This window comes from Watersipora subatra, chromosome 5 (genome assembly GCF_963576615.1).
Source record: "Watersipora subatra chromosome 5, tzWatSuba1.1, whole genome shotgun sequence".
NCBI classification, from domain to species: domain Eukaryota; kingdom Metazoa; phylum Bryozoa; class Gymnolaemata; order Cheilostomatida; family Watersiporidae; genus Watersipora; species Watersipora subatra.
Genome location: NC_088712.1, coordinates 53,524,761 through 53,646,656, shown reverse-complemented (window position 1 = coordinate 53,646,656; position 121,896 = coordinate 53,524,761). Strand labels below are relative to the sequence as shown.

General features: G+C 37.9%; 6 protein-coding genes across 8 annotated transcripts; 5 read left to right on the top strand and 1 right to left on the bottom strand.

The window, feature by feature from the left end:
* Positions 1–263: 263 nt before the first annotated feature.
* Positions 264–5,742, bottom strand: LOC137396459 (lysM and putative peptidoglycan-binding domain-containing protein 1-like). Its single transcript, XM_068082748.1, has 2 exons — positions 5,145–5,742; positions 264–1,176 (listed from the first exon to the last, which is right to left on the bottom strand). Exons 1-2 carry the CDS (start codon positions 5,705–5,707, stop codon positions 939–941), a joined length of 801 nt encoding a protein of 266 aa, XP_067938849.1. The 5' UTR covers positions 5,708–5,742; the 3' UTR covers positions 264–938.
* Positions 5,743–7,895: 2,153 nt separating this feature from the next.
* On the top strand, positions 7,896–73,198 carry LOC137396986 (acetyl-coenzyme A synthetase 2-like, mitochondrial). The gene is made up of 14 exons (XM_068083268.1): positions 7,896–8,217; positions 9,472–9,568; positions 12,248–12,447; positions 16,174–16,349; positions 17,153–17,305; positions 20,397–20,544; positions 22,175–22,258; positions 24,919–25,065; positions 25,652–25,767; positions 27,595–27,718; positions 30,018–30,145; positions 30,872–30,935; positions 35,640–35,761; positions 72,155–73,198. The coding sequence occupies exons 1-14, from the start codon at positions 7,917–7,919 to the stop codon at positions 72,320–72,322; spliced, it is 2,028 nt and encodes a 675-aa protein (XP_067939369.1). The 5' UTR covers positions 7,896–7,916; the 3' UTR covers positions 72,323–73,198.
* An 8,020-nt stretch (positions 73,199–81,218) lies between these two features.
* LOC137396987 (uncharacterized) lies at positions 81,219–91,225 on the top strand. 3 transcript variants are annotated; one of them, XM_068083271.1, is made up of 4 exons: positions 81,219–81,288; positions 86,934–87,134; positions 89,859–89,914; positions 90,836–91,225. In XM_068083271.1, the coding sequence occupies exons 1-4, from the start codon at positions 81,231–81,233 to the stop codon at positions 90,932–90,934; spliced, it is 414 nt and encodes a 137-aa protein (XP_067939372.1). In that variant the 5' UTR covers positions 81,219–81,230; the 3' UTR covers positions 90,935–91,225. The 3 variants fall into 3 exon arrangements, with proteins under 3 accessions (XP_067939372.1, XP_067939370.1, XP_067939371.1); XM_068083269.1 differs by lacking the exon at positions 90,836–91,225 and having other exon boundaries at positions 89,859–90,156; XM_068083270.1 differs by lacking the exons at positions 81,219–81,288; positions 90,836–91,225 and adding an exon at positions 82,100–82,238 and having other exon boundaries at positions 89,859–90,156.
* Positions 91,226–94,001: 2,776 nt separating this feature from the next.
* LOC137396922 (uncharacterized) lies at positions 94,002–101,390 on the top strand. The gene is made up of 3 exons (XM_068083212.1): positions 94,002–94,120; positions 98,900–99,100; positions 101,034–101,390. Exons 1-3 carry the CDS (start codon positions 94,087–94,089, stop codon positions 101,225–101,227), a joined length of 429 nt encoding a protein of 142 aa, XP_067939313.1. The 5' UTR covers positions 94,002–94,086; the 3' UTR covers positions 101,228–101,390.
* Positions 101,391–103,348: 1,958 nt separating this feature from the next.
* Positions 103,349–106,216, top strand: LOC137396863 (uncharacterized). The gene is made up of 3 exons (XM_068083164.1): positions 103,349–103,488; positions 104,040–104,240; positions 105,558–106,216. Exons 1-3 carry the CDS (start codon positions 103,455–103,457, stop codon positions 105,749–105,751), a joined length of 429 nt encoding a protein of 142 aa, XP_067939265.1. The 5' UTR covers positions 103,349–103,454; the 3' UTR covers positions 105,752–106,216.
* A 10,924-nt stretch (positions 106,217–117,140) lies between these two features.
* Positions 117,141–120,344, top strand: LOC137397467 (uncharacterized). The gene is made up of 3 exons (XM_068083756.1): positions 117,141–117,174; positions 117,779–117,979; positions 120,151–120,344. The coding sequence occupies exons 1-3, from the start codon at positions 117,141–117,143 to the stop codon at positions 120,342–120,344; spliced, it is 429 nt and encodes a 142-aa protein (XP_067939857.1).
* Positions 120,345–121,896: the final 1,552 nt, after the last annotated feature.

The window sequence follows — 121,896 nt, the reverse complement described above, 5'->3', positions numbered from 1 at the left end:
GCATATATAGTTGTATAGCTAGAGTTATGCAGCATACATGGTAGTAGAACTAGAACTATACACCATATACAGTAGTATAGCTAAAGCTATGCAGCATATGTGGTCGTACAGCTAGAGCTATGCAGCATATGTGGTCGTACAGCTAGAGCTATGCAGCATATATGGTAGTGCAGTTAAAGCTATACAGTATACGTACCTATATGGTAGTTTAACAGAGAAGGATGATGGGCCAATAGTAAAACCTATTGAATGTAAGCCCTTGATGCAGCTGCAATGTTCTTTTTATTTCTATAAATATAAAATATGAGCTCAATTTCTCCAACCGCTGCTATGCACTTTAACTTTTCTGACAGCATGTGGGTAATAGAACTTATGAGAACTATTGAAAATGGATAAGTGGCCATTTGGGCATAGTCGAAAAATAGAACCTTTTAGAAGACTCTTGGAAAATGAAAAAAAGGCTGTTAATTGTTAGTCTTTTGTCAACCCAATCCTACCTTAAAAACGCAGGTGATATTCTAAGCAAGGATGTAATAATTCAAGAATAAATGAGTGGATGCCATAACATTACTATTACTGTGGTATATCTAAATAATATAAGTATTAGCTAACATTTAACAAATAAAAAACCCTCGATAGACAAATGGTTAATGGGAGTTGAGTGAGTTGCACAAACCAGATCTTAGCAAAAATTAAAATTATAAACGATAATAATAGAACCCCATGCCACTTAGGAAATAAATACATCAATAAATGAAAATGACTATATAACGCAATACAATAAAATAAGTTGCTATCAAAAATACCTGTGTAATGTAGCTGCTATACGGTATTCAGCCTTAGCTCGTAAATAAATGGTACTACACAGGGTTAAACTTGGCTGCTCAGGAAGTGCTAGTACATAGATTTATTCTTCAACATAGGACGAAAGATAAACTTTATAAAGAAAAAAGTTCATCTTGGCGTTCTTGGTGCTTTCTTAATTTCCGTTCAACTTTGGCTTTAACAACTGGCTCAGGAGTTGTCTTTACATCATCGACCAAGGACCTGATACTGCTGCGGCTGTTCCGCTGGCTTGACGACTCTTTGCTATTCCCGTTGCGTGAGTTTTGGTGAGAGCTTTTGGGTCTCAGAAAGTAGTCAGGGTTCTGTGTGGATATATCGCTTTCGGAAAATCTAAAGGAACACACTCTAATACACTTGACATGTACATGTAGCCTTACAACACAATTATGATAAGAAAATGATAGCTTTGAGAAAGATACCTACGGATCATGATAATGGCTAGTTTCACTTCTTGAAAATGTACAGAAATGTCTTTTCACAAAAGTAAAGGAAGCGTAGAAAAGAATGATGAGACAGTGTGATACACGATATACTCGTAATAAGAACTTGCCACTGACTTGTTTTAGACACCAAGGCTATAAATGCAAGAACAACTACCAGCCACTTTGACCTCTGATGGTTTTCAATGCAACAGTTTGCACTCTGTAGTCACTGACAGAAGACATGTCTTTAGCAAATTATTCATTGTTGGAAAAAATCAAACAGAGGAAAAGCGGAGGAAAACAAATTGAGTCAAATCTGATGGACCTATGACCTATAAACATCCATACCTTTATGCTGACACGCTACAGAAGTACTCTATAGCATGTCAAGAGGAACAATTCGTACTGCTTCTACTATTCTGGTTTTAAGCAAGTTACACTGATTAAAATATGCACTTTGATGCTAGGCACTGATGGCATCGCCACTAGATACAATGTGTTGGTATCTGTTTACAAGTAATGCCTTTATACCACTCATAACTCATTGGCTAACTCTATGATCCAGAACACGTTTTGGTTTATAAAGTTATCAGAAACAACAAACTCAACGATGCAATGATTCTTTTGGCTCTCAATGAAGAAAAAGCTAGGAGTGAAAGCATTCTTGAAATCCTATTTCCTTAGCTAAGAGAGGTGTTATTAAAAATAGCTATGCTTTTTCATCCCCTGTCACCCGTGACCATCATAATAGCCTGTGTTACCATTTGAACTTCTGCAGCTAGCAATAGAGAGAGTATTCGACATAGAAAAATTCAGCTTTGTTATTTTAGTGCATTCAGAACAATATGTTATGTAAATTCTTTGATATATATCATTTTTACATGACATGCTTGGTGGTGTGCATACTGTAAGATCATGAGCCCCCACCACTCTTACACGGTGGAGTTTAGGCTACTAATAGACACCAAATGAGCAGAGTCAGTGACATAAAGCTATTCCTAATACATGACTTATTTTTTATTGTAACAAAATAATATCATTATTGTCAATATTTCCGTTTAAAAACAATAAGTGGAGCCTGTTAATTTTGCCCACCAGATGTCTGGCAAACCACAAGCAGTTCCGAAACCTTCCCACACAAGCTGCTTAAGAGAGATATATCGAACTGGCACTTCCCCCTCCACCCTAGAGATTTCCTTGTAGCTACTGCACTGTTTGATAAGGCTGAGAAGACTATAATCTTAATACACGGCTACCAAAACATCAATCAGTTTACTTAGCGAACATTGACATTTGACAGCTTATCAGCCTGTGGTTGTGGAAGTCTGCCTGAACAGGATGACAATAATAACACACAACTAAACCATTGTTACAAACCCTTGAGAAGAGAGGTTATGGCTTTATATTAACATAACACAATAAACATCAGAAGTTACCCTTAAGAACCAGATTCTTTATAAAATATTCGCCTTGTTTGTCAATTATCATCAGTCAAGTAGTTAAGATAGCTACTAAATGTTGGAGAAGTGCCAGATGTGACAATCACGCAAATTTTTCAAGTCTAAGATAGCAATGCTAACGACACATACATGTAATTAGACCAAACCTTATCTGGAAAAGCAAGTTCTTCACTGCAAATCTGGTTCGCAGTGACACTTGTCAAGTGTCTTTGTTCAAACAATGACACCGCGAAACAGATTTGTAGTGAAGAAGCATTTGGCTTGCAAGATAAGTTTTCAATTTCAAGTTATCAATTAACAATTTTAATGAAAACACCAATTTAGTAGATTCTATAGTCACTGCCAATAATCAGTTGAAGCCTCAAAAAGGCAAGAGTGTGCATTTTCGCTCGACACACAAGCATGCGTTTATTAGACAACCTTTGCTTCCTGACATGTTTACTTTTAAGCTAAACTTTGCAAGTTAAAAAAACTAATACCAGAATTTAACAAAGAGTTTGATATTGAAAAGGACAGTTTTGTAATTAAAGTTTATACTATAATCAAAGGAACCAGATGGTAATATTAACTAATGAGTTGTTGTGAATTGAATACAGAAAAGTTTGAAACAGAGATGCTGAGCCATTTCTTACTTTCTGAAGTTACTATCCATAAAGTAACAATTCAAATTATTTGAGCAAAAAATAGCTGCAATTGCAGGAGAGCTAACAAATGATTGCTCAAGTTATAATACAATCACCAACTATGATTCAAATACTAGGTAGATTTGACAACGCAGTATAGCATTAATACATAGTGTTGAAAACTTCAAGACAATAACGTAGCCGCAATTCAAAGTTAAAAGTCAAAATCACTCGATTTTTCTGTTTCAGACTTTTGTCCAGCACTGTAGATGGTTAAGATGCTTGTTTTGAGTAACCAGATAGGGTTTTGAAACCAAATGTTTTGGCGACTTTGTGAAAGACACGGAGCAAATTTGTGTGGAGTTTGGACAAAATCGGTCAAAAAATGTGGAGAACATTGGCGCAGGCTAACAGACGCACACCCGCTCATCCAATGACAATGTATCATTTATTAATATAGATATAATGTAATATAATACATGGTTTTTGATGTAATATAATAAATGAGATGTAATATTACAAATGTTTTTATGTAATATAATATATAAGATGTAATGTAACACAAAGTCTACTAATCCATGCAAGGTTTCAGTAACAAAATACACAAAAACCAAACAAAACCTTATATACATGTAAGTATGAGACATGCATCAGCGACATCTTATAAAATACATTCCTTAAAAACTCTGCCACAACAAATAAGCTACGCATGGTCAAAGTGATGGGAAAATCCCCACAAATATCATCTAACTCTCCATTTTGTATTCAATTTTGCATACTAATAAAATAGATTTCCGAAGTCATGTTTGAAGATGTTCCTTTACTAGCCTAAAAATAATATATAGTGCAAAATTGAAAAACTTTCTTTATAATCAGATGATACACATCGACTCTTAGCACTAATTGAGGACGATGCCTACTAGTTGTTTATATGACGTGGGAGTGAGTTACTCAGAGCTAACACAAGGGTTTAGAATCACATTTCGTGTCACTATAAACCAGAATACTGGCAGGATGTATCACACTCTCCGTTAATGCCTCATAAATCACACAACTTTTAAAGTAGTCAGATGAAGGGTGAAATTTTGACAAGTGCTGAAACTAACAATTGTGATAATGAATAAATCACAAAAATACTGAAAAGAACTCTTGCTACAGCGAGGTTAAGGTAATTAACATAACATTACATACAAGAACACATCACCAACACTACATGATACTATGACTAAATTCTTTAAGCAAAAGAAAAAAAATTTTTTACATAATTTTTTTTATGAATTACTCAGGATATATCGATTACTTTTGAAGTAGCGACACTTGGATATAGAATTCACCTGCCTTTTTAAAAACCTGTAATTTCTACCACTTTAAAAGTTTTTATATTACTGGCCAAAATGAGAAGTTCAATGAAGTCCTCATAAAAATTGAAAACCTGAGAAACTCGCTTCAACCACTTGCATTAAGACGATTCATACGTGGAAGTAATTCATGGAAACAAATGGTCAGATGACATCCAAATTAAACCGAGTATCTTCAACTGAACTAAAACTACTGCTTTGAGTTGCGAAAACTATTAGTCATCTTAGTATGTCTCTTATCTTATGCGGTAGAGAAGCAATATAACTATATGTAAAACATTCTAGTGATTTATAGATAGTGCTTCATATAACTTCAAGATGGCTACTAGATTCTCACATGCCAAGCTGATTAACATTTGATTACGGTAGTGAATCAATAAAAAAAATAGTACTTTTTGTGATTGCAACGACTTTTTGGTAGTAAATCATACTCACTGCGTTTGGTCTTCAACCCTTTTCTTTAAAAATGACAGAGACTGATCAAATCTGGTAAAAAAGTCATTACTATCGATACAGATGTTTTGAGTGGCACCATTGGAGGCTAGTGTTGAGGGCGAGTCTTTCATTGTCATGACATCATCTTTACGGGTAGACGGACTTATGTCACCAAAGTTGTCAAGGAAGACATCACTGCCAACATCAGAAGCATGTGTGGCCGGAGAAACTAAAGTCACATTGATGTCAGACGACTCTACAGCATCTACAGTAGAATGACCGACAATGCCAGTCGACAACTCCGAGGTAAATATGGGAATGTCGATCGTTTCCCTGAAGCTGAGTGACTCATTATTCCATAATTTATTTACTCTCTTTATATCCGAGACAGTAGAGTTATACTTTATCGCTAAACTGGTGAGACTATCCGATTTGATGATTTTATGTGTGACAACTGAGGTGGTTGGTCGCCGACTGGGACCATTGCTTGTAACAGCCGCACCATACCCCTTCGGTTTCCTTCCTTGAGCAGCCCTTGTCAAACTCTGATGTTCATCAGCCATTAACCATTTGTGGATTGTACTGACCACTTCCAAAGCTACAATGTAAAAACGCAAACCGATATTCAAAAGTGAGAGATTCAGAAAATATCTATAGCCTCAATAAAAATGTATAGCTCAATCTATAAACACCCTTCAAAAGCAGCTTGGCCACCACACAAACAACGACAGAAACTCGATTATGGTGATTGTGAATTGATTTTAAATTGATATTGATATCCTATAACCATCATATTTTTAACACGAGATGATTACCAAGATACATAGAGCAGGAAAGTACTGTGCCAGTTACTTAAAATCCAAAATTAAAAAAATGAAATGTTGTATCAATAGGAAGTTGCCTTGTGAAACAATTCACACAATAAACAATACTCCAGCACATTTTTCGAAAAGGTTTCAATACGATACAACCCATAAAAACACATGCATATATAAAAGTAACACATATATATACATATATATATATATATATAAGTAACACACACGCATGTGTATAGGATATATATATATGTTGGCTATATATACACGTAGATATATACGTATATATAGCAAGGTGAAACAACACTAGCATATTTGCTATCATCAGAAAAATTATTATTACTAAGCATTATTGAGAAATATGATATACAATGCAACCGCTAAAATATTGATGAGCTGACATCATAACCTCTTAGTATGCACATGATTGAATAATGTAATGCACAACTACTACTTCATCACTGTACTAGCTTATCAACTGAACTAGACTTCTGAAATATAACCATTAGACTAGAGTTCAAAGGTGAGACATTGGACCAAAGTCCACAGAAAAATGAAATCATATTTTAAACCAATATTATGAATCGAGTCAAAATTTCGAGCTATACAGATATAAACTTTGCCACACCAGCTCTCCCAACAACTAATGTCTTGCAAGACAAGACGCAAAGTATTGAAGAACATTCTTTACCACTAAGATTCAACCATCTATTACAACTGTTTCAAAAGAAACGTTTACTTGCTTCCATTTACTTATTGCAATCAAGTTTAATGTAGCAGCAAAGATTTAGAGAACAATCAAAATGCTCTATATTGATGGCCCACTCGACTTTGTTCCTATCCCTAAATGATCTTATCAATCATAAGTGTTAACTCAAAGAATGCAATTTGGCTTTAATCTACTGTTGCTAGTCACCACAAATTACAAAACTAGTACAATTCAAAATTATTACCTTTCCTCCTAACTTATTTAAAATGTTGGTCACCTACGTTCATCTGTATTAAAGTTAGTTTTTGTTCTTAAATACTTTATCTTGCTCGTTATTGAATTAAAAATTAGAAACCATGTGGCAAAAAGTTCATCTGACATTGACTTAAATTTTTCATACTTTATAATCAGAATCTTACCAAAATTAAACGGCATTTAAACTATTTCCTAAAGATAAAGATATTTTGATCTTGTATAAGTTCATATGATGAACTTATACAAGACCACCCTACTGAAATAGCGACAACTAGGGCTACGGCAAGGGGAGACCCTCCTACAATATTCGCCAACAAATCAGAACTGAAATCAAAGATTGCTTGCTAACTGCTCTCGTAACATACCGATGCTTCTAACATACTGCTCTATAACATATAGTCGTGAAATAGTAAGAAACTACTGATAAATTCGGGCTAATGACTTCAATTTACGAGGCACACCACTTGTTTCTGCTTTAGTTTGTCCGAAAGAAGAAGAGAGAGAAGAGATGTTTAAACAGTCAACAGTGGCTTTTTCAGACTTTCAATTACAAATTGGAAGGTTTAAATGCATTAAAAGTACTGTAAGTTTAACAAATCCCAATGAACTAACAACTAAAGCACTAAAATCATGTTTTCACGTAGCATGAAAGACAATGCTTTGATACAACAAAAGTGCAGACGGCGAAAAGTGCAAGTTATAGTTTTTTTGGCGGAAACACTATTCACATAAATGTATACTTACTTGTTGGGGTCGCTATAAGTATAGTCAATCATCCGGTGTTTTTAATAGAGCACTCTACACATCGCTCTACACATAAAGGTTTCATAGGTTTTCACCTAAACGTTTTCAAGTCTAAATGAAGACTGCGTACTAAACTTGCGTGTGTCAACCCCAATGTAGCCAAGTCGGCTAGTAGAAAATACGTGTAGACAGGCTTCTCCGCTTGAGCATTCGGGCCTGGCTTGGCATTCCCAGAGGAAATACCCTATGGCTTACCATCTTGCAGCCCGTTTTTGCAAAAACACAGTCAGCTGCAAATTTGCAAAAGCTATCAATTTTAGTTGTTTGCGTTGCAATGTGTCAACTGTTGTATCATCATCTTTTGAGTTCCCTAATTTTAAAACACACAATGAGCTGCACGAATTCAGTATTAACAAGACAGATGAGTTTTGGGCATCGCTAGCTCATTCTCGTTTAAAATGGTTAAAGTCGTTTCATACAACTCAGCAATGTAATATGGACGAAGGGAAGTTTGCATGGTTTTTTGGAGGGCAACTTAATATTGCAGGTTTGTAATTTTGAAGCTAGTGCGACATGTAATATTGTATTGTGTTTTCAATGGACTTGTGTCTTCAATATTTTTATTCAAGACGGTTTCTGTCTTCAATATTTTTATTAGCAAGGGCTCAAGCGTGCATATGTTGTTGCTTATCTATAAGCTCATCTAACCTTTGCTAACTACAATGTATTTGAGATGTGAACGGTACCATCGCCCTATCGAATAGTAATAGCTCTGTTTTGTAGCAATGAAAGTGTGCGAGGTAATAATACCTTGCAAAAGACACTCACTGTTGTCTTGAGCTTTATTAGGCTGCATACTTTTCTAATATTTAGATCAATGGATTTACCGTGCCAATATTACACAAATATCTAAGTAACAAATAGTATTATCGCTCAAATTGTTGGGTTAACAATACTAGGCAGCAGTGGACTAATGGGTCTATTTCATTACCCTCATTAAAAAATATTTTGCCCATAAACTTAAGTGTGATCCACTATCATCTCTTATTTTAAGAAGTAATGGAAATAAACTACCCTTTCCTTGTGAGTGGCACATCGAAAAAATGATGTCTTATGCAATTATGCTGTTTAAAAGGGCATCTAAGTTGACAACTCTCATGGCCTAATTAATTCTAATAATCATGCAAGGCTATGGATCAACCCCTTAATTACAACGTTTATGGCAAAGATCAGGGGAAGTTTAATGGGCATCATTGTTGAGGCCACTCATCGTATGGAGACCACAGGCTAGGTAGAGAAAGAGAGAGTATACTTTCAATGGAATAGTAAACAACAGTGCCAGCAGGCTGAAATCAAAGCTATTTAAACATGTAAACTGGAGTTGCCTCCTTAAGGCTTCTGATGTACTCACATTTACAGAGGTTTAGGTCGTACTGAAGAGACTGTTATGTACCGCACAAAGAGTGCATGCGAGATTTTCCTAATTAGGCAATGGAATTATTGGGCTAGTGATTGTCATCTTTTTTGAAAATGTTTTCCTGGGAAAATGACTGATATACCTACATTTTAATTTGTTTTATTTACTATACCTCTGCATTATGCTGTCATGTTCTTTAATCATCAAATCTCAATGTCAGTGGACTGTTTCTACCTTTATTACTATTTGTGAATTTGGAAAAATATTCTTATTTTTTGTAAAGAAGTTGCAACTAATTCATATTTTATAGAAGAGACTTCGTAAGTAAAATTATTTTGAAAAATTGGCCAACTTTATTTGCCAGCTTGTGTTCCTTGTTTGCAGACAACTGCGTTGACAGGCACGCTCTCGTAAAGCCCGATAAAGTGGCACTTATCTGGGAAAAGGATGAGCCTGGCAATCAGCAGCTGGTGACATATCGGTCAGTTTACTCATGATTTGTTGTACGGTGTCTGTGAATGTAGAGGGATGGAGCTGCTTTTAGCATTGTTCATTTTAAGGATCTTGAGCTCGCTTGTTACGGAGTGATAAAACTATAAGGCAAGGACATAGTCTATCATTATTTAATACAGTGGACCTCCACCATACCACATTATTTTATTCTGGTGTTGGCATCATACGGAGAAAATGGCGTATAGAAATCCATAGTAACTATCTGATGCAAACATAATCAGGTGAAAACATGAAAATTTTATATACGTCCTGTACATATTAAAATTTAGTTACAAGATAATATGTTAACCTTAATAACTATAGTTACCTACAGCATTGTGGGGGATTTTGGCGAATAGCATATCAGCATCTTCGTTATTTCGACGTAAGCAGCACCCCGACTGCTAAATGTGAATTTCGAAAACAATATTTATTAATATCGTGTGGCGAAAAAAATGTTGTATGGCGGAGGCGAAAAACATCCTGCTATACATCGTAAGGCGAAAAATTGTATAACAGGGGCATCGTAACTTGGGGTGCACTCTAGTACATATTTTAATAGTAAAGGCCAAAAGTTCGAATTCTGTACCGTGCAATCTTTTCTCCAATTGCCAACTGTGGTTTCGAAGCGATGGACAGACACAGCTCTGATTATAGTAATGACTAGTACACTGGCAGTTCTATGTGCAGCGAGAGATCATCAGGTGTAATAACTATGTTCACAATTATTCCATTATGCAGCTAGGTGGTCCAGTAGTGTAGTTGGTAAGGCGTGTGGCTGCGAAGCCCGATATTCGAGTTCAATTCGGATGTAATGCATTCTTTTTTCTAACATCAAAGCATGGCTTCTTATTTCACGATTCTTATTACAGTAAAGCTTTACATGTGAATTTAAAACTATTGCTTTTCTTTCTTCTGAACGAATTTTCTAATTTTTACTATGTCTATATCTATTAGTCCGTCATACAGCAATTTAAATGTAATCTTCTATGTATCCATTATGTGGAGTTATCTTCTACTCTCTGCTTTCAGTGACATGCGACTCGTATGGCGAGTAGGCTACTCAAAGGCACAAATCCATTTAAATATTTTAGCATAAATTTAGTATGGTTATTATGAAATAAGCAATAGGTTATCGTAGCTTACAAGCCTCAAGACAGGAAATTACTGATTTTGTTTCATGTTTCTCTTTGCAAACTCTGGTTGCTACAAATTATATGAACTTCAGTAGTTTCAGTTTTGTTGCTCATTCGATACTTTACGTTTTTAGTAACAAATTTGTCTTGGAAATAACTGGAAAATATGTATAACTTTTTATTGGCAATCAGCAACAAAATGATGTTTTCGTTACATGCCAAAACAAAGATGAAACCAGAAATCAAATAAATCAAAAAAATATAAAAGTATTGTGGACGAGTCATAATATTTGATTGTAGGTTGCAGTAACAGAGAGTTCATAAACTAAAATATATGATGGTGGGTATAGTATGTTGGTATCATGAGTTGGGAAACGATATAATTTGTCATATGCGTGGAAAGATGAATACAAATATTCTGGGTATACAAATATAAATTTTATATAATATTATATAACATTTATATAATATTATATTATAATAATATACTATTATCCCTCGACCAAATGAGCGGATGCGAAGTTTGGGAGTTTTTATGATAAATGCATGTGCACACAACTTATGAAAATTAATTACATTAATTACATCTAATATTAGTAATACTAGTAATAATAGACATACTAATAGTAATATTAGTCTAATTTTACTTCTAATATTGCATTTCTCCTATTGCAGGGTAGAGATATAAACATATAATCTTTTCCTTTCATTATTGCTGTTTGTCATGACCAAACACTTTTTACAATAGATATTCTAAAAATCTATATAAATATCACTTCTTGATATTGTTAGCTATGACGTTTTGAAATGTAAACAAAATTGTGCATTGGTTTTCTATTATTACTATATTAATAATATTGGTTATTCTAATAATATCAGTGCATTTTACTTCTAATATTGGCCAATATTGTATTTCTCCTATTGCAGGGGGAGAGATATAAACATATAATCTTTTCCTTTAATTATTGTTGTTTGTTGTATATATAATAACACCCACACCCAGTACGTTACAGCTACCATTGCAGTTATCCTATTGCACTGCAGTGCCATTTGACTGCTAATATTGCATTTCTCAACCATCAGTACCCTTTCTTTTTTCCAATATCACTTTGGTCGTGGGCTGTATGACAGTGGAATTTCTAGTTATATAATATTATTATATTATTATAAATATTATTATATGCTATTCTGGGCATAGTTTATGTAAATGTGACTAGCTGGCTTTAAAACTTTTTCAATACTAAACTACTGGTCTTGGAGAGCAGAAGCTCACCAGTACAGAAAATATGACCCCAAAAAACTTTTATTCTAAAAATCTTTTTTAAAATTAGACTATTTTATTTTAGTCAAAATAACGGTTTGGTTAACTGGGTCTGAGAACACCAGTACTATTACGCTACTATTCTAGACTACTGGCCCTCACTGGCTGGTTTCACTATGAATTCTTAACTCACCACAAGTATGAACCAAAGTGTAAATTGAGTTCAAATAGAAAAGAGCATGTTTTCAACAGAATTCTGATCATTTCACAGAGAACTACAAGAGATGACATGCAGGATAGCGAATGTACTTAAAGCTCATGGCGTGCAGAAAGGAGATAGAGTGGCGATATACATGCCTAACTCACCTATAGCCGTAGCATCTATGCTCGCGTGTGTGCGAATAGGAGCCATGCACACCGTTGTCTTTGCCGGTTTTAGCACAGAGGCTCTAGCAGCTCGCATACAAGATGGTAGGGCTTATCTTGTTGAGCTTATTGACTCTAGCAATATCATGGCCACTACTTCTATAAGAGCATGTAGGGAGAGGAAGGGTGACTGAGTGGAAGGGTGCAGGGCTTGTGTGTCTCAGTATTTTATAATGGAAATTATTAATGATGAACAGAGAGATGTTCTAGATCAGACCTGTCACATTACAGGAACACATACGTAAATCTAGTGGCAAAATATTTTACTTACACATCACCACTATATCTACTACTACTGTACTACTACTATTAACACTAGTATATTAGATTATTAGTACTATACTAGTATAGTACTACTATACTAGTAGTACTATACTAGTATTACAGTACTGTAATACTATACAGTACTGTAATACTAATACTACTGCAGTAGTACTACAGCACTAGTACTATGACATACTAGTATCGTTCTAGTATAATACTAGTGTAGTACTACAGTAGTATTAGTATAGTAGTATTATAGTACTAGTATAGTAGTACTAATATAGTAGTACTAGTATAGTACTACAGCAGTACTATACTATATCTACTAGCAGTCTAGTGCGCTGTGAGAGATCGTCGGGTAGAATAACTATGAGTATATAATTGTTTTGTAAATCCTATGGGCGGTTGATTGGTGCACTTGGTCTACCTTGCTGAAAGATACGAGTTTGAATCCGGCACTATGTCACAATTTTTCCCAACCTACAATCGTGGCTTTAGATGGACGGACAGGGTTGTTATTATAGTAAAGATTTTTATTGTGCATTTGAGTAGCACATATACGACCAACTTATATGACCAGCATATATACACATATATGTTGAACTGGTATTACTGCGCTAGGATAGAGTTGGCCGTTGAGAAAGTTCACCCCTCTTGAAGCTGTACATGTACATGCTTGGTAGATTGTGTGTTAATTGAACCAGTTTTCATTTGAGCACACGCTCAAGTGCGGTCAAACCTCCACTTAAGGTAGGGCCACACGAGACAAAATTCTCACGAAATTGGCGTAATTTGGACGAAACGATTCGGACGAATTGACATTTGGACGAATTCGTCCATCGTTGGTTGCGCACGATGAACGAATCCTGAATTGGACAAAATGTCAGAAATTCCTACGAATCGTTGTTTGATTGGTCGGTTGAAAAGGTTAGTTGAATGTTGAAGGTCGTTTTTTTGGCGCATATCCAGAAAAAAATAAACGGAATCGGCTTCAATTTATCACCGCGTTCTGATTGGCTAGTTGAAAGTTAGTTTCGTACGAATCCGTGGTGGAGAAACTCCGTGTGGCAGGTCAGAAATTTCGTATAAATGGGATTTCCCAGATTAGTTGAAATTACACGATACGTGTGGCCCTACCTTTACAATAACGTCAAAATTTGTTTTTCCAATGTGCTATATGAAGTGGGAGAAAATATTAGCGTAAAGCACATAAAGTACATAATTTTTTTATCGTATATTTCAATACATCAGAGTCTTGGCTTTCGAATGAGCTATTGTTTGCCATGGTGAGACAGACATTGGTTGGTGTTTATAGGATTTCCCCAGAGCTTTACCTCGAAAAAGTTTACTGGCATAGTCTCGAAAATTGTGACGTCACAATTCTCATATTCGTTGTTGTGTGCTCTTACAGCTTATTTATCAACTACGAAAGTGACGATAATGACGCTAGTGGCAGGCAAAGGTAGGACAACTCCAGAGAACGAATGAAGATGACAAAGGAATCAGTGTCATTAGTTCTCCATGTACATATTATTTCTATGATAAGTACCTCAGACTCCAAGAACCATACTATATTTTCCCGATGATATTATGCACTAGCTCTTTATTTTTAATGCGATGTTAAGGGTGACGAATGAGACTAATTAATTTCAAGCATTGCGTGATCTCGCGAAAGTGCGATTGACATTTAGTCCTAGGGCCACGCAACCGCAGGTCATAATTTAATCGATGTGATTTCATTACTTTTATCAACGACAGTACATTTATTGAAGCATAATTAATTAACCCAGAACATGTGTTTGTATTGGTCGGGCGTTAGCACGATCGGGGCATTGTTGATTATCTAAAATCCTTGTTTATTATTAGCGCTCTCCGGGTTTAACAGCACCGATTGTCACAGAAAAACGCAGCCTCAATGGCAGCGAAAGGGATCGACGACCTAAGGCCAAACGAGAATTATGTCGTCACATTTTGAGTACCTGAACCAAGTGTTTTTTTTTGCAGGACGTACTTTTGACACCCCGTTTTTCATAGTTTTATTATTCTTTGTGTATTGAATATAGGCTCATTCGAAAGCCAAGACTCTGATGTATTGAAATATATAATAAAAAAATTATGTAATTTATGTGCTTTAAATGCACTGAGTAATTTCAGACACCTGACTTGGAAGTTTTTGAAACTTTTTAGTTTTATGAGTGTCAGTGACAAGACCAGAGAACATTAAAAATAGAATTAGGAAAAATATGTGTATGAGCGTATGAATAGAAAAATATATGTATTCATAAACTAATGTAAGTTAACTCTTTCACTCCGGGCCGTTATCATGGCTCACCGTAGTACCTATTTACCAAAACATTCATTACGGATCTACCAGAAATTTTCAACAATAAATTTAAAATATTGGGTTATCATTTAAAAAAAAATGGTTATTGCCCTTTTTACTCAGAATTCACAGCATAATAATGTGGTCACTTCATGTCTTAAGTAGATGCACACTTTAATACCACAATATTTCTATTCCAAGGTATTTCTAAAGACACAAAACTATGTTTATGAATCTACAACTTGAACTTTGCTTGTTTTCAAGTCCGTTTTCTATGATGTTTTGTTAGAAAATGAAGGTCAGCCTTTTGGTCAAATTGCGAAAATGGTAGCATTTTATTTTTGCTGCCGGTTTTACTAACCGAGAAAAACTATTAAACATGGCTTATATACTTCAAATACATTCAGCCTTGTGTGAAACATTTTGTTGATTTCAAAGAATTTTAGATGGAATCTCGAGGACCAAAGCTCTAGCTTTTAAACTAAAATACCGAGTGAGTACAAATTGAGCAATACATCCCCAAAAGAGATGACTCATCCAAAGATGCCACTAAGATGAAACTGATTGTATTGTGGCATCAATCAGAAGAAGCAAAATAATTCTATAGTAAAGGGTGAATTAGAACATCGTCTATTTTGTGTTAAAACTAGTGAATGCCTGGTGTTGGCCCTTTTTATTACAAGGCTTATATCAAAGACTTGTAATAAATGTTTTTTACGCAGAAAACTTATTTTTATTTAACATATGCAACATTTACTATCATAATTTACCATCAAGTTCACCTATTATGGTTCAGAACCTTCAAAAGTGTGCTGCATATTTTTATCATCGCCTTAACTCCCAAAGCATCATGACCTTGAGTCTAAACTTGTGTTCTTGTGTTTCTTAGGTAACAATAATATCTTCCTTTTATTGATTATTGCTTTATAATTTAGTTTTTTAATAGTTTTAAGTAACACATTTATTTGAAGCTAAGAGTAATTACCCAGTGCATGTGATAAGGAATGACCTAAATGGGTTACTGCATGTCCTTAGAAGAATGTTTGCTCCAAAAAACAGGCTGAAACTTGCTGTGTAGGGGTTTGACTGTGCCATTAATTTTTAGCTACTTTATAGGATTTCGGTGATTTTTCGATATGATTCACATCTCATGGGTACACAACTAACGTGTTTTTGTTTGTCAGCATCTTGCACGGCTGTCATTACGTCTGATCAGGCACTGAGAGGCGGGAAGATTATAGAGCTGAAAAGAACGGTCGATGCCGCAGTTGCTAAATGCCCGTCTGTTAAACATGTCTTCGTATCTCAGAGAACTGGAGCTGATCTGCCGAATATGCCTCTTGACTTACCTTTGGATAAGGTATGTAGATACACATGTACATTTACTTACCTTTGGATAAGGTGTGTAGTTATACATTTACTTACCTTTGAATAAGGTATGTAGTTATACATGTACATTTACTTACCTTTGGATAAGGTATGTAGTTATACATTTACTTACCTCTGAATAAGGTATGTAGTTATACATGTACATTTACTTACCTTTGAATAAGGTATGTAGTTATACATGTGCATCTACTTACATTTGGATAAGGTGTGTAGTCATACATTTACTTACCTTTGAATAAAGTATGTAGTTATACATGTACATTTACTTACCTTTGGATAAGGTATGTAGTTATACATGTACATCTACTTACCTTTGGACAAGGTGTGTAGTTATGCAGGTGCATATACTTGAAGTATGTAGTTATGTACATGTTTTTTGAGTACATGTCTTTTCAGTATTGTCTGCTCATTTAATAGATGTATTTTCCTAAAATAGGTAAGCTCTACATTTTACACCTGAAAGCTTTTATTTATGTAGTATTGGTAGAAACAACATTAGGTAAGCTCTTACTTATGAGCTCTATATTAAATTTTTGTTAGGAAATTTCATAACTTTCTAAAATCAAAAATTTGAAATAATCATTGTTTAAGAGTTGTCTGCTTTTCTCCTAATAATAGCTACAATGAGAAAAGACAAATCCCAGTAGTGAAAGTTATTCTCCATCTACTGTGTAACAGTGTATTAGCAATTCGTTCATTGTACTACAATCTAAGCTCGCTAAGGAAGGTGTTTGGTGAATAGGTCGTAATTTTTCTATCGAATTTAACTGTTAGTTGATGGCCCAAGCGTGTCAGCATTCAGCCATTGAAATAATGGAGAGTGAGGATCCATCCTTCATGCTGTACACTTCAGGAAGTACAGGGAAACCAAAGGGAATACAACATTCTACTGCAGGCTATCTCCTCTATGCCAGTGTTACCCATCAGGCAAGTTTGCCATAAGCAAAAATAGAAATGTTGAGAAGTTATGTTATGCTCTCACTCTCTGGAGTAGTAGGGCGGTTTCCTTGCCCCACACATGTTGATGCTTAGTAAAATATTGGAGCATGGCTATATCGAAAGTGTGTTTTTTGATAGGGTGTGTTATAGCTATAGTTCACTCTAGCAATGGTTCACTATAGCCATGACTCTTTTTCCATTTCTCACTTTAGCTATAGAGAACCATAGCTATGGTTCACTATAGCTATGGCTCACTGTAGCCCTGACTCATTGTAGCAACAGCTCTCTATAGCTATAGTCTACTATGGCTATAGTCTACTATAGCCATAGCGAGCTATAGTTCACTATAGCCATTTGTAACTATACCCTTAGTTCACTATATCTATAGCTCTTTATAGCTATAGTTCACTATGGCTATAGAGAACTATAGCTATGGTTCACTATAGCTATCATGCATGGGAGCTATACATATGTAAGCATGAATGATAAGACAGTAATGGTGACAACCAGTATGATATAGCCATGGATTCTACGTTTATCATGCCTCAAATAAAATAGTATCCTTATGAAAATGAGTAGCCTACTCTGTACAGCTTATTCTGCATTCTTCCTATTTGCTGTGTTGCATGATTTAAGTCATTTTAGCTATGACTAGGAGTTCTACACCTTGAAGCAACAGCAGATTCATAAAAACAAATGACTGTTTGGATGCCGTGACAACTTACTCTTCATCTCCATTCATAGTATTTTGGAAGGCTGCTCAGTAGTTGGAGTTTAACTTGGTAGTTGGTGATTATCAAGAATACAGCAACAATCATATTAGGGGAAGTTGATAATGGTAATTGATGAATTAGTTTAATCTGGGGTGTGGATATTTTATGTGCAAACCTTAAAGGTTAACCTTAAGAATAAAATAAATTAAAAATAAAATTAATAAGAACAAATAAAACTGACTGATACAAAATACTTGTAAATAAAACTGACTGAGTGCACAAATAACAACATGTTTAGTTGTTGTTGTTGCCTAAGTTCTTAAAGGTTGACTTGCAACAAAATTCACATTACCGTTATTTGATATGAAAAGATTCACCATGTCTTACGCTGTTGTGTTGTAGGTGCAAAATATGTGGAAAGGTGATTACAAGCTCTTAAAAGCTCAAAAACGAACAGAAGATCGCAGCCACACGAGACCGCTGTAGTTTGGATTCTCTTTCCAAAACGGCTCAACTGTGATGTAGTTGTGAGAGATGGTTTCTGTTTACACTTTCTTGCAACCTTATTCGTCGAAATATTTTCACAAATATACTTCACGCATTAAATAAAACTATGTCTATTGTTCTTACGCGTCTGTTTTATCGTCATTGTAATGCTGTCACTTTTAGCACTGATATCTTATAACTTACCTTAAAAATTCGTTTAATTTTTTAGCCTTAGCTTGAAGGAGTACATATCATTGTCTGATAATCATTTCAAGTCTGTTGGTCACCTGTGATAATCGAAAAGTGCTGCAAAAATTATTTGCGAAGTATTGGGTCACATGATCAGATTACGACTTGATGATTGAATAATGCCGAAACAAAACTGTAAAGTAGCGAGCATCTATATTTGATACGGGGTCTTCGGTAAAACCCGAAGTGTTTGTCATAAACTAGTACTACGATAAGTTTTATATTGAGCTTTGTATTGGCCTTTTAATTCACGTGAGAACATACGTGACAAGACGATAACCAAATTTCGTGGTTACGTCATCGAAATAAAGAGATTCCAATCTACGGCGGCTTTTCGTTTTTGAGCTTTTAAGAGCTTGTAATCACATTTCCACATATTTGGCACTTACAACACAACAGAGTAAGACATGGTGAATCTTTTGATATCAAATAACTGTAATGTAAATTTTGTTGCAAGTCAACCTTTAACAATTTTCATATGTTAACTTGATATAATATTGCTGGGATACACTATGAACTCTCATGCTATGAGATCTCTTTTACACTGTGCGCGCTCGCATAGCAACGCTAAATGTAACTTCTTTTAAATGATTTCCCATTATGCTATCTAACATTTGATCGTAGCCATCACTAAACCGCCGTAGATCGAAATCAGTTTATTTTTCTGACATAGTCATTACATTTGGTTATTATTTTGTCACGTGATGTTCTCACGTAAATTGAAAGGCCAATAAAAGGCTCAATATAAAACTTCTCGTAGCACTAGTTTATGACAAACGCTTCGGGTCTTACCGAAGACCCTGTATCAATTATAGATGCTCGCTACTTTACGGTTTTGTTTCGGCTTGGTCTAATCGTCTAGCTGTAATCTGATCATGTGACCCATACTTCACGAATAATTTCTGCAACATTTTTCGATTATCACAGGTGACCAACAGACTCGTCATGTTTATCAGACAATGATATGTACTCCTTCGTGCTAAGGTTGAAAAATTAAAACGAATTTTCACGGTAGGTTATAGGATATCAGTGCTGAAAGTGACAGCATTATAATGACGATAAAATAGACGCGTAAGAACAATAGACTTGGTTTTATTGAATGCGTGAAGTATATTTGTGAAAATATTTTGACGAATGAGGCTGCGTGAAAGTGTAAACAGAAGCCATCTTGTACAACTACGTCCCATTTGAACCGTTTTGGAAAGAGATTCCAATCTACAGTGGTTTTCGTGATGGCTACGATTAACCGTTTGTTTTTGAGCTTTTAAGAGCTTGTAATTACATGTCTAAATATTTTGCACCTACAACGCAGCAGAGTAAGACATGGTGAATCTTTTGATATCAAATAACTGTAATGTAAATTTTGTTGCCAGTCAACCTTTAAATCTACTAACAGCTACGGTTTTTGTTAAAACATACCAAGCTGGCTTGATTTGGCACTCTGCCTTAGGCATATTCGACATGCACTAGCTAGTGAGGTACAAATCCTTTCACCTGCTAGTCATAATATATAGAGCAATAGGAACAAAGAGCTAATTACTACCAGTGTGTCGCATGCGAATCATTTTGTTCATCATGTTTTGCATGACTTGTTTGCTAGTCTGTTGAACAGCTGTAATATGGGATTGCAGTCGGTGTTTAATGTTGGCCCGGATGATGTGTACGCGTGTGTCGCTGACATTGGTTGGATCACAGGACATTCCTATGTTGTCTATGGACCCTTAGCTAATGGTGCTACTACTGTCTTATTTGAGAGTGTACCAACCTACCCAGACCCAGGTACTGCGCCATTTGGGCACATCAATAATATGTGTCGCGGTCACAGTAACCATGGTCAAGTCGCAAATCACGAAGTTGAGTTATCCGACTTTAAAGTTGCACTAACTCAATTTATAATATTGGTAACGATTTTTGTAACACGTGCATCTGGACCAATCAAAGAGTGATCTTTCTGAATCTGAAGTCAGTTTAGCCAATAGAAGTCTTTAACCATCGGAAAAACCCTATAAAACCGTTGCTATGCTAAACAGGAAGTACTGAAAAATGGCGTCCGATAAATATAATCGTTTCTTTTTTGCTGATTTTAAAGATAACTCTGACATTTTGGACCCTTATAATGAGTATTTTGGTATTCCAACTGATGTCAAAAGCAGTGAAAGTAAAGGAAATTACGATGATATTTTCCTAACGATTCTTACAAGATTATTACAATATTTAATTATAGGAATAATTATTCGATTTTATAGGATTATTATCAGATTTGATTATAAGAATAATTATTCTAATTCCAAGAACGAAGTATATGTATATAGAGACCGATGGTGTGCAATATGTTACTGTTGTTATTTTTCTAAAGATTTTGTTGATGATTTGACTGTGCCCGATATCGCGGTACTGCCAAGCCGTTTTTAATATCTGCAAAATTGAGTAATACAATTTCTTATAAATATACAGCTATTTCTATGACAACCAGCTAAAATCTGTTTAGATTTTTAAATTCAGCATAATTTTTTGGATATAAATACAGAAATCTAAATAAATATCACAACTTCTTGATATTGGTTGCTATGACGTTTGAAATGTAAACAAAACTATGCATTGGTTTTCGTTTCTCAAACTTTAATACCAGTTTTCTTATAACTATGTTTTCGCACTAATGGTAAACGTGCATTCAGTTTATTGACCGTAAAATCTGCTGTAATTAATCTACATGTATAATCAAAATTTTTTTTGCAAAATAACTGAGATTTTTCTCCTTCTGCTAATGTAGATAACTCCAAATCTTACAATTCCGACTTAACCATGGTTTCTGTGATCATGACCCATTTGAACGAGGAAGGATACCTTTGAGTTTTATTGAAAAAATGACTCTTTGGCGGAAAATAGAACTGAACCCTCCCTACCTCCTGGTGGGGAGTAGAACATAGTTTACACTTTCTGGTGGGAAGCAGAACACAGTCTATACTTTCTCACGGAAGTAGAACACAGTTCTCATATCTTGGGAGGAAGTTTTAGGAGCAAAACAGTGTTACCAAGATTAATCATGTCTCTTATATGACACTGGAGCACAACTGATTAAAGTCTTTTGTGTGACACTGGAAGACAAGTGATTGTAAAGAGTACCTTTAGGAATCCAGTAAACACTTATTAAAATAAAAAATCAAAGTTTCCACCATTTTGCAATTCCTTGGTAGTAACAAGTAGTTCTGTTGTCTTCCTATAAGTTTTGCGTTCAACGTTATATCTCACTATCGAATTGGAATTGATTTTGAATTAAATCTCACTATTGAGTTGGCGTGAATGCAAAGACTAGCTAGTAATGTTGAGTAGTGCTGCCTGGAGAGACTGAAGACAACTCGTTATGCAACTGTACTACCTACTGTCTCCGGTCAGTTTGTTTTCTATTTAGGTCGGTACTGGGAGATGGTAGAGAGATTACAGATAAACCAGTTTTATACTGCACCAACAGCCATAAGGCTTCTCCTCAAGGCAGGTCAGCTGTTTAGCTCCCTACAATTATAGGGTGAATATAACTCCTTGAGGCCGGTGACACAGGCCAGTACTTACAGGCACTACCTTTCAATATTGATGTGTTGGTAATCATGTAGACCGACCGTGTGTGTCAAGGTTGTTTTCGTGATGCATTAGAGACAAGCATTGTGCTTAATAAATAATACATTTGATGATTGCTCAGTGTAATTACAAGGCGAAACTAAAGTAATATATATTAATAATTCCCATTTTGTCATTGGGCGCGTGCGTCTGTCTGTTAGCCTGCTTAGACTCGTTCACATCAATTGACTTGAGAGAAGGAGCAGACAATACTTAATCACAAATTAATAATTCAGCGCTGTCAGTTAAAGTTACATAGATACATGCTTATTCCCATAGTCTTAAAAAACATGCGTTTCGAATGTTTAGTGAACAAGTCAAGAATTACAGTTATTTGGATGATTAGGTTCCCTCTATTGATTACTGCCCTTCAATAATAAAATATATATATACACCTATGTTTTACTCCACATATGAATGTTTGCTAGTTTAACTCTACGTTAAGCTTTTCCTTGTTTCCTAGCAACCGATAAACAAACATGGCACTATTACATTAATTACGCTATACCGTACTTTTCGGACTATAAACCGCACCCCTATATAAGTCGCATCTGCTTTATTTTCCAATAAACGATAATAAAACAATACATAGGCCGCATCTTTGTATAGGCCGCAGAACTCATGACAGTGGTTTTTAACACGGCAGCAACTTTGCTGTTTAAAACGGAACAGTGCCAAATTGCACTGTTTCGTATTATCCGACGCTTTTTAACCTAGTGTTTAATGGAACAGTTCCGTTAGGCATTGTTTCGTATTTTCTTTCACGGTTAGAGGCGCACTAACCAGAGATTCCAGTTAATGCGCCCTAGCGATGAAAGAAAAAGCCCCAGAATAGCCACACCCTTATATAAGCCGCATGGCTCAAATCATCAGAAAAAAGTAGCGGCTAATAGTCTGAAAAGTATGGTATTAACAAATCATGCTTTTTCCTTGCATGTGTGGCTGTTGGTCGGCGTGAACGCTTTGTATGTTCACATTTTTTGGGCAACCTTCATACAAACTTCACATGCATATGGGCTGTGTCTTTCGCCTGGTCGCTAAAAATATTTAAAACTTACGCACTCGGCTGCAGGCTATCTGATTAGAAACAATAAAAATACCTGTTATCTCTTAGCTTATTGCTAGTTTGCTTATACCCTACGAGTAGGCTAATCTGAGTACAAGTACGACTAGGCTACGAGTAGGCTCTCGTATAGGCAAGTCTCGTGCATACTATTGCTCAAATCAGTGTTTAGCTGTGCGACAGACGGCAACGACTAGCGATTCTTGCATCATCACCAATAATAAGGTGTACACGCTACAAGCGATTAACTGTCGAAGAACGCTAACCAACAGCCAATAGAAATTACAAATAAGCATTCCTGATATCGCGAGTTTTTTTGTTATCTTTACATAGATCTTCACGACATCACAGAAATAGCATGTTTTGGCCGAATGACATTGACTTTCATAACTGTTAAAATTGGATCCGATGCTGTCAAAAAACAGCCAGTGAAGATGCTAACAATTGCGTTGCTCAGAGTCAAAGTTGAACATGTTGAAAGTTCATCGCATCGTCGCTAGCAACGATTACATTGAATGCTTATCGCAAAATGACGTCATAGCAGCCCATCGTTGCAGTTTATTGCATGGCTAAACGTTGGTTTGAACGAAAGCGTGCACGGGCCTTTGTACGAGTTATTTGGCATTGAAATACAGAGTCTGCTGTAATAGAGGGACTAGCTGGCCGATGATGACAAACCTAATCTTAGTTGTGACCCAAATGAAATAAATGGTACAAGATTGAGAAATGGATACTATAGTGTATACGATAGTAACTTGTACCTTTTATAGATACTGTATAAAGTACAAGATATATACTCATAGAATGTGAGTTAAAACCAGTAGCCAGTAAGAAAAACTTATAAAGACTGATTTCCTCTCTCCACTGGCGAGTCCACCGTTGAGATATACTGCTTCAAAGTATACTTACATGCGTCCAAACCTTACACGTATATACCCCGTGCCTTCTGCTAAGTCGCTATAACTGTTTGGTTCTGAAAAGTCTGTTCAGTTTCTGAAAACCAGCTTCCTAAACACCCACCTGCCGGTTATCTTGTTGAACTCTCGGGCATCGCTGGTTTTACCGCTAGTGATCAATAAAATGAGGTTCGGTTGTCACATTGTCTTTACATTAGGGACAGGTGATTTAGGGTATAGCCTTAGTGATACAAGAGATGGATGATGTCTAGGTGAAATTCTGGGGGTCACCAGGCTTACCGCTGGTCATAAGTATTAATCAGTAGTTACCTCTCAAGACTTCAACTTCGTGCTACGTACACTCTATGAAATACTGATAGTCTGTTAGAGATTTTTCTAGTCGTTCATAAATATTAAATTTTTGTTGGAGTTTTTCGTAAAAAAACATGTAAGAATAAAAAAAAGGAAAAAAAAGCATCATGTATTGTGTGTGTGTCCCAGGGTTATCTCCTCCTACTTAATCCTCATGTACTGATCTGTTTTATTGCCGGTGCCATTATTTAGTTTTTTTGTTTATTTTAGGAGACGCGTGGCCTCAGAAATACAACTTATCATCATTAAAGGTGTTGGGGTGTGTGGGAGAGCCCCTCAATCACGAAGCATGGCATTGGTACAATGAGCTTATTGGACAGTCAAAATGTGATCTTGTAGATACATGGTGGCAAACAGGTAGGCTAGCGCACAAAGAGAGTAATGTTGTCAAGGTAACACGAATGATCCAATATGGTGGCCTTGTACTTCCTGTGACCACTCTCTTTGTTGTTTACTCTGACATGAGCTTTCTTATTGTAGTAAATGTGTCACTACATTTGCTGGTCAAAATGAAACTTTTTGTAATTAAAATATATTTCACTCCATTATTTGATAAAGGTGGATATTTTGTTATAGTTAATGTTGACTTCAGTCTCACAGAGCAATATATGGAACAAGTTATGCCACCGGACATATAAGCGGGCCATATTAGGTCCATTCACGCTCCCTTGGTGACTTAACTCTCTCTGACATTACTTTGGTAGATTTGGTTATTGTATTATTGAAGGTTAGCTTCTCTAACCTTCATTCCCAGATTTCGTTTATAGAAAAGTTACTAACAAATTTGATGAAATAACATGATCTTATTAGACTATTCTCTAGCCCTAATCCTTTCGCTTTCTAACCTCATCTTTATCCGTCTCCATCATTTTCCTCCTCTTTCTACTACTTCGGTTACTAAACTGTAAATCAGATAGTATCTCTAAACTAATCTTTTTTCTAGAAACTGGTGGAATATGCATTACTCCTCGACCATCGGAAGCTGGAGCTGAAATCATCGCTGGTATGCCGATGAGACCGTTCTTTGGTATTGAGCCAGCAATTTTAGATTCTAGTCAGGTAATTGTTAGCTCCATCCTCTCGACCTATCGTTTGCCATTTCCCGTGAGGTCATAGCTGTAATTTGGTGATACCCAATTGTTAGGATAAGCACTTAGAATAAAAGTTCAGATTAAAATGGCCAAATCTTTTTCAAAATGATTTTAAAGGTAGACGCAAAAATTACTGATTAAGAAAATATTGCAGTTGTTTACCAGCACCTGTCATATTGACAGGTGCTGGTAAACAACTGACAAGTATCGACAGGTGCTGCATCCTAATTGGTTTAGTAAATGTTCACCTGACCTCTCATATATGGCGTCATTTTAGGTTTACCACAGATCGACCTTTGTTTTTAACCGCAATTCATTTTAGACGACTGTTTGGAAAGCGATTTTTTTAAATTTTAAAACAATTTTTTGAGCGCAATTAATTAATAATGCTATTAATTTTAATCCATTTTGAAATTTAACAACATTTCAGGTTTTTACAACATTTTCTGTAAACTGCATTAAAAGACCAGGTAATATATTGAGTACATTTAACTGCTCATGAATACTGTATGTGCAGAGTAGGTAAAGCTGGTGTAATATATTACCCTAGACTTGTTTACTAATAATTTTGTGTTAAATATTAAAGTGCAAAAATATACTTTATTGTTTGCTGCTTTTGGAAGCATAAAACACAAAACACGAACTGTATTTCGTAAACACATCTGCGTACAGCAGTTGAACACTAACATTCACAAAAGAGGAGAGTAAAAGCGGTTTCTTTGGCATATCTTGAAGGTCTTGAAGTTTTGAATTTTCATTAGGCATCTGAAGCAAAAAATCTTGAACCTTTCGCTCGAACTTTGATTTGTTAACGATGTGAGTCATTTGAAAGCCTGTAACTTTTCTTGAGAGGTAAATGGTTAACAGACAGACTTGCAAAATCACCCTTCATTTTACAACTCAGGTTTAACAGTTGTTATTGAAATCTTAAAATTTTAACACTGAATGTATATTTATATTATATGATGGGCGCGACTTGCCAGAAACCACATATAATGTATACATCGGAATGTCTACTTATCACCTTAACACGTGAATTAATTGACATACTGTGAAAGATTCGAGCTTCAGACGGACGGGCTTCAGGCTAGAAACAGTTTCAGACTTACGATCTTCAAAGTTTCTCAAAGCACTGAGAGTTCATGCTTAAGTATAGGCCTACTGTTCTTCACTGAAAAACACTGTATTGGAAATTAATTGTTAAAACTATATAATGTACAAATACAAAATAAACTAATGTTAATAGTTTATATAGTTTATGCTAGAGTAGGCTGCATTACCTCTAGCTGGGCACCTTTACCTACTCACTGTTGGTCTTTTGTTATTGCTAAGGTGACACGTCTCTAGGGTTATGTAACAATTAAACATATTGTACTCTAGTTTTTAATTTTTATTAATTTTAATGTTTTGTTAATTTTGTTTTACTACATCTTTTCATGTAATGTATTTGTTTTAGCGCTATGTGTAATTATGCGCTGTATTTATTAAAGAGCTGCTATAAATTTTTGGAATGCATTGAATAAACTGCAAAGCATTTTTATGGGAATATTTGCTCCAAGACACGGAGCAGGCCTTGGAACAAATTAAACTTGCACATCGAGCTTTCACCATGTATGGCAATAGCTGAGCTAATCATTGGTCAATTTTATAAAGTGCCACAGCTGTAGTGACTGTAGAATCACGTTTTCTGTTTTTTTTATGAAGTGGAAAAATATTGACATGATTTCACAAGTTGTGCATATAGTATATATATACATACAGATATTATATGCGACAGCATTACGGTGTCTTACAGAAGCTGTTAGAGGGAAATGATGTTATTGGATCGCTCTGCATAAAGAAGCCATGGCCAGGCATTGCACGAACAATCTATGGAGACCATGAACGTTATTTGGATACATACTTTAGACCATTTCCAGGTGGGTGGCACTTATGAGGGTATATACGGTATGTTGGTACACATTTTCACTCATGGGTGTATATACTGTAGGTTGTTACCGGTTTGTACTCATGAGGGTATATACTGTAGGTTGTTACAAGTTTGTACTCATGAGGGTATATACTGTAGGTTGTTACAAGTTTACTTATCAGTGTATATACTGTAGGTTGTTACAAGTTTGTACTCATGAGTGTATATACAGTAGGTTGTTACAAGTTAGTACTCATGAGGGTATATACAGTTGGTTGTTACAAGTTTTTATTTGTGAGGGTATATACAGTAGGTTGTTACAAGTTTGTACTCATGAGGGTATGTACAGTAGGTTGTTACAAGTTTTTACTTGCGAGGGTATATATCGCACATGTAGTTTTAAAATTCCTTATCTACATAATACGTATGCGCCAAACAGACTGAAGTTGTCTGCTCACAGGAAAGGGCAACTGAGTTGTAGACTGGATGAAACCAGTTATCCGTACCAATCTACCTATATTGATAAATTCCACTTCGTTATTGTGTATGCGCGTGCATGTGTCCAAACTTCATGCCCATAGCTCCGTGCCTTCCACCAGGTAACGTTAGTCTGCGCAAATGTTACACGTTTCCACATTTTTGCCCAATTTCATCCAAACTTCACAGACATATACTTTGTTCCTTCCACCAGGTCACCAAAATATTTGGTTTCAAACCTCAGACTGGTTCCTGAGAACCAGCCTCTTAAGCACTCTTAAACACTCGCCTGCTGCATGCACGCGTTTCATACCGATCATTTCGTGACATTCAAAATTCCTCATGTGAATGAATCTCAGAAAATCGCTTTTCGTTTCTGCCCATCAGACAAGGTAATCTATCAAAGATAAAAGCTGCAGTTTTCCACAGCACTGTCTATGTATAAATAGAGTTTTCCTGCATTGAAATTGTTAAAACTACATGTATTCCATTTTGCTGGAATGCCTAGCCCATTTCATCAAGTTACGCATGTACAATCATAGAGGCGTTGTTTTACTGCCTACGGCATATTTAATATGAATAAGCAAGCCTACTACGAGCAATACATGGCTCAATTGGCAACCTTAAAAATTCCCGTTTTCCACATAAATGCACCGAGATCTATTTGATTAGAATCTCAAGAATGCACCTCACATGCATCGACTAAGGTCAATTGCCCTCTATCAATGCTTTCATTGATTAAGGGCGATGACACCAATCAATGCTTTCATTGATTGGTGTCATGAAAGCGGTTTGGCAAATAGTATTGAATATCGACACACATGCTGTGGGCTCTCGGATTGAAGAGGAAAGAAATCCTGGGCCACACCGGGCTTACTGCTAACGTATTACTCTACTATGTATTAATATATTATGTAGTAATATATTATGTATTAATATATTATGTATTAAATATATTATGTGTTAATATATTATGTGTTAATATATTATGTATTAATATATTATGTATTAATATATTATGTATTTATATATTATCTATTAATATATTAACACATAATATATTAATACATAATATATTATATGTTAATATATTATGTATTCATATATTATGTATTAGTATATTATGTATTAATATATTATGTATTCATATATTATGTATTCATATATTATGTATTCATATATTATGTATTCATATATTATGTATTCATATATTATGTATTCATATATTATGTATTTATATATTATGTATTCATATATTATGTATTAATTGTATGTGCAAATTGATATCCGCTATATGATAACTTAGCAGATATGATAATTTGTATATTATCACATTAACTATATTTTCCGTAGTTCGTTATACAAAATGGAAATATAGAGACTCTAAATTGGATTGTCTTGCACATTTATTTGCTGAGCAAAAATACTTGAGAAAGTTTTTTATTTCAGTTTTGAGCCTTTTGTTTGTCTCGCTAATTATTGTATTATTATATTGCATGTTTATGCTAAGTTACGTACTGTAAAATATCTTAATTCAACTAAAAAGAGAAGTGGGTTCATGTGGTATATACATGTAAGTATCAAGGACCTATTTTGTATATGTTCCTTATTACAAATAATCGGCGGTGTTTTTCCAGATTATTTCACCTTAGAATAATTCAAATATCAGATGAGACTGGTGAGATGCTGAAGACTTCCACTTGCTCAGTTCTTGACTTTATTCTCTCTTTCTTTATCCCACATGAAACTATTGAAATTTATATTTTCAAATAGAAATTTCAAATAATTTCAAGGATTTCATGAAATATTTTAGTAATCGTTCTTATATTTAGGCTACTATTTTTCTGGAGACGGAGCACATAGACATAGTAATGGCTACTACCAGGTAACAGGCAGAACGGATGACGTTATCAATGTCAGTGGCCATCGTCTGGGTACAGCTGAAGTAGAAGATGCAATCGTATGTATTAATCAGACAGATATATATCTTGTTCGCTTTCTATCTAATAATCGTTGAATAACCTGGGATGTACATCGCAACGAAAGCGGCAAGCGTCTGCAGCTTAATAGTCATGTAACCAGGCAGCCATGACGTATTCACTTCTTAAGAATAATCGATACTCACTGGTATCCCCATTCATGTTTTAAGAATAAGCTATATTCAATGGGTGCAATGGCTTGCCTTCATTGATTCTTTCAGATCTTTAATAACTATTATCGATTTTAGATTTCCTGCCGCAGTCGCCAACCTTTTACGTAAAGCACTTGTGCTAGAAATCCACCGAGTGTCAATACGTGACAGTTTTGTTTGCATTTCAGGGTCATTCAATCTTTCATGCTTTCAGCACTTCTCAGCGCATTTAGTTTAATAAAATAGATTACATTCTGGTTTATCTTATGGATGTTTCATCTAGCCTCTCTTTACATCATTCAATCATGTGCTCTTTGCAGACGTTTTTCCTGTCCCTTTAAACAGTGAATGTAAATGCAGCGCTTATCAGGCAACTCCTTCTGTAAATAGATTTACTCTCAGATAATTTCATTTGTAATGCTGTATGACTATTCAGGGTTCAATATTTTGCTCTTTTCACCCGGCTAGACTGAAATTGGAAAATTCGCTAGCTGTTTGCTATATATCACCTCTCAATTTCACTGCTTAATCACTCTACATTATTTTTTGTCATAGAATGAGCACGCAGCCGTGGCAGAGTCAGCCGTGATTGGCATTCCACATCCTATCAAAGGAGAAGGTATGATAATTTATTTCCTACAAACTCGTGTTGTAAAAGCTATGTATCATGTTGCGATATTAAAAGATGAATAATCCTCACCATTTTCTTTACTATAATAAGCGCTATGCCCATCTGTCTACCCGAAGCGAAAGATAGTGTCGACCCTAAAAAAGTTTACTCCGCCTTGGAGTTGGTCTCGGATATGCCGATTTGCATATAAGTGCTCCTCCAACTGTGCCACTGGACCACCCTGCAGGAATATGGAATAATTGTAGACATACTTATTACACATGATGATCTCTCACTGCTCACTGCCAGCATACTAGTCTTTACTATAATAAGAGTCGTGTTTGTCCGAAGTGGCAGTTGGCAGTTGAGAACAAAGATTCCATCATCCGGGATTCGAATCAGTGAACTTCAGATCAGCAGCCCAGCAGGCTACCAAATGCGCTAGTCATTCATGAATAGTGCAGAATAATTATACACCTACTATGTTTGCATGACGCGCATCATGCGAGTTTAGAGTTGTGCGTAAGTTGTGCTACCATGTGAATTAAGTGTTTCTATGGACATTGGCATGATGCGGATTGACTCCGGCGACTTGTTGAAAAAAGGTAAGGAATTGTACGCTATAAGTTGATAATTAGCGGCGCACGTGTTAGCAACGCAAGTGCGTCAAACTCTATCAAGAAACGACGACGAAAGCATTGAGAGTGTTTAAAATTGAATAGCTGGTGCGCCATTTTAATGCCTACGATTCGTAAGTGCTGTTTCCATTATTCGCAAGCAATATGGATTCGATAAAGTTTTGCGAAGCGCAAAACTCGCTTAGCTTGTGAATTTACGCCATTTCCATGATGTGGTTAACGTGCAGATTGGCTCAAATTTGCACATCATGCACGTCATGAAAACACAGTGATTTATTCACTGCGCTTTATCGGCACTCTTAGCAATCTCTCTGGCATGCTAGACTGCCAGAGTGCTAGGTACAATAAAATGTGTCAACCTTGCAAAGTCGATATACAAATGTGTCAGCCTTGCAAAGTCGATGAACAAATGTGTCAACCTTGCAAAGTCGATGTACGACTTTGATCGATGTACCTGAATCATGAGTCTGGCGAGTTCTGCCGACAAGACTTGCATCGAATCAAATTAGTTTTCAAGATTTATTTTCACTCAACTGGCTATTGGTAAATTTGATATGATAATGCATGGCTATCAAGTGTTCTGATGTAATTTCCTGTAGATCGATTTTGATCAGCTCCATTTATATATAGTCCGTGTGTAATCCACAATGACTGAAAGGAAATGGACTTGCCATCGTTTGTTTGCCGGTCCGATTTGTTTACTCAACTATTTTATCGTTTTGACCCCGTCAGCTTTTTGCTCTCTTTGATTCTTTATAACGTTTGTGGTTGTTAAATGATACGAAATAATTTTTAAAGTAATGCGTAAGGCTATAGTTGTTGCTCCATTATTGCTAGCTCGATGCTGTAATTCTCCAAAACGCATGAATAAGTTTTTAATTTGCACAGCTGGCTAGTCTATTAGTCTTCTATAGCAATAATGTTTAGTAACAGATGAATAAACCTTCTTATGTTTAAGAAACCTTTTCAACTATTGTTCTAAAGAATGTGGATGTTTAGTACGTCTCTATTATTCCCTTTAGTGTTGATCAATCAATGGAGCTGGCAGTTATAATCGGATGTGTGACTCCATATGCCCCCACATAAGGCTGGTTCACACTTCATCGCAGCCATTGTTTGAAATCCTAGTTTAATGAGTATGATGTCTGCTTGCTAGCTAGTGCACTCTCAGATGGCTGGTGAGTCCAATCCGAGATCGGCAAACTTCGTCACACATGTTGTGACAAATTTTGTTCATCGCAGTATGTCGGTATTAATCGTACAATACTTCAATGATCGTCTGTGATAATGATGTTCGCACTATCACAAACTCATCCACGTTTACATCAACAAATAGACCACGACATAGCAAATTTACAAGATGAATCAGCTCTAAATGACGATATACTAGTGCAGCAGTGACTGTTATGAAAGAAACTATAGATCAAGCAATCAGGGACAGCCAATCACTATCGCCGAAGTGGTGCGCACTGCACAGGCTGCCACCACTTCGTGGATGCTCAGTGCAGTACCTGGAAAGTTTGTCAGCCGCAATCTTTTCGCAATTCTTTCAATACGAATTTTTCAATTGTGAGTGTTGCCTTGGTGATGCCATCAGTTCACTGTACACATAGTCGATGAATAATCGACGAGAGGACAACTCCGACATACAGATATAGTATGACTCAGCCTTTAGACTACTTGAAATCTTTGTGATATCTGTCAAACTAGATAGTGTATTGCGTAGCCGACCTGTGCTCACAATCACTAGGGAAAGCATTATCGTTAATGAGCTGAGCATAAAAGTGCATCACAGCGAGCGACTACGGACAGGAGACACTTTTTAGGCCTGCTAGTTCAAAGTTCAACCCAAGGAACCTAACTATTTGCTTTCTTGTTTTCTCCTTATAGCACCTGCCAACCGCAATTATAACCGGGTTTGCCTTCTCTAGCGTCAGTCCAGGCGACCAGCACCCACTAAAAGCAAGCCCAAGCACATGCGATGATGATAAGTTTTTAAAAGAAGGGTTTATCTCTTTACAAGACAGCTTATTGTCAGCAAAATGTCAAGGGCAAAATATGAATATCGATAACTTCAATACTTTACTGAATCTCCATTGCAGACTTTAGCCCTAGCTCATGAGATTCATTTTCTAACATTGAATGAAGTTGTCACCTGGGAGTGATAAGCCTTTGTGAATATTGATAATATAGTATCAACTCTAATGCATCAGTGAGAATCAGCGGATGAACTCTAAGATCACCTTCACTAAATGGATGATTGCTATTTATAGTAATGCTGTGAATCACTATTTTGCTTTCAGTTTCAGGAATACGGAATTACTGAAAATTAAAATGCGGTCTAAACAGTATTTACTTTTCACTGTTTTGCTGTCTGACCAAGCTGAACCCAAGCGAGAAAAAAATCCACTTCCAATAGGTCTTTTCACGCCTACTAATCAACTCAACATCTAAAGCCATACTCTAGCTGATAATCCTTCATTAGCTCATGGTCAATTTCAACAATTGGTATGGCAAATGAGCGCTTCGACCTTGGACAGACATTACACACGCAAATAGACCAGCTATATTTACTGGTTATTGCTAAAAGTTATTCCTATTGGTTATTGCTATTAGTTATTCCTATTGGTTATTGCTATTAGTTATTCCTATTGGTTAATTGCTATTAGTTATTCCTGTTGGTTAATTTGTACTAGTTATTCCTATTGGTTATTGTTATTACTTATTCCTATTGGTTATTGCTATTAATTATTCCTATTGGTTATTGCTATTAGTTACTCCTATTGATTAATTTGTACTAGTTATTCCTATTGGTTATTGTTATTACTTATTCCTATTGGTTATTGCTATTAATTATTCCTATTGGTTATTGCTATTAGTTATTCCTATTGATTAATTTGTACTAGTTATTCCTATTGGTTTTTGCTATTAGTCATTTCTCTTGGTTATTGTTGTTAGCTATTCCTATAGGTTAATTGCTATTAGTTATTCCTATTGGTTATTGCTATTAGTTACTCCTATTGGTTGTTGCTATTAGTTATTCCTATTGGTTTATTCTTATTAGTTATTCCTATTGGTTATTGTTATTAGTTATTCCTATTGGTTATTGTTATTAGTTACTCCTATTGCTTATTGCTATTAGTTACTCCTATTGGTTATTGCTATTAGCTATTTCTATTGGTTAATTGCTAAAAGTTATTCCTCTTGGTTATTAGCTATTAGTTATTCCTATCCCTAATCAGTGCTCAGTGTAGCAATAGCATATCTGAAAACTCTGGGTCATATCTAAGGTTTGCCAATTAAAATAGCTAATGTTTTGTGTTCCTATGTTTTCGAAGTTTTCCAGAGTGCCATGCTCAATTCATTGTAACATGTCTAAGAACATCTTGAAAACATAAAGGTAGAAATCAGATCTCTTATATACAGACCATAACATAGCCAGAGCGATTTTGCTGTTACCTGATTGTGACATCTGCAAGCAATCTTAGCTTCCAAAACTAGTTTATAAGCTAATAATGTTATGAAATGCAATTATTGGTAACTCAATGCGAACACTTGCTTATAATTGCGTCCTTCCTTTTGCCTATAATTATTATCGGCTTTTAGTTACGGCGAAGCTGTAAGCCCAGTCTTCTTAGTGGCCCTTTTAAGCGTTATCACCTGAAAACAGATCTCAAGTGACAGTTTGACTCAGTATATTTGAAGACAGAGCTCATCTGACATTGTGATTTAGTATATATTTGGAGACAGAGGTCAGGTGACAGTGTGACTCAGCATATTTGAAGACAGATCTCAGGTGACAGTGTGACTCAGTATATTTGAAGACAGAGCTCATCTGACATTGTGATTTAGTATATACGTATTTGGAGACAGAGGTCAGGTGACAGTTTGACTCAGTATATTTGGAGACAGAGCTTATCTGACATTGTGATTTAGTATATACGTATTTGGAGACAGAGGTCAGGTGACAGTGTGACTCAGTATATTTGAAGACAGATCTCAACATAAGTGTAGGTATGCCATGTATATATTGAATTCGTGAGATATTATAATTATATCTAATGATTGGTTTTAGGTATATATGCGTTTCTAGTCCTCAAGGATGATGTCGTGCTTGATCAAGTCTGCATTGTATCGGAGGTGAATTCCTTGGTGTCAACCGCCATTGCCAAGTTTGCAGTCCCAGATCACATTCTAGTGAGTCCACTTAATTTTCTAGTTACAGTGCACCCTCGAGATACGATGTTAATCCGTTCCAAGGCTAGCATCGTATGGCGAAAAAATCGTATGTCCGGGTATAGAAACCATTGTAATTATACAATGGAAAAATGCAAGGTAAAAATTGTCCAAATTTTTATAAAAATGTGGTACATATAGAAAATTAATAACAAAATAGTATGTTAATTTATGTTTTAGTATGTATTTTGAATTAGTTTACTGAATTTCAACTTATTATCACGAAATTTTATCCTTCATAAGTTTCTGTCTTCACTTTCATTATAAAATTTAGCGTGTCTGGTTGAAACCTTTTTCAACCAGAATTCAATAAGAAAGGCCGAGCGATGCAGTTATCGAAAGCGGCCTCGCACACACCTGACCATTTAATGGCTACCGAAAAGAAAAATGAAATTTTATTTACTATTATACAGGACGTACATACCTTCGGAGTAACGTGACTTGAGCTGGTACATGTTGCGAATAAAGCAGAGGAGGTAAAAACGTATCAATGTTAATTATGTTGCTGTACACTTGAAGGTTAATTTAATACGTAATGAAATGGAATTTTTAGCAGGCGAAAGAAAGTTGTCTAGTCCTGTCAAATTTTTTTTGTGATTTAAAAGAAAAAATGCTGGTGCAATGCAGAAAAATGCTAGCTAGCTAACGCTTGTAGAAGGATCCAAAGAAGGTGTTACAGTAGTTTTTCTTGTATGAAACGTGCACAAGAATCAATGTAACCATACGTACAAAGTTTGTACGTATTTATACACTAGAAGACAAGGCTCTAACAAGTTTCATAAAGTAATGTGAATGCATCAACTATCTTGAGTAGCTAGTTCTACGAGTTACATACATACGATGAATTGTATTCACATAGGAGATAACAAGCCCATCTGCAAAAACATGGTTAAACAAGAAAATAAAACAAAATCAAAAGGAAACAAATAAAATGAATAAAATATGAAAAACGTGCCACACAAGAGATAAATAATATATATTATACATGTATTGTTTTAATGTACCATTGCACATCAGTAAATTAAACACTTGAAACATTTCTGCCAATGTGGGGGTTTTCTGTATCTTTTATCTCCCCGCCCTTACTAATTGGTTGCTCCTTTTGAATGCCGATCGCGTGCATGACCTTCTAACTCCTTCAAATCTTCAGTCGTATGCTTCTTCTTGTGCTTGCTTTAATGGAGTTCTTTTTTAATAATAATTGCAAATGCTGATTGGTTGCGACCATATTCCTTGACAATGTTAATAATACGGATGCCTTCTTATTTACGACATCCAACTTCGTTGACATAGAAATCATTTTTCCTTCGTTTTGTATCAGTCTCAGATTCCATAGCTAACGAATTAAGTGTAGATACTCGTAGTTATATACGTATGCTGACTAAAAGTTTATAATAAAAGATATTATAACGCTACAAATGAATATTTCCTCTGCCTTGAGTATTTTACACGAAATTTTCCACGCGGAATTCTGACATAGAGAAGTCGATCATCGTGTCTCTTCTAAACGTTCGGAAAATGTTTTCGGCATACTATGTTTCGGTGTCTTTTTTATTTCGGCATGCGTTATGAGCACACCGACCGCCAAATTTTAACTCGGGCGAAACTTTTCTCACAATCGTATGGTGAAATAAAATTCGTATAGCGAGGGGAAGATCGCACAATGTTTGACTTCGTAAGGTGAAAAAATCGTATATCAGGGTAATCGTATCTCGAGGGTACACTGTATTCTCTAGTGAATCTATTTGGGCATCATCCGTTTTTGCTCTTGTCTTTGAGACGATTTATGCAATACCACTAGCATTTACCATACACACTGCCGTAAGATCCATATAAGGGTCAGTGTGACCACTGCCAAGATGCACAGTCAAGTCATGCTCTGATTTGTCAACCAGTAATCAGAGTTTCCATGTTCACTTCCTAATGAACATCCAGTCAACAGTGGTCTGACTTCCTAATGAACATCCAGTCAACAGTGGTCTGACTTCCTAATGAACATCCAGTCAACAGTGGTCTGACTTCCTAATGAACATCCAGTCAACAGTGGTCTGACTTCCTAATAAATATCCAGTCAACAGTGGTCTGACTCCCTAATAAGCATCCAGTCAACAGTGGTCTGACTTCCTAATGAACATCCAGTCAACAGTGGTCTGACTTCCTAATGAACATCCAGTCAACAGTGGTCTGACTTCCTAATGAACATCCAGTCAACAGTGGTCTGACTTCCTAATAAATATCCAGTCAACAGTGGTCTGACTCCCTAATAAGCATCCAGTCAACAGTGGTCTGACTTCCTAATGAACATCCAGTCAACAGTGGTCTGACTTCCTAATGAACATCCAGTCAACAGTGGTCTGACTTCCTAATAAATATCCAGTCAACAGTGGTCTGACTCCCTAATAAGCATCCAGTCAACAGTGGTCTGACTTCCTAATGAACATCCAGTCAACAGTGGTCTGACTTCCTAATAAACATCCAGTCAACAGTGGTCTGACTTCCTAATGAACATCCAGTCAACAGTGGTCTGATATCCTAATGAACATCCAGTCAACAGTGGTCTGACTTTCTAATGAACATCCAGTCAACAGTGGTCTGACTTTCTAATGAACATCCAGTCAACAGTGGTCTGACTTCCTAATGAACATCCAGTCAACAGTGGTCTGATATCCTAATGAACATCCAGTCAACAGTGGTCTGACTTCCTAATGAACATCCAGTCAACAGTGGTCTGACTTCCTAATGAACATCCAGTCAACAGTGGTCTGACTTCCTAATGAACATCCAGTCAACAGTGGTCTGACTTCCTAATAAATATCCAGTCAACAGTGGTCTGACTCCCTAATAAGCATCCAGTCAACAGTGGTCTGACTTCCTAATGAACATCCAGTCAACAGTGGTCTGACTTCCTAATGAACATCCAGTCAACAGTGGTCTGACTTCCTAATAAATATCCAGTCAACAGTGGTCTGACTCCCTAATAAGCATCCAGTCAACAGTGGTCTGACTTCCTAATGAACATCCAGTCAACAGTGGTCTGACTTCCTAATAAACATCCAGTCAACAGTGGTCTGACTTCCTAATGAACATCCAGTCAACAGTGGTCTGATATCCTAATGAACATCCAGTCAACAGTGGTCTGACTTTCTAATGAACATCCAGTCAACAGTGGTCTGATATCCTAATGAACATCCAGTCAACAGTGGTCTGACTTCCTAATAAGCATCCAGTCAACAGTGGTCAGACTTCCTAATAAACATCCAGTCAACAGTGGTCTGACTTCCTAATAAACATCCAGTCAACAGTGGTCTGACTTCCTAATGAACATCCAGTCAACAGTGGTCTGACTCCCTAATAAACATCCAGTCAACAGTGGTCTGACTTCCTAATAAACATCCAGTCAACAGTGGTCTGACTTCCTAATAAACATCCAATCAACAGTGGTCTGACTTCCTAATGAACATCCAGTCAACAGTGGTCTGACTCCCTAATAAACATCCAGTCAACAGTGGTCTGACTTCCTAATAAACATCCAGTCAACAATGGTCTGACTTCCTAATGAACATCCAGTCAACAGTGGTCTGACTTCCTAATAAACATCCAGTCAACAGTGGTCTGACTTCCTAATAAACATCCAGTCAACAGTGGTCTGATATCCTAATAAACATCCAGTCAACAGTGGTCTGATATCCTAATAAACATCCAGTCAACAGTGGTCTGACTTCCTAATGAACATCCAGTCAACAGTGGTCTGATATCCTAATAAACATCCAGTCAACAATGGTCTGACTTCCTAATGAACATCCAGTCAACAGTGGTCTGACTTCCTAATAAACATCCAGTCAACAGTGATCTGACTTCCTAATAAACATCCAGTCAACAGTGGTCTGATATCCTAATAAACATCCAGTCAACAGTGGTTTGACTTCCTAATAAGCATCCAGTCAACAGTGGTCTGACTTCCTAATAAACATCCAGTCAACAGTGGTCTGACTTCCTAATAAACATCCAGTCAACAGTGGTCTGACTTCCTAATGAACATCCAGTCAACAGTGGTCTGACTCCCTAATAAACATCCAGTCAACAGTGGTCTGACTTCCTAATAAACATCCAGTCAACAGTGGTCTGACTTCCTAATAAACATCCAGTCAACAGTGGTCTGACTTCCTAATGAACATCCAGTCAACAGTGGTCTGACTCCCTAATAAACATCCAGTCAACAGTGGTCTGACTTCCTAATAAACATCCAGTCAACAATGGTCTGACTTCCTAATGAACATCCAGTCAACAGTGGTCTGACTTCCTAATAAACATCTAGTCAACAGTGGTCTGACTTCCTAATAAACATCCAGTCAACAGTGGTCTGATATCCTGATAAACATCCAGTCAACAGTGGTCTGACTTCCTAATGAACATCCGGTCAACAGTGGTCTGACTCCCTAATAAACATCCAGTCAACAGTGGTCAGACTTCCTAATAAACATCCAGTCAACAGTGGTCTGACTTCCTAATAAACATCCAGTCAACAGTGGTCTGACTTCCTAATGAACATCCAGTCAACAGTGGTCTGACTCCCTAATAAACATCCAGTCAACAGTGGTCTGACTTCCTAATAAACATCCAGTCAACAGTGGTCTGACTTCCTAATAAACATCCAGTCAACAGTGGTCTGACTTCCTAATGAACATCCAGTCAACAGTGGTCTGACTCCCTAATAAACATCCAGTCAACAGTGGTCTGACTTCCTAATAAACATCCAGTCAACAATGGTCTGACTTCCTAATGAACATCCAGTCAACAGTGGTCTGACTTCCTAATAAACATCCAGTCAACAGTGGTCTGACTTCCTAATAAACATCCAGTCAACAGTGGTCTGATATCCTAATAAACATCCAGTCAACAGTGGTCTGACTTCCTAATGAACATCCAGTCAACAGTGGTCTGACTTCCTAATAAACATCCAGTCAACAGTGGTCTGACTTCCTAATAAACATCCAGTCAACAGTGGTCTGATATCCTAATAAACATCCAGTCAACAGTGGTCTGACTTCCTAATGAACATCCAGTCAACAGTGGTCTGACATCCTAATAAACATCCAGTCAACAGTGGTCTGATATCCTAATAAACATCCAGTCAACAGTGGTCTGACTTCCTAATGAACATCCAGTCAACAGTGGTCTGACTTCCTAATAAACATCCAGTCAACAGTGGTCTGACTTCCTAATAAGCATCCAGTCAACAGTGGTCTGACTTCCTAATGAACATCCAGTCAACAGTGGTCTGACATCCTAATAAACATCCAGTCAACAGTGGTCTGATATCCTAATAAACATCCAGTCAACAGTGGTCTGACTTCCTAATGAACATCCAGTCAACAGTGGTCTGACTTCCTAATGAACATCCAGTCAACAGTGGTCTGACTTCCTAATAAACATCCAGTCAACAGTGGTCTGACTTCCTAATAAACATCCAGTCAACAGTGGTCTGATATCCTAATAAACATCCAGTCAACAGTGGTCTGACTTCCTAATGAACATCCAGTCAACAGTGGTCTGACATCCTAATAAACATCCAGTCAACAGTGGTCTGATATCCTAATAAACATCCAGTCAACAGTGGTCTGACTTCCTAATGAACATCCAGTCAACAGTGGTCTGACTTCCTAATAAACATCCAGTCAACAGTGGTCTGACTTCCTAATAAGCATCCAGTCAACAGTGGTCTGACTTCCTAATAAACATCCAGTCAACAGTGGTCTGACATCCTAATAAACATCCAGTCAACAGTGGTCTGACTTCCTAATAAGCATCCAGTCAACAGTGGTCTGACTTCCTAATGAACATCCAGTCAACAGTGGTCTGACATCCTAATAAACATCCAGTCAACAGTGGTCTGATATCCTAATAAACATCCAGTCAACAGTGGTCTGACTTCCTAATGAACATCCAGTCAACAGTGGTCTGACTTCCTAATGAACATCCAGTCAACAGTGGTCTGACTCCCTAATAAACATCCAGTCAACAGTGGTCTGACTTCCTAATGAACATCCAGTCAACAGTGGTCTGACATCCTAATAAACATCCAGTCAACAGTGGTCTGATATCCTAATAAACATCCAGTCAACAGTGGTCTGACTTCCTAATGAACATCCAGTCAACAGTGGTCTGACTTCCTAATAAACATCCAGTCAACAGTGGTCTGATATCCTAATGAACATCCAGTCAACAGTGGTCTGACTTCCTAATAAACATCCAGTCAACAGTGGTCTGATATCCTAATGAACATCCAGTCAACAGTGGTCTGACTTCCTAATAAACATCCAGTCAACAGTGGTCTGATATCCTAATAAACATCCAGTCAACAGTGGTCAGACTTCCTAATAAACATCCAGTCAACAGTGGTCTGATATCCTAATAAACATCCAGTCAACAGTGGTCAGACTTCCTAATAAACATCCAGTCAACAGTGGTCTGACTTCCTAATAAACATCCAGTCAACAGTGGTCTGATATCCTAATAAACATCCAGTCAACAGTGGTCTGACTTCCTAATAAACATCCAGTCAACAGTGGTCTGACTTCCTAATAAACATCCAGTCAACAGTGGTCTGATATCCTAATAAACATCCAGTCAACAGTGGTCTGACTTCCTAATAAACATCCAGTCAACAGTGGTCTGACTTCCTAATAAACATCCAGTCAACAGTGGTCTGATATCCTAATAAACATCCAGTCAACAGTGGTCTGATATCCTAATAAACATCCAGTCAACAGTGGTCTGATATCCTAATAAACATCCAGTCAACAGTGGTCTGACTTCCTAATGAACATCCAGTCAACAGTGGTCAGACTTCCTAATAAACATCCAGTCAACAGTGGTCTGATATCCTAATAAACATCCAGTCAACAGTGGTCAGACTTCCTAATAAACATCCAGTCAACAGTGGTCTGACTTCCTAATAAACATCCAGTCAACAGTGGTCTGATATCCTAATAAACATCCAGTCAACAGTGGTCTGACATCCTAATAAACATCCAGTCAACAGTGGTCTGATATCCTAATAAACATCCAGTCAACAGTGGTCTGACTTCCTAATGAACATCCAGTCAACAGTGGTCTGACTTCCTAATGAACATCCAGTCAACAGTGGTCTGACTCCCTAATAAACATCCAGTCAACAGTGGTCTGACTTCCTAATGAACATCCAGTCAACAGTGGTCTGACATCCTAATAAACATCCAGTCAACAGTGGTCTGATATCCTAATAAACATCCAGTCAACAGTGGTCTGACTTCCTAATGAACATCCAGTCAACAGTGGTCTGACTTCCTAATAAACATCCAGTCAACAGTGGTCTGATATCCTAATGAACATCCAGTCAACAGTGGTCTGACTTCCTAATAAACATCCAGTCAACAGTGGTCTGATATCCTAATGAACATCCAGTCAACAGTGGTCTGACTTCCTAATAAACATCCAGTCAACAGTGGTCTGATATCCTAATAAACATCCAGTCAACAGTGGTCAGACTTCCTAATAAACATCCAGTCAACAGTGGTCTGATATCCTAATAAACATCCAGTCAACAGTGGTCAGACTTCCTAATAAACATCCAGTCAACAGTGGTCTGACTTCCTAATAAACATCCAGTCAACAGTGGTCTGATATCCTAATAAACATCCAGTCAACAGTGGTCTGACTTCCTAATAAACATCCAGTCAACAGTGGTCTGACTTCCTAATAAACATCCAGTCAACAGTGGTCTGATATCCTAATAAACATCCAGTCAACAGTGGTCTGACTTCCTAATAAACATCCAGTCAACAGTGGTCTGACTTCCTAATAAACATCCAGTCAACAGTGGTCTGATATCCTAATAAACATCCAGTCAACAGTGGTCTGATATCCTAATAAACATCCAGTCAACAGTGGTCAGACTTCCTAATAAACATCCAGTCAACAGTGGTCTGACTTCCTAATAAACATCCAGTCAACAGTGGTCTGATATCCTAATAAACATCCAGTCAACAGTGGTCTGACTTCCTAATAAACATCCAGTCAACAATGGTCTGACTTCCTAATGAACATCCAGTCAACAGTGGTCTGACTTCCTAATAAACATCCAGTCAACAGTGGTCTGACTTCCTAATAAACATCCAGTCAACAGTGGTCTGATATCCTAATAAACATCCAGTCAACAGTGGTCTGATATCCTAATAAACATCCAGTCAACAGTGGTCTGACTTCCTAATGAACATCCAGTCAACAGTGGTCTGATATCCTAATAAACATCCAGTCAACAATGGTCTGACTTCCTAATGAACATCCAGTCAACAGTGGTCTGACTTCCTAATAAACATCCAGTCAACAGTGATCTGACTTCCTAATAAACATCCAGTCAACAGTGGTCTGATATCCTAATAAACATCCAGTCAACAGTGGTCTGACTTCCTAATAAGCATCCAGTCAACAGTGGTCTGACTTCCTAATAAACATCCAGTCAACAGTGGTCTGACTTCCTAATAAACATCCAGTCAACAGTGGTCTGACTTCCTAATGAACATCCAGTCAACAGTGGTCTGACTCCCTAATAAACATCCAGTCAACAGTGGTCTGACTTCCTAATAAACATCCAGTCAACAGTGGTCTGACTTCCTAATAAACATCCAGTCAACAGTGGTCTGACTTCCTAATGAACATCCAGTCAACAGTGGTCTGACTCCCTAATAAACATCCAGTCAACAGTGGTCTGACTTCCTAATAAACATCCAGTCAACAATGGTCTGACTTCCTAATGAACATCCAGTCAACAGTGGTCTGACTTCCTAATAAACATCTAGTCAACAGTGGTCTGACTTCCTAATAAACATCCAGTCAACAGTGGTCTGATATCCTGATAAACATCCAGTCAACAGTGGTCTGACTTCCTAATGAACATCCGGTCAACAGTGGTCTGACTCCCTAATAAACATCCAGTCAACAGTGGTCAGACTTCCTAATAAACATCCAGTCAACAGTGGTCTGACTTCCTAATAAACATCCAGTCAACAGTGGTCTGACTTCCTAATGAACATCCAGTCAACAGTGGTCTGACTCCCTAATAAACATCCAGTCAACAGTGGTCTGACTTCCTAATAAACATCCAGTCAACAGTGGTCTGACTTCCTAATAAACATCCAGTCAACAGTGGTCTGACTTCCTAATGAACATCCAGTCAACAGTGGTCTGACTCCCTAATAAACATCCAGTCAACAGTGGTCTGACTTCCTAATAAACATCCAGTCAACAATGGTCTGACTTCCTAATGAACATCCAGTCAACAGTGGTCTGACTTCCTAATAAACATCCAGTCAACAGTGGTCTGACTTCCTAATAAACATCCAGTCAACAGTGGTCTGATATCCTAATAAACATCCAGTCAACAGTGGTCTGACTTCCTAATGAACATCCAGTCAACAGTGGTCTGACTTCCTAATAAACATCCAGTCAACAGTGGTCTGACTTCCTAATAAACATCCAGTCAACAGTGGTCTGATATCCTAATAAACATCCAGTCAACAGTGGTCTGACTTCCTAATGAACATCCAGTCAACAGTGGTCTGACATCCTAATAAACATCCAGTCAACAGTGGTCTGATATCCTAATAAACATCCAGTCAACAGTGGTCTGACTTCCTAATGAACATCCAGTCAACAGTGGTCTGACTTCCTAATAAACATCCAGTCAACAGTGGTCTGACTTCCTAATAAGCATCCAGTCAACAGTGGTCTGACTTCCTAATGAACATCCAGTCAACAGTGGTCTGACATCCTAATAAACATCCAGTCAACAGTGGTCTGATATCCTAATAAACATCCAGTCAACAGTGGTCTGACTTCCTAATGAACATCCAGTCAACAGTGGTCTGACTTCCTAATGAACATCCAGTCAACAGTGGTCTGACTTCCTAATAAACATCCAGTCAACAGTGGTCTGACTTCCTAATAAACATCCAGTCAACAGTGGTCTGATATCCTAATAAACATCCAGTCAACAGTGGTCTGACTTCCTAATGAACATCCAGTCAACAGTGGTCTGACATCCTAATAAACATCCAGTCAACAGTGGTCTGATATCCTAATAAACATCCAGTCAACAGTGGTCTGACTTCCTAATGAACATCCAGTCAACAGTGGTCTGACTTCCTAATAAACATCCAGTCAACAGTGGTCTGACTTCCTAATAAGCATCCAGTCAACAGTGGTCTGACTTCCTAATAAACATCCAGTCAACAGTGGTCTGACATCCTAATAAACATCCAGTCAACAGTGGTCTGACTTCCTAATAAGCATCCAGTCAACAGTGGTCTGACTTCCTAATGAACATCCAGTCAACAGTGGTCTGACATCCTAATAAACATCCAGTCAACAGTGGTCTGATATCCTAATAAACATCCAGTCAACAGTGGTCTGACTTCCTAATGAACATCCAGTCAACAGTGGTCTGACTTCCTAATGAACATCCAGTCAACAGTGGTCTGACTCCCTAATAAACATCCAGTCAACAGTGGTCTGACTTCCTAATGAACATCCAGTCAACAGTGGTCTGACATCCTAATAAACATCCAGTCAACAGTGGTCTGATATCCTAATAAACATCCAGTCAACAGTGGTCTGACTTCCTAATGAACATCCAGTCAACAGTGGTCTGACTTCCTAATAAACATCCAGTCAACAGTGGTCTGATATCCTAATGAACATCCAGTCAACAGTGGTCTGACTTCCTAATAAACATCCAGTCAACAGTGGTCTGATATCCTAATGAACATCCAGTCAACAGTGGTCAGACTTCCTAATAAACATCCAGTCAACAGTGGTCTGATATCCTAATAAACATCCAGTCAACAGTGGTCTGACTTCCTAATAAACATCCAGTCAACAGTGGTCTGATATCCTAATAAACATCCAGTCAACAGTGGTCTGACTTCCTAATAAACATCCAGTCAACAGTGGTCTGACTTCCTAATAAACATCCAGTCAACAGTGGTCTGATATCCTAATAAACATCCAGTCAACAGTGGTCTGACTTCCTAATAAACATCCAGTCAACAGTGGTCTGACTTCCTAATAAACATCCAGTCAACAGTGGTCTGATATCCTAATAAACATCCAGTCAACAGTGGTCTGATATCCTAATAAACATCCAGTCAACAGTGGTCTGACTTCCAAGGAGTCAGGTTATTTTACAAGAGAGAGTTGATATTAATTAACTACCTCGTTTTAACACTTCTCATTTATTATCACAAATACATTGCCTAAAACTGCTACAAAAAAATTATATGTGAGAAACTCAACTAATAAAGTAATAGTCCATAAAAAAAGGTTTTGGTTGTTGATTCGTTCCCGTCAAAAACAGAGACATTGGTGTGTAGCTTTAGTGATTCAGAGAATGGGTGTTGCATAGGAGAGGTTGTGCTTGAGATACATTAAGTTTAACATTGACTACCTATACTTTAAATGAAGATATTTGTGTGTTTTAATATTTAATAATTTTCTTTTTTATTTATCAGGGTTTTCTTCTTCGCATCGCTTTTACTTTTTTCCCGTGAGATAACTACTTGACAACTTCAAAGATCTTTTAGAGGTTTGATTCAAAGATGTTTACTCAAGTTTTCTTTACTTTTTGCTGGCTTCTAAAGAAAGCGTCTTCTTTATTTCGCTACCATTAGTATTCTTGGCGTCTGTGATTGTAAAACTATAAAAGTAAGGTTTAATATTATTCATGCACTTTAGAACTTACTATTCATCGCAAGGCTGCTGCTGCCTGTCTGTAACAGCCAGCCATCTTGTGTTTGCTAGTTTGATGGTTTTACTTTTTATACCTGCAGACAGGTTGTATGAGCCATTATTATCTAAAAATTAAGTTTATTACTTATTACTTAAAGCTCCCATAATGATGCTAGATTTTATTCAAATACAAGCTGTTCACATATGAAACATCATTCTTAAGAGCTAAATAGGATCTTTACACCATCTATAGGTAACTTTACTACTGAGACCATTGACTTGAATTATTCAGTTCAGTTTTTTCATTAGATCTACTACCGATGAACTTTGACTACGCCATATCTTGATCACGACTCCAAAAATTATGCTTTCTATGAAACCAACATCGATCCCTTAACAAGTACAAATATGATACACATGAAACCATATCTGTACCTCTACAAGTACAAATATTATCTACATGAAACCATATCTGTACCTTTACAAGTACAAATATGATTCACATGAAAAAAATGCCTGTACTTCAACAAGTACAGAGATGATTCACAAGAAAACATATCTATACCTCTACAAGCACAAATATGATCCACTTGAAAACATATCTATACCTCAACAAGCACAAATATGATTTATATAAAAACATGTCCATACCTTGACAAGTATGAGTCACATGAACCCATATTTATACCTCTACAAGTACAAATATTATCTACATGAAACCATATCTGTACCTCGACAAGCACAAATACGATTCACAGGAAAAAAATGCCTCTACTTCGACAAGTACAGAGATGATTCACAAGAAAACATATCTATACCTCTACAAGCACAAATATGATTTACATGAACACATGTCCATACCTTGACAAGTATGAGTCACATGAATCCATATTTATACCTCTACAAGTACAAATATGATTAACATGAAACCATTCTTTTTTCTAGTCAAATCCTTAGGATAGGTGAATAAACATCTCAATTTGACCTTCTGTACAACCCGTTATTTTGTTTGTTATTATTCGCTCTTTATTCTGTAACTTTAAGTTAGGCTGGTTTACTGCAGTCAAACACTATATGATGTTGTGTTGTGATGTCATAGTCGCTCTTTTGCTTATGAGGCAAAGGGGTAGAAAAGAACTGATCTGAACATTTTAATATCGATCAAGTTTTATGGATTTTATTCTTAAAACATCCTGGCAGTTAGATCACCTCAAACATTAAAACCAATCACAAATAATAGAAAAATACCGATACTTTCTAATAGAATCTACTAAAATTTTGTTTAAGTTCATTTTTAATAAATAATTTTTATTAGCCCGGGCAACTCAATTCTTAGAAATATTTGAATAATAAAATCTATATGGAGGTGTTAGCCAATGTCAAGTTTCAAAAATGTGTGTTTATCAAAATACTATTGTAAAAAGGCGTGATAGTGACCAAGTTTATGTATTTAATGAAAATCGTTATGGGCATATTAACTTTACATTAATCAAAATGCATAATCATTCAGCATACTCATGCAGAAGCAGTGAGGCAGGTCAATGGCAAATACAAAGTATTGTTATTGACCTGTAGTTACTTTCCCAAGGATAAAGCTCAATGTCATGGGCAATGAATTATTACTGCATTATTACTGCATTATCTATGCATTGTTACTGCTTATTACTGCATTTTTTCCTGTTGCCAGAGGGTTTTTGGCGAGCTATGTTTAAGATAGCGTAACATTTTTTACACAAAAAAATCTTATTAAATGGCATAGTTACAAGCATTGTCATTTGACCGCACCCTTTGGGGTTATATATTCAAAGGATTTACGTTTATAGTTGTCTACTACTAATAACAACAGTGTATTTTTATTATTATAGCTCATAAATCAGAAATTTTGTCTAGGGGTTTATACAGTACTGGCAGTAAACTTGGCCATGACTGGAAATTCTACCGAGTCAAATCGGGTAGCCTGCAGGCGGATGTTCAAGAGACTGGTTTTCAGGAACCAGATGGAGTTTTGAAACCAAATATTTTTGGTGACTTTGGTGAAAGGCACGGAGCATATGTGTGTGGAGTTTAGATAAAATTGGGCAAAAAATGTGGATATGCAGACTAACAGACAGACACACGGACACACATACATACAGAGTGGGATGTATTAATAAAAGATACAATATAGACAACCCACTGCTATATAAACATCAATTCTACATTTCTTCTAGACTGGCATCAATATCAGAGCCTCCAAATTTTTTCAAAAGCTTCAGTATTTGCTCGTGATGGCAGGTTTTTTTATTTGTTTTTGAATAGCTTCCTGTGACAGAGTTTGCCTTTTTCAAAAACACTTACGACCCAGAAAAGTTTGTTACCTCTATTCCATCGGCTTGTTTTGATCAGTATAGCAGTGTGAGTAAAACAATAGATATTGCCACCTTAGAGAGTTTTAATCATATAGACTACATTGGGTGTTTGAGAAGCCAGTTTTCAGAAACTAAACGCAGTTTTGAAACCAAATATTTTTGGTGACCTGGTGGAAGGAACGGAGCACATAAGTGTAAAGTTTGGCCAAAATCGATCAAAAATTGTAGAAACTTGAAGCGTTTACGCAGGCCAATGCACAATGACAAATTGGTTTATATTTATATAGATGTTTCAGTACTAACAAAGCAGCACATGCAGAATCTCCTATTTGTATATCTGCACACAAAAAATACAAGCACCAAAATTCTTTAATGTTTTTCGCTGTGTAGTCAAATAAAGTATAGCTTACGCTCTAAGTAGGCACTCAGTTGTCCTGGTTTCCATCAGGCGAAGGGCGGATCAAGGGACGCTAACTTACTTCATTTGGACAGAAATTAATTCTTTTCCATAATAAGAGGACTGCTTGTCCATCACCGCAATTAGAGGTTAAGATAAATGATTGATATGGGCGGGGTTCGAACTCACGGCTTTTAGCTTGGTGGCCCGGCAATCTAACACCTACACTAATCGACAGTCTTATTGTCTCCTTTGTTATATGAGCAAACAACAGTCATCATTGGCTCAAAATGAGGAGAATTGAAGCTAACCTCTGGTCATGAGATATATTTTCGACCATCTCTAACACACTAATCAACAGTATTCCGATGTTTTCGAATAGCTATGCGTATAGTTGTTCACTAAATGTTTCAAAATGAAAAACCTGATGAACATTCACAGCACACTAGACCACCAGGGTACTAATGCACACTCTTGTATCAATCATTCACAGCACACTAGACCACCAGGGTACTAATGCACACTCCTGTATCAATCATTCACAGCACACTAGACCACCAGGGTACTAATGTACACTCCTGTATCAATCATTCACAGCACACTAGACCACCAGGGTACTAATGCACACTCCTGTATCAATCATTAACAGCACACTAGACCACCAGGGTAATAATTCACACTCCTCTATCAATCATTCACAGCACACTAGACCACCAGGGTACTAATGCACACTCCTGTATCAATCATTAACAGCACACTAGACCACCAGGGTAATAATGCACACTCCTTTTTCAATCATTCACAGCACACTAGACCACCAGGGTACTAATGCACACTCCTGTATCAATCATTAACAGCACACTAGACCACCAGGGTAATAATTCACACTCCTCTATCAATCATTCACAGCACACTAGACCACCAGGGTACTAATGCACACTCCTGTATCAATCATTAACAGCACACTAGACCACCAGGGCACTAATGCACACTCCTGTATTAATCATTCACAGCACACTAGACCACCAGGGTACTAATGCACACTCCTGTATCAATCATTCACAGCACACTAGACCACCAGGGTACTAATGCACACTCCTGTATCAATCATTAACAGCACACTAGACCACCAGGGCACTAATGTACACTCCTGTATTAATCATTCACAGCACACTAGACCACCAGGGTACTAATGCACACTCCTGTATCAATCATTAACAGCACACTAGACCACCAGGGTACTAATGCACACTCCTGTATCAATCATTCACAGCACACTAGACCACCAGGGTACTAATGCACACTCCTGTGTCAATCATTCACAGCACACTAAACCGCCAGGGCACTAATGTACACTCCTGTATTAATCATTAACAGCACACTAGACCACCAGGGTACTAATGCACACTCCTGTATCAATCATTCACAGCACACTAGACCACCAGTGTACTAATGCACACTCCTGTATCAATCATTAACAGCACACTAGACCACCAGTGTACTAATGCACACTCCTGTATCAATCATTCACAACACACTAGACCACCAGGGTACTAATGCACACTCCTGTATCAATTATTCACAGCACACTAGACCACCGGGATACTAATGCACACTCCTGTATCAATCATTCACAGCACACTAGACCACCAGTGTACTAATGCACACTCCTCTATCAATCATTCACAGCACACTAGACCGTCAGGGCACTAATGCACACTCCTGTATCAATCATTAACAGCACACTAGACCACCAGGGTACTAATGCACACTCCTGTATCAATCATTAACAGCACACTAGACCACCAGGGTACTAATGCACACTCCTGTATCAATCATTAACAGCACACTAGACCACCAGGGTACTAATGTACACTCCTGTATCAATCATTCACAGCACACTAGACCACCAGGGTACTAATGTACACTCCTGTATCAATCGTTCACAGCACCTTAGACCACCAGGGTACTAATGCACACTCCTCTATCAATCATTCACAGCACACTAGAGCACCAGGGTACCAATGCACACTCCTGTTTTAATCATTCACAGCACACTAGACCACCAGGGTACTGATGGACACTCCTGTATTAATCATTCACAGCACACTAGACCACCAGGGTACTAATGCACACTCCTGTATCAATCATTAACAGCACACTAGACCACCAGGGTACTAATGCACACTCCTGTATCAATCATTCACAACACACTAGACCACCAGGGTACTAATGCACACTCCTGTGTCAATCATTCACAGCACACTAGACCACCGGGGTACTAATGCACACTCCTGTATCAATCATTCACAGCACACTAGACCACCGGGGTACTAATGCACACTCCTGTATCAATCATTCACAGCGCACTAGACCACCAGGGTACTAATGCACACTCCTGTATCAATCATTCACAGCACACTAGACCACCGGGGTACTAATGCACACTCCCGTATCAATCATTCACAGCACACTAGACCACCAGGGTATTAATGCACACTCCTGTATCAATCATTCATAGCACACTAGACCACCACGGTACTAATGCACACTCCTGTATCAATCATTCATAGCACACTAGACCACCAGGGTACTAATGCACACTACTGTATCAATCATTCACAGCACACTAGACCACCGGGGTACTAATGCACACTCCTGTATCAATCATTCACAGCACACTAGACCACCAGGGTATTAATGCACACTCCTGTATCAATCATTCATGGCACACTAGACCACCAGGGTACTAATGCACACTCCTGTATCAATCATTCACAGCACACTAGACCACCAGCATACTAATGCACACTCCTGTATCAATCATTCGTAGCACACTAGACCACCCAGGTACTAATGCACACTCCTGTATTAATCATTCACAGCACACTAGACCACCAGGGTATTAATGCACACTCCTGTATCAATCATTCACAGCACACTAGACCACCAGGATACTAATGCACACTCCTGTATCAATCATTCACAGCACACTAGACCACCAGGATACTAATGTACACTCCTGTATCAATCATTCACAGCACACTAGACCACCAGGGTACTAATGCACACTCCTGTATCAATCATTCACAGCACACTAGACCACCAGGGTACTAATGCACACTCCTGTATCAATCATTCACAGCACACTAGACCGCCAGGGCACTAATGTACACTCCTGTATCAATCATTCACAGCACACTAGACCACCAGGGTACTAATGCACACTCCTGTATCAATCATTCACCGCACACTAGACGACCAGGGTACTAATGTACACTCCTGTATCAATCATTCACAGCACACTAGACCACCAGGGTACTAATGCACACTCCTGTATCAATCATTCACAGCATACTAGACCACCAGGGTACTAATGCACACTCCTGTATCAATCATTCACAGCACACTAGACCACCAGGGTAATAATGCACACTCCTGTATCAATATTTCATAGCACACTAGACCACCAGGGTACTAATGCACACTCCTGTATCAATCATTCACAGCACACTAGACCACCAGGGTACTAATGCACACTCATCTATCAATCATTCACAGCACACTAGACGACCAGGGTACTAATGCACACTCCTGTATCAATCATTAACAGCACACTAGACCACCGGGGTACTAATGCACACTCCTGTATCAATCATTCACAGCACACTAGACCACCAGGGTATTAATGCACACTCCTGTATCAATCATTCACAGCACACTAGACCACCAGGGTACTAATGCACACTCCTGTATCAATCATTCACAGCATACTAGACAACCAGGGTACTAATGCACACTCCTGTATCAATCATTCACAGCACACTAGACCACCAGGGTAATAATGCACACTCCTTTTTCAATCATTCACAGGACACTAGACCACCAGGGTACTAATGCACACTCCTGTATCAATTATTCACAGCACACTAGACCACCAGGGTACTGATGGACACTCCTGTATTAATCATTCACAGCACACTAGACCACCGGGGTACTAATGCACACTCCTGTATCAATCATTCACAGCACACTAGACCACCAGGGTACTAATGCACACTCCTGTATCAATCATTAACAGCACACTAGACCACCAGGGTATTAATGCACACTCCTGTATCAATCATTCACAGCACACTAGACCACCAGGGTACTAATGCACACTCCTGTATCAATCATTCACAGCATACTAGACCACCAGGGTACTAATGCACACTCCTGTATCAATCATTAACAGCACACTAGACCCCCAGGGTACTAATTCACACTCCTGTATCAAACATTAACAGCACAATAGACCACCAGGGTACTAATGCACACTCCTGTATCAATTATTCACAGCACACTAGACCACCGGGATACTAATGCACACTCCTGTATCAATCATTCACAACACACTAGACCACCAGGGTACTAATGCACACTCCTGTATCAATCATTCACAGCACACTAGACGACCAGTGTACTAATGCACACTCCTGTGTCAATCATTCACAGCACACTAGACCACCAGTGTACTAATGCACACTCCTGAATCAATCATTCACAGCACACTAGACCACCAGGGTATTAATGCACACTCCTGTATCAATCATTCACAGCACACTAGACCACCAGGGTACTAATGCACACTCCTGTATCAATCATTCACAGCACACTAGACCACCAGGGTACTAATGCATGCTCATGTATCAATCATTAACAGCACACTAGACCACCAGGGTAATAATGCACATTCCTTTTTCAATCATTCACAGGACACTAGACCACCAGGGTACTAATGCACACTCCTGTATCAATCATTCACAGCACACTAGACCACCAGGGTACTAATGCACACTCCTGTATCAATCATTCACAGCATACTAGACCACCAGGGTACTAATGCACACTCCTGTATCAATCATTAACAGCACACTAGACCACCAGGGTAATAATGCACACTCCTTTATCAATCATTCACAGCACACTAGACGACCAGGGTACTAATGCACACTCCTCTATCAATCATTCACAGAACACTAGACCACCAGGGTACTAATGCACACTCCTGTATCAATCATTCACAGCACACTAGACCACCAGGGTATTAATGCACACTCCTGTATCAATCATTAACAGCACACTAGACCACCAGGGTACTAATGCACACTCCTGTATCAATTATTCACAGCACACTAGACCACCGGGATACTAATGCACACTCCTGTATCAATCATTCACAACACACTAGACCACCAGGGTACTAATGCACACTCCTGTATCAATCATTCACAGCACACTAGACCACCAGGGTACTAATGCACACTCCTGTATCAATCATTAACAGCACACTAGACCACCAGGGTACTAATGCACACTCCTGTATTAATTATTCACAGCACACTAGACCACCGGGATACTAATGCACACTCCTGTATCAATCATTAACAGCACACTAGACCACCAGGGTGCTAATGCACACTCCTGTATCAATTATTCACAGCACACTAGACCACCGGGATACTAATGCACACTCCTGTATCAATCATTCACAACACACTAGACCACCAGGGTACTAATGCACACTCCTGTATCAATCATTCACAGCATACTAGACCACCAGGGTATTAATGCACACTCATGTATCAATCATTCACAGCACACTAGACCACCAGGGTACTAATGCACACTCCTGTATCAATCATTAACAGCACACTAGACCACCAAAGTACTAATGCACACTCCTGTATCAATTATTCACAGCACACTAGACCACCGGGATACTAATGCACACTCCTGTATCAATCATTCACAACACACTAGACCACCAGGGTATTAATGCACACTCCTGTATCAATCATTCACAGCACACTAGACCACCAGGGTACTAATGCACACTCCTGTATTAATCATTAACAGCACACTAGACCACCAGGGTACTAATGCACACTCCTGTATCAATTATTCACAGCACACTAGACCACCGGGATACTAATGCACACTCCTGTATCAATCATTCACAACACACTAGACCACCAGGGTACTAATGCACACTCCTGTATCAATCATTCTCAGCACACTAGACGACCAGTGTACTAATGCACACTCCTGTGTCAATCATTCACAGCACACTAGACCACCAGTGTACTAATGCACACTCCTGATTCAATCATTCACAGCACACTAGACCACCAGGGTATTAATGCACACTCCTGTATCAATCATTCACAGCACACTAGACCACCAGGGTACTAATGCACACTCCTTTATCAATCATTCACAGCACACTAGACCACCAGGGTATTAATGCACACTCCTGTATCAATCATTCACAGCACACTAGACCACCAGGATACTGATTCACCCTCCTGTATCAATCATTCACAGCACACTAGACCACCAGGGTACTAATGCACACTCCTGTATCAATCATTAACAGCACACTAGACCACCGGGGTACTAATGCACACTGCTTTTTCAATCATTCACGGCACACTAGACCACCAGGATACTAATGCACACTCCTTTTTCAATCATTCACAGCACACTAGACCACCAGGGTACTAGTGCATGCTCATGTATCAATCATTAACAGCACACTAGACCACCAGGGTAATAATGCACACTCCTTTTTCAATCATTCACAGGACACTAGACCACCAGGGTACTAATGCACGCTCCTGTATCAATCATTCACAGCACACTAGACCACCAGGGTACTAATGCACACTCCTGTATCAATCATTCACAGCACACTAGACCACCAGGGTACTAATTCACACTCCTGTATCAATCATTAACAGCACACTAGACCACCAGGGTACTAATGCACACTCCTGTATCAATTATTCACAGCACACTAGACCACCGGGATACTAATGCACACTCCTGTATCAATCATTCACAACACACTAGACCACCAGGGTACTAATGCACACTCCTGTATCAATCATTCACAGCACACTAGACCACCAGGGTACTAATGCACACTCCTGTATCAATCATTCACAGCACACTAGACCACCGGGGTACTAATGCACACTCCTGTATCAATCATTCACAGCACACTAGACCACCAGGGTATTAATGCACACTCCTGTATCAATCATTCACAGCACACTAGACCACCAGGGTACTAATGCACAATCCTGTATCAATCATTCACAGCATACTAGACCACCAGTGTACTAATGCACACTCCTGTATCAATCATTAACAGCACACTAGACCACCAGGGTACTAATTCACACTCCTGTATCAATCATTAACAGTACACTAGACCACCAGAGTACTAATGCACACTCCTGTATCAATTATTCACAGCACACTAGACCACCGGGATACTAATGCACACTCCTGTATCAATCATTCACAACACACTAGACCACCAGGGTACTAATGCACACTCCTGTATCAATCATTCACAGCACACTAGACGACCAGTGTACTAATGCACACTCCTGTATCAATCATTCACAACACACTAGACCACCAGGGTACTAATGCACACTCCTGTGTCAATCATTCACAGCACACTAGACCACCAGTGTACTAATGCACACTCCTGTATCAATCATTCACAGCACACTAGACCACCAGGGTACTAATGCACACTCCTGAATCAATCATTCACAGCACACTAGACCACCAGGGTATTAATGCACACTCCTGTATCAAACATTCACAGCACACTAGACCACCAGGGTACTAATGCACACTCCTGTATCAATCATTCACAGCACACTAGACCACCAGGGTACTAATGCACCCTCCTGAATCAATCATTCACAGCACACTAGACCACCAGGGTATTAAAGCACACTCCTGTATCAATCATTCACAGCACACTAGACCACCAGGGTACTAATGCACACTCCTGTATCAATCATTCACAGCACACTAGACCACCAGGGTACTAATGCATGCTCATGTATCAATCATTAACAGCACACTAGACCACCAGGGTAATAATGCACATTCCTTTTTCAATCATTCACAGGACACTAGACCACCAGGGTACTAATGCACACTCCTGTGTCAATCATTCACAGCACACTAGACTACCAGGGTACTAATGCACACTCCTGTATCAATCATTCACAGCACACTAGACCACCGGGGTACTAATGCACACTCCTGTATCAATCATTCACAGCACACTAGACCACCAGGGTATTAATGCACACTCCTGTATCAATCATTCATAGCACACTAGACCACCAGGGTACTAATGCACACTTCTGTATCAATCATTCACAGCACACTAGACCACCAGGGTACTAATGCACACTCCTGTATCAATCATTAACAGCACACTAGACCACCAGGGTACTAATGCACACTCCTGTATCAATTATTCACAGCACACTAGACCACCGGGATACTAATGCACACTCCTGTATCAATCATTCACAGCACACTACACCACCAGGGTACTAATGCACACTCCTCTATCAATCATTCACAGCACACTAGACCACCAGGGTACTAATGCACACTCCTGTATCAATCATTCACAGCACACTAGACCACCAGGGTACTAATGCACACTCCTGAATCAATCATTCACAGCACACTAGACCACCAGGGTATTAATGCACACTCCTGTATCAATCATTCACAGCGCACTAGACCACCAGGGTACTAATGCACACTCCTGTATCAATCATTCACAGCACACTTGACCACCAGGGTACTAATGCATGCTCATGTATCAATCATTAACAGCACACTAGACCACCAGGGTAATAATGCACATTCCTTTTTCAATCATTCACAGGACACTAGACCACCAGGGTACTAATGCACACTCCTGTGTCAATCATTCACAGCACACTAGACTACCAGGGTACTAATGCACACTCCTGTATCAATCATTCACAGCACACTAGACCACCGGGGTACTAATGCACACTCCTGTATCAATCATTCACAGCGCACTAGACCACCAGGGTACTAATGCACACTCCTCTATCAATCATTCACAGCACACTAGACCACCAGGGTACTAATGCACACTCCTGTATCAATCATTCACAGCACACTAGACCACCAGGGTACTAATGCACACTCCTGAATCAATCATTCACAGCACACTAGACCACCAGGGTATTAATGCACACTCCTGTATCAATCATTCACAGCGCACTAGACCACCAGGGTACTAATGCACACTCCTGTATCAATCATTCACAGCACACTTGACCACCAGGGTACTAATGCATGCTCATGTATCAATCATTAACAGCACACTAGACCACCAGGGTAATAATGCACATTCCTTTTTCAATCATTCACAGGACACTAGACCACCAGGGTACTAATGCACACTCCTGTGTCAATCATTCACAGCACACTAGACTACCAGGGTACTAATGCACACTCCTGTATCAATCATTCACAGCACACTAGACCACCGGGGTACTAATGCACACTCCTGTATCAATCATTCACAGCGCACTAGACCACCAGGGTACTAATGCACACTCCCGTATCAATCATTCACAGCACACTAGACCACCAGGGTATTAATGCACACTCCTGTATCAATCATTCATAGCACACTAGACCACCACGGTACTAATGCACACTCCTGTATCAATCATTCATAGCACACTAGACCACCAGGGTACTAATGCACACTACTGTATCAATCATTCACAGCACACTAGACCACCGGGGTACTAATGCACACTCCTGTATCAATCATTCACAGCACACTAGACCACCAGGGTATTAATGCACACTCCTGTATCAATCATTCATAGCACACTAGACCACCAGGGTACTAATGCACACTCCTGTATCAATCATTCACAGCACACTAGACCACCAGGATACTAATGCACACTCCTGTATCAATCATTCGTAGCACACTAGACCACCCAGGTACTAATGCACACTCCTGTATTAATCATTCACAGCACACTAGACCACCAGGGTATTAATGCACACTCCTGTATCAATCATTCACAGCACACTAGACCACCAGGATACTAATGCACACTCCTGTATCAATCATTCACAGCACACTAGACCACCAGGATACTAATGTACACTCCTGTATCAATCATTCACAGCACACTAGACCACCAGGGTACTAATGCACACTCCTGTATCAATCATTCACAGCACACTAGACCACCAGGGTACTAATGCACACTCCTGTATCAATCATTCACAGCACACTAGACCGCCAGGGCACTAATGTACACTCCTGTATCAATCATTCACAGCACACTAGACCACCAGGGTACTAATGCACACTCCTGTATCAATCATTCACCGCACACTAGACGACCAGGGTACTAATGTACACTCCTGTATCAATCATTCACAGCACACTAGACCACCAGGGTACTAATGCACACTCCTGTATCAATCATTCACAGCATACTAGACCACCAGGGTACTAATGCACACTCCTGTATCAATCATTCACAGCACACTAGACCACCAGGGTAATAATGCACACTCCTGTATCAATATTTCATAGCACACTAGACCACCAGGGTACTAATGCACACTCCTGTATCAATCATTCACAGCACACTAGACCACCAGGGTACTAATGCACACTCATCTATCAATCATTCACAGCACACTAGACGACCAGGGTACTAATGCACACTCCTGTATCAATCATTAACAGCACACTAGACCACCGGGGTACTAATGCACACTCCTGTATCAATCATTCACAGCACACTAGACCACCAGGGTACTAGTGCATGCTCATGTATCAATCATTAACAGCACACTAGACCACCAGGGTAATAATGCACACTCCTTTTTCAATCATTCACAGGACACTAGACCACCAGGGTACTAATGCACGCTCCTGTATCAATCATTCACAGCACACTAGACCACCAGGGTACTAATGCACACTCCTTTTTCAATCATTCACAGGACACTAGACCACCAGGGTACTAATGCACACTCTTGTATCAATTATTCACAGCACACTAGACCACCAGGGTACTGATGGACACTCCTGTATTAATCATTCACAGCACACTAGACCACCGGGGTACTAATGCACACTCCTGTATCAATCATTCACAGCACACTAGACCACCAGGGTACTAATGCACACTCCTGTATCAATCATTAACAGCACACTAGACCACCAGGGTATTAATGCACACTCCTGTATCAATCATTCACAGCACACTAGACCACCAGGGTACTAATGCACACTCCTGTATCAATCATTCACAGCATACTAGACCACCAGGGTACTAATGCACACTCCTGTATCAATCATTAACAGCACACTAGACCCCCAGGGTACTAATTCACACTCCTGTATCAAACATTAACAGCACACTAGACCACCAGGGTACTAATGCACACTCCTGTATCAATTATTCACAGCACACTAGACCACCGGGATACTAATGCACACTCCTGTATCAATCATTCACAACACACTAGACCATCAGGGTACTAATGCACACTCCTGTATCAATCATTCACAGCACACTAGACGACCAGTGTACTAATGCACACTCCTGTGTCAATCATTCACAGCACACTAGACCACCAGTGTACTAATGCACACTCCTGAATCAATCATTCACAGCACACTAGACCACCAGGGTATTAATGCACACTCCTGTATCAATCATTCACAGCACACTAGACCACCAGGGTACTAATGCACACTCCTGTATCAATCATTCACAGCACACTAGACCACCAGGGTACTAATGCATGCTCATGTATCAATCATTAACAGCACACTAGACCACCAGGGTAATAATGCACATTCCTTTTTCAATCATTCACAGGACACTAGACCACCAGGGTACTAATGCACACTCCTGTATCAATCATTCACAGCACACTAGACCACCAGGGTACTAATGCACACTCCTGTATCAATCATTCACAGCATACTAGACCACCAGGGTACTAATGCACACTCCTGTATCAATCATTAACAGCACACTAGACCACCAGGGTAATAATGCACACTCCTTTATCAATCATTCACAGCACACTAGACGACCAGGGTACTAATGCACACTCCTCTATCAATCATTCACAGAACACTAGACCACCAGGGTACTAATGCACACTCCTGTATCAATCATTCACAGCACACTAGACCACCAGGGTATTAATGCACACTCCTGTATCAATCATTAACAGCACACTAGACCACCAGGGTACTAATGCACACTCCTGTATCAATTATTCACAGCACACTAGACCACCGGGATACTAATGCACACTCCTGTATCAATCATTCACAACACACTAGACCACCAGGGTACTAATGCACACTCCTGTATCAATCATTCACAGCACACTAGACCACCAGGGTACTAATGCACACTCCTGTATCAATCATTAACAGCACACTAGACCACCAGGGTACTAATGCACACTCCTGTATTAATTATTCACAGCACACTAGACCACCGGGATACTAATGCACACTCCTGTATCAATCATTAACAGCACACTAGACCACCAGGGTACTAATGCACACTCCTGTATCAATTATTCACAGCACACTAGACCACCGGGATACTAATGCACACTCCTGTATCAATCATTCACAACACACTAGACCACCAGGGTACTAATGCACACTCCTGTATCAATCATTCACAGCATACTAGACCACCAGGGTATTAATGCACACTCATGTATCAATCATTCACAGCACACTAGACCACCAGGGTACTAATGCACACTCCTGTATCAATCATTAACAGCACACTAGACCACCAGAGTACTAATGCACACTCCTGTATCAATTATTCACAGCACACTAGACCACCGGGATACTAATGCACACTCCTGTATCAATCATTCACAACACACTAGACCACCAGGGTATTAATGCACACTCCTGTATCAATCATTCACAGCACACTAGACCACCAGGGTACTAATGCACACTCCTGTATTAATCATTAACAGCACACTAGACCACCAGGGTACTAATGCACACTCCTGTATCAATTATTCACAGCACACTAGACCACCGGGATACTAATGCACACTCCTGTATCAATCATTCACAACACACTAGACCACCAGGGTACTAATGCACACTCCTGTATCAATCATTCTCAGCACACTAGACGACCAGTGTACTAATGCACACTCCTGTGTCAATCATTCACAGCACACTAGACCACCAGTGTACTAATGCACACTCCTGATTCAATCATTCACAGCACACTAGACCACCAGGGTATTAATGCACACTCCTGTATCAATCATTCACAGCACACTAGACCACCAGGGTATTAATGCACACTCCTTTATCAATCATTCACAGCACACTAGACCACCAGGGTATTAATGCACACTCCTGTATCAATCATTCACAGCACACTAGACCACCAGGATACTGATTCACCCTCCTGTATCAATCATTCACAGCACACTAGACCACCAGGGTACTAATGCACACTCCTGTATCAATCATTAACAGCACACTAGACCACCGGGGTACTAATGCACACTGCTTTTTCAATCATTCACGGCACACTAGACCACCAGGATACTAATGCACACTCCTTTTTCAATCATTCACAGCACACTAGACCACCAGGGTACTAGTGCATGCTCATGTATCAATCATTAACAGCACACTAGACCACCAGGGTAATAATGCACACTCCTTTTTCAATCATTCACCGGACACTAGACCACCAGGGTACTAATGCACGCTCCTGTATCAATCATTCACAGCACACTAGACCACCAGGGTACTAATGCACACTCCTGTATCAATCATTCACAGCACACTAGACCACCAGGGTACTAATTCACACTCCTGTATCAATCATTAACAGCACACTAGACCACCAGGGTACTAATGCACACTCCTGTATCAATTATTCACAGCACACTAGACCACCGGGATACTAATGCACACTCCTGTATCAATCATTCACAACACACTAGACCACCAGGGTACTAATGCACACTCCTGTATCAATCATTCACAGCACACTAGACCACCAGGGTACTAATGCACACTCCTGTATCAATCATTCACAGCACACTAGACCACCGGGGTACTAATGCACACTCCTGTATCAATCATTCACAGCACACTAGACCACCAGGGTATTAATGCACACTCCTGTATCAATCATTCACAGCACACTAGACCACCAGGGTACTAATGCACAATCCTGTATCAATCATTCACAGCATACTAGACCACCAGTGTACTAATGCACACTCCTGTATCAATCATTAACAGCACACTAGACCACCAGGGTACTAATTCACACTCCTGTATCAATCATTAACAGTACACTAGACCACCAGAGTACTAATGCACACTCCTGTATCAATTATTCACAGCACACTAGACCACCGGGATACTAATGCACACTCCTGTATCAATCATTCACAACACACTAGACCACCAGGGTACTAATGCACACTCCTGTATCAATCATTCACAGCACACTAGACGACCAGTGTACTAATGCACACTCCTGTATCAATCATTCACAACACACTAGACCACCAGGGTACTAATGCACACTCCTGTGTCAATCATTCACAGCACACTAGACCACCAGTGTACTAATGCACACTCCTGTATCAATCATTCACAGCACACTAGACCACCAGGGTACTAATGCACACTCCTGAATCAATCATTCACAGCACACTAGACCACCAGGGTATTAATGCACACTCCTGTATCAAACATTCACAGCACACTAGACCACCAGGGTACTAATGCACACTCCTGTATCAATCATTCACAGCACACTAGACCACCAGGGTACTAATGCACCCTCCTGAATCAATCATTCACAGCACACTAGACCACCAGGGTATTAAAGCACACTCCTGTATCAATCATTCACAGCACACTAGACCACCAGGGTACTAATGCACACTCCTGTATCAATCATTCACAGCACACTAGACCACCAGGGTACTAATGCATGCTCATGTATCAATCATTAACAGCACACTAGACCACCAGGGTAATAATGCACATTCCTTTTTCAATCATTCACAGGACACTAGACCACCAGGGTACTAATGCACACTCCTGTGTCAATCATTCACAGCACACTAGACTACCAGGGTACTAATGCACACTCCTGTATCAATCATTCACAGCACACTAGACCACCGGGGTACTACTGCACACTCCTGTATCAATCATTCACAGCACACTAGACCACCAGGGTATTAATGCACACTCCTGTATCAATCATTCATAGCACACTAGACCACCAGGGTACTAATGCACACTTCTGTATCAATCATTCACAGCACACTAGACCACCAGGGTACTAATGCACACTCCTGTATCAATCATTAACAGCACACTAGACCACCAGGGTACTAATGCACACTCCTGTATCAATTATTCACAGCACACTAGACCACCGGGATACTAATGCACACTCCTGTATCAATCATTCACAGCACACTACACCACCAGGGTACTAATGCACACTCCTCTATCAATCATTCACAGCACACTAGACCACTAGGGTACTAATGCACACTCCTGTATCAATCATTCACAGCACACTAGACCACCAGGGTACTAATGCACACTCCTGAATCAATCATTCACAGCACACTAGACCACCAGGGTATTAATGCACACTCCTGTATCAATCATTCACAGCGCACTAGACCACCAGGGTACTAATGCACACTCCTGTATCAATCATTCACAGCACACTAGACCACCAGGGTACTAATGCATGCTCATGTATCAATCATTAACAGCACACTAGACCACCAGGGTAATAATGCACATTCCTTTTTCAATCATTCACAGGACACTAGACCACCAGGGTACTAATGCACACTCCTGTGTCAATCATTCACAGCACACTAGACTACCAGGGTACTAATGCACACTCCTGTATCAATCATTCACAGCACACTAGACCACCGGGGTACTAATGCACACTCCTGTATCAATCATTCACAGCGCACTAGACCACCAGGGTACTAATGCACACTCCTGTATCAATCATTCACAGCACACTAGACCACCGGGGTACTAATGCACACTCCCGTATCAATCATTCACAGCACACTAGACCACCAGGGTATTAATGCACACTCCTGTATCAATCATTCATAGCACACTAGACCACCACGGTACTAATGCACACTCCTGTATCAATCATTCATAGCACACTAGACCACCAGGGTACTAATGCACACTACTGTATCAATCATTCACAGCACACTAGACCACCGGGGTACTAATGCACACTCCTGTATCAATCATTCACAGCACACTAGACCACCAGGGTATTAATGCACACTCCTGTATCAATCATTCATAGCACACTAGACCACCAGGGTACTAATGCACACTCCTGTATCAATCATTCACAGCACACTAGACCACCAGGATACTAATGCACACTCCTGTATCAATCATTCGTAGCACACTAGACCACCCAGGTACTAATGCACACTCCTGTATTAATCATTCACAGCACACTAGACCACCAGGGTATTAATGCACACTCCTGTATCAATCATTCACAGCACACTAGACCACCAGGATACTAATGCACACTCCTGTATCAATCATTCACAGCACACTAGACCACCAGGATACTAATGTACACTCCTGTATCAATCATTCACAGCACACTAGACCACCAGGGTACTAATGCACACTCCTGTATCAATCATTCACAGCACACTAGACCACCAGGGTACTAATGCACACTCCTTTATCAATCATTCACAGCACACTAGACCACCAGGGTATTAATGCACACTCCTGTATCAATCATTCACAGCACACTAGACCACCAGGATACTGATTCACCCTCCTGTATCAATCATTCACAGCACACTAGACCACCAGGGTACTAATGCACACTCCTGTATCAATCATTAACAGCACACTAGACCACCGGGGTACTAATGCACACTGCTTTTTCAATCATTCACGGCACACTAGACCACCAGGATACTAATGCACACTCCTTTTTCAATCATTCACAGCACACTAGACCACCAGGGTACTAGTGCATGCTCATGTATCAATCATTAACAGCACACTAGACCACCAGGGTAATAATGCACACTCCTTTTTCAATCATTCACAGGACACTAGACCACCAGGGTACTAATGCACGCTCCTGTATCAATCATTCACAGCACACTAGACCACCAGGGTACTAATGCACACTCCTGTATCAATCATTCACAGCACACTAGACCACCAGGGTACTAATTCACACTCCTGTATCAATCATTAACAGCACACTAGACCACCAGGGTACTAATGCACACTCCTGTATCAATTATTCACAGCACACTAGACCACCGGGATACTAATGCACACTCCTGTATCAATCATTCACAACACACTAGACCACCAGGGTACTAATGCACACTCCTGTATCAATCATTCACAGCACACTAGACCACCAGGGTACTAATGCACACTCCTGTATCAATCATTCACAGCACACTAGACCACCGGGGTACTAATGCACACTCCTGTATCAATCATTCACAGCACACTAGACCACCAGGGTATTAATGCACACTCCTGTATCAATCATTCACAGCACACTAGACCACCAGGGTACTAATGCACAATCCTGTATCAATCATTCACAGCATACTAGACCACCAGTGTACTAATGCACACTCCTGTATCAATCATTAACAGCACACTAGACCACCAGGGTACTAATTCACACTCCTGTATCAATCATTAACAGTACACTAGACCAACAGAGTACTAATGCACACTCCTGTATCAATTATTCACAGCACACTAGACCACCGGGATACTAATGCACACTCCTGTATCAATCATTCACAACACACTAGACCACCAGGGTACTAATGCACACTCCTGTATCAATCATTCACAGCACACTAGACGACCAGTGTACTAATGCACACTCCTGTATCAATCATTCACAACACACTAGACCACCAGGGTACTAATGCACACTCCTGTGTCAATCATTCACAGCACACTAGACCACCAGTGTACTAATGCACACTCCTGTATCAATCATTCACAGCACACTAGACCACCAGGGTACTAATGCACACTCCTGAATCAATCATTCACAGCACACTAGACCACCAGGGTATTAATGCACACTCCTGTATCAAACATTCACAGCACACTAGACCACCAGGGTACTAATGCACACTCCTGTATCAATCATTCACAGCACACTAGACCACCAGGGTACTAATGCACCCTCCTGAATCAATCATTCACAGCACACTAGACCACCAGGGTATTAAAGCACACTCCTGTATCAATCATTCACAGCACACTAGACCACCAGGGTACTAATGCACACTCCTGTATCAATCATTCACAGCACACTAGACCACCAGGGTACTAATGCATGCTCATGTATCAATCATTAACAGCACACTAGACCACCAGGGTAATAATGCACATTCCTTTTTCAATCATTCACAGGACACTAGACCACCAGGGTACTAATGCACACTCCTGTGTCAATCATTCACAGCACACTAGACTACCAGGGTACTAATGCACACTCCTGTATCAATCATTCACAGCACACTAGACCACCGGGGTACTAATGCACACTCCTGTATCAATCATTCACAGCACACTAGACCACCAGGGTATTAATGCACACTCCTGTATCAATCATTCATAGCACACTAGACCACCAGGGTACTAATGCACACTTCTGTATCAATCATTCACAGCACACTAGACCACCAGGGTACTAATGCACACTCCTGTATCAATCATTAACAGCACACTAGACCACCAGGGTACTAATGCACACTCCTGTATCAATTATTCACAGCACACTAGACCACCGGGATACTAATGCACACTCCTGTATCAATCATTCACAGCACACTACACCACCAGGGTACTAATGCACACTCCTCTATCAATCATTCACAGCACACTAGACCACCAGGGTACTAATGCACACTCCTGTATCAATCATTCACAGCACACTAGACCACCAGGGTACTAATGCACACTCCTGAATCAATCATTCACAGCACACTAGACCACCAGGGTATTAATGCACACTCCTGTATCAATCATTCACAGCGCATTAGACCACCAGGGTACTAATGCACACTCCTGTATCAATCATTCACAGCACACTAGACCACCAGGGTACTAATGCATGCTCATGTATCAATCATTAACAGCACACTAGACCACCAGGGTAATAATGCACATTCCTTTTTCAATCATTCACAGGACACTAGACCACCAGGGTACTAATGCACACTCCTGTGTCAATCATTCACAGCACACTAGACTACCAGGGTACTAATGCACACTCCTGTATCAATCATTCACAGCACACTAGACCACCGGGGTACTAATGCACACTCCTGTATCAATCATTCACTGCGCACTAGACCACCAGGGTACTAATGCACACTCCTGTATCAATCATTCACAGCACACTAGACCACCGGGGTACTAATGCACACTCCCGTATCAATCATTCACAGCACACTAGACCACCAGGGTATTAATGCACACTCCTGTATCAATCATTCATAGCACACTAGACCACCACGGTACTAATGCACACTCCTGTATCAATCATTCATAGCACACTAGACCACCAGGGTACTAATGCACACTACTGTATCAATCATTCACAGCACACTAGACCACCGGGGTACTAATGCACACTCCTGTATCAATCATTCACAGCACACTAGACCACCAGGGTATTAATGCACACTCCTGTATCAATCATTCATGGCACACTAGACCACCAGGGTACTAATGCACACTCATCTATCAATCATTCACAGCACACTTGACGACCAGGGTACTAATGCACACTCCTGTATCAATCATTAACAGCACACTAGACCACCGGGGTACTAATGCACACTCCTGTATCAATCATTCACAGCACACTAGACCACCAGGGTATTAATGCACACTCCTGTATCAATCATTCACAGCACACTAGACCACCAGGGTACTAATGCACACTCCTGTATCAATCATTCACAGCATACTAGACCACCAGGGTACTAATGCACACTCCTGTATCAATCATTCACAGCACACTAGACCACCAGGGTAATAATGCACACTCCTTTTTCAATCATTCACAGGACACTAGACCACCAGGGTACTAATGCACACTCCTGTATCAATCATTCACAGCACACTAGACCACCAGGGTACTGATGGACACTCCTGTATTAATCATTCACAGCACACTAGACCACCGGGGTACTAATGCACACTCCTGTATCAATCATTCACAGCACACTAGACCACCAGGGTACTAATGCACACTCCTGTATCAATCATTAACAGCACACTAGACCACCAGGGTATTAATGCACACTCCTGTATCAATCATTCACAGCACACTAGACCACCAGGGTACTAATGCACACTCCTGTATCAATCATTCACAGCATACTAGACCACCAGGGTACTAATGCACACTCCTGTATCAATCATTAACAGCACACTAGACCCCCAGGGTACTAATTCACACTCCTGTATCAAACATTAACAGCACACTAGACCACCAGGGTACTAATGCACACTCCTGTATCAATTATTCACAGCACACTAGACCACCGGGATACTAATGCACACTCCTGTATCAATCATTCACAACACACTAGACCACCAGGGTACTAATGCACACTCCTGTATCAATCATTCACAGCACACTAGACGACCAGTGTACTAATGCACACTCCTGTGTCAATCATTCACAGCACACTAGACCACCAGTGTACTAATGCACACTCCTGAATCAATCATTCACAGCACACTAGACCACCAGGGTATTAATGCACACTCCTGTATCAATCATTCACAGCACACTAGACCACCAGGGTACTAATGCACACTCCTGTATCAATCATTCACAGCACACTAGACCACCAGGGTACTAATGCATGCTCATGTATCAATCATTAACAGCACACTAGACCACCAGGGTAATAATGCACATTCCTTTTTCAATCATTCACAGGACACTAGACCACCAGGGTACTAATGCACACTCCTGTATCAATCATTCACAGCACACTAGACCACCAGGGTACTAATGCACACTCCTGTATCAATCATTCACAGCATACTAGACCACCAGGGTACTAATGCACACTCCTGTATCAATCATTAACAGCACACTAGACCACCAGGGTAATAATGCACACTCCTTTATCAATCATTCACAGCACACTAGACGACCAGGGTACTAATGCACACTCCTCTATCAATCATTCACAGAACACTAGACCACCAGGGTACTAATGCACACTCCTGTATCAATCATTCACAGCACACTAGACCACCAGGGTATTAATGCACACTCCTGTATCAATCATTAACAGCACACTAGACCACCAGGGTACTAATGCACACTCCTGTATCAATTATTCACAGCACACTAGACCACCGGGATACTAATGCACACTCCTGTATCAATCATTCACAACACACTAGACCACCAGGGTACTAATGCACACTCCTGTATCAATCATTCACAGCACACTAGACCACCAGGGTACTAATGCACACTCCTTTATCAATCATTCACAGCACACTAGACGACCAGGGTACTAATGCACACTCCTCTATCAATCATTCACAGCTTACTAGACCACCAGGGTACTAATGCACACTCCTGTATCAATCATTCACAGCACACTAGACCACCAGGATACTAATGTACACTCCTGTATTAATCATTCACAGCACACTAGACCACCAGGATACTAATGCACGCTGATGTATCAAAGTTGTAGTTGTCATTTCCTTTAATCCTTCACATGCATGTGAATTTACAGCATGGGTACCTAAATTCCGGCCTTTTTCTTTTCTCCTTTTATTAGATTGTTCCTGCGCTGCCAAAAACACGCTCTGGGAAGATTATGAGGCGAATACTTCGCAAGCTCGTAGCCGGAGAGACAGAGTTTGGAGACGTGTCAACCCTTGCCGATCCATCAATAGTGCAAGTCATTGCTAGACTTCATTTGGACTCAAATAGAAACCTTATGTGAGATATTTGTGCTTTTGCAGAATTATTACTAGTAACTAGTGCTTTGTTACGAATCTTGCTCACGTATTCTATTCTTGCCTATTTTATACACACGCTAATTAGTTAGTCTCCTAGTAAAAGATCTGTATATTCTACCTCATTACATTACGATAATGACTAGGACACCCTGCATATCATGTATTGTATAACCACTATCTTGAGTCTTCCTTATTCATACAGTTAGTCTATTATTTACCGTTGTTAAATGGACTGCCAGATTGGAGGTGGCCAATGAGTGCCCTTGTGAGAATAGAGCGAGCCAATGAGTGCTCTTGTGAGAATAGAGCGGGCTAATAAGTGCCCCTGTGAGAATAAAGCGGGCCAATGAGTGCTTTTGTGAAACTAGAGCGGGCCAATAAGTGCCCTTGCAAGAAATTTTTTTGTGAGCGATGAACGATCCATCATATGAATCATTCCCGACATGATTTCACTGATAAACTCAGCAAAAAGCAATACAAATTGTTAATCAATTTGATTAGTTTCATTTTGTTTTATAGAAGTCTGTAATAATTCTACCGACTCACAGCATATGGCCTTTTAGACCCTAAATAGTTTTATTGCTAACTGTATAGACAACTCCTGTCATTCACTTGGAACATGTCTCTCATGTTAGATTTTACAAATTTTGTGGCATACCTTACATTTGGTATTTGACAAGCTCTTATGCAGTCCATATAACAATAACATATTGTAACATATAATGTTATAACATATTATAAGATGCTATAATGTAACATACTATAACACATAACATGTTATATGTCAGTTTAGTTTAATTCTCTGTTGGACACTATTTTGGTTAGTTATACATCTATGAATAAATGCGCATTCTATGGCATTTAGATGAGAGTTTCTACTTACCTATGATGTTCTGTTCTATAATCATATTACATTGTGTCCTATAAGTGTTTAAAAGTGTTTTGGTCGAGGAAGGTGTTTGGGAACTGGAAATTAAAAGACTATATTATTGTTCTGCTGCTTGTAACCTCCAATTTCTGTATTAAACGTGACAGCAAATTAAGTTTTTGGATGTTTGAACTGCACAAATTATTACACACAAATACTTTGGCATGAGTGGGCGTAGTTTCATTTTAGCTAAAAAGTGACTAAATGAGAATAAGTTATTAAGGCCAAAAAACAATAAATTTTTTGGAAGAGAATGAAGCATTTGTTATTTTGCTGCTATTTCTTTTATAATAAAGTTTAATGTGAGAGAAGCAGCAATAGCACTTCTTCATGTACTTTCGCTGTCTGAGAGTTAACCCAGAGCCAGCCACTGTCAGTGTCAACTAGTCTAGCATCAACTTTCATCTCTAGTAACAAGAAGCAAAAGACAGAAATAAGGTAAACAATAGGTAGTTTGCATCATATTATGTAATGTATTATGTAACACCCTCTTTGTCATGTAGCTAGAACTAATCCCTCAAGCCAGCATTAATGAGAATACATGCATAGTGTCAAGGTGTACATTTTGTGATTGCTCTAATAAACCACAAGCTATTTCAGCTCTAAACTACACTAGAAATGTCAGTGAAGGTATCCGAGCTTATCAAGACATATGAGGATGGTAAAAGCGGTGACTTCAGTGTCTGGGTAGACAAGCTAGAGTTAGTGGCCAAGCTTCAAAAGGTGGACGATCTCACAACCTTCTTACCATTATTCTTGTCAGGAGCAGCATTTGCCGTGTATAAACATTTAGAAGATGATATCAAGGAAGACTACCCTAAACTAAAGGCAGCTTTGTTGACAGCTTTTAGTGTAGACAGGTTCAGTGCTTATATTCAGCTGCAAAACCGAGCTTTAAGAGATGGTGAAGCTGTAGATGTATATCTGGCAGATCTCAAATGTTTAACAACTTTGATGGGACAATCAGAACCTGACCCATTGCTTAAATGTGCATTCATGGCAGGATTACCTACAGAAGTGGCTACACAACTAAAATCTATTGCTTCTGTAGAAGACATAGGTCTTTCGGAGTTAGTGAACAGGGCCCGCATGATGATAACTGCAGGAAATGGCGAAACGACCTCATGTGCTGCTGGGAAAAGGAGGCAGCATTGGCAGCGCTGTGAGGTCAGGTGCTACCGGTGTAATAAACTTGGTCATATCCAGAAAAACTGTTTTCAGATGCAGGGAAATGCCAGTGGGGAAGTGTATGCACCGGCTCTTCCCCCAATGTAAAAAACTTGGTGCTACCCTTTGTTTATGTATGGATAAAAGGCACAAAGATAAAAGCATTGGTGGATAGTGGATGTGAACAATCAATTATACAACAACAGTGGGCACAGCAGTTAGGATTGCTGCCGAAAGGTCCTCAGCGACAAATAATGATGTTAAATGGACATATCACTACATGCAAGGGTGAGACAACTCTTGATATAGAACTGGATCACTCTTGTAAAATTACAGTTCAGTGTATGATTGCTCCGAAGCTAGTAAGCGGTTGCCAGATGATACTGTGAATGGATGGCATTGCAAAGCTAGACGGGGTATCTATAGATAAAAATAGAGGTGTACTCTTTGGAGCAAGACAGTTAAGAACAGTTGGCGTGATGCTACGTAACAAAGCTAGTCCTGTCAGTCATAATGATGACCAGCAGCCGCCGATAGTTATAGATGATAGAGACTTTAAAGCACAATTTGATGGCCACAAGTGGACAGTTGCTTGGAAGTGGTTAAGTAGAGAGCCTATATTGTCCAATACATGTGGAGAATACGCTATAAATGATGCCGTCAGAGAAGAATATGAAAAACAGGTTATCCAATGGATAGAAAACGGATGGCTGCAGCCACACCGAGAAGCGCTTCATGGACCTGTAACTGGCATTATTCCATTGTTGGCAGCTACACAACCTAATAAAGAGACAAAGGTACGACCTGTAGTGGATTATAGCAGAGAACTGAATGGGTATGTCAGCAGTCATCCTGGTTTGGACACCGCAGTATGCCAAGACAAACTCCGCAAGTGGCGTAAGTTAGGCAGTGATGCTTGCATGTTAGACTTAAAGAAAGCATATTTACAACTGCATGTTGACGGTAGTTTGCAGAGATTTCAAGCTGTTATGTTCCATGGAACATTGTATGTCATGACTAGACTAGGTTTTGGTCTCAATGCAGCGCCTAAGATTATGTCAAAAATATTGTCAACAGTGTTGTCACTTGATCCTACGGTTGCTGCTGGTACTGATCATTATATTGATGATATTTTAGTAAATAAGTCAGTAGTGCCAGTCGAAGTTGTGCGCAGCCATTTGTTAAAGTTTGGTCTAGTCACAAAAGAGCCTGTCGATTTACGTGAAGCGCGTGTTCTAGGGCTTCGCGTGACAATCAGTAAAAAAGGTATATGTACATGGCAACGTGACTCAGCTGTGCCAACAGTAGAAAGCATTCGCACAATAAGAGATTTGTTTTCTGCGTGTGGTAAACTGATTGGTCACTACCCAGTAGCTGGCTGGCTACGAGTCGCATGCAGCTACATGAAGCGGTGTGCTGCTGATGGCAAGTGGGATGATGCAATAGCAAAAGAAGTGCTGCATATGTTAGATGAAACACTAAATAGGGTAACAAGACATGACCCAGTGCAAGGCAAATGGTCTGTGAATAGATATGAGTGTTGCAAGGTCTGGTGTGATGCGAGCTCTATAGCTATTGGTGTGTGCATAGAAATGGAAGGTAGCATTGTAGAAGATGCATCATGGCTAAGGAAAATTGATGACAGTATGCATATAAATGTAGCTGAACTTGAAGCCGTACTTAAAGGATTAAATCTTGCAATAAAGTGGGGAGTAAAACAAGCTACGATTGTCACTGACTCATTATCAGTGTATAACTGGGTTAATTCCATTATCACAGAAAGCCATCGCCCCAAAGTCAGTGGATTTTCAGAAATGATAGTCAAAAGGCGGCTTGGGGTTATTGCGCAATTGGTAGAAGAATATGGCATCACTCTACAAATGTCCTTGGTCAAGTCAGCGGACAATCGTGCTGATGTTTTAACGAGGGTGAACAAAAAGTGGCTGAAACCGCTAGTATCATGTGTGGGCGTAGCAGCGGAGGAAGTTTCAAGTATTGATGAAGAAATATATAACATGCATCAAGTTCACCATTTAGGAGTTGACAAGATGAGTTACTTAACTAATCAGAGGTTTGGTGACAGAGCCTCAAAAGATGTGATTGAAAGGGTTGTGAAAGAGTGTCAAATCTGCAAACAAATTGATCCTTCACCTGTGAGATGGGAGAGAGAAAATTTGGAAGTCGAAAAGGTGTGGCATAGACTTGCTGTTGACATCACACATGTGGGCCGAATACCTTATTTGACCATCTTGGATTGCGGCCCTAGCAGATTTGCAATATGGTTAAAACTGAGAGATGAGACAGCCAACTCTGTAATAGCACAGTTGGTACGCATATTTGAGGAGCGGGGTCCCCCACAAGAGTTGCTTTCTGACAACGGTCCATGCTTCAAAAGCGCGCAGTTGTCTAGCATCCTAAAAACATGGAACGTAAATCATTTGTTAAGTTGCGCTTACAGGCCATCTGGTTATGGCATTGTCGAACGTAACCATAGGACAATTAAAAGAATGGCTGCGCGTTCAGGAAACAAGGTTAACAGAATGGTATTTTGGTACAACAATACCCCAAACAGGCGAGGTATTGTACCTTCGCAAATGCTATACTCCTACGCAGTAAGAAGTCCTGACGTTGTTGCAGAGTCACAAAGATTTTTACGTGAAGCGTTAAGAAACCCGTACAAAATTGGTGACACAGTATATGTTAAGCCAGTGCATGCTAAATGTACTACTGTATGGGCAAAAGAAACAGTAACTGCGTTGGTATCTGATGTAGTCTTAGAGGTTGATGGCACAAACAGGCGCATTTCAGAAATATGGTTAGCTGATTGTAATGGCGAGGATATGGGCAGTGATAGGGTGTCAAGTGACGATGCTGTGGAAGTTGAATTTGATTTTGATAATCTCAACATCTGTAAAAATGACAATAGTTCCGTAGACTCAGATACTGAGAGTGACAGTGATCATGACAGCGAAAATACTGCAGTGGGCAATACCAGACCAATTAGAGACAGGCGACCTCCAGAAAGATATGGAGAATTTTATGAACACTAGAGCCATGTTTGGGTTGTGACGATTTGTAGTGTCAGTTCAGATATACATGTATGTTATGCTAGTATGTAATCTATTAATATTTTCTGATTACCCTGGTTGTGATTTATAAATCAAGGGGTGATGTAGTTTGCATCATATTATGTAATGTATTATGTAACACCCTCTTTGTCATGTAGCTAGAACTAATCCCTCAAGCCAGCATTAATGAGAATACATGCATAGTGTCAAGGTGTACATTTTGTGATTGCTCTAATAAACCACAGGTAGGTTTGGAAAGTATATGTTACAGCAACTACCTGTAAGGGGACAGAAATTATTGGGCCACTTGTTTCTCACGCGGCGGTCAGCGTGGGCCCATTGAACCCAAACGTGCTAGGGATCGGAGATTGAAATTGTTCCCCGTGAACGAAAAATTCCTTGTACTGGCAAGTCATCAGCTTGCGGGAGTCTATCCCTGCCCTTTGTGCACACCATGGCGTTTTGTGCGTAGTTGAAAACTGTTACAGACTAGTTTTGTTTGTTAGTCATTTCAGATTGATCTAATTGCTGATAGATCACAATTTTTCTGTTCATATTCACAAATGACATTCAGAATATTTACTTCACTGCTGATTGGTTATTTAGGTTATATGAGTTGTTTTTGATGACAAAAATATGGTTTATCTGACAATCACTTAATCAGTGCCTCGCTTGCTTAGCAAGCCAGTAGGATTATGGTCGTGCAGGGAGTTGCTTATCGGCTGATTTCTCAACCTCGCTAATCTATATATAAATCTGAGTGTTCCTCGTTTGTTGGTCTGTCATTCAAATGTCCAGTTACAGTGATAAAGTTATAGGAAGGAAAACACCGTTTCGCACTGTAATTGAACTTGGAAAGATTGGTTTTACAGACATGTGCTGACCACCACACAGCCACCTTGTCATACCATGACATAATTGTAAACATGTTACACTTGCCAATCGTAAATGGCAATTGGTTGAAATAGGCACACTTCACGCTTGAGTTAGCACGATTGAACTACTATAAGAGAAATATGTGCTCAGACTTTTCCAAAACTCTATATAGACATGTATAGCTGAATATGTAGATAGATGTACGTGTCTAGCTGAATGCACGATGTTGGACGGGTAATAAAAAGGTTTTTGCACAAAAATTTATTTTTAAACAGTATACTGTAAAACCTCTAATTGAACGCCACCTCTATTTGAACGCCACCCTGAGAAAAAGGCTGAAAAATAGAGTGCCGCTCTCTAATCTAACACCACCTTCATTTGACCACCACTTTGACTTTATTTTTTACAAGCCCATAATATCAACTGATCAGTAGAAAAGTGCCCAAAAACTCATATTAATAACGAATCGTTTACATCAATGACAATTTATTCTCGCGGTGTCCAATTCCAAAGCTTTTCGTTTGATTTTCATTGAAACTTTAAAAGCATCACCATAAATATAATTAATAACTGCCTCAGGCTAATAGTAGTTCCTCGTTTAACGCGGTCTGGTTTATTAAAAGTCTGTTTATAATATTTATATTCAGAAAAGAATAGTTAGATGACATTAGGCTATCTGTCAATCCTATTAGTTTGGTTCTTTCCAAAAGACATTCTCAAAGATTGAGTCTGGACTTGATTAACTGTTTTCTGCTAGTTTCACAAATTTCATAAAACCAGTTGTAATTTTTCTGGTTGTGGTTTTAAAGATTGTCAAAGGCCTAACCTATGAATTTATAGATTCTACACATATTAGAAAATGATACACTTTTATAGACACCATTAGCACAATAACCTTATAATGCCGAAACCAAAGAAGCGATACTCCAACGAATAGTATTTGGACTATTTGGAAAATCTGAAGTCCAAATACTATTCGTTGGAGTATCGCTTCTTTGGTTTCGGCATTCTAGGATTACTGTGCTCAAGAAAGGAGAAAGAACAAGCTTTTTTGAAAATAAGAAAAGACAATAAAAGCGGGCGGAGTTAGATAGCAGTGGCACTATCGAACGGCTTGCATCCTCAACCTTACAAGCAACATACGGCGTCTCGTATCTCATTGTTAAAGACAGCAAAGAAGCTACACACTATTGGTGAACTATTAATTAAACCATGCATGCTGAAATGTAAAAAACTAAGTACTCTACTTGGTGAAACGGCTGTTAAGAAAATTGCCAATATTCCCTCAAATGTTTGCGCTATAATTAATGGCATTTCTTCAAATATATATGTACAAGCCCAAGTCAATGAGAGAATGAAAAAGGTCTTCCTGCTTTGCCGGTTGGCTTGAGGAAACAACGGATGTTGCATGCATTTTTCAATAAATGGTATTTGCTCGCTATACTGTATTTAGAAAAAAGGCTATTGAAAAGGAGTTTCTTTTTTGTCACCCACTACAAATAAGAACTACTTTTTATGTCATGCGAGTAGCAACTCAGTATTTTGAAAATGTGAAGTTAAATTGGCAAAAGCTAATTGCCATCTGCACAGATGGGGCTCCAGCTACGCCAAGGTTCCCATTCTAGATTTGTTCAAGTAGTTAAACAGAAGAACCTTCTGGTACAAAACACTCATTGCTGAAAGGGTGACTTACTCTGCTGTGTTGTATAGGTGTAAAATACGTGGAAATGTGATTGCAAGCTCTTAAAAGCTCAAAAAACGAACAGTTAATCACAGCCATCCCGAAAATGCCGCGGATTGGAATCTCTTTATTTCGACGACGTATTCAAACGTTTTGGTTATCATTTTTGATCACATAAAATTAAAAGCTAATAAAAGAATCAATATAATACGTCTCGTAGCAGTAGTTTTTGACAAATACTTTGGCTTCTACCGAAAAGCCCGTATCAAAAATAGATGCTGGCTACGTTACAGTTTTGTTTCGGCTTGGTCTAATCATCTAGTCATAATCTGATCATGTGACCTATAGTTCCTGCCAAATAGCGCGAACAATTTCTGCAGCATTTTTCGACTATCACAGGTGACCAACAGGCTCCTCATGTTTATCAGAGGATGATATGCACTCCTTAGAGCTTAGGTTGAAAATTAAACAGATTTTTACGGTATATTTGAGATGTCAGTGCTCAAAGTGACAGCATTACAATGTTACAATGATGATGAAATAGACACGTAAGGACAATAGACATGGTTTTATTGAATGCGTGAAGTATATTTGTGAAAATATTTCGACGAATGAGGTTGCATGAAAGCGTAAACAGAAGCCATCGTGTTCAACTACATCCATTTTGAGCCGTTTTAGAAAGGAATTCTGATCTACGGCGTTTTCGTGATGGCTGCGATTAACTGTTCGTTTTTAAGCTTTTAAGAGCTTGTAGTCACATTTCCACATATTTTGCATTTACAACACAGCAAAGTAAGACATGGGGAATCTTTTGATACCAAATAACTGTAATGTGAATTTTGTTGCAAGTCAACCTTTAATATACAGAGGCAAAAACACTTTCGAAACCGCTTTATGATTATCTTAAAACTTCAATTAAAGCAGTCAAATATATCAAAGGGTCTGAACTCAACACAAAACTGTTTGAAAAGCTCTGTAAAGATGTGGATGCTACTCACTCCACTCTTATTCCATACAGAGGTACGATAGCGCAAATAAGGCAATATACTGGCAAGGAGAAGCTCAATAAGCAGTAACCAAGAGACTGATTAAATTAACCAGAGATCCATTCAAGAAGTGTGGGGATCTGTGAGAACAGTTTCTTCAACTAATCAATGATACTGCCATGAAAGATGAATTTCAGGAAACAAGAAACCTCTCTATTGATGAATTTTGGGGTCTTTGCAGGAGGTAAATCCACAAATAAATGACAGTGCATTACGCGTTTCAATGCCATTTTTAACACCCTTTCCTTGTGAAAGCCAATTGTGTTAAGCTGTGTCACAAAGCAGATGCAATGTCCCTAATGTGCGTTTTAGAAGTTTGTGTTAAGACGTATAACTGTAAAGTAATATAATGTCTAGCTTGTAGAACCGTTAATACGACTCGAAATATATGCTGAACGTTCATGGTTGCACGTTTTCAATAAACAAACACATTAAATGACTTCGTACATTTTGTGTGATTAGAGCTGTTTGCTTTAGAGCAGAATAAACTCTTCAAATCACTCAACATTTTTTGTCGAGAATTACCCACCAACTGGAGCAAATTGGTTTCTTTCACCTGCTTACTTTGCTGCTATACATTTGCACTGCTGTTTGGTTTCAATAAGTGTTTTAGATCTGTGAAAGTTAAAAAGCTGGCAAGCTCTTTCCTAGATTTACATTTTTATATTCTACATATTTGTGTATATACAGTAAGTTTTTTTCCTTTGCAATATAAGGTTTGTGTAGTCGTATTCAACAAATATGACTACACCGAGCCAGCAAACAAAAGACCTATTCAGTACCTGCTTGCTGCATATATATCTTTCATTAACTATGGATTTTGCAGAGGTTAAAAATGCAGAAACAATAGCATGCGGGGCATAAAAGATTAATACGATGTGAACAAGTTCAACACAAAAGTATCCGTGTAAGCAGTTGCCAAGAATAGCCAGACGACCAATCAAATGGTTGTTACCTGGATCTAAAATCACTTTTTTAGTTCTGTAGTCTCTTAACAGCAACGTAGTTAATATTACTTTCAGTACTTCAGTGTCAACTTAGTACTGCCCAGCGCTTGATTCGATTGGGTTGTTACAACATATCTCAATTCATTGATCACCATGAAATCTTTCTATGTCTTTCTCGTGCTTTCAGGTTAGTAATATATTCCTACTGGCTGTACTACCCGGTGTTGCCTGGGTAATAAAAAAGTCTTTGGACAGAAAATTTATTTGTATTTAACATATCACAACATTTGCCATTGCTAGCTGGATGCCCAGCGTTGCCCAGGTATTAGAAAGCAGCCTATAAACAATGAGGAGTAATGCAGACGCCTGCCACTTGTTATTAGCCTGGCACATTGCCAATGAATAATTAGAGTAAGCTTATTAATAAAAGCTAACTGCGTGCTCTAACGATTGGGCACACATAAAATCATGCCACCCTCCATGACACTGCGTCATCACGTTGCGTTGTAATGGAGAGCGGTAGGGTATTTGCTTCCATATGGTGACATATATCACCTAAGGACTCCATCAAGTTTGTGTGGCTGAATTGGCATGACAATGGACTGATTAAAGGGAGGGTTTAAGATCAAATCCTCTGTGCTATGGATTCTCTTTTCCAATATTTTAATAATATAGCTGGACAAACACAGCCACAAACTTTGAAAAATATATAGATGCATAAATATAATATAAAATGTCCCTGACGGATTGACAGTAAATAAATTTCATATGGGTGCATTTGGTTATCTTGTATATGTATATTTATTTATTTTGCACTGTAAAACTGCAAACAATAAAACAACATTATGCAACATGGAGACAGTAATAGGCTAAACACAGGTTTTTAATAGGTGATAAAAACGCAATGAAAAACACGAGCCAGCTATATAAACACCTTTATAATGGTAAATAACGCACCTTTTTTACCCTCTCTAAGAGATAGTTGATAAATAAAAGATTGTTAAGATGAAGTAGTGTAATAATTGCTAAGCTTCACAACCTCGCAGTATGAGGATGCTTGTGAGACTGAATCTACGAAAACAACATTTAGCCAAACTATGTGAAAACACTTGCTGCGGCAGTGACAACACTTCTGCGGCAAGAGTTTGGTGCCACACAGTTACCACATTCGTCTGGAAACAGAGTTGATGGGGTACTGTGGTCAAGCATATGAATGGACCAGCAGCATAGTGACTGCAAAGCCAATAAACCAGTTACCTAAATAAAAAGAAGACCAAAATTTTATAACTATACCTGGCAAGCCATTACACTCTCACCTAAAATTTTATCTGTAGGCTAGCAGAGGTTTTATCTTATGTTCATTACTGTTCTTAGTTATTTTACAACTATAGTAACTAGTTTAGATACTGGTCTAGCTAAAAATCTTGCAGAGTTTTTAGAACTCTCTCAGTTGCCTAACGGCAGTTTGACTGAACCCGACTGTTTGTGTGGCGAGTGTTTACACTCAACCACTTTAGCTAGAGGCCATTCATTACGAGGGGTATTATCACTCTTTACTAGCACCATGGAATTCACTTAAAGGTTAGGCTTGGGTGTTACCCCCTTCTGACAGGCTTGTAACTGTTGTCTTTACTCTGCTCTCCAGTGCTGTCAGAAGTTGTTAGTGAGATGTTACACTAAATTTTGTGTCTATAAATGTCACTACCTGTGAATTCACTAGAAGGTTGAAGAATGATGTCCGATTTCATAGTTAAAAGCGATTTAGGACAGAGAGGAATGTTTTCTTCAGTGACTGTAGAGAGTGGGCAGAAAGTTATGACTACCATCCCTTCATACATTAAAGTGCTGAGGCCTCTAGAGTGTTAAGCCTCCCACCTTGGTTTCTCAGAAGGGATTGAAGCAGTCATGGCAGTTCTTATCAATTGCTCGCACACACCACCCATATGACTAGCATTAGGAGGTTTTAACTTGAACTCCAGAACCCCCTTATTTGATAGCTCTGGCATGACACCAACAAAGTTTGTTCCTTTAGCACACCAGATCTCTCTGATTGGTCTTCTTATCACAATCATGTTGCGCATGGCATCGATAAATGATGAAGTAGCCATGTCGTCGGACAGCTCAGTGTGAGCTGCTCGACTTGCAAGGTATGTCATGAGACCATAACGCTTAAGCTTTGTCCGTTTATCTTTCACTAAAAATGTACAAAACAATCCACTCTGCAATAGGTAAATGGAGCAGACTGACTAGATCTCTCTCGTGAGAGTGAAGAAATTTGAAGAGTTGTTGGCTTTGCTCTGAGGGTGCAGTTTACTTGGTTCTCAGTATTGACTAACCGTAGGTAGCTGAAACTACCATATCCATGATTACTACCATCACAGAAATGATGTAGTTCTGCTTTATTTACAGTCCTAAAGTTGTTAGGTTTATAACACCGAGAAATGGCTAGGTCAGAAAGAGTAGAAAGTGAGGTTTTCTAGGCCTCCCACCGTGACAGCAAGTCAACAGCCAATGAATCATCCCATGAGGCAAAAATCCTTCACATGTCCTGCAAAATGTTTTCGTCTTTGGGAATAAATGGGAAAAGCAATTCAAGTGGGTCATAAACAAAAGTGATGGTTGACAAAACACCTCTATGGGTGTTTGGGGTTGCTTTCAAAGAAGATGAAAACTGAAAGCACTTTGATTTGAGGGACCTAGTGTTTGTTCCTGAGGCTGAGAACTTGAACTAGAGTCTAGCAGTTCTAGACCTTGAAAATTTCTTTCTGATTCTGGCAGTGATCCAAGGATCTGGGTTAGTTGAAACTAAACTTGTGAAACTGGAGGTTGCCTTCTTGGCAAATGGAAATGCCATCTTTCACAAGTCTTTTGGGGGAAACAGTATCTGTCGTAATAGTAAGGCCGCCATCAATGTAGAAGCCACGTTTGATAAAGTGTTTAGGTGCCTCGTTTGAGTTTTGGATTTGTTTCTTCATTGTTTTTAACAACTGTAAGTCGTCAACTGAAAGGACTTTTGTGCTTTCAGAGATAATAGACTAAAAGTCTGCACTGAAAAACTGGATAATGGTTTTTTCTAGGCTGTTATCATGTGTGGCATGGTCAACGCTGAACGTGGTTCATTTTCTATTAGCTGGTACTGTCACTACTCTACAGATAATACTTTGTGTCACATTGCTTATAGGTGGGCTTTTTGAGTATAGCCTGTCGGTTTTGATGTTTCCCATGAGGGTCCACCCTAAGTCTGTCAGTCGAGCGAATGGCTCATAATAACCACCAACCCATTAATCTATAGATATGAATACTTGTGGAAGATTAGCACCCAAGATCAAGAGATTTGCTATCTTTTTAAGGTATTAGCTCTGGTCCAATGTTTTGAAGGTGAGGCCAGTCTTGTGCTGAAATAGCTGTTGGGATTTCTTTTTGGTTGGATGAAATTTCATCTCGACTTATCCAGTCAGGCAGTAGTACAATCTTTGGGCTTTTGTAGCCACGGATAAGCAGACCTGAACCATGTTCTCTCATAGACTCGCAACTTTTGGTTTCAGTAAGAATGCTTATATTAACACTGTGAACTTTAGTTTTTGAATTCAGATTGTTCAGAGTTTTGTTGGTAATAAATTAGCGACTAGAGCCAGAATCCAGAGGAGAAAATACTAGGATTTCTTTTTCTAAATTCTCTATTGTGGACAAATAGACTAGTATGGTCCATGAAGTAAGTTTGGTCGGTCTAGTCGAGCAGTTGCGTACTGTTGCAGGTGAGTCAGTTTCTGTTTTGTGTTTGTTGATGTGATTTGTTGTCTCTGTCGTTAATGGTGAGGTCTTATTTTTAGTGCCTCTGTTGTGGTATTCATGAAAAACTGTAGGGTGCTGCTTTCCACAATCTCTTCTAGTGCAGGTTTCTGTATGCCTGCAAACATCCATTCTGTGTCACGGTTTGGAGCAAGCAGAACATAAATTGTGGCTTAAGAAGAATTGTTGTACGGCATTGTCGGGCAGTGCACAAAGCATGGAGTAAACCCCTGTGGTGTGGTTATCAGAGTCAAAGTTCTTAAAAAAGTACTTTTTACACTTTGAAACTAAGAATTGCTAGTATTGTCCCTATTTTCAGAGTTTGCCAATGTTGTGGCTTTTTTTTCATTCTTGTGTGATTTTGCATCATCTCTGCCCTTTTTGTTAGTCGTGGCTCTTTTGACCAAATCTTTTTTCAGGCTGCTCTTAGCAATGGTTGCCTCACTAGCTAGAAACTGACAAAAATCATGCATTGAGGGAATTTTAAAGTGCTTGTCTCGATTTGTGTCTAATTTTACCCATCTGAATCCTACAGAAAGTGACAATTTTTCTAGGGTTTCTACATTCTTTCATCTATTATTAAGAAATAAATAAAATATATAATGTAATCTTCATCACTAGAATGTAACAACGACTTGGTTAATAATGAGAGACACTAAACATTGTTTTATAATTGTCCTATAATATCACTAAATAGCTATCTTTGTAAAGTTCAGTATAATTTATAAATGTTAGTAGACTATTGTGCAGTACTACAGAAACATATCAGAAAAAAGTTTTCTAGCTTGACCTATTTGAGGATTTCCAGTTTGACCTATTTGGAGAAAATTCCGTAAATATCAACTTTCATTTCATTCTACAAAACATTTTTTGGCACATAGCCAATTTAGAAGTTTGAAGTGCTTTCTAATTTTATGACAGAAAGTATTGCCAAAGATTAAATCAAAGAATTTATCATGTGAGAATATTATTTTAGCTCCACAGAGGGTTCTACTAGGAGATAACAATATTATCAAAACTAAATAATTAGTGAATCATTTTGTTCTATCTCTCTACGAGTGTTTATAATAGTTGTTGTTGATTTGTGTTGTAGGCATGCTGGCAGTTTCTCTGGCCACCATGTGCTATGAGTGTGATAGCCTTGATAGCTCATGTAATGATGGTGACACTGGCTATGTCGTAAGCAGTTCCCATGAGACAAACTGCTCACAGAGTATTTGGTCTTTGGATAAGAATGGTGGCTGCAGCAAGTACAAGACGCGGACCAAGACTTTTGGAATTTGGATAGAATCAGGTATACATTAATATTTAACTGTTATAAACTACATTTATGAAATCTGATAAAAATCCATTCCATTTCCTCTATTAGTTCAGGTAATTTTAACTTTGTAAGTTAACACTTTGTTGCCTAGTTTAGTATATACTAGCAGAACCCAAGTTTCTAGAGCGTATTACCAACTTTTAATCAACTGAGAAATAACTTATAATAATACAATTCCTTTTGAACTGAATATCATATTGAAGCTCTAAGCTCGTAGAACTCAATGAAAGAAGCAGAAATCAAAGAGAGTAAATAGTTTTTTCCACAATCTTTTAAAGATGTGATGTTCTAGAGGCAACTAAAGACACATAATGATTGCAGTACACCAAATCGGATAGAGAGTGTATATTTTTTATGGATAGAAAATAAAACAGTTTTAGCGTAAAGCTCTTGTTGGTGGGGAGGATCTGTCTAGTTTGGTCCATTTTGATTATTCGTTATTAAAAATTTCAATCAGTGTGCAATATCATTAGAAACTATAGACATACATAGACATAGACAGTACATAAACCTATCAACTATAGTATAGTCATTAAGTCTATGCTAGAAATTAAGGTTACGTCAGCAACCATTTTTCATTTCTTGGCCGCTCAAAAGTGCCACCAGTATAACTGGTGGATAACTGGTGTATTATATTATAGCGTATTGTATTGTATTATAGCGTTATAACTACTGATTTAATCAACTTGAAATTTTTGAACTATATTCAAACATAATAAGCGCAAAGTGACTAAAGTTTTTTAACTTTACCTAAACCGCAAATACGGAAAACACATCGAACTATGCAGCCGAATCTACTCATGCCTAGGATCAGATAGGAAAGCACTCCACCGAATTGGCTCGAGCCCAGGCTCCAAAGTGTTAAAATTTAAAACTTTTTTGTTGGATGTTTTTCAAGCAACAAGCAAGCTTTTACTTTTTATGCTGTTGACACAATCACTAATACCATTACTACTACCTATATTTAATTATTACTTGAGTACATTGGAGTTATTAAAGTCTTACTTGTCTTATTCCTTCTCCTTTGTTTACGTTTAAGTGTTTTCGATTGTAACAAAACCTACTTTTGCGGAAATGATATTGATGCCAAATAAATTTAAAGAATGCTCTAAAGTACAGTCTTTTACCATCGACATTCTTATGCGTGTTAATTGAAAATTGCTTTAAATGATGTAAGTACACTGGCTGAGAAATATAAATATATATAATATATATAATATATATGAATATCGTATAAATGTTTTGCAACTCTTTATGAATACAGGTCTTTTAGTAGTTTTGAAAAATTTACTGCCAAGCAACGCATAATAGTCAGATCTAATGAAATGATAAAAGTGTTCATTCACAACAAAATCACAAGGACACAGAAACCAGTTGAATTATCTGATAAGGATGAGTGATATTGTATGCTATGAAGAAACCAAATACTCTGAACTGAAAATGAGACAGTCTGTTGAAGGATTGTGGGAGTAAAAAGCTCTAAGCATGCCTTCTTTTTAAAGGTTGACTTGCAACAAAATTCACATTACAGTTATTTGGTATCGAAAGATTCACCATGTTTTACTTCGTTGTGTTGTAAGTGCCAAATATGTGGAAATGCGATTACAAGCTCTCAAAAGTTCAAAAACGTAAAGCCGCTGTAGATTGGAATCTGTTTATTTATCTGTCGTAGTCATTACAGTTTGGTTATTGTACAAGTGATATTATCACGTGACAAGACAATAACCAAACGTGATAACCAAATAGCATAACATGACGTTATGCTCGCTACTTTACAGTTTTGTTTCGGCTTGACTTAATCGTAAAGTCATAATCTGATCAAGTGATCCAATACTTCGCAAATAATTTTTGCAGCACTTTTTGATTATCACAGGTGACCATCAGGCTCGTCATGATTAACATATGTACTCCTTCGAGGTAAGGTTGAAAAACTAAATGACTTTTCACGGTAATTTATAAGATATAACTGCTAAAAGTGACAGCATTACAATGACGGTAAAACAGACGCGTAAGAACAATAGACATGGTTTTATTGAATGTGTGAAGTATATTTGTGAAAATATTTCGACGAATAAGGTTGCATGAAAGTGTAAACAGAAACCATCTACCACAGCTACGTCACATTTGAGCCGTTTTGGAAAGAAAATCAAAACTACGGCGGTCTCGTGTGGCTGCGATTAACTGTTCGTTTTTTAGCTTTTAAGAGCTTGTAATCACTTTTTCACACATTTTGCACCTACAACACAACAGAGTAAGACATAGTGAATCTTCTGATATCAAATAACTGTAATGTGAACTTTGTTGCAAGTCAACCTTTAAGGTTCTGACTAGAGATGAATAGTTCTATAAAATATTTGACTTCCAATATTTTAGTAGCTTTGAAAAGCTTGATGCTTCATTAAATCAAATATAGACTAAATCATTGCTACTTTTCAATTAAATTAAATTTTAAATTAAACTGTATTGTGAGTCATTAAAAAAACTAAACATGCATGTCATATTTAAGATGTGGTACTCATTGCGCAATATTTTTCTAGCCAGGATTGACAACTCCAGATGTAGTGTAGGCTGTGTAGCTCCATTTACTTTTTTAAAATCTTAAAACCAAATCTATAGAGCTTTTGACGCTTTTTTGACAAAATATTCAAATTAGTTTGCAACATCCATAATTCTTGTAGCGATATCTTAACTTTGTAGTTGATCGAACCTGTGGTCAAAAGTATTACAAGACCAACTGCAAGGAAGCTGACAAGGTGAAGGTCAATTTCCAGGGATTCAAGAGCGTGTATTATCAGTGTTCATGTGTCGGAAATTTCTGCAACAGTGGTAACAAGGCTGTATATTCTACTGGACTTGTCATCACTGCTGCCGTAGCCAAATACCTCTTTTAGATACCGACTATCATACTTCTTTGCATGATGATATGTTTACAATGTTCACAATTTATATATTTCAATCTTTTTTATTGCCTGATATTAAAATTTTAAAATTTCAACTTTTATTTCTTTGATGATAACAATGTAATGTAATTAATAATTAAACCATGCATGCTGGAATGTTCAAAACTAAGTACTGCATTTGGTAAAACAGCTGTTAAAAAATTGCCAAAATCGGCTCTCAACTGTTCGCTCTATAATAAATGGCATTTCTTCAAATATACATGTACAAGCCCAAGTCAATGAGAAAATTAAAATACTCCTTGTTTTGCCATTGGCTGGATGAAACAACGGATGTTCCAAACATTTTTCAGTTAATGATATTTGCTTGATATATTCATAAAAAGGCTGTTGAAAAGGAGTTTCTCTTTTGTCACCCAACACAAACAGAAACTACTTTTTGATGCCATGCAAGTAGTATAGCTAAGTATTTTGAAAATGTGGATTTAAGTTGGCAAAATTTAGTTAGCAACTGCACAGATGGCACAGATGGGGCTCCAGCTATGTTAAGGTTCACATTCTAGATTTGTGCAAATGGTAAAACGGATGAACTCTCTGGTACAGAACACTCATTGCTTTATATACAGAGGCAAAAACACTTCCAAGACCGCTTCATGATTATCTTAAAACTGCAGTTAAATCTGTCAAATATATCAAAGGGTCTATACTGAACACAAAACTATTTGGAAAGCTCAGTAAAGATGTGGATGCTACTCACTCCACTTTTATTCCATACAGAGGCACGATAGCGCAAATAAGGTAATATGCTGGCAAGGAGAAGATTACTGTTCAAAGAAAGGAGGAAACTATGGCTGCAATGGGAGAGGAAGATTTTGAAACAAGTTTTGCTTATTTAACTGGCATTTCTAGAAGCTGACAAGGTGAAGGTCAATTTCCAGGGATTCAAGAGCGTGTATTATCAGTGTTCATGTGTCGGAAATTTCTGCAACAGTGGCAACAAGGCTGTGTATTCTACTGGGCTTGTCATCGCAGCTGCCGTAGCCAAATACCTTTTTTAGATGCTGGCTCTCCTACTTGGTCATGTGATACTCTGTTTACACTAAGACTGCTCAGTCTGCGATTTTATAAGAGTCAGCATCTTTTAGACGCTGACTTTTATACTTTCTTGCGCGACGTCTTATTTATGATGCCACTAAGGGTCCCAATTTATATATTTCAATTCTGTTTTTCATTGACTGATTATAAAATTTTTAACTTTCAATGGTTATTTTTTAAGAAGATATTAATAATGTAAGTGTGTTGCGTTCATAAATAACCAGCTTTGCTCAATTCAAGAGAATGTTTACTAAACAGTAAATAAAACTGGTTCATATGTTGTTAAAACCACTAGTTATAAATAGTAGCTGTTAACAGACACAATGGGCGGAGCCTGTCAGCTCTCAGCCAATAATGCTGGCAGATATGAGTTCACTATCTGGAAAGATGTATGAATATTATATCAATCCTTGCAAGACATAGTCAACCTAAAAATATGAAACAGATCCACATTTACACCATTCGTAACCTAGTGATATAATTAAAACTTTTACTTGTTTTTTTTAAAATCAATACAAGAAATCAATTTTTAACTGTATTGTAAGTGTTGTAGAAGTAGATTAGACACAATCACAAATGTCATTTGAAGTGCTTTGACGATGCTGCAAACCAAAAAAACAAAACGGAAACAAAGTTATGCCGTATAAAAATATTTCCTTTGGAAAATGACAGGATGCTCAAGAGAAATTGTGCAAATGTATGGAAAACCTTTACGAAAATTACGAAAAAATTACTTAGATGCTGGCTCTCCTATACTTCTTTGCATGATGTTTTGTTTACAATGCCACCATTGTTCATAATTTATATATGTCAACTTTTTCATTGAATGATATTAACATTTTAAACTTTCAATTTTTATTTCTTTGATGATATTACCAATGCAATGTAATTATTAATTGAACCATGCATGAGGAAATGTGCAAAACTAAGTACTCTACTCGGTGAAACAGCTAAGACAATTTCCAAAATTCCATCTCAAATGTTCATTCTATAATTGATGGCATTTCGTCAAATATACATGTACAAGCTCATGTCAATGAAAAAATGAAAAAAATCTCCTTGTTTTGCCAGTTGGTTTGATGAAACAAAGGATGTTGCAAGCCTTTCTCAGTTATTGGTATTTGCTCGATATATTCAGATAAAGGCTGTTGAAAAGGAGTTTCTCTTTTGTCACCCACTACAAACAGAAACTACTTTTTGATGTCATGTCATAGTAGCAGCTGAATATTTTGAAAAGGTGGATTTAAGTTGGCAAAATCTAATTAGCGTCTGCGCAGATGGCACAGATGGGACTCCAGCTATGCTAAGGTTCCCATTCTAGATTTGTGCAAATGGTGAAACAGGGGAACCCTCTGGTACAGAACACTCATTGCTTTATATACAAAAATGAAACTCTCCAAAACCGCTTCATGATTATCTTAAAACTGCAGTTACATCTGTCTAATATATCAAAGGGTCTGTACTGAACACAAAACTGTTTAAAAAGCTTTGTAAAGATTTGGATGCTACTCGCTCCACTCTTATTCTATACAGAGGTATGATGGCTCAAATAAAGTAATATGCTGGCAAGGAGAAAATTACTGTTAAAAAAAAAGAGGAAATTATGGCTGCAGTGTCACAGGATGATTTTGAAACAAGTATTGTTTATTTAGCTGACATTTTTAAATGCTCTAAATGAGATTAATCAATGAGATTTTCCGCTTGCCAGCTGGAAATGTTTATTTATTTCCATGTTTGAAGGAACTACATGAGAAAGCAGGGAATTATGTCTCAAGTTCCATGGTAGGAAGAATAGAAACTCATTTAGCTGCTGCACAAAAGAAGCTTAATAGAAACATTCTCTCAATAAACAGTAACCAAGAGACTGATTAAATTAACCAGAATTCCATTCAAGAAGTGTGGGGATCTGTAAGAACAGTTTTTCAGGAAACAATTTCACATTTCAGGAACCTCTCAAAACCATTTCAGGAAACTTCTCTATTGATGAATTTTGGGGTCCTTGCAGAAGGTAAATCCATAAATCAATGACACTGCATTACAGGCTTCAATGCCATTTTTAACACCCTTTCCTTGTGAAAGCCAACTGTGTTAACCTGTGTCACAAAGCAGATACAATGTCTCTAATGTGCGTTTCAGAAGTTTGTGTTGAGACGTACAACTGTAAAGTAATATGATGTCTAGCTTGTAGTGCAGTTGATACGACTTGAAATATATGCTGAACGTTCATGGTCGCATGTTTTTAATAAAACATATTAAATGGCTTCTTACATTGTGTGTAATAAGAGCTGTTTGCTTTAGAGCAGAATATAGGCCTACTCTTCAAATCACTCAACCTTTCATCGAGCATTATCCACTAACTGGAGCAAATTGGTCCCTTTCACCTGCTTACTTTGCTGCTATACATTTGCACTGCTGTTTGGTTTCAATAAGTGTTTTAGATTTGTGAAAGTTAAAAAGCTGGCCATCTCTTTCAAAGATTTACATTTTTATATTCTACATATTTGTGTATATACAGTAGGTTAGTCTTTCTCCTTTGTAATATAAGGTTTGTGTAGTCGTATTCAACAAAAATGACTACACCAAGCCAGCAAACAAAAGACCTATTCAGTACCAGCTTGGTATGTATATATCTTTCATTAACTATGGATTTTGCAGAGGTTAAAAATGCAGAAACAATAACATGCAGAGCATAAAAAATTCATACGATGTGAACAAGCTCAACACAAAAGTATCCATGCAAGCGGTTGCCAAAGGTAACACGGATGAGATGACCAATCAAATGCTCGTTACCAAAACTTAGTATTTTTTTTAGTTCTGTAGTTTCTTAGCAACAACGCAGTTAATATTACTTTCAGCTATCAAGTGTCAACTTAGTACTGTCCAGCGCTTGATTCGATTGGATTATTACAACATATCTCAATTCATTGATCACCATGAAATCTTTCTATGTTTTTCTCGTGCTTTCAGGTTAGTAATATATTCCTACTGGCTGTACTACCCGGTGTTGCCTGGGTAATAAAAAAGTCTTTGGACAGAAAATTTATTTGTATTTAACACATAACAACATTTGCCATTGCTAGCTGGATGCCCAGCATTGCCCAGGTATTAGAAAGCAGCCTATAAACAATGAGGAGTAATGCAGACGCCTGCCACTTGTTATTAGCCTGGCACATTGCCAATGAATAATTTGAGTAAGCCAGAGATATATAAACCTATATATATCTATATATCTATATATATATACTATATATAGTATATATATCTATGGAGTAAGCTTATTAATAAAAGCTAACTACGTGCTCTAACGATTGGGCACACATAAAATCATGCTACCCTCCATGACGCTGCGTCATCACGTTGCGTTGTATTGGAGAGCGGTAGGGTATTTGCTTCCATATGGTGACATATATCACCTAAGGAATCCATCAAGTTTGTGTGGTTGAATTGGTATGGCAATGGACTGATGAAAGGGAGGGTCTAAGATCAAATCCTCTGTGCTATGGATTCTCTTTTCCAATATTTTAATACTATAGCTGGACAACCACAAACTTTGAAAAATATATAGATGCATAAATATAATATAAAATGCCCCTGAGGAGTGACAGTGAATAAATTTCATATGGGTGCATTTGGTTATCTTGTATATGTATATGTATATTTATTTATTTTGCACTGTAAAACTACAGACAATAAAACAACTTTATGCAACATGGAGACAGTAATAGGCTAAACGCAGGTTTTTAATAAGTGATAAAAACGCAATGAGAAACATGAGTAAGCTATATAAACACATTTATAATGGTAAATAACGCACCTTTTATACTCTCTCTAAGAGATAGTTGATAAATAAAAGATTGTTAAGATGAAGTAGTGTAATAATTGCTAAGCTTCACAACCTCGCAGTATGAGGATGCTTGTGAGACTGAGTCTACGAAAACAACATTTAGCCAAACTATGTGAAAACACCTGCTGTGGCAGTGACAACACTTCTGAGGCGAGAGTTTAGTACCACACAATTACTACATTCGTCTGAAAACAGAGTTGATGGGGTACTGTGGTGAAGCATATGAATGGACCAGCAGCATAGTGACTGCAAAGCCAATAAACCAGTTACCTAAATAAAAGGAAACTAAAATTTTATAACTACCTGGCAAGCCATTACACTCTCACCTAAAATTTTATCTGTAGACTAGCAGAGGTTTTATCTTATGTTCATTGCTGTTCTTAGTTATTTTTCAACTATAGTAACTAGTTTAGATACTGGTCTAACTAAAAATCTTGCAGAATCTTTAGAACTCTCTCAGTTGCCTAACGGCAGTTTGACTGAACCCGACTGTTTGTGTGGCGAGTGTTTACACTCAACCACTTTAGCTAGAGGCCATTCATTACGAGGGGTATTATCACTCTTTACTAGCACCATGGAGTTCACTTTAAGGTTAGGCTTGGGTGTTACCCCCTTCTGACAGGCTTGTAACTGTTGTCTGTACTCTGCTCTCCAGTGCTGTCAGAAGTTGTTAGTGAGATGTTACACTACACGCCAGCGTTTGCGTCTATAAATGTCACTGCCTGTGAATTCACTAGAAGGTAGAAGAATGATGTCCGATTTCATAGTTAAAAGCGATTTAGGACAGAGAGGAATGTTTTCTTCAGTGACTGTAGAGAATGGGCAGAAAGTTATGACTGCCATCTCTTCATACATTAAAGTGCTGAGGCCTCTAGAGTGTTAAGCCTCCCACCATTGTTTCTCAGAAGGGATTGAAGCAGTCCTGGCAGTTCTTATCAATTGCTCTCACACACCATCCATATGACTAGCATTAGGAGGTTTTAACTTGAACTCCAGAACCCCCTTATTTGATAGTTCTGGCATGGCACCAACAAAGTTTGTTCCTTTAGCACACCAGATCTCTCTGGTTAGTTTTCTTATCACAATCACGTTGCGCATGGCATCAATAAATGATGAAGTAGTCATGTCGCCGGACAGCTCGGTGTGAGCTGCTCAACTTGCAAGGAATATTATAATGAGACCATAACGCTTAAGCTTTGTTCGTCTATCTTTCACTAAAAGATGTACAAAACAATCCACTCTGCAATAGGTAAATGGAGCAGATTGACTAGATCTCTCTCGTGGGAGTGAAGAAATTTGAAGAGTTGTTGGCTTTGCTCTGAGGGTGCAGTGTACTTGGTTCTCAGTATTAACTAACCATAGGTAGCTGACACTACCATATCCACGAGTACTACCATCACAGAATTGATGTATTTCTGCTTTATTTCCAGTGCTAAAGTTGTTAAGCTTATAACACCGAGAAATGGCTAGGTCAGAAAAAGTAGAAAGTAAGGTTTTTCAGTCTTCCCACCTTGACAACAAGGCAACAGCCAATGAATCATCCCATGAGGCAAAAATCTTACACATGTCCTGCAAAATGTTTTTGTCTTTGGGAATAAATGGGAAAAGCAATTCAAGTGGGTCATAAACAAAAGCAATGGTTGACAAAACACCTCTACGGGTGTTTGGGGTTGCTTTCAAAGAAGATGAAAGCTGAAAGCACTTTGATTTGAGGGACCTAGCGTTTGTTCCTGAGGCTGAGAACTTGAACTAGAGTTTAGCAGTTCTAGACCTTGCAAATTTCTTTCTGACTCTGGCAGTGATCCAAGGATCTTGGGTGAGTTGAAACTAAACTTGTGAAACCAGAGGTTGCCTTCTTGGCAAATGGAAATGCCATCTTTCACAAATCTTTTGGGAGAAACAGTATCTGTCATACTAGTAAGACCGCCATCAATGTAGAAACCACGGTTGATAAAGTGTTTAGGAGCTTCATTTGAGTTTTGAATTTGTTTCTTCATTGTTTTTAACAACTGTAAGTCATCAACTGAAAGGACTTTTGTGCCTTCTGAGGTAATAGACTAGAAGCCTGCACTGAAAAACTGGAGAATTGTTTTTTCTAGGCTGTCATCATGTATGGCAAGGTCAACGTTGAACGTGGTTCGTTTTCTGTTAGCTGGTACTGTCACTACTCTACTGATAATACTTTGTGCCACATTGCTTATAGGTGGGCTTTGCGAGTATAGCCTGTTGGTTTTGATATTTCCTATAAGGATCCACCCTAAGTTTGTCAGTCGAGCGAATGGCTCATAATAACCACCAACCCATTCCTCTCTAGATATGAATACTTGTGGAAGATTAGCACCAATAAGTAGCCCAAGATCAATAGATTTGCTATCTTTTTAAGGTATTAGCTCTGGTTCAATGTTTTGAAGATGAGGCCAGTCTTGTGCTGAAATAGCTGTTAGGATTTCTTTTTGGTTGGATGAAATTTCATCTTGACTTATCTAGTCAGGCAGTAGTACAATCTTTGGGCTTTTTTAGCCACGGATAAGCAGACCTGAAACATGTTCTCTCATAGACTCGCAACCTTTGGTTCCAGTAAGGGTGCTTATATTAACACTGTGAACTTTAGTTTTTGAATTCAGATTGTTCAGAGTTTTGTTGGTAATAAATTAGCGACTAGAGCCAGAATCCAGAGGAGAAAATACTAGGATTTTTTTTTCTAAATTCTCTATTGTGGACAAATAGACTAGTATGGTCCATGAAGTAAGTTTGGTGGGTCTAGTTGAGCAGTTGCGTACTGTTGCAGTACTGTTGCAGGTGAGTCAGTTTCTGTTTTGTGTTTGTTGATGTGATTTGTTGCCTCTGTCATTAATGATGAGGTCTTATTTTTAATGCCTCTGTTGTGGTATTCATGAAAAACTGTAGGGTGCTGCTTTCCACAATATCTTTTAGTGCAGGTTTCTGGATGTCTGCAAACATCCATTCTGTGGCCAGGTGTGGAGCAAGCAAAACATAAATTGTGGCTTGAAAAGAATTGTTGTACGGCATGGTCGGGCAGTGCACAAAGCTTGGAGCAAACACCTGTGGTGTGGTTATCAGACTGACAGTTCTTAAAAAAGTACCTTGTATGCTTTGAAAATAAAGAATTGCTAGTATTGTTTCTATTTTCAGAGGTGGCCAATGTTGTGGTTTTTGTGTGATTTGTGAATCTTGTGTGATTTGGTAGATTTTGCATCATCATTGCCCTTTTTGTTCAAAGTTTTGTTCAGGCTGCTCTTAGCAATGCTTGCCTCACTAGCTAGAAATTGACAAAAATCCTGCATTGAGGAAAATTTTAAAGTGCTTGTCTTGATTTGTGTGGCTAATTTGACCCATCTGGATCCAACAGAGAGTGACAATTTTTTTAGGATTTCTATATTCTCTCATCTATCATTAAAACATAAATATAATATATTATGTAATCATCATCACTAAAATGTAACAAAGTCTTGGTTAATTATGAGAGACACTAATTGCTCTTACATAATAATCCAATAATATCACTAAATAACTATCTTGGTAAAGTTGGGTATAATTTATAAATGTTAGTAGACCATTGTGCAGTACTACAGAAACATATCAGCAAAAAGGTTTTCCAGCTTGACCTATTTGAAGAATATTCCTTAAATATCAACTACCATTCAATTCTACAAAGCAATTTTTTGGCGCATAGCCAATTTAGAAGTTTGAAGTGCTTATAATTTCATGACAGAAAATATTGCCAAAGACTAAATCAAATAATTTACCATGTGAGAATGTTATTCTCGCTTCACAGAGGGTTCTACTAGAGAATAACAATATTATCAAAACTGAATAATTAGTGAATCATTTTGTTCTATTTCTTTATGAGTGTTTATAATAGTTGTTGATTTGTGTTGTAGGCATGCTCACAGTTTCTCTGGCCACCTTTTGCTACGAATGTGATGTCATTGATAGCTCATGTAATGATGGTGACAGGGGCTATTTTGGAAATTCATTTCATGAGACAGACTGCTCACAGAGTATTTTGTCTTCGGATGAGGATGGTGGCTGCAGCAAGTACAAGACGCGGACCAAGATTTTTGGAGTTTGGGTAGAAACAGGTATACATTAATATTTAACTGTTATAAACTACATTAATGAAATCTGATAAAAATCCATTCCATTTCCTCTATTAGTTCAGGTAATTTTAACTTTGTAAGTTAACACTTTGTAGCCTAGTCTAGTATATACTATAGCAGGACCCAAGTTCCTAGAGCCATGTTATTACCATGTTAACAACATATTACTATGTTAACAACATATTACTATGTTAACAACTTTTAATCAACTGTAAAAGCACTTATAATAACACAACTCCTTTTGAACTGAATATCATATTGAAGCTCTGTAGAACTCAATGAAAGAAGCGGAAATCAAATAGAGTAAATAGTTTTTGTCCACACTCTTTCAAAGAAGTGATGTTTTAAAGGTAACTGAAGACACATGATGATTGCAGTAAACTGAGTCTGATAGAATGTGTATATTTATTATGTTTATAAATAGAAAACAAAACAGTTTTAGTGTAAAGATCTTCTTGCTGGAGAGAAGAAGCTTTCTAGCTTTGTCTATTTTGATTCTTGATTATCAAAAATTTCAATCAGAGTATTACTAGAAACTATAGACCTATCAACTATACTATAGTATTAACTATAGTATAGTTATTAGGTCTATGCTAAAAACTAATGTTATATCAGCAACCATTTTTCATTTCTTGGCCGCTCAAAAAAGTGCCACCAGTATTATAGCGTTATCTTAAAAACTACTAATTTAATCAACTTGAAATTTTGGAACTGCATTCAAAACATACTAAACACAAAATGACTCAAAGTTTCGTAACTTTACATAAACCGCAAATACAGAAACCACATCAAAACTATGCAGCCTAATCTACTCCTGCATATAGGATTGGGTGGGAAAACACTTCGCCGGATTGGCTCGAACCCAGGCTCCAAAGTGTTAAAATTTAGAACTTCTCTGTTGGATGTTTTTCATGCAACAAGCAAGCTTTTACTTTTCTCTGCTACTGACACAATTAATAATACCATTACTAGTTTTACTGCTATATTTAATTTACGACTTAAGTACATTAGAGTTATTCAAAGAGTACTTTCTCTAAAGTCTAACTTGTCTTATTCCTTCTTCTTTGTTTACATTTAGGTGTTTCCAATGGCAACAAAAACCATTTTTTTTGCGAAGATGATATTGATGCCAAATAAATTTAAATAAGGCTCTAAAGTACAATCTTTTTACCATCGACATTCTTATGCGTGTTAAATAAAAGTCAGTAATCACTTTAAACGATGTAAGTACACTGGCTGAGAAATATAAATATATATAATATATATAATATATATGAATATCGTATAAATGTTTTGCAACTCTTTATTAAACAGGTCTTTTAGTAATTTTGAAAAAATCACTGCCAAGCAACACATAATAGTCTGATCTAATGAAATGATAAAAGTGTTCATTTGCAACAAAATCACGAGGACACAGAAGCCAGTTTAACTATCTGATAAGGATGGGTGATTTTGTATGCTATGAAAAAACCAAATACTTTGAACTAAAAATGAAACAGTCTATTGAGGGATTGCGGGAGTAAAAAGCTTTAAGCATACCTTCTTGTTAAGGTTCTGACTAGTGAGGAGTAGTTCTATAATATATTTGACCTTTGATATTTTAGTAGCTTTGAAAAGCTTGATGCTTCAGTAAATTAAATTTAGACTAAATCATTGCTACTTTTTCATTAAAATTATCCTGTATTTTGAGTCTATAAGAAAACTAAACGTGTATGTCATATTTTAGATGTGGTACTCAATAAGCAATATTTTTGTAGCCAGTGATTGACAACAGTAGTGTGGCTTTGTTTGCTATATAGAATCTTAAAGCCATATCTAGAACTTAGGCCACTTGATTCGAAGTAATTTTTCTGACTAAATATTCAAATTAGTTTGCAACATCCACAACTCTTGTAGCGATATCTTAACTTTGTAGTTGATCGAACCTGTAGTCAGAAGTATAACAACAACAGCTGCAAGGAAGCTGACAAAGTGAAGGTCAATTTCTTGGGATTCAAGAGCGAGTTTTATCAGTGTTCATGTTTTGGAAATTTCTGCAACAGTGGTAACAAGGCTGTTTATTCTACTGGACTTGTCATCGCTGCTGCCGTAGCCAAATACCTCTTTTAGATACCGACTATCATACTTCTTTGCGTGATGTTTTGTTTACAATGCCACCATTGTTCACAATTTATATATTTCAATTTTTTTTTATTGACTTATATTAACATTTTAAACTTTCAACTTTTATTTCTTTGATGATATTACCAATGTAATGTAATTATTAATTAAACCATGAATGCTGGAATGTGAAAAACTAAGTACTCTACTTGGTGAAACCGCTGCTAAGAAAATTGCCAAAATCCCCTCTCAAATGTTCGCTCTATAATTAATGGCATTTCTTCAAATATACATGTACAAGCCCGTGTCAATGAGCAAATAAAAAAATCCCTGCTTTGCCATTTGGCTAGATGAAACAATGTTGCAAGCGTTTCTCAGTTAATTATATTTGCTCGATATATTCAGAAAAAGGCTATTAAAAAGGAGTTTCTCTTTTGTCGCCCAATACAAACAGAAACTACTTTTTGGGAGAGTTAAATTGGAAAAAGCTAGTCACCGTCTGCACAGATGGCCCAGATGGAGCTTCGGCTATGCTAAGGTTCCAATTCTACATTTGTGCAAATGGTAAAACAGAAGAACCCTCTGGTACAAAACATTCATCGCTTTATATACAGAAACAAAAACACTTTCAAAACTGCTTCATGATCATCCTAAAACTGCAGTTAACTCTGTCAAATATATCAAGAGTCTGCACTGAACTCAAGACTATTTGAAAAGCTCTGTAGAGATTTGGATGCTACTCACTCCACTCTCATTCCATACAGAGATAAGATGGCGCAAATAAGGCATTATACTGGCAAGGAAAAGATTACTGACCAAAAAGAGGAGGAACTTATGGCTACAATGTTGCAGGATGACTTTGAAACAAGTTTTGCTTATTTAACTGGCATTTCTAGATGTCCTAAATGAGATCAATCAATAGGTTCAAATAGGTCAAATAAAATATACTGACAGCACATGACAACATCAACGATTTTAAAGACAAATTAAAGTTGTCGCAGAACTGGTTGCAAGCTGGAAATGTGCACTTATTTCCATGTTTGAAGAAACTAGACGGGAGAACTGAGAATGCTGTCTCAAGTTCCATGGTAGAAAGAATAGCAACTCATTTAGCTGCTTTACAAGAGAAGCTTAATAGATACATTCTCTCAGTAAGCAGTAACCAAGAGACTGATTAAATTAACCAGAATTCCATTCAAGAAGTGTGGGGATCTGTAAGAACAGTTTTTCAGGAAACAATTTCACATTTCAGGAACCTCTCAAAACCATTTCAGGAAACCTCTCTATTGATGAATTTTGGGGTCCTTGCAGAAGGTAAATCCATAAATCAATGACACTGCATTACAGGCTTCAATGCCGTTTTTAACACCCTTTCCTTGTGAAAGCCAATTGTGTGAAGCTGTGTCACAAAGCAGATACGATGTCTCTAATGTACGTTTCAGAAGTTTGTGTTCAGACGCACAACTGTAAAGTAATACAATGTCTAGCTTGTAGTGCAGTTGATACGACTTGAAATATATGCTGAACGTTCATGGTCGCATGTTTTTAATAAAACATATTAAATGGCTTCTTACATTGTGTGTAATAAGAGCTGTTTGCTTTAGAGCAGAATATAGGCCTACTCTTCAAATCACTCAACCTTTCATCGAGCATTATCCACTAACTGGAGCAAATTGGTCCCTTTCACCTGCTTACTTTGCTGCTATACATTTGCACTGCTGTTTGGTTTCAATAAGTGTTTTAGATTTGTGAAAGTTAAAAAGCTGGCCATCTCTTTCAAAGATTTACATTTTTATATTCTACATATTTGTGTATATACAGTAGGCTAGTCTTTTTCCTTTGCATTATAAGGTTTGTGTAGTCGTATTCAACAAATATGACTACACCAAGCCAGCAAACAAAAGACCTATTCAGTACCAGCTTGCTGCATATATATCTTTCATTAACTATGGATTTTGCTGAGGTTAAAAAAGCAGAAACATTAGCATGCGGAGCATAAAAACTTCAAATGATCTCAACAAGCTCAACACAAAAGTATTCATAATAGGTGGTTGCCAATAATAGCCAGACAACCAATCAAATGCCTGTTACCATGACCTCAAATCGCTTTTTTAGTTTTGGAGCTTCTTAGCAACAACGCAGTTAATAAAACTTTCAGTTATCAAGTTTCAACTTAGTACTGTCCAGCACTTGATTCTATTGGGTTGTTATAACATATCTCAGTTCACTGATCACCATGAAATCTTTCTACGTTTTTCTCGTGCTTTCAGGTTAGTAATATATTCTTACGAATAATGTAATATTTTATATAATCCTCATCACTAGAATGTAACTAAATCTTGGTTAATTATGAGGGACACTAAACATTGTTAGGGTAATGTATCAATAGTATCACTGGATATTATTGATATAACAAATACAAATATGATACAAATAATTATAATGATGCAAAGATATAATTATCTTTTAAAGTTGGGTATAATTTATAAATGTTAGTAGACAATTGTACAGTAGTGTAGGAACATATCAGAAAAAAGTTTTACAACTTGACCCGTTTGGAGAATATTCTTTAAATATCAACTTCCATTTTGTTCTAGAAACATTTTTTGGCAAACAGCCAATTTAGAAGTTTGAAGCGTTTAAAATAACAGAAAATATTGCAATAAACTAAATTAAAAAGATTGACCATCTGAGAATGTTATTATTGCTTCACAGAGGGTTCTACTAGGGGATATCAATATTATCAAAACTAAATAAATAATGAACTCTTTTATTCCATTTCTTTGCGAGTGTTTATAATAGTTGTTGATTTGCGTTGTAGGCATGCTGGCAGTTTCTCTGGCCACCATGTGCTATGATTGTGATATCCTTGATAGCTTTTGTAACGATGGTGACAGTGGCTATTTCGGAAGCAGTTCTCATGAGACAGACTGCTCAGAAAGTTATTCGTCTTCGGATGAGGATGGTGGTTGCAGCAAGACCAAGATCCGGGTCAAGCTTTTCGGAAGTTGGACAGAAACAGGTATACATTAATATTTAACTGTTACAACGACATTAATGAAATCCGATAAAGATCTATTTCATTTTCACTGTTAGTTCTGGTAATTTTAACTTTGTAAGTTATCACTTTGTAGCTTAGTCTAGTATATACTAGCAACTATATGCTGCTGCCGTAGCCAAACACCTCTTTTACGTAAATACTGACTCTCCTACTTGATCATGTTACGCTCTGTTTACACTAAGACTGCATAGCTTTCGATTTTATTTTATTGAAGCTATTAACAATTTAATACCGAAGCCTAATTTTGTATACAAAAGCAAGTCCCCTCATCCTAAATTGTTGTATTTAAATCGTTTACACCAGGTGAAAATTCAATTTAAAAATAGTTTTATTAATTTTATATATACCAAGTAGCTAGTACTTGTGTAGTGAAATCATCACCAAATGCTCATTATTTTACTGTCTCGTGTCTCGAGTCTCGAATTTTTACAAGACAGTGTCTCGAGTCTCGTCTCGAACTTGAAAAACCTGTCTCGTTCCACCTCTAAGTCCCCTCATTCTAGGCAGTATTAACAACTTTTAATCAACCGTGAAAGCACTTAAGAGAGTACAACTCCTTTTGAAACAAATATTAATTGGAAGCTTTAAGATTGCAGAACCTAATGAAAGAACTAAAAATAAAATGGATTTTAATAGAGTTTTTCACAATCTTTCAAGAAGGTGATGTTTTAGAAGTAACTGAGAAAACATAACGATTGCAGTACATCTAGTCTGATAGAGTGTGCTTATCTCCTCAAGTAGATTGGAGTTATTCAGAGAGTACCTTTCCTAAAGTCTAACTTGTCACATTATTTTTCTTTTGTTTAAATTTAGATGTTTTCAATGGTAACAAAAATCTTTTTTCTGGAAATGATATTAATACCAAATAAATTTAACTAATGCTCTAAAATAAAATCTTTTTACCATCGATGTTCATATACGTTCTAAAGTTGATCACCTGACTTTATAATGCTGCAAGTAGATTGGCTGAGAAATTGGATAAAACAAGATTTTTAGTAGTTTTGAAAAGCATTGCTACTTTTCATTTAAACTAAACTGTATTATGAGTCAACAAGAAAGCTAAACGTGTATGTCATATTTTGGATATAGTAATAAATGTGCTATATTTTTGTAGCCAGTGATTGGCAACTCCAGATGTAATGTCGCTCTGTTTGCAATATAGAATCTTAAAGCCAAATCTAGAACTTAGGCTACTTGATTTGTAGTAATTTTTCTGACCAAATATTCAAATTAGTTTGCAACATCCATAACTCTTGTAGCGATATCTTAACTTTGTAGTTGATCGGAGCTGTGGTCAAGATTATTACAACACCAACTGCAGGGAAGCTGACAAGTTGAAGGTCGATGTCTTTGGAATCGTAACCCATTCTTATCTGTGTTCATGTGTCGGAAGTTACTGCAACAGCGGTAACAAGGCTGTGTATTCTACTGGACTTGTCATCGCAGCTGCTGTAGCCAAACACCTCTTCTAGATGCCGGCTCTCCTACTTGGTCATGTGACACTCTGTTTACAGTAAGACTGCATAGTCTGCGATTTTATGAGAGTCAGCATCTTTTAGACGATGAATTTTATACTTTCTTGCGCGACGTTTTATTTATGATGCCGTTAAGGGTCACAATTTATATATTTCAATTCTGTTTTTTATTGACTGATACTAAAATTTTAAACTTTCAATGGTTATTTTTTAAGAAGATATTAATAATGTAAGTGTGTTGCGTTCATAAATAACCAGCTTTGCTCAATTCAAGAGAATGTTTACTAAACAGTAAATAAAACTGGTTCATATCTTGTTAAAACCAATGATTATAAATAGTAGCTGCTAGCAGACACAATGGGCGGAGCCTGTCAGCTGTCAGCCAATAATGCTGGCAGATATGAGTTCACTATCTGGAAAGATGTATGAATATTATATCAATCCTTGCAAGACATAGTCAACCAAAAAATATGAAACAGATCCACATTTACACCATTCGTAACCTAGTGATATAATTAAAACTTTTACTTGTTTTTTTTAAAATCAATACAAGAAATCAATTTTTAACTGTATTGTAAGTGTTGTAGAAGTAGATTAGACACAATCACAAATGTCATTTGAAGTGCCTTGACCATGCTGCAAACAAAAAAAAACAAAACGGAAACAAAGTTATGCCGTATAAAAATATTTTCTTTGGAAAATGACAGGATGCTCAAGAGAAATTGTGCAAATGTATGGAAAACCTTTGCGAAAATAGTCACCGCCAAATGCCTATAAAACAACCTTTGTCAAATCAAAAATAATTTTTCATGTTAAAAAGATGATGCACAGCCCAATACAACATACAAGTTAATTTTAACTAAAGTGTAAAAATATTTTTGACACTGATACTCATCAACTGCGGTTCTCTGACTTTTTTAATAAGATTTATATATAATTATATATACAGTATATATGGGGTCTATGTAATAATATATAACTATATATATAAATATAAAGAGCACAAATATGTGAAGCAGCCTTTATCGGTCACTATATGGGGATGCTTTTCTGCGCATGAGCCGGTCGTGTAGATACAAAGATACAAGCACGTGAGGTTAGAATGAATGCTGAGAAATATCTGATGGAGATAAATTACCAGCTGGTGAAATCTGCAGATAGATCTTTATGGCTGGCAGGAGTAGATATTTTCAATTCAAGAATGCCCTTGTAACACTGAAAAGTGCTGTAAAAACCAGTTTGGAAAGAAGTCTCTAGACTTCAATTCAATTGAGAGTTTGTTGCAGCAAATAGAAATAAATGCAGCAGGAAACAAACCAATCACCAAAAAGACATTGATAGAAAGCATGCTTAAACATGCGTTGTTTAAATCATCAACAAAATACACTGAAATTATTTTGAGTTTTATTATTTTGTTCATTATGTTCCTAGCCTTATTTGCTACAAGCTGATGTACAGTTTACAAGTATTCAGATAGAGAAAAGTAAGTTTAGAGGCCAAAAACAACAGAATCGCATGAAAATAGTGGTGGGGCCAAAGACTTAGGCCATTCCTGTATAGGGCTATGACTACATACTGCTAGCAAACAAAAGACCTATTCAGTACTAGCTTGCTGTCTACATATCTTTCATTGACTATGAAATTTGCAGTAGTTAAGAAAGCAGAAACAATAGCGTGCGGAGCATGGAAACTTCAATCGATATGTGAACAATTAGCTCAGCACAAAAGTATCCATAATAAGCGGTTGCCAAGGGTAGCACAGACGACCAATCAAATGCTTGCTACCAGTTATATTTTTAAGTGTTGTGGGTTCTTAGCAACAACGCTTGTAATATCACTTTCAGCTATTAAGTACACACTTAATACAATGTACGGCGCTCGAATCAATCAGGTTACTACAATATATTTTAATTCAGTGGTCATTCCTTACTCCTGCCGACATACAAAACGTTACATAGATACGTAATGCATTTTCATAATCACTAGTGCTCAGACAATCTCGTGTACTGGGACAGGTTGTCAGGTGTGCTGATAAAGTACGGAGAATAAGTATATGCACAACTATTCTAAAATATTCAGCAGGTGGTTGATTGGTGCAAGTGTTTGACTGTTTGTCTATAAAGCTGGATTTCATGTGCTTGATTCCCATTGACAGCGATCCTTTATATCAACCATCAACTGTGGCTTCAGACAAACATAAATATTATTATGCCCTTATTATAATAAAGAACTAGGAGAATGCCCGGTGTTGCACGGGTTTTAAAAATCAGCTTATAAACAATGAGAGGTAATGTAGTTGCCTGCCGCTTGCCATTTGCTTGGCACATTGCCAATGGCTAATTTGAGTAAGCTTACTAATTAGAGCTAACTAGTTGCTCTCATGGGAGAGCAAGGATAAAATTACGTTGCCTGTAACACAGAGCGGTAGCGTATTTTCCTTCACATAGCGACATATATCGCCCAATGACTTCATCAATCTCGCGTAGCTAAAATGGTAAGGCATTTGTCTGGTGAGTGAGAGGTTCCGAGATCAAATCTTCTAATCGTCTGCGATACAGATTCTTCATTCTATATATATATATATATATATATATATATATATATATATATTTATATATATATATATATATATATATATATATAAATAGAAGATATCACAGGAGTAAAATCCATCTTTGGCTGTGAAAGAAATGCTCTGGTCAGATACTGTCAGAGAATAATCAACTTTCTAAAGCTGCGCATATCTATAAATTCCTGCAGATAATCGCATTGATAGACAATTTAATGTCAAGCAAACTCATAATAGTCAGATCTAGTGAAAGGATGAATGTGTTCATTCACAACAAAATCACAAGGACACAGAAACCAGTTGAATTATCAGATAAGGATGAGTGATATTGTATGCTATGAAGAAACCAAATACTCTGAACTGAAAATGAGACAGTCTATTGAGGGATTATGGGAGTGAAAATCTTTAAGCATGCCTTCTTGTTAAGGTATTGACTAGCTATGAATAGTTCTATGGAATGTTTGTCCTTTGATATTTTGGTAGTTTTAAAAAGCACAATGCTTCATTAAATCAAATTTAGACTAAAGCATTGCTGCTTTTCACTCAAATTCAACTGTATTGTGAGTCTATAAGGAAACTAAACCTGTATATTTTATTTTGGACATGGAACTCATTGTGCCACATTTTTGTAGCCAGTGATTGACAACTCCAGATGAAGTGTCGCTCTGTTTACTATATAGAATCTTAAAGCCAAATCTAGAACTTGTTCTAGAATAAATATAGAATCGCCGCTTGATTTGAAGTACATAGTTTTTCTGATCAAATATTCAAATTACTTTGCAACATCCATAATTCTTCTAGTGATATCTTAACATTGTAGTTGATCGGAGTTGTGCTCAACAGTATGACAACAACTGCAAAGAAGTTGACAAGTTGAAGGTCGATATCTTTAGAATCGTAACCCATTCTTATCTGTGTTCATGTGTTGGAAATTGGTGCAACAGTGGTAACAAGGCTGTGTATTCTACTGGACTTGTCATCGCTGCTGCCGTAGCCAAACACCTCTTATAGATACTGACTCTCCTACTTGATCATGTTACGCTCTGTTTACACTAAGACTGCGTAGCTTTCAATTTTATTTTATTGAAGCTATTAACAATTTAATACCAAAGCCTAATTTTGTATACAAAAGCAAGTCCCCTGATCCCAGACAGTATTACCAACTTTTAATCAACCGTGAAAGTACTCAGGATAACACGATTCCTTTTGAGCTAAATACCATATTGAAACTCCAAGCATATAGAACTCAATAAAAAACAAAAATCAAATAAAGCAAATAGTTTTTTGACACTCTTTTAAGGAAGTGATATTTTATATTTTGAAAAAACGTAATGATTGCAGAATACTGAGTCTGATAGAGTGTATATTTGTTATGGATAAAAAGTAAAATAGTTTTGGTATAAATAAAAAATAAAACAGTATTCGTGTAAAGCTCTTGTTGTTGAGGAGAACAAGCTTTCTAGCTTTTTCTTTTTTTGATTATTCATTACCTAAAATTTCAATCAGTGTGCCGTTAAAAGCCAAAGTTCTGTCAGCAACCATTTTTCATTTCTTGGCCGCTTAAAACTGCCCCAGAATTATGGCATGAATATCTAATCTAACCAACTTGAAACTCTAGAGCTATACCTAATCTACACGTATTAAGTACAAATTGAGCAGAGTTTTGTGAATTTAATGGCTCTACTTAAACCGCAAGTATGGAAAACACCACAAAACTACGCGGCTGAGTTTACTCGTGCATAAGATCAGATGGGAACACAACTCCCCAAATGTTTTGAGCCCGGGCTTGAAAGTGTTGAGCATATCATGTTTAGAGACAATCAGTTTTGCTCAATTCATTAAAAAACTTTTACCAAATAGTAAACAAAATTATCTAATATAATATCACAACCACTGATTATAAATAGTAACTGTTAATAAATACAGTGGGCGAAGCCTGTCAGCTGTCAGCCAATAAGCTGTCAGGTATGTGTTTATTAGGTGAAAACATGTATGAACATTACATCAATCCTTGCAAGTCATCGGCAACCTGAAAATATAAAACTGTGTAATCCACGATTGGACCATGCTTTTTAACATAAAAGCAACTATGCATACAAAGTACTAAGGACCTATATTGCCTGACCATAGAGATTGAAGCATTCCACCATAAATACCAAGTGACAAAAAATCTTGAATGAGAGAGCTTTCGAATGACAAACAGGCCTTCTAATGAAATACATACCTAGTGATCACTGAGCTCTTGAATGAGAGAGCTTTCAAATGACAACCGGGTAAAATGGATAAAATCTAGTTATTTTTGACTGTATGGAAACGTGAAACATTACCTGAAATCATGCCTTCAAAGCAATAACGACTTTTAAAAAGTGTATTTTAGAAGCAAGGAAACATTTTGATATTAAAGTTATACAAACTAGTCAATATTTATAATACTAAGGGTAAATAGGCACGAGGAGATCAAAATTATTATATGCTCGTTTCATGCTTCCAAAAACCAGACGAGCCGGATAAGCCAGGAAGTCCGATGAGACAAGCAAGTCGGACACGCTGAACATGCTGGACAAGCCCAGTGAGACAGATGAGTTGAACATGCCGAACAAGCCCAACGAGATAGATGGGCTGGACAACCTGGACAAGCTCGACAAGCCAGACGAGCTGAACCACATACACAAATAGCGTTTAAATACATTTGCAACTTGTGCTGACATGTCTTGATAGTACCTAGCACCTTCTAAAAAAGGAAAGTATTAAGCTGTCATATAGGGATTTTATGTAAATAAAATAAAGTCTATTCTGTTACAAATGCTGTGCCATTATACATCACGCAGTAGTTGAGGGTATGCACTACAAAATACAAGTAGCAACACTTTAGCCCGAATAACAAATTAATAACCTTTATCTTAGTCAAAAGAATATCAGCCAATGAGGTCTACACGCAGTCTAGTAATACTGCTATCTAATTTTCCATTGCTATAAGTGAAACTTTCTCAGAAGCTAAGCAATGTTCTCAGACATCAAATGATCTACAGAGCTCTCTAGCCACTTCACCGCTTAGTGCAAGTAAGAAAATCACTTGAAAATCCCAATTGTATTTCAGCCTTATCCTATAACAAATATGCTTGCGTGAGAGTAAACAGTAGCAGTTGGTGGCAAGTTTGTATCATGTTCCAATGGAGATTACAGCACATTGTTTAGTGGCAGCGCTGGCTGTAATACAAGAATGAACATTCTCTCTCTCCCTCTCTCCCTTTCTCTTTCTCTCTCTCTCTCTCTCTTTCTCTCGCCTCTCTCTCTCCCCCTCTCTCTCGACTCTCTCTCTCTCTCTCTCTCGCCTCTCTCTCTCTCGCCTCTTTCTCGCGCCTCTCTCTCTCTCGCGCTTCTCTCTCTCTCTCTCTCTTGCCTCTCTCTCGCCTCTCTCTCTCCCTCTCTCTCTCTCTCTCTCCCTCTCTCTCGACTCTCTCTCTCGCCTCTCTCTCTCGCCTCTTTCTCGCGCCTCTCTCTCTCTCGCGCTTCTCTCTCTCTCTCTTGCCGCTCTCTCGCCTCTCTCTCTCTCCCTCTCTCTCTCTCGCCTCTCTCTCTCTCCCTCTCACTCTCTCTTTCTCTCTCGACTCTCTCTCTCTTTCGCCTCTCTCTCTCTTTCTCTCTCTTTCTCTCGCCTCTCTCTCTCTCGCCTCTCTCTCTCTTGCCTCTCTCTCTCGCCTCTCTCTCTCGCCTCTCTCTCTCTCGCCTCTCTCTCGCCTCTCTCTCTCCCCTCTCTCGACTCTCTCTCTCTCTCGCCTCTCTCTCGCCTCTCTCTCGCCTCTTTGTCTCTCTCTCTCTCTCACCTCTCTCGCTCTCTCTCGCCTCTCTCTCTCTCTCTCTCTCGCCTCTCTCTCTCCCTCTCTTGCCTCTCTGTCTCGCCTTTTTTTCACACACTCAGCAACTTCAAGGCAGTTTTTTAATCGCGTCTTGAACTGCCTAACTTTTTCGCTACCAAATTAATTGTTTTATTCAAAGGTAATTAAGTATTCATTAAACCTAACTTTTGACCATAAGGTCTGTAAAAAAGATTTTGTTACAAAGTTATTCAGAATAAAGGTATACACCAGTTTATGCCATACAAAACCTGCAAACGCACTGAAGAAAGAAATCGAACCTATTTTTTGTCCTTTCCCGTACTATCGTGAGTAACAACTTGAGCATGCTCTGAGTCAGAAGAGTTATCACTATTATTACGGGTTGTGGCATTATTGTTGTTGTTGTTAAAAATAACATAATCATTGACACTTGTTCTATTATAATATGTAGAAAATCATCACAGGTCCATAAAGCTACCACCAGTGAAACGCCCTTAGCTGTAATGCGTGTGATCATCGGTAAAAAGAATTGCGATTAAATTTTAATAATCTTGCTATGTAAAAGTCGACTGGACTGTAGACATGCTTTTCATTCAATCAATATGGCTGAAAGATTGTTTCATGTAACTACAGGTTAATTAAACTACTACTCACTAATCAGAAATGTTTTGTATGAAGCCTACATAAGCCACACCATGTAGCTCTTGGCCATATGCAAAAGCCGTGCCAAGCCGTACTCCACAGCTCATGGCATGCAACGAGTTAAGAAGGAAATGAAGATTTTATATGTTAATATTCACCAACTACAACAGAAATATAAAATTCAAATAATTAAATCAATTTTGTTTACTCACCTATTGCGAATCGCATTAGCCAAGTTCATTCTTCGAAATTGGCATAGGGGCCAATACAACTTTTTTTTCTGCCATACATGAGTTTTTAAAAATACAACACTCTCAGAAAAAAGGAAAAAAGTCCAAAATAAATACTCCACACGTTTTCCAAACGACGCAAACTAACAAAATATGGATGAAGTTTTTTAAATTTTTCAACTGCATGAAATTGGACATTTCAAATGAAGACACAAAGAATTTTTCACAAAAAAGTGTCAGAATTCTATTGAAATCTGCCAACAGACCGATGAAGAAACAGTGAATTTAAAATTAAGGAATGAGAACATAGGTGCTTTTTAAACCGTGGACCAAAAGCGTCAAACGAATGCAACAGTTCAACGCTTTACACAGCACTAAAAAGACCAATGCAAGTGGAAAGTTCCATTTTTTACTCCGGTAAGAGCTAAGTGAGCTTGTAGGTAAGTTTTAAACAGAAAACATGACATAATAATTTTTACTATAATAGAGTCATGCTCGTCTATTCATCTGAAACCATGCATACAGGTTATGAAATCAGCTTCCTTGCTGGATTTTACAATAATTGCGCCGATAGTTGTTACACCTGATGGTATCTTACGGTGCAATGGACTACCAGAGTACTAGTTCTAAGTCTATATACAATTGTATATGCATATATAAAATATATATATATCGTCTATGTGGCCTATATATGATATATATACGTATATGATATATTTCCTTGTATTAGATTAATGCATAATTATACAAATTTGTGTAACCAAGCATCGCCTGCATTGCCAACAGGTGTACAATGTGTTGCGTCGAACTGAATATGTTGGTTTACATTGACACGGTAGAAGCTAATGTAACTGCAAATGAAGGACAAACTTAATACCTCAATCTTATTGATTTCTATCACAAGCTAGTTTAATTAGTATTAGTGCTTGAATGATGACAATAGATAATTGCTTTCATACAAGCAAGTATCTATATATAAATCTCAAAATCTGTGCGCATGTAGTTCCGTTTGTTCAGCTCTAGCTATTAAAATATTGGAAAGAAGAATTCGTATCGCAGAAGATTTGATCTCAGAGGATGATTTATTTCATTGACTATATACGCCATCGCTATGTGGGTGAAAATACGCTACCGCTCTCCGTTATGGCGCAACATAATTTTATGTTTGCTCTTCCGTGAGAGCGAGTAGTTAGCTCATATTAGTAAGCTTACCCAAATTAGCTATTATAAATGTGCCAGGCTAATAGCAAGTGGCAGACAACTACATTACCTCCCATTGTTTATAAGCTGGTTTTTAATACCCGTGCAACGCTGGAAATTCTGCTAGTATATACATAAACACTTGTATTGAAATGTCATTAGTGTCACTTCACACCTCTCTTAAAACATTTGATGATAATTATTCTGTTGACAACATCTATTGAAACTGCACTTTTTTCTCTTGTTGATATTGGTGAACTATTATGTATATTTGTTTGTAGTTAAAAATGAACTCACACAAAGTTTTTGTAGAATTTATCAGACAATATTGGCATTTTTCTGTCATTTGCTAATGTTTTTAATGTTTAAGGTGATCTGTTTGCCAGAATATTTCAAAATTAAAGTTGGTGAAACTTGATAGTAATTAAAACGTTATGATCAATCAAAAGTGTGATAACGGCATCTATAGTTGCAAAGAGATCGACAAAATAGAGACACGTAACGCTTCAACTTCAACGTAATAGCCGATATCAACTATAGCAGCGATAACGACTAGTGATGTCATTTTGCACATGTATTTTTTGAAGTGTTTTAACAACAACAGGTTTTATCAATTTTAATCTAGAAACATCTTAGCAGTCAGATCAGCTCAAACATCAAAAACAATCGCAAATGATAGAAACAATCGCAAATGGTAAAAATATCGACACTCTCTGATAAAATATACACAAAATTTGTGTAAGGTCATCTTTAAACAGATTTTATAATGAACATGCTGTCTTCTTCTTTCTAACCATAATCCGTGATTAATGCTGAGGTAATCTGTCATTAATGCTGAGGTAATCTGTCATTAATGCTGAGGTAATCTGTATTAATGCTGAGGTAATCTGTTATTGATGCTGAGGTAATATGTCATTAATGCTGAGGTAATCCGTGATTAATGCTGAGGTAATCTGTCACTAATGCTGAGGTAATCTGTCATTAATGCTAAGGTAATCTGTTATTGATGCTGAGGTAATATGTCATTAATGCTGAGGTAATCTGTCATTAATGCTGAGGTAGTCTGTTATTAATGCTGAGGTAATCTGCCATTAATGCTGAGGTAATCTGTTATTAATGCTGAGGTAATCTGTCATTAATGCTGAGGTAATCTGTCATTAATGCTGAGGTAATCTGTCATTAATGCTGAGGTAATCTGTCATTAATGCTGAGGTAATCTGTCATTAATGCTGAGTTAATCTGTCATTAATGCTGAGATAATCTGTGATTATTGCTGATGTAATCCGTCATTAACGCTGAGGTAATCTGTTATTAATGCTGAGGTAATCTGTCATTAATGCTGAGGTAATCTGTTATTAATGCTGAGGTAATCCGTGATTAATGCTGAGGTAATCCATCATTATTGCTGATGTAATCCGTCATTAATGCTGAGGTAATCCGTCATTAATGCTGATGTAATCCGTCATTAATGCTGAGGTAATCCGTCATTAATGCTGAGGTAATGGAAATAAAAAGAACTCCAAAAAGATGTCAACCTATTAGTCGACTTATGTGTTCACGCGATGCCTCAATAACTTGTGTTGGAGTGTGCCGCCATAGCGGAGGTCTAAGATACGTGTTAGCTAATTATTTCAGCGATACAGCATAATGGCAGCTTAACCCTCCAACTCATGAGAAACTGTAAAGGTTTATTATATGCCTCTGAATGGGAGTGTTATAACAAATACTTTCCCATTTTCTCTCTCAGTCAGTTGAAGTGACTAGCACTGTCTGCGCTTTTAACCTACATACGTTACCAGATCTCCACTCAGCTCAATTACAAGCAGTCCGTCTGTCATGAATTTCTATTGATCAGCATCCATTTTAAATTCATTTTAGCTGCATCTTTATATCGGTCTCTAGGCCTTCTTTGATTAAGCTTAACATCATGTAATTGGCTTGGCGTACAATCGTTGACTAAGATGCCGGTCTTGTTCTATTCTGTGAACATGACCCATCGCAGACTTTTTACAATAAAGATGTCAGTCATGGATGATAGGCCTGCCCGTTTTAATATTTCTATGTTTTTGATCTTGTCCTACTTGATGTCCAAAACAACTACCGATATAAAGAAGAGAAGTTTGTCACCTCTGAGGAAACTGTTACAAATTCACACACAGACCCTGTAATGAACCAGGTGTTTAATTGCTATGTAAGGGTCAATATTGCCTGACTAAAAGGGTCAGTCTGCAAATTGAAAATAAAAAGATCTGAACTCTATTATAACCAGTCATGCTGTTTAAAGCAGGTTAGATCATGAGACAAAAAAATCAAAATTGGTAAAAATTATTTGTAACACTAGGGAAATCAGTGATCCATTTTACTGTTACATTTAAGGGCCTATCAAATCGTTACTGTATAAGTTTGTTGAACAACAAAAATATTATATATTATTTATTTGGCCTCGTTTATTTTAGCATTTTTAAAAATTTGTTCAGGTTACAGTTTGTGCGTAACAAACACAAAAATAATTGTAAGTATACTTTCTTTGAATTTATCTTGCGTACGCACTAAACTTTGTTTTATCCTTTGCATAGAGGCTTACAGTTTTACCACATCATAATCGTTTTTCTACCACTGCGTAATCGTCTTTCACATATTATTTTATGTTACTGACCTATATGAAGAATTCAATCGATGTATTAAATGACCCAGCACAAAAGTATTCAAAGCGATTTGTTGCCAAGTCAAGCATCAGCCAATCACAATCATGTTGCTCGTCGTTTTGTCTTTTAATTCTTTTCTGCTTTGCACTTTCTCAGCAACGTAACAAGAATCATTACTTCGTGTTATCACGGACCAAGGTAGTTCTCTCTCTCTCTCCTACTCAAATTGGTTACACTGTTGCGGAACTTAAGATAAAACTTACCATGAATTCGTTCTATGCTTTCCTCGTGCTTTCAGGTTAGTAATATATTCCTGCAAATAATATAATATATTACATAATCCTCATCACTAGAATGTAAAAAAGTAATAGTTAATGAGAGGCCCTAAACATTGTTACGATAATATTCCAATGATATCACGAGATATTATAGATATAAAGAATACAAATATTGAATGCAAATATAATGATACAAAGGTATAGCTACTTTTGCATACTCTTTGAAGTAAAACTAATATATTCCAAAGAATATACTATCTTTAGATACAAAAATAAAATATAATTGTAAAGCTGGGTATAATTTATAAATGTTATTAGACATCCATGCTGTGCTAAAAATTAAGTCATCACAAACAAGTTTTCCAACTTGACCTATTTGGAGAATATTTTTTAAATATCAACTTCTGCTTCATTCTAGAAACAATTTTTTGGCGCGTAGCCAACTTAAAAGTTTGAAGTGTTTATAAAGCTATGACAGAAAATATTATAATAAACTCAATTAAAGAATCACTTCACAGAGGGTTCTACTAGGGAATATTCATATTATCAAAACTAAATAATTAGTGAACCATTTTGTTATATTTCTCTACGAGTGTTTATAATAGTTGTTGATTTGTGTTGTAGGCATGCTGGCAGTTTCTCTGGCCACCATGTGCTACGAGTGTGATAACCTTGATGGCTCATGTAATGATGATGACACTGGCTATTTCGGAAGCAGTTCCCATGAGACGGACTGCTCACAGAGTATTTTTTCTTTGGATGAGGATGGTGGTTGCAGCAAAACCAAGATCCGAGTCAAGGTTTTCGGAAGTTGGACAGAAACAGGTACACATTAATATTTAACCGTTATAAACTATATTATGAAATCTGATAAAAACCTATCCCGTTTTCTCTATTATTCGTGGTCATTTAAACTTTGTAGGTTAAAAATTTGAATTTTCTTACTATGTTTTTCAAGTAACAAGCAAGCAGAAATGTGCACTTTCAACTGTAACTTGTGCAAGCATACGTAGGTTAGGTTGGAACGGTTATTAAAGTTTTATTGAAGGTTAAAAAAAATCTTATTACTATTATTATGTAACATTATTATTATTATGTAATATAGCTGAATAAGTTTGAATGAGTACTTATCTTCTTTCACTCTTCCATCTTACTGGCAGACTGATGGAAGTTTGTTGTTATTACACATAGCTTAGTAAACCTTAATGATTGCTAAAAATATAATCATGTTACATCAAAGGGTTTCCAGAGAACTTGCACTCAGGCTATCTGTGTAGCAAAAGGATAGTTGCTCCGCTAGGCTAGATGAAATGGCTAAAGTTGTATGAATCCTGGTTTATGCTATCACTAAAGGCTGGTTCCCATTGTATCATCGAGTGGTGGTTCCCACTGTATCATCATCCCATGACATCGAGAGGACAACACCGTATGTCGAAGTTGTTCTCTCAATGATTATTCATCGACTATGTGCACAGTAAATCAATGGCATCAGTAAGGCAATCCCAGGGTTGATACTCTGAAAGAAAAACCCACCTGGCTAGGCCCAGACTTGAATATTGTCCCCCCAATCACCTGGTTGGTCAATTTGAAATAACCCCCTAAACACTGGAAGTTCCCTAAGGGGCACCCAGGTTCCACGCCCCGCTTAATATCCAATATGATTCAGAAGCTTTAAAAATAATTGACCTCAAAATCTCCATTGAACAGTGTGAAGAAAGCTATGAGAAACATGGGCCCTTTCACTGGCTTGGCTGTGGAAACGCTCCCTAAAGTAGCAAATTCTCTGACAGTGCCCCATGGTCTGAAAATGCCCTAAAACGTGATTTGGGCCGAGCCTAATGGGTCTTTTGGAGGAGAGTATCAACCCTGGAAAGACAATGCGGATATGTGATGAAAGATTGCAGCTGTTAAACTTTCTCTATAGTCCTGCCCGTGCAATGCACACTATTTCGGCGATGGCGACTAGCTGTTACAGATTGCGTGATATATATTTTTATCCCGACATTTTCTACGGGACTGGTATTCTGCCACCACATTGTATTATGATAACGCTATGCAGTGGACTATTCACTGATGTAAAAGTGGATGGTTTTTTGACAGTGTAAACCACGTTATTACAGACGATCGCCGAAGTATTGCACGATTAACACTGACATGCTGTGATATAGCGTGAACTAACGATTAACCAGCAGCCAGGCTTGGACAACCATGTCTATTTACAGAAAGCCAGCAGCTGGTCACAGAACATGTATAGCTTTCTTGCTGAGTATTAGTGGTGAGAGGTACTCACTAAGGGTTGGAATTTAACAACGGAGGGTGTGTCTAGGTGGCCGTTCCGTTAGGATAACTCTATTTAAATATAGTGTAACGAGAGAACAGGAATGAGCATAGCTACACATTGTGTCATGTAGCAAAGTTTTTATCATAAATAAAAATGTGACTTTGTGAAAGTCACGCATTCCTAGCTGCACACTAATTGGGCAATTGGGCTGTACCTTAGTATGCCTATTTAGTCTATGGTCTAATCCGATATACTCAAAAACTCGAAAACAGGAAAACGCATAGCTAGACACACCGAGTCGTGCAGTGAACTTTTCATCATATATAAAAATGGAGCATCCGTGAATGTCACGTAATTCAAATGTGAATCCTAGCTGAACACTAATTGGACAGTACCTCGTGTGCCTATCTACTCTATGGTCTAATCAAATGTATTGTAAATCAATAGTCTAAGCTCCATAATCAATCAATAGATTGATGTCCATAGACTGAGGAGTTACTTAGGTTGCCCTCCATAGACTGAGGAGTTACTCAGGTTGCCGTCCATAGACTGAGGAGTTACTCAGATTGCCGTCCATAGACTGAGGAGTTACTCAGGTTGCCGTCCATAGACTGAGGACTTACTCAGGTTGCCGTCCATAAACTGAGGAGTTACTCAACCATAGTACTGTCATATGAAAACTAAACATACTTGCAACGATATCTTAACATTGTAGTTGAACGGAGCTGTGGTCAAGTATATGACAACAACAACTGCTTGGAGAGCGACAAGTTGAAGATCAGTGTTTTTGGAATCGCATCCCACAGCTACTTCTGTTCATGTACAGGAAATTTGTGCAACAGTGGCAACAAGGCTGTTTATTCTGCTGGACTTGTCATCATGGCTGCCGTAGCCAAATACTTCTTTTAGATGCTGGCTCGCCTACTTGGTCATGTGGCTCCATTCATATAAAGACTGCACAATTTTCGATATGATTTCATTGAAGGCATGAACAATTCAAGTGCATATATCCTGTTTATAAACAAACAGTTTTGCTCAATTTATAAAAAGGTTCACTAAACAATAAAAAAAACTTGTTTAATATTTTATTAAATTAGTTGATTATAAATAGTAGCAGTTAATAACCGCAACAGGCGGAGCCTGTCAGCTGTCAGCCAATATGCTGCCAGATATGAGTTTATTAGGTGGACACATGTATGAACATGATATAACTTCTTCTTGCAAGTCATCGCTAGTCTAAAAATATGAAACTGTGGAATCCAGAATTGCACCATTCGTAACCTAGTAACATAAAAACAACTATGCATACAAAGTCTTAAGTATATTACCTGACCACATAAAGTGAAGCTTTTAGCAAATTTTGACACATTACAAAATGGTAAGCCTGCAGCCTCCTACCATGTTATTAATGAATTAATATCTTGTAAGAACATTTATTTACTCCAATCAACAAACAAGGAGGGGATAAATCCTAAGTTATGAGTGTGTCTACTGTCTAGTACATTTGCATTGACCAAAGGAAGAAGGTTGAAAGTTGGTTCGTCTGTAGATTTTCAGTGCAAACACTTACATTACCTTCATAACAGCAATCGATGATGGATTTATTGAAGGCATTTGTCCTCAATGCGTGCGAGGTGCATTTTTGCGTTTCTACTCAGGTGGATGTTTAGGAGGTTTATTCTCAGGAACCATATCGCGCTTTGAAACCAAATGTCTTTAGTGACTTGGCAAAAAGCATAGAATATATGTGTGTATGAAGTTTAGATAAAAATCGCCAAAATCTGTGGAAACGCACATCATTTATGCAAAATAACTGACACACACGCACAAGCAAACGCATGCGCACAGATACACGCGCACACACACGCACACACACGCAGCAAAGTAAGAACTATTAATAGCGATAGCAAAGCCAAAATGAAAGTAACTAAGCATGTCTGATTGAGAAACTAAGCTGATAATTTTTGTAAACAAACTAACAAATATACTGCTTTATTACACATTTGATTAAAATGTTTCAGATGTGTCAAGGCTGAGGATACTGGTCAGCAGTACATTGCCACGACGCTAAATGACCTTTCTGGTGTATTTTATCAACTAGCGATTTTGTCTTTAATTTTGTCAGTGAGAAGAACCCAACAGGTGACAATATGAGTCAGGTTGATCGAAGTAAAACTGATACCATTTTAGCCCTCTTTTAGTCAGATATAGACATATAGTTGACTTCTGGTGGCACGTTATTGACGTTGATAGTGTCAACTCTGAGACCTCGCATATCAGATAAACTGGGGAGTCACCTAACCCTGTCTAAAGAACACAACTCCTATTATTGTATTTCTTTTCTCGCCCAACTTAGTAAATTTTAAGTAGTGATTGTATAGCAACTTTTATTACTTGAATGGCCATCTCATGGATTGGCAGATTTTTGAACAGCACCGAGTCACATTAGCCTGCTGAGCTT

What these genes read in the sequence shown, in the direction of transcription:
- LOC137396459 (XM_068082748.1), bottom strand. Translation starts at nt 5,707, where the DNA reads ATGGCTGATGAACATCAGAGTTTGACAAGGGCTGCTCAAGGAAGGAAA. An exon ending in AGGGTTGAAGACCAAACGCA is followed by an intron (nt 1,177 to 5,144) that starts GTGAGTATGATT and finishes GTGTTCCTTTAG; the next exon opens with ATTTTCCGAAAGCGATATAT.
- LOC137396986 (XM_068083268.1), top strand. Translation starts at nt 7,917, where the DNA reads ATGGCTTACCATCTTGCAGCCCGTTTTTGCAAAAACACAGTCAGCTGC. An exon ending in AGATACATGGTGGCAAACAG is followed by an intron (nt 25,066 to 25,651) that starts GTAGGCTAGCGC and finishes TCTTTTTTCTAG; the next exon opens with AAACTGGTGGAATATGCATT. An exon ending in CAGTCCCAGATCACATTCTA is followed by an intron (nt 35,762 to 72,154) that starts GTGAGTCCACTT and finishes TCCTTTTATTAG; the next exon opens with ATTGTTCCTGCGCTGCCAAA.
- LOC137396987 (XM_068083269.1), top strand. Translation starts at nt 81,231, where the DNA reads ATGAATTTCAGGAAACAAGAAACCTCTCTATTGATGAATTTTGGGGTC. An exon ending in TTTTGGGGTCTTTGCAGGAG is followed by an intron (nt 81,289 to 86,933) that starts GTAAATCCACAA and finishes TTTGTGTTGTAG; the next exon opens with GCATGCTGGCAGTTTCTCTG. An exon ending in TGGAATTTGGATAGAATCAG is followed by an intron (nt 87,135 to 89,858) that starts GTATACATTAAT and finishes TTAACTTTGTAG; the next exon opens with TTGATCGAACCTGTGGTCAA.
- LOC137396922 (XM_068083212.1), top strand. Translation starts at nt 94,087, where the DNA reads ATGAAATCTTTCTATGTTTTTCTCGTGCTTTCAG. An exon ending in TGTTTTTCTCGTGCTTTCAG is followed by an intron (nt 94,121 to 98,899) that starts GTTAGTAATATA and finishes TTTGTGTTGTAG; the next exon opens with GCATGCTCACAGTTTCTCTG. An exon ending in TGGAGTTTGGGTAGAAACAG is followed by an intron (nt 99,101 to 101,033) that starts GTATACATTAAT and finishes TTAACTTTGTAG; the next exon opens with TTGATCGAACCTGTAGTCAG.
- LOC137396863 (XM_068083164.1), top strand. Translation starts at nt 103,455, where the DNA reads ATGAAATCTTTCTACGTTTTTCTCGTGCTTTCAG. An exon ending in CGTTTTTCTCGTGCTTTCAG is followed by an intron (nt 103,489 to 104,039) that starts GTTAGTAATATA and finishes TTTGCGTTGTAG; the next exon opens with GCATGCTGGCAGTTTCTCTG. An exon ending in CGGAAGTTGGACAGAAACAG is followed by an intron (nt 104,241 to 105,557) that starts GTATACATTAAT and finishes TTAACTTTGTAG; the next exon opens with TTGATCGGAGCTGTGGTCAA.
- LOC137397467 (XM_068083756.1), top strand. Translation starts at nt 117,141, where the DNA reads ATGAATTCGTTCTATGCTTTCCTCGTGCTTTCAG. An exon ending in TGCTTTCCTCGTGCTTTCAG is followed by an intron (nt 117,175 to 117,778) that starts GTTAGTAATATA and finishes TTTGTGTTGTAG; the next exon opens with GCATGCTGGCAGTTTCTCTG. An exon ending in CGGAAGTTGGACAGAAACAG is followed by an intron (nt 117,980 to 120,150) that starts GTACACATTAAT and finishes TTAACATTGTAG; the next exon opens with TTGAACGGAGCTGTGGTCAA.